Below are 118,396 nucleotides of genomic sequence, written 5' to 3' on the forward strand. Positions count from 1 at the left end.
TTTTTTTGATGGCAGTGTGTCACTTTTTCTTCTCTCTTGGGTCTTGGGGAGCTCTGCTTTTCTTAGGTACATGTAGGGGGGGCTCCAAGGAAAGATGGTTGGTAAACACTGCTCTAAGGCTCTAGGCTCTAAGTATGTGTGCTTTTCTTATCAAAAGACATTTCTATAAACTACTGAATAACTGCTTTATCATGGTGTTAGTCAATATTTGCAAATCTAATTTTGGCAGCCTCAGAGCAGACAAAGCCCCCCAAGACCTTTATTACAGTATTGGAGCTACAGTAACACTGTGAGAGACAGTGCAGGATATTCTACGTAAAGCAGGGCTAAGGTGCTGGTGAAAATGAAGTTCTGTTTTCTGACACTCTGTGACTGTTGAGTGATCATTAGAGTAATTTCTCTGCTTTTTCCTTCACAGGTGTAATTAAAATGACTATATCTTGAAACCCTTAGGAACGTGAGGCCCCAGGCAACTAACGACCTTTGCCCTATGGTAAAATCACCCATGAACAGAGATTGGTCAGATAAATATAATTTAAAAAAAACTTAAAGCAGTTCCTTCCATGCCAGATAACTATAATATCAGATGCATAATTTATAAAATGTGTTCATCCTTTGGCTGGAAAAGCTTCAAAAACATTAACAAGTCATCTGTGCAATATCTTCTGCATTCTTGCAGATTCAGAATGATGTGATTTGATCTTTGATATGCATCTTTCTCTTTTTTCTTTGTTTTTAAGATTATGCGATGTAAAGATTTTTTGGCTGGAAAGTTACCAAAAATAATTCAATACTACTTACAATCGTGTATTTGACACTAAAAGTGAATTTGATTTTAAACTAAAGTTATAAAACAGGACTCAAAAAGCAATGTATTTTAAATTGTGGATTATTTATTTTCAACATAAATGATTCCTACTACTCCTGAGCATGTTTCTCAACAATTACACATAAAACGTGCATACAAGTTCCAGTTTGAGAAACAAACTTTTTAAATTCTGTGTAAAACCCAAATATTTCTGCCTCTCTGTCTCGTCTTGTTGCTCCTCTCTGCTCCAGTTGACCAGACCGCGGCGCTGTTTTCACAGTTGGCGAACTACCTCTATTTGGTCAAGGACTATGTTGTAAAAATCTTTGAAACTGTTTATTTTTCGTGATTTTTTTACTCTTTTGGGGCTCTGCTCGGTGTCATTAGGGGGACCGTACGACCGGACTGTGTGAGGACTGTGTGACCGGCCGTGGTGTGACTCTTTCGGACAGCTGCTTGGCGGTTTTCTGCCTTCTGACTGGAGCTTTCACTGCGAACCAAGTTAGCTCAACAGCTAATCCGAAAAGTCACGTCACCTGTGCGGACTCGAATTAAAAGTTTGACCGTTGCGTCTGGACACCCTTGTGAGTTTTAAACGTTTCACCTTTAAAAACTTTGTCTCCGGTGTTTTTACGCGGGGTTCATTTTTTATCCCGTTCTAACGCAGCTGTTACATTTTCGTTGGAGTCGGCGGTAAGTGAAGCGAATCAGCGGGGAACAAATGCCGTTACTACCCGCAGTCAAACACGGTTAAAGGGGATTTGGGGAGAGAAATGCGGTAGGTAGCGGACCCCGGCAGTGTTCAGCCCGCTGACTTGGCGGCTCTCGGTTTGCTGCCAGAGAGGCCTGCGGGTCAGGCTTCCACCGGGCTTGAGTAGAGTCCGGCGCCGCCGTCAGGAGGTCGGAGGCCGGCAGTTGGCGCTGCCGCCGCAGGGCCTTCCTACCGAGAGATGGAACGGATGGAAGTCGACCAGTGCGCAGGCGCAGCTGGCGGAGCAGGAGGCGGGGCACTCCGAAGATCGAACAGCGCCCCGATGATTACTAGCGTCAGGTTAGTGGTATTACACCCAAATGTACAAGATAGCTAATATACATATTATATGTATCAGTGGTAATCAACATGTGTGGCTCCTTTGTGATGATTTGTGGCTCTTTTTTGTCTTTAATTGAAATAATTTTACCCCAGAAAACCTGAAAAAGGTCAGCTTTAACCTCAGAAATTATTGCAAGTAACATTAATCAGTCTGTTCCCCATTCTTGTACAGCTGGCTTAAATGGACAACCTTTATTTCTTCATACATTTCAGTTGCCCTTATTTGCAATTTTCCCCCTTTTTTGCAACTCTTAGTCTATTTTTTATAGCTTTTTAAGCCCAAGTTTGCCACTTTTCATGCCCCTTTTCACCATTTTTTTTCCTTTTGTTTCCTGCTTTTTGGTATTTGCAATTTTTTCAACTTTTTTGTCATGTTTGCCCCCTCTCACCCATGTAAACTGCCCTTTTCCATTAAATGCCACTTTTCCCCCCATTTTTGCAACTTTTGTCCATTTAAGTCTCTTTTGACTCATTTTTTTGCCACCTGTAATTCATTTTTTTAATACATTTTGCCACCTTTTCTCTTTATTTTTGCCCATTTTCATCATTTTTTCCACTTCTTTGCCACTTTTTGACAATTTAGTCACTTTTGTCCATTTTAGTCTCTTTTCACTAATTCTTTGCCACATTTTTGACCATTTTTTCCACCTGTAACTCACTTTTTGTTATCAGTTTTTCACCAGTTGTTGCCTCATTTTCTTGCTTTTTGCGCATTCTAATTTTTTGCCCCTTTTTGCACATTTAAGCTGCCTTTTGCAATTGAATGACACTCTTTCCTATTTTTGCCACTTTTTCCCATTTTAGCTACTCATTTTTTGCCACATTTGTTTTTGACATTTTTTGCTAGATGTAACTTATTTTTAAGTCACTTTTTGCCACTTTTTTCCCCTTTAACTTATTTTTATTGCCACTTTAACCCATTTTTGGCACTTTCACCACTTAGATTGTGGCTCTTGCAAGTTTCGTTTTTTGTTTTTTTTTTACAATTTGGCTCTTTGTTTGAGCAGGGTTGAGTAACACTGATATATAATTTATTAATGCATTTTTCCCCGTTCTGAGAAAAAAGTCCAAATTCTGAGACAAAACTAAAAATGTCGAGATTAAAGTCAGAATCTAAGATTACAGTCAGAACTCTGAGTTTAAGTTCAGGATTCTGAATTGTTCTTAGAATTGGAAAAGAAAATGTATCTGTAAAGATTGTGGCCGTAATCCTCTTCATACCTCTGAACCCTCCTTGAGATCTTTTCTTCGTCCTTAAAACAGATAAATAACACCAGTCACGTGCAGTGCATAAATAAACCACCAGGAGGCAGAAAGCGCTACACAGGACCTTTTTACTGCATATCAACTATGGGAAAAGTGTCAAATGTGATTTTACAAATATTTCCACCATTTTTGAAAAATATATATGGGTTAGACGTGGCGAGGTCATAGGTCATGCTGAAGACAAAAAACAGTCTGTGATGACTTTCCTTGGCCTTGTTTTGTTTCCTCATAAAAATCTATATTTTGTAAGGACTATGCCAACTTTTTATACTGACTGCCCATTTGACATACTCAGTAATTCCAAACTTTTCTCCCTTTCCCTCTGAATTAAACCTCTTACTCATGACATTGCGTGAACATGTTATCGTCTGTCTTCCAGTGATGGGATGACCGTCTTCAGTCCCGTGACGTCGGCTCGTTACAGACGCAGCAGTGTGTCCATTAACCCCAGCTGTCCCTCACAGGTCAGAGGGTTTCACAGATCATAAATCCACATTATTATCTGCCCCGGCAGACTCTCATCCATGCTGTCTCTGTCTCGTCCTCCTGCAGCTTGTCCCTCTGTCTCCTTTCTCTCTGACTGCAGACCGACTGGACCACAAGCGGCAGGTGAGGACAGAGATCAGACTGCGTCCTCCTCATATTCACACAAAAATATGGCAGTAGTGTTATCATGCATCAGGAGGGGGGTACTGAATCCAGATCAGTCTTTTTACCCTCCTGGATCATTCTTGACTGTCTTCATTGTGACCTAAGGGTCAGACTTGACCCCAATCTGATTATTTATTTGGTTCAGAATCAGAAATTGTAAGCAAATCTACATTTGAGGACTGTGCTGACTCAAGGATAAGATGTGCCTTTTTTTTCCACCAATCAGCCCAGTTTGGTTCAGTGTTGTGCATGGTTTTGGTAGGGCAAACCTGGATCTTGTTTGTGTTTTTCAGAGCCTACTATGACCTCAAAGTGCCAAACAGGCATACACTCTCATACCAGACTCTAAGAACTATAACATAGCAGTCATTTGTAAATTAATGTGGACATTTCAGTATAGAAATTCTACATACAGTACCTTTAAGTGTTTTGAAAAGTATCATAGACTAACACTGATGTTTGCTGCAGGAAGAAAACATGGAGATGACGCTCAGAGGAAGTCTGCAGAGAATAAGGTATACACATAAATGCACTCTTTAGAATCAGAATCAGATTTATTGTTAAGTAGGTTTTTTACACTTACATGAAATTTGTTCTGGTGTTCTTGGTGCAAAGTACACAGGGTAGATAAAAGTAGGAGAAAAGTAGATAAATAGGTAAAAGATAAAAATGATAAAAATAAGGTAAGGTGCATGCATTAATATTTAGAATAAAATAAAATCAAGTATAGACAGTTATTTACACAGTCATAAAAATGAAATAAAATAAAATAGGATATTTACAGTTATTTACATAGTCATAAAATAAGACATAAAAGTTAAAACCAGTATAACTGATCCCACTTCTGTCTCTCCCAGTGCTTCCAGTCTGATTCCAGTTCCTCCAGTCAGTCAGTGGCATGACCACACGTCAGTGGTGAGCATCTTCAGCTCTTTGATTTAATTGTTCAGCTCTTATTTTGAAGGTGTTGGTCAAAATGACCATGATGTGATGCTAAACCTGTTAGCCTGTTAATGGCTGTTTACATTCTGTGTTAGCATCAAGCTAAGATGAACATTGTTTTTGATCTGTGGTTTGATTTTCAGACAGATTCCACGCTAAAGAAAACCTAATGTTCTAAATCAGTGATACTCGATGTGTGGCTCTTTTATGTCTTAATTTGAAATATTTTTCCCCCAGAAAACCTTAAAAAAGGGAAACTCTGATGTCAGAAATGATCCATTGCAAGTCACATTAATCAGTTTGTGTCCCCACATTAATACAGGTGGCTTTAATTTTCAACCTTTATTTTTGTCTGTACATTCCCATTGCCCTTAATTGAATTTTTTTTTTTTTTTTTGCCTTTTTCCCATTTGCTACTTTTAATCGATTTTTACTGCTTTAAGCCCACTTCTGCCATCTCTTTTTTCTAATTTTTACTACTTATATCCCATTTTTGCCACCAGGTTTTGCCTCTTTTACCTTGCTTTTTGCTGATTGCAGTTTTCCCTTTTTTGCCACTTTTTGCCCATTTAAGCCATGTTTTGCCATGAAATGCCACTGCTCAGCGTTCTTTCCACTCTTTGCTGCTTTTTGGCAATTTTTCCCACATTTTTGCCCATTTTTGTCACTTTTACACTTATTTTTTACCATGTTTTTGCTGCTTTTTGGCCATTTTTCCCACACGTTTGCCTATTTTAGTCACTTAACTTATTGTTTGCTATGTTTTTGATGCTTTTGAATTTTTTTTCCACATTTTTGCCTATTTTAGTCACTTTTACACTCCTTTTTTGCCATGTTCTTGCTGCTTTTTGACAATTTTTCCCACATTTTGCCTATTTTAGTCACTTTTACACTCATTCTTTGCCATGTTTTTGCTGCTTTTTGCCAATTTTTGCCAACTGTAACTCATTTTTGGTAACTTCTCACCCATTTTTGCCACTTACTGTACTTTTTTGCCACATTTTCTCCCTGTTTTTCCACTTTCACCCACTTTTTGCCGTTTTATGCCTACTTTGCCCCTTTTCACCCTGTGTTGTCACATTTTTGCCGCTGTTTGATCATTATTTGCCACCTTGTACTTATTTTTATAGCCACTTTAATCAGTTTTTGCCGCTTTTCACCACTTACATTGTGGCTTTTGAAAAGGCATTTTTAACAATTTGGCTCTTTGGTGGAGCAGGGTTGAGTAACACTGTTCTAAATGTATTATTTAGACATTTATACATGAAGTGATGGTGTAACAGCAGGACTGAAACTGTTTGACTGTCCACCAGGGGTTTGAAGTCTATCCAAATCTGAAGTTTTAAACTTAATCCACATCTGAGGATTCACACTGACTGCTTTGTTTGGGTTGATTCTTTTCTTCTTCAGTGGTTTCAGTCACAAGACAGCGGCGTCACACCAAACTCCTCCCCGAGTCCCACCAGAAGGTTCAGGTACAGAACAAATAAAGCTCTTATTCATGTTTTTCTATCCTGTGTTGAGATTGTTTGCTGTTTTGTTTTGCTTTCTCACAAACGTCTTCAATGTCTGACAGACCGGCGGTCAGTGCAACAGTGAGATGGCCTGCTTTAACTCCACTAAAGAGGAAAGGTAATCTTAATGACACAGTAAATATAAAGCTGCGCTATTATTTTAAATATGTTAGTATAATTTTATAAATGTGAGTTTAACATTCAGCCTGTTAGCTTTGGCTGAAAAACATCATTTGTTGTCCTTAGGAGGGGTGGAGTCTGACGGACCCCCAAAGAAGCTCTTTGTTGCCGGCGTAACAGACCCTGCCCACCGCAGCAGCTACACGGTCAGGTGAGGGTCGCCTTGAACTAAAATTGTCACAAATACTTGTTTGTGCCACTTGTTAAAAACTGGTTTCTGGTGGATCCTTCAAAAGTCTAACGTTAGATTTGTTCATAAAATATCTTACAAAGTCTTTTACTCTAAAGAGGCATGTTCACTTAACATTTCACAGCTTTAATTGGCTGACACATGCTTTATAACTATCTAGTTTACTCGGATCATCTGTCGTACTGAAAGCTGCTACATTTCATAAGAAAAATGCTCAGGGGAGGGGCAAATGCCTTCAAAATCTCAGGATAACTCCTACAAAGTCACTGCAAAGCATTTTGTGTGATTAAGATAGTGTGCAGGAGATCAAATTAAACCAAACTGGGTGGCTGGGACTCCATTGTTGTTGCCATGCAGATTTCCTGCAGATGCTTGAAAAGTCTTGAAAGGGTAGAATAGGGATTTTGTTTTTAAATTTAAGGCCTTAAAAAGTCTTATTTATACTCATGAGAGGTCTCAAATTTCAGAAGTTAGTTTGGCTAATGCTCTATTCACACAGGATTAGTATTACCTTGGGACCTCTGGTCATTTGTAGTAATCCCGTAGGACATCTGTGTTTTAATCCCATATGAATTGACCATGTCTGTAATTTGCAGAGCAAAACTTCCAGGGCAAATTATGGGCCACAAAGGTCCACAGGTAACAGTAATCCTGTGCGAATAGTACCTAAGACCTAGTACCTTTATCCAATCTTCCTTTTTAATCTACATTTACTTTTTTTTCATATTTAGGGGTGTAAATCTCTCTTTCTCCAGATTATTCTATTCAAATCTTGATTCACAGGCTACGACTTGATTCACTGACAAGTCATTAAATACAGAGCGATTCCCTTCAGTTCGATACGATCGGGTAGAAACTGAGTAAAGGATCCAAGTAGCTTTTTAATTTAACAAAAAAATGAGACAGAAAGGGGAAATCAAGATAACTTCCAGCAACCTTTACCTTTAAAGGTAAAGGGTCACCACAGGATTATTGGATTAGAGATGTTGAACCAAAGCATGGCAGGACGAGCCATGATAACAGGTTTTAGAGCCCCAGCGAACTGGTTTTTAACACTAAAACCAGCGCATGGACCGATTCGTGCTACCTTTGTACCGATTCAGGTCTGCACGGGCCGATTCACTTGGACCTTTGACATTAAGATTGATTAATTGATCTAGTTTGGTTTATCTATACACCACAGCTTTTCACGTTAGGATTAATGTCACTGTATGTTATATTAAAAGAAAAGAGGCATTAAATGTGCCAGAAATAATCTCATTTGGAATTTTATGACCCAAAAAAGGTATCATATCAATCGACATTTCATTAACAGTGGATTAAATTAGAGAATTCAGCTTCAGTGTATGGAGAAATCTCACACACCTTTTTTAAATTTATTTATTTATTTATTTATTTATTTTTTTACCATATGCCGCACAGGATTTTTATTGTTATTATATTGAAGATTAAATTCTGATATCCTAATAACCCCACTGTTAACACTGCTTTTTAATTTATGTTTTAAATTACACATACATTTCTAATTCTGACTTCTTTCCTGCCTCTCTTGCAGTGTTTCGCAGTCAGCAGCAGGTTCTCCACCTGCAGGTGGCGTCAGTCCTCAGTCCAGCCCTCTGTCTCTGTCACCACCCCCTTCCTTCACACCGTTCACCTCCCACCAGCACCCCGGGCACTAAACCCTCCTCACCCCCCTCACTTAGCATCCTGACCCCGTCACTGTGGATGCAGACCAATGACTCACCTGCACTGCTGTAAGTCCCGCCTCTTCCTGCATCTGACCACATTGGTCAGACCGAAGAATCATTGGAAATGAAGCCTTGTTACCTGATCTATGAAAACAGGGAGAAGCTCCAGACTGAAATTCCTCCTGAAGTTTCTCATTGGGGCTGTTTCTGTTGTCTGTATGGACAATAAACCCTGGTTTATTTACAGCGCTGTTACTTTAAATTCAGGCCTTCAGAGTCAAAGATGGACTGAGCTTGGTTTGAGGAAGTCCCATATTTTCTCAGTTAAAATTTGCAGCCCCTCCCCAAAAAGAGAGCATTGCTCCTGAGTTGCATTCATTACAAGACTGAAAGTTTATGGAAAGACCCTGAATCCACCGCTCCGTTTACAATCATTGGTGTCGTCACTAGCTCATCAGTTATGAACCCCGAGGTCACACTGGCTGTGTCGTCGGGCAGATTATTGGATCAGACTTAGGCTGGCTACAACTTAGACAAATTGGATATCTTTACCAATTTTAAAAACATTGGTGATCACAGACATAAGGCCAATTGAAACCAATTTTTAACATTACAACCCTCCTGATGTGAACACGCGAAGAAACGAAATCTCACATGATCAAACGTGACTTCAGAAGAAAAACACTCCAGTGTTGTTGTCATGTTTCAAAAAGCTGCTCTTTTTTGATTCTCCAGTACTCCTCTTGGCCAGGGGCACAGTTCTGCTTGTGGTTGCTGCCATGTTTGTGAGTTTTTTAAAGTGCACAGCCTCTGGTTAGACGCCTCCTGGTCTGCTCACACTCATTGGCTATTGCAGGTATTCTGTTGGAAGCAGCTAGATCTGAGCATGTTTGTTATTTGCTATTCCAGACCAGGGCGGCTCTGTGAAGAACAGGATTAGGGCCACTTATTTATTTATTTTTTTTACATCCATTTTTTTTTTAATTCCGAGAAGAAAGTCAGAACTTTCACCTCGATCTCACACTTCTGACCTTGATCTGAGAATTCTGATTTTGATCTCAGAATTCTGACTTTGATTTCTGAATTCTGACTTTGATTTGTGAATTCTGAATTCTGACTTTGATTTTTGAATTCTGACTTTGATTTGTGAATTCTGACTTTGATTTCTGAGTTCTGATAGCTGACTTTGATCTCAGAATCCTGACTTTGATTTCAGAATTCTGACTTTGATTGTAGAATTCTGACTTTGATCTCAGAATCCTGACTTTGATTTCAGAATTCTGACTTTGATTGTAGAATTCTGACTTTGATCTTAGAATTCTGACTTTGATCAGAGAATTCTGACTTTGATCTCAGAATTCTGACTTTGATTGTAGAATTCTGACTTTGATTGTAGAATTCTGACTTTGATCTTAGAATTCTGACTTTGATCAGAGAATTCTGACTTTGATCTCAGAATTCTGACTTTGATTGTAGAATTCTGACTTTGATTGTAGAATTCTGACTTTGATCTTAGAATTCTGACTTTGATCAGAGAATTCTGACCTTGATCTCAGAATTCTGAGTTTGATCCCAGAATTCTGACCTTGATCTCAGAATTCTGACTTTGATTTCAGAATACTGCCCTTGATCTTAGAATCCTGACTCTGATCTCAGAATTTTGACATTGAACTCTGAATTTTAACTTGTTTCTTTCTTAGAAATTTGACCTTAATTTTCAGAATTCTGACATTTTTTCCAGAACTGGGAAAAAAAGTTGAATCTCAAAAAAACAAAAAGTTAGTGGCCCTTATCCTCTTCTGTAGCTCTGACTTTATTGAAGGCCTCTTTTTGACACCACATATCATTCATTGGAAAAGGACCAAATTGGTCCAAAAATTGGGCTTTAAAGCATCTGGTTTTTAGTGAGTTTTAGTCTGCTTTTTAAGCACACATTCTTCTCATACCCAACACTACCAACATTTCAATTTTCAGAAATAAATCTTGTCTGGGATGTAGCCAGCCTTTGTCAAAATTTAGGCCCCAAAAGAGGGCGTGGTCTTTGAGTCCAATCTCCATCCTCTGGCTGAAGGCTTGTGGAATGACACCTAATCCAACGCTCAAAGGAACAGCTTCATCATCAGCATTATCACAAGATCACACTTAAACTTGTGAACCTGAGGACGCGCTGGCTGTGTCGTCAGGCAGACTTTGGGATCAGAGGAGAGTTTTTGGGGAATGATGTGAAGCAGATAAGCATTGGTGCATCTTTAAAAATCTACTCTTCTCTGCAGATCTGAGCATCGAACAAGAAGGATAAAACAAGGAAGCACATGAACACAAAACCTCAGTGCATGTTGGTTCACATGCAGCTCAGAGCATACAGCCTCTAGATAAACGGGCTGTCTCACTCTTCGGTTGAATTTCTCTGAGAACATGGATCATTTCAAACAGGAGAAGGTTTATTCTGCATCTTCTTGGATGGATTAAAGTTTGAAGCTGCAGCTGGAGTCAAAGTTGACATTCTTTATGAAGTTGCCTATCATCTCTGATGGACCGCTCCGAGTTCTCTAAAGGTCTTGAGTTGTAATCAAGACGTAGTTGCAGGAAATGACAAAACATTTGAAGTGTTTTGGTCAAACTTATGGAACATCTTCCACTGACACGCAGAGGAACTAAACCAAACAAACTCCAGGAAACTCTTGAATGTTGTCCTGGATATTCAAGTATGTATTGCTCTTTATAACTGTCAGATTTAAATGGATGCAGTTTTGAAGCTGAAAGCACAAGGATGGATGCACAGAGAACCTTCTGGACACTATTAGCACTTATTTGAATGATTGAACCAGAGTTTAGATGACAAATTTGCATCTTTTATCAACAAAACAAATTCTCAAATATGCAAATATCCAGTGAAATATGACAAAAGCTTTGTCCTAAGCCAAACTCCACATAAAGGGGCTATAGCTTTCAGCAAGGCTAAATCTGGCTTCCTTTGTGAAGGTTCTCCTGGTATTTTTGGGCCTGTACCGACTAGACATGACTAACAGGAAATTCAGCCACTGAACAAAGCTTCAGTTGTGAATATTTCTGTGTTTTAACGAAAACTCATCTGGTCTGTCATGGCTTTGTTGGCTGGCTACACACTAAACCTGTGGACGCCTCTTTAATGAGAAATTACAACTCAGATTTAAACAACCATTCAAACTTCATGAAAAAGGCGGTAATTTGAACCTTGAATAGGTTAAAATACGGCTGAACAAAGAGACAGGATTGGGATGGTGTGTACATTTTGGTCGTTTCTTATAACGCTGAGAAATTAACACATAATCATGGAAAAATAAACTTTACTTTCTCAACATGACAAGATAAATAAATGAAAAAACTAAATGCATTTTCCATCAAGGCTAAAAGGACTAAAATAAATTCTACAAATGTATGGTCTTATGACTACCATACATCTTTAACTCTTTGCATTCATAGTTGATCTTTATGTCCTGACCCACCAGTTAAAAGCCACTTCAGTGGGTGGTTCTAGGCCTGAATTGGCCCCGGTAATAAAGGGGACACGGCCTGATCTGAGGCTCGTTGCGACCCAGTTTTGAATCCTAAATATTAAACATGTTTAACATGTGACCGGGCATCAGCCAATGACAGCGAGCAGACCGGGAGGCATAACCAACCAGGCGCTGCGTACTTTTACCGTTTCTCTATCAACAATACCATCCTCTCAGCCAGGATTTCACTGAAACTCTTTGTCTCAGTCTTCAACTGCACAAAGTCACGTTTGACCACAAGAGATTTTATGTCTGTGGAACATGAAAACGTTACTACAGACAACATCTGTGGTTTAAAAACCGTCTCCTGTGTAGCCATCCTTGTTGAGACTTCTGGTTTTCCTAGAAGAACCGTGACAGACGCTAACTTTCAACCATGGTTCTTCTGTAGTTTGGTTCCTCCCAGTTCTAGAGGCTGGTTTGACAACCGGTTCCCGCTCAACTGAAGCTCTTCAGTAGTCTTGTTAATAGTGTATCTATATGTGAATATGGACAGTCGGAGCAGCTGTTTTATGCTCACTTTTCTTCAGCCTGCAGAGTTTGATTGTAAATATTAAATCTGCAGGAAGAGGCTGTGCTCTGCCCTCTTTAATGTGCGTTTTTATTGTGATCTTTGTTTGTTTCTCTCTGAGCAACTTCAATCTTTTCTACTTGAAAACAGCCACTTCATCCTTCACAAATCTGGATCTTTTCTGCCAAGCAGTTCAGGAAGGTCATCTGAGTTAGTCAAAGACACATTTTAATAACGGAAAAATAAACCTGAAAACATGAGTCCCTTTAGTTCATTATTTTTTAAATTCATAGAATATTCTGGATTGAATCTAGGGGAGTCCACATCTGTTTGAACTATCCATATGAATGGCACAATAACTTTTAACACAGCACGAAACAGCCATCCCGTGCTGTCCTGTCTTTTTTGGCACCCTTCTGTAGGGGTACCAGGTGTTTCTATTAGACCAGGTACAGTGGAGCTAGACACAGGACACAGCAGGTAGTCTGTTGACTGGTAGAAAAGAATCAACACTTCCTGCTTGTCTTCTTTTTGTGACATTCCAAGAGGAAGACGGGGCCTATCGTCACCCAGCATACAGCCCCGCCCACCAAGTAAGGTCACGGTTGGCAATGGAAACACAAGTGGGGGTCAAGGTTTACCGTATCAAACTGTACCGAATGCCCCTTGGTGGCTAGTACCCCTCAATCCAATGTGCAATAGTGTGACCAATGAGCATTTGCTCAACGTTGAGCATCGCCCACACTGGGCTCCGCCCCCTATTGCACACTGCATTAAGGGGCTTCTCCTTGATGGAAACGCAGCCATGGTAGCCCCAAAGAAAGGTGCCAACAAAGTAGGACGGTACTGATCAGTTATCTCGGTAACTTTCCAAACTTTTAACAGTGGAAACGCGAATAACTACGTACTGAACCAAACTGTACCGAACTGAACTGTACTGATCTGAACTGAACTGTACTGATCTGAACCATACTGATCCGGACTGAACTGTACTGAACCAACCTGAACTGACTGCTTGGTAGAAACCCAGCTATGATCGTGTGTGTTTGTGTTTTCTTTAATGGGCTGCGTTTCTGCTTCCAACTTTTGCACCTACAGTATTGTACAGTTTTATATTCTCACTCTTCATCGTGCCTAAACATGTCGCAATATTTCAGAAGAGCGAGGGTGCGGCTGTTAACTTATCCCATGTTCAGATATGTTGGTACAGAGAGTCTCTAGAAGTTTTAATTATCTCCTTTTAAAGATAAATCTCTAAAACAGCGATATGCACAAACGGGACTTCTTCAAAATGTTTCCAAATTTTTCCAAGCGTCTTTTTCTCTGCTGTCACGACTTTGCACAGTTGATCACTTTATTTTATTTTTACATGAACATAAAAACATATCCTCATTAATGCTGGTCAATTTTGCTGCCTTTTCTGTTTTCTTGCTTTATTTTTCGACTTGTTGTCGTCTCTCCAAGTCCATCCTGTTTTGCTGCAAAGCAGAGAACTCCTTCCTGGGTTCCTGCAGGAAATGTAGCTTTTTTATTTTTACCAATGACAATGGTATTATGCAACTAAAGAAAGACAGTACTAGCATCATGCTTTGGTTTATTTGAGCATATATCAAACAGTGAAGTTTCTGATGGCTGTTAATGGAAACTGATGAAATATCTACTTCTCAATATCGCACCTTTAACAAAAAAAATATTTAAGGATTGAAATAAACATTTTCAAAATGTGTCCAAGCCTACAAGTAGTACTATATTATTTTTAGGAATGTTCTGGACATGCCCCCCACCCCACCCCACCCGCACCCACTTGGAAAAAGAAAACATCAAAATCCTAGCAGAAGAGGTAGGGATGCACCATATTGGATTTTTGCTGATATTTACAGTTGCATTTTAGCTGATACCGATATTTAAATGTGCTCTTCTGACAAGAAATTTCAGTCCTTTTGGACACACTTTAAGTTTTGAGGATGACCAAGAAAACAAACTTTAGTCCTTTTGGACACACTTTAAAGTTTAGAGAATGAGGATAAATAAAGAAACAGAACTATACTGACATAGGTCAGTTAGTTCAGCCTAAAATTACACTAATTTATTACTATATATGGACAAAACTTACAGTCAATATATGCTGAAATACACAGACAAAATATTGGATGTAAATATCGGCAGAAATTTTGATATCTGCCAATACTGATACCAGACCGATAATATCGTGCATCTCTAAAATAGGTTTACATACTGGTGTTTTTGACAAAATATCTCTTCATCAGAGCCATTTTACAAAAAAGTAAACTTGAAAATCTCAAGTTTGAAAAGTAAATTTACAAAAATAGAAATGTTTGACTGTCTAAGTCATAAATGACCATGGACCAAAAGTTTTTTTGAGATCATAAAGTCAAGAATCAAACCACGGTTTTCAGTGACTCCACACTGATGTACTTTTACGATTTAAAGAACTTGAAATTTCTGAGTTTCTAATGTCAATATTTTAAACTAAAAACTTGGACATTTCCAACTTTTTAAACTCTGAAATGTTGACGCTGTCACCAAAATTTTTGCTCAAAAACGAACAGATTGTCTTCCTCTTTAATCCTTTACATTAGCCCTTATACACTGTTACGTTTCTAATCAAGATTTAAAAATCTATATGCACATCTTATTTTGACAACATCAGAACAAACCAGGTCCTGCCTATGGGTGCCCAGACCCTAGGTTGGGAACCACTGTGTTTGTGAGTTCAGCTCCAATAGATCATTAATGTCAATTTAAAACGTCAAAATTTTCACTGCAACACACTAAAAGACTGGGTGAAGGTCTGACTGGCCCAGCAATGGATGCTTTAAATGTGAGTTCTGATTGGTGGGTCAGTGGACCAATCAGAGAGCCAACAAATGGTTAATTTGGTTTGAATCAGCTTGGACAGCTTTTGGGATTTTAAAGTGGAGTAATAAATCCAGCTTTAAATGTGTACAGAAAGGTGAATCCTTTTTAGAACAGGATCTTTTTGAGTTATTTTTGAAACTTTGAGCTCAGAAACAGGATCGACTCCTCAGACGATACAACACGCTGCCAAATCAAATGCCTGCACCGACTGTAGCTTTATTTATTTTAATGTTTTGTTAACTTTGCACACTCGCATCACCGACTGTATAAAGCACAGAGAGAGAGAAGTGTTTGAATTTAGCTGGATCTAAATGTGATGTGGACTCATCAGTTTGCACAAATTTTCTGCTTCAAAGAATGTTTTTAAGCCAAAAATCTTCATCATAAACCTCTGCATCATTAGCTTCTGTTTAATGGTTGTCCAAATGTCCAGTATGTTGATTGTTCTTTTGAACAGATGTTTAAAACTAGTCTGTTATTCTCACTGCAGATTGTGTCAATAAGTACCAAAAATTCTACAGACTTCATCTATTTAAGGCGATAGGAGAAAAACTGCAGGTGCACAGCTGCACAATGTCTAAACTGCACAGAACATGAGTAATGTTTCTATACGGATTAAATGGAAAACAAACAAAGAAATAACCCAATACAGGGTGTTCAAGATTTCTATTTTGGAATAAAACAGGTGTCAAAACAATTCCTAAAGGTCACTGATGAACATGTAGTATATTTAAACACTGCAAAACAGAAAAGACAAATGCTAACAGCTGCAACACAAAAGAAGGCAGCAACACAAATGCAGTTAGCTGCAGCAAGAACACAAGTAGCAAAAACACAAATGCAAGTAGCAAAAACACAAATGCATGTAGCTAAAACATGTAGCTACATGTATTTGCACTGTAGCTACCTGCATTTGTGTTGCAGCTACATGCATTTGTGTTGCAGCTACATGTATTTGTGCTGTAGCTACCTGCATTTGTGTTGCAGCTACATGTATTTGTGCTGTAGCTACCTGCATTTGTGTTGCAGCTACATGTATTTGTGCTGTAGCTACCTGCATTTGTGTTGCAGCTACATGCATTTGTGTTGCAGCTACATGTATTTGTGCTGTAGCTACCTGCATTTGTGTTTTAGCTACTTGCATTTGTGTTGCAGCTACATGTATTTGTGCTGTAGCTACCTGCATTTGTGTTGCAGCTACATGCATTTGTGTTGCAGCTACATGTATTTGTGCTGTAGCTACCTGCATTTGTGTTTTAGCTACATGCATTTTTGTTGCAGCTACATGTATTTGTGCTGTAGCTACTTGCATTTGTGTTTTAGTTACCTGCATTTGTGCTGTAGCTACCTGCATTTGTTTTAGCTACATGCATTTGTGTTGTAGCTACATGTATTCGTGCTGTAGCTACCTGCATTTGTTTTAGCTACATGCATTTGTGCTGTAGCTACCTGCATTTGTGTTTTAGTTACCTGCATTTGTGCTGTAGCTACCTGTATTTTTGCTGCAGCTACCTGCATTCATATTGCAGCTTCCTGTATTTGTGTTGTAGCTACATGAATTTGTATTGTGGCTACATACAGTTGTGTTGTAGCTAACTGCTATTATGTTGTAGCTACCTGTTCTTGTGTTGAAGCTACCTGCATTTGCTACATGCTATTTTTATCTTTCCTGATTATGTGATGTGTGTCAGACATGCACTTATCTGTAGATTTCTAACTTCAGTCATATCAAAGTCGGAGTTCTGGTTCTGATTTCATTCTCTTTTCAGTCTGGATTTCTTTTTTTTTTGTTTCCACGTCTCTAAATCTCGCCTAAATTGTCACCATGTTGCTGATTTCTCAGATTTGATCATTGATCAGAGTTTTTTCCTCTTCATCCAAACACATTTGAACATTTTTCATCGGCCTGCTTTATTTTCTTTTGACGCCAACATTTAAGCCTTCGCGTGTTTCTCTTCTGAACATTTTTGAGTTTTTCTTTTATTCCTGTGTTCGATTGAGTCTTTGAGAAGGTTTCTGTCGATGTGAGGCAGAGCGAGCGTCTCTGTTCGTCGTTCAGAGGCTGAAGTTTTAACATGTAGCGAGGAACCAATTGAAGTTTTCAGTATTAAAGCTAAGAGGCACTTTGGGGGAAAAAAGACGATTTTTACATCAATGAAACTGACCCTCATCACGCCCCGTAGTTCCCCAGAATCACACCTTTAAATCTCTGAATAAACCAAACGAGTACAGTCGCAAAGTTTCTTGCTTTTATCCCTGGTTTTCTGTGATAAGTGAAGAATGATCTTATTCTGAAAGGTTTCATTATTTCCAGATAACGACACAAAAAGGTGTAGATCAGGGGTGTCAAACTCAGTCACAGCAGGGGCCGGATTCTGAATTTGGGTCTAACCTGAGGGCCAGACAGTCTGAAAAATTAAATAGAAACTGTCATCCTCATTTTCTCCAGTAATAATTTGAAGGCTCTAAATAAGTGATAAAAAAAACAAACTTATTTGTTCAAAAAGTCAACCCAATAAATCATAAGTCGAAATAAAGTTTTAAAAAGGCAAATATACAAGCTGGAGTTGAAATCGTGAATTTAAAAGTTTAAAATATGAGATGGAATTTGAAATAATTAGTTTTAAAGGTCAACATATGAACTAAAATTGAAAATAAGGAGTTTCAACGGTCAAAATATGAGATAAAATTTGAAATCATGAGTTTTGAGTCTTAAAGGTCAAACTGTGGCATTTGAGTTCAAACTTAGGAGTTGAAAAGGTCAAAATGTAAAATAAAGTTTAAAATCATCATTTTTAAAGGTGGAAATATGGGATAGAATTTTAAATAATGAGTCCCGAAGGTCAAAATATTGGATTTGAAGTCAAACTTAGGAGTGGAAATGGTGAAAACATGAAATAAAATTAAATATCATGAGTTTTAAATTTGAAAGTATGACTTAAAATTTTAAATTGTGAATCAAAAAATATAAAATGAAAACAGATTTTCCCTACATCAGTGATCTTTTATCTTATTATTTCTATTCTTTCGTTTTTCAAAATGTTGTGACTTAACAAGGATATTTTAAATAATCAAGTTTAAGTTTACATTTTTACAACTCTGCAGACCTCATACTGGTGGGCCAGTTGTAGTTAAAATAGGATAGGATCCTGTGGGCTGGGTGTAACTGTACCATGGGCCAGATTTGGCCCCCCAGCCTTGGGTTTGACACCCCTGGTGTAGATCATCTGCTAAGAACCGATCACGATGATAATTTTACATGAAAAGTGAATTTAAGTTGTTTCCTTGAGATTTTGACGTAACTAATCACAGGAAAAATTTACAACAATTTGTCAAATTCATGAGTTTGCCTGCGATTTCAGCAAGAAAATAACTCATTTTGAACATCCAGGACTTAATTTTAGTGGTTTTGGTGTCAATAACATCCGATTCTTACTGGAATTGTATTTAAAATGTAGAATTGTAGCATTACAGAGTAAAACTAAGGTTTAAACCAGGTTTTAGCAAACCTATGACGGAGTATAAGGGCTACACAAAGAGAAAAAAAAAAACTTTTTTTTTGACATTACGAGGATAAAGTCATAATATTATGAGAAAAAACTCTTAATATTACAACTCAAAAAAAATGTTTTTTCTTTTTTTTTTTCTCTTCGTGTGGCCCTTATACTCCGTCGTACAAACCACAGCAGACCTGCTGAAAATATCCGTCTTTTTCCTTCCACAGTGATTTTAGACTAAAAAAAGGGCTGCTCGAGTTTAAAGGGAAGTAAAAGCACATGTACACAAACATTCACATGAGTATTTTCTCACTGTAAATAGTTTATTTTCTTTCTTTTGGACAAATTCTCAACATAAAGAAATGAGAAGATGTATTTTTATGAAAGTGTAAAATAAGTTTCTATGGGGGTGTCAGTTCATTTCCTCCTGGTGATCTGACTGCAGAAGGACTTTGTAGACTCATCTACACAGTATAAATATATTATATTGTATATGAAAATATAAATAAAAGAAAATGTGTATCATATCAGGATAAAATGTGTTGGTTTCTCTGTTTTTGCTCCTGATTTTAGGGAAGGGAAGAAATCGTGTGAGGTTTATTGTCACGTTTAAGGCTGCTGCTATCTTCAACTTTATTTACTTTTAAATTATAAAACAAATACATAAATGGGACATAAATAAATATATGACCCACTTTAGAAACATCCTAGAACTACAGCGGGAGGCTCTTTGCCTCTGGGGAGTTTCCAATCGCTGGACGGGTGGAACAGGAAGAAGAGCTGAGGTGGCTTCTGTTTTACCGTGAGGTCTGACGACCTTCGACCTCAGAAATCCAATCAATTCATCCTTGAGTGAGAGTGGACCTTAGTGAAAAGTTTGAGGAAAAAAATCCCAGCATGATATTCTGTTCACACAAATGAATCAGACAACCTGAATACACAATCCTGGTTCCTAAAAAGCTGGGACACAAAAACAATGATAGTCAAATCTCATAAACTCATATTCTATTCTCAGCAGAACAGAAACTACATATCTGATGTTGGAGCTGAGACATTTTAACATTTCAGGAAAAATATTAGCTCATTTTGATTTTCATGGCAGCAACACATCTCAAAAAAGTAGGGACAGGGCAAGAAAAGGCTGGAAAAGTAAGCAGAACTAATGAAAAACAGCAGGTCAGACACATGACTGGGTATAAAAGGAGCATTTTAGAGAGGCAGAGTCTCTCAGAAGTAAAGATGGGCAGAAGTTCACCAATCTGAAAAACTGAGTCTAAAAATTTTGGAACAATTTCAGAAAAATGTTCCTCAATGTAAAATAGTGAAAACTTTGAATCTCCTCCATCTCCAGTCCATAATATCATCAACAGATTCAGAGAATCTGGAGAAATCTCTGAGAGCAAGGGACAAGGCTGAAGGGGCCCTCAGGGGCCCTCAGGGGCCACTGCATTAAAAACAGGCATGATTCTGTAGTGAAATCCCTGCATGGGCTCAGGAACGTTCCAGAAATCATCGTCTGTCAACACAGTTGGCCGTGCCATCCACCAATGACAGTTAAAGCTGGATCATGGAGAGAAGAAGCCATATGTGACCAGGATCCAGAAACAGCGTGGTCCGTCTTCTCTGGACCAAAGCTCATTTAACATGGACTGAGGAAACATGGAAAACTGTTCTGTGGTCAGAGGAAACATGGAAAACTGTTCTGTGGTCAGGAGGAAACCTTGGACGCCGTGTCCTGTGGACTAAAGAGCAGAGGGAGCATCCAGCTTGTTCTCCTGGCTCAGGTCTAAAGCCTGCATCTCTGATGGTATGGGGTTGCATTAGTGCCTATGGCGTGGGCAGCTCTAACATCTGGAAAGGAACTATGTAATATGTATGAACTATGTAATAACTATGTAATGAAGCCCAGGTTGCTTTGATAGCGGCCTTCAGGTCATCTGCATTGTTGAGCCCCATAGAGAATCTATGGAAGATGAGAGACACCAGACACAACAATGCAGATGACCTGAAGGCCGCTATCAAAGCAACCTGGGCTTCATTACATAGTTATTACATAGTTCCTTTGCACTGATGCAGTAATTCATGCAAAAAGAGGCCCAGCTGAGTATTGAAGGCATAGAAATGAACATACTTTTCAGAAACCTGATATTTCTGTTTAAAATATCCTTTTTTATTGATCTTATGTAATCTTCTAATTTTTTGAGACACTGAATTTGGGGTTTTCTTATCTGTTAGCCATAATCATCAACATTTCAAGAAATAAAGGCTTGAAATATTTTACTCTATGTGTAACAAGTCTATAAAATACATGGGTTTACCTTTCAGAAAAGAGTGACTAAAAATATTGAACTTTTTCATGATATTCTAATTTTTTGAGATGCACGAGTACATTTTACACGGCGACCCAACTTTTTTGGAACTGGGGTTAAATGTAAAAGACCTCTGGCTCCTGGTGAGTGTAGTTTGGTGTTTCTGCCACAGGAGGGCAGCAGTGATCTTAAACACAATCAAGACATAAAACCTGTTTAAAAAAAAAGAGAACAGAAATGAAGTTTAAACTTTTTTACTTCACATAATCCAAAAATGTTTTTACATCCGTCACTGATCGATAAAAAGTCCAAATCAAAAGTCTGCTGCTATGTTCATGATCATAAAGCAGGAATACTCGTGTCAAAGTTTCATGTTTTAAAGAAACTACTTTATATTACACCGTTCTTCTGAACCACAGGGCCAAAAACAGGAGGAAAAGTGTGACTGAGCCGTTTCAGAAAATCACTGCTGAGGAAATATTTCAGTCTTCACACAGACATGATGATGGTTGGTCAGTTTATTTACAGCCCATGGATTTTTAATTTTACATGAGAAATCTACAACAAGCTGTTTCCCAATCACTGTTTTAAAAAAAGAAAATCGTCCTTTCAGGCTGTCATACAGAGCTCAACAGTGAGATTCATTTTAGAGCAAAAGGCAGCTTGAATAGGTGAAACACAAAATTGATTTAAGGTTGCAAAAAAATGGAAATAAGGGGCAAACTGCAAATAAGGGCAATGGAAGTATACAAACAAATAATGTGGTTGACAATTAAAGCCTACTGTACAAGTGTGGGAAACAAACTGATTAATGTGACTTGGAATGGATAATTCTAAGGTCAAAGTTTAGCATAAAAGAGCCACAAATCATTACAAAAGAGCCACGTGTAGGCTTTCCCTTATTTGTTGCCCTTATTTGCAATTTTTTTCTACTTTAATTCCAATTTCACTGCTTTTAGCCCATTTTTTGACATTTTTATCCAGCTTTCTGCAATTTTTTTGCCCTTTTTTGCCACTTCTTGCCCATTAAAGCTGTCTTTTGCAATGAAATGCCACTTTTTGCCCATTTCTCCCACCTTTTTTTTAGATTTTTGCTTATTTTAGTCACTTTTCACTGATTTTTTTGCAACTTTTCTCCCAGTTTTTGCTGCTTTTTGACCATTTTTGTTACCTTTAACTTATTTCTATTGTCACTTTTCACCACTTAGATTGTGGCTCTTGCAAATGTATTTTTCAACAATTTGGCTCTTGGGTTGAGTTGGGTTGAGTAACACTGATCTAACATATCATTTAGAATATAGACACCACAACAGAGATGGTCAAAGGTACCAGTGTGGCTTTAAAGCTTAAAAGCTGTCTGAAACAAACAACAGGAATCACAATGGATTGTGGGATATGTAATCTCTCCCTCCTTGTAAAGAGACGTGTACACAGTCTAGTACTTTCGGTTTTTCAGCGCCGTTTTTAAGGCCAAATCAGACACGAGTGTTCATGCATTAAAAGTGTTGTCAGAAGGATTTTACTAAATGTCTACAGGGATTGGAAAGGTCAATTTTACTTCAGGAACCAGTGGTGCTGAAAACGTGGGCTCTGTTGAGCTCGGTTATATTCAGCATTTTAAAAAAATGATGGGGGCGTAGGTGGCCGAGTGGTTGAGGCACCCCCATGTGTGCGGATGGCCCTTTACTGTATGTCTCTCCCCCGTTCCCGACTCTATCCACTGTCCTCTTCTATCAAATCAAGGCACGAAAATGCCCAAAATAAACCTTTAAAAAAAATTTGTGTTAAACACAAAAAAAGATCAAAGAACAGAAAAGTGGTGATGTAACATTCTGTTCTTCCACAACAACTGCAGCAGGTCACACAAAGGGAAAAAAGAATGTTAGGTCACCAGTGTTGTTCTTTGATCTTCCTTTTTTGACAAAACCAACAGGATGAGAAACAGTTTGGTGTTTGATTCTAAAAATAAATATGAAGTGCCAGGGCAGGATTTCATATTTTTAAACCATAATCAGGGAAACAGCCCGTGTCTGAAGTTAAATTTCTTATTTCAGATTAAAAATCTGTTTGAACATGAGATCGCTCTAAATCAGAATATCGAAGAGCAACAGTGAAGAAACGTTTCCTCATGTCTAAGACATTCTGATCCCGTTTTTACCGCCATGCTTTCAGGGCGCCTCCACATCAGGCGTGATCGGTCGCTTCATCTCTGCTGGTCTGCTGTCACATCGCTAACATCGCTCACTGGGTGTGTACAGTCTGATACAGTAGCTGCTTATTTTCATGATTGGTCTGAGAATCCGCCAAAAAGGAAAGACAGCGATGGCGGCCACTCAGGCGGACATCTTAATGCAGATCTTTGAGTCCATCCTGCTCCTCTGGATGTTTTTATCACTTCGTCTACTTCTACATCAGCGGAGCTCGGAGGAAGAAACAGGCGGGAGACGTTTAGAAATGATTTTACAGCTCCACTCACTGACGAGTGACCCGGCACGCTTCTGTTCACATCTTCAGAACGTTTGTTTTCACAATGATCAAATCAACCAGACTCCTAGATCCCAGCACGGTCTAGATTCCAGGTCTGTCCTCAGGTGGATCCATCCTGCAAAGCTGATTCACCTGTTCCTGGTCAGAGAATGACCAGGCCAATCAGCATCATTTGAGGAGAAAGGGGCGGTAGCTGTGGGTGTGGTTTAGCTGTAAAGCTGTAAACAATGGCAGCCGGTGAAGATATAAGCATGGATCTGAACTGGACATTTATTAAAGAAGAGCAAAGAGCCACACTGGAGGCTTTTCTTGGTGTTTTTGCTCTTCTACTACGCTGACCTCTAACCTCTAACTATAAGCCCTAACCCTAACCAGCATCAGTGAAAGTTTCATTCATCAGCTGGCTCCACTCAGAGTGAACAATCCTGGGCCTCTCTGAGTTTATTCTTCAACAGCGGTCCACGCCCACTACGTCACGTCTTGTCACTCTGATTGGCCTGTGATGACAGTGACTGTTCATCCAATCACCCTCTGGGTTTTTTTCAGGGCTCCGCCCCTCCTAAACTCCGCCTATGGGGTGTTGCCCACACAGATGTGAATATATGTCCCATGGGTATGTCCCACATTAATCTGGCTTGTACGGTCACTCAGATCCAGGTCCAGGTCCCGATCATAAAACCACCCTCAGATGGTTTTCAAACACGGCGTCTCTGATAAAATAATAAGATTCTAACAAGGCAAAACTAACAGAAACCTGACCTGAAGCTCATCTGTAAATAAATCTTTAACAAAATATTAAAATCTCCTTTGATTTTTGGTCTTTTAAATGCAGCGTTTTTAACATTTAAACTTAAAATAGAAAGAATAAAATGTCACTTTATACACTGATGGGAGAAGGGAAACGTTACAAAACAAAAAAGGGAAATAAAAAAGTAAAGAACGTTTTCATGTTTCATGGACAAATAGAAAAGTTTAACTTCACATGAGATCCTAAATCCAGTTCAGACCAAAGATTCACCAACAGACCAGATTAAACAAGATCTGTTGCTTTACAACCATCAGAAAGCCTGTGGGTTTACATCACTAGAACTGGGGGGGGGTGCGCAGTGGACCGTTTCTATAGCAACGCCTCGCTGTGCTTCAGTTTCCTCTTCTCATACCTGTCTGGTAGCTAGGGCTGAACGATTTGGGAAAATAATCTAATTGCGATTTTTTTTTTATCCAATATTACGACGGCGATCTGAAATGCGATTATTCCTTAAGTTCCTCATCTCATGCATTTTCCAACAAACACAAGCAATAAAGCATTCTATATTACAACCAACACACTTTCAGACTACACAAGAGCTGAACAATAAAAAAAAAAAAAAAAAAAAACAGATTTGTGATGATTTTGACTCATATGGCAAACTGGAAAAGAAGTATTAAAATGAATAAAGCAGGATTTTTTTGTAGCGTAGTCTAAAAAAAGCCACTTGAATGATTGCAGAGTTATGTGACACATAACATCTCTGCTGTAAAAAAATAAATAAACTGGTATTTTTATTGCAGGTGAAAGAAAAATTGCACCTTTTGTGATTTGAAAACTGCAGCAAGCTGTACTGCGATTTAATCTAATTTTGGATTAATTGCCCAGCCCTACTGGTAGCTGAGAATATTTTACAGCGTATAATAGGAATGAGGACAGTTGGAGTGAGTTACTCACTATAAATGCAATTTTGCTTTTTTTTTTCTTTTTTGTCAAAAAACAAAGGTGATAACATTCAAAAATGGGAGGATCCAAACTTTAAAGGTCACATATTTTACCCTTTAGGACAAGTTCATTTTGTACTCTAGTGTTGGATGTTTGCATGTCTAAAGACCCCTCTGTTTCAGCCCTGCTCAGAACCAGCTGTTTCTGTGTTTTTAAATGTAAATGAGCTGTCTGACTCCGCCCTTAACTCCGCCCATCTCAATGGAAATGGATGTGGCACTCAACTGAACCTGGGGGCGGGACTAACTCCCCACATGACATCATGAGGGGAAAATGTGAGAACGGCTTGTTTCAGCACACACTTTCTGAAAGGTGGTGTGGGGGGGGCGGGGTCTGATTCTACGGGGGAATTGTGGAGCACATATTTTTGTTAAAAAAGCCTGAAAAAGTGTATTTTGCATAATATGTGACCTTTAAAGTGTTTTTAACCGTACGGTAACGGTATTAGCTGTGATGTTCTACAACAGTTGATGCTTCAGAAACCTTCAGTCTGAACTGGACTGGTTAGACTTGAATGTAAAGTTTCACATCTAAATGTGACGTAAACTTCACATGGAAGCTTAAATGTAAAGGGTTTAACTTAAAGTAAAAATTTTCCTTTAAACTTAAAAGTTTTTGTTATCAAGTATTGACAGATGAGCGTCAGGTAACAGGATTCAAACATAAAAGTGTTTAAAATAAACTAAAAGAAAGTTAATTTCTTGGCGTGATGCTGAGAGGTCAGAGGTCAGCGGGACAGCAGCGGGAGGTCACTGGAGTTCATGATGAGGCTCGAGTCGAGGTTCAGACTCTCTGAGGAAACAAAAATATTCAAGATTCAAAGCTCAAACCAAATCAATTCATTTCTAAAAGTCTGAAAGTAAAGCTGTAGTCAACAGAAATGAGACTGTTCATTCCTCTCTAAAGCCTCGTCTCATGACTTAACGGGATTTTAGAAAATATGCTTGATTCTTTCTGATATTTAGTCATTAAAATAGCAAACTGTCTGGTTTCATCTTATTTCGGTTTTAACCTCAAGCTTCTTCTGTTTTACACAATAAGAACAGTTAAATCTGGTGTATAAGACATTTTAATGCAAATATTTGCCTAAGAAGTTTCCTTGACCCACTGACTGGTGTAAAATACTGAGACACGTCAAAATGATCACAACAGAAGCCACCATCAGCCACTGATTAAAAACTCACTCTATTCAGGGTTTCAGTCACATGACTGGTACAGAAGGTAGCGAGAGCTTAGGACAGTAGCAGCCATCATTGACCACTATGTGGAGCTGCAGCACCTCCTTCTCCTTAAAACTACACCTTCATATCGCTTGACAACCACCAAACCGAGGTTTTCATGTGAAATAGAAACCTTCAGACTATCAGAGGTCTTTATTTGATGCTCTGTTTTTTCTCCACAGAATCGTCTAATATTTGACGATGCGTCTTTTTTCTAATCTGATTAGCACTGACCTTGGTCAAAGTTGAGCTTCTTGCTGGTCGAGCCGTCCCCGAGTCCCTCGATGTCCACCAGGTCGCTGTTCACGTCCGAGTCGTTCAGCGCGCTCAGCGTCACATCCGCGGTCTTCTGTTTCTTAATGGGCGGGGCCAGAGAAGGACTGTTCTGCATCCCCGTCGCCACGACGACCTGCGAGGTGGGCACGGCGATCATAGCCGGAGCGGCTGGAGGCAGAGCCGTCGTCATGGCTACGGCAGTTTTCTTGACGGTCTTCTTGGGGGACTCAGAGGAGATGGGGACTCTGCTGTCCTCGTACAGCTTCCTCTTCACCGTACTCTTGATCTGAGCGCTGCGGGGGACACACGGTTTTTTAAACGCTCAAATGCTGAGTTTAAAAGTCAACTCTTAATGTTTTAGGGTTTTTATTTCCAGCTATATTTACCATACATGTGCATGCTCTCTCCTGTTTCTACATCTCTCTCAGTGTTTAACAAGCAGAGTTTTACTCAGCAACAGAGTTCACACAGCTGTAGTTTACACAAAAAGCCTGTTCATGTCTAATATTATAGGACTGTTTATAGAGAAGACAATAAACAAGAACAGCGCTAATTTCTCTGATAAATGGTCATACTGGGAGGACTGTGGTGTGTATGCAAACTTTGTGAAGCTCTTTGCACGCTGGTGGTTTAGAAAAACTTGAAGCCGTTCCTTTTGGGCCAGTTAGAGGTGATGTAGAATACTAAATCTTACGTTTCAGTTTAGCCATGAATCCCTGATAATACACAGACAGCCATGCGGTTAACAGAGTCAAACTCTCACCATGTTTCTATCTTCATCAAATTAAAAAAAAAAAGAAATATCTTTTATAATCACAAAAAAATAAGTAAAAGTTAAAGAGTCATACACTGTCCTCTCTTTGATCACCGTGCTGATGTTGTTCAAGTCGTCTCCAAACCGACGCACCGCCAAACGCAGCATCTCAATCTCCGTCTCAGTCCACTTAGCTCTGAGGAAACATGCACACGTTTAGAACATAAACCCAATCCTTTATGTGATTACACCACCTAAATTACAGTTTTACTACAAGAATTCCTAAATCAAATGTGAGAACACATCAGTCGCAATATTCCACCTTTAAATACCAAAGTAAGAATTTTAGAAATTCTGAAATATCACAGTGACATCAGTATATGTAGCTCAGGTTCCTCCATGTCCCTGATCTTTGCAGAGATGTTTCTACACCTTGACTTGAGTCTACATGTGCTAAATTAAACTGACTGGACGTTATTTATATAGAAGGCCTCACAGCTGACAATGATATCAGAGCAAAAACCATGAGGTCAGAGGAGCTGCAGAGCTCAATTCTAAACATTATGTCTGGGGGAAACCAGGCATCGCTCATCACCTGCCCAACACCACCCCTACAGTGAAGCATGGTGGTGCCAGCATCATGCTGTGGGGGTTTCAACAGCCGAGACTGGGAGACTGGTCAGGGTTGAGGGAGAGCTGAGTGGAGCTAAGTACAGAGATATCCTCACTGGAAACCTGTCCCACAGCGCTCAGGTCCTCAGACTGGGCTGAAGGTTCATCTTCCAACATGACAAAGACCCTGAGACCACAGCAAGGACTACAAAGTCCGGCCTCTTGTTGCTGCTTGTTTACGTCACGACTCCACCACACCCGAAAGTACTCTGATTGGTCCTGTCACTTTCTAACCGGGCCCAAACTGTTCAGACAGGAGCTTTGCGAGATGGATTCGCCAGTGAGAAACACGGAAATGGACATATTCATCTGCTTTGCAAGGTTAATCAGACTGAGGATTTGCAAAGAAGAATAAAATCTCTTGGTCCAAGTGAACAAAGCTTGTTGTGTCAAATTAAAAAAGACCTCAGACTGTGATTTCTGCCAAAGACACTTCAACTGAGAACTGAGTAAAGGGTCTGAATGCTGATGTCAATGTGATATTTAGGTTTTTTTGTTGTTGTTTTTTCAAATTTGCAAAAATGTCTAAAATTCTGTTTTCATTCTGTTATGATCTGGTACTGAGAGTAGTTTAAAAATAAAAATGAATTTAATTGACTTTAGTATCAGTCAGCCACATAAACTGAAACAAATAAAGGGCTCTAACTACTTTCTGAATGTACTGTACGTATATCATGAACAAAAGAGTTCTAAAATTGACCGTCATTAAACTCTGTTAGAACCAAAAGGCTAGTGATGACCTAAGATGTCTGCAGAGTGAATGCACAGATAGACGGACAACCCAAAAATAAAAGGCTTCTGGCATAAAAATATTACAACATTAACTCAGGGTTAGCAGCACAATGTAGGTCTGGAAGAGTGAAAGTCAGGATAATTTAAACAATCAGTTGTGACACGTCCTCCTGCCACTAAACCAGGTCAGGCATCGAGAGTGTGATCAGTGTTACAGAGAAGTCAAGTCTCAGTGGTCAGGGTTACAGAGAAGTAAAGTCTCAGTGGTCAGGGTTACAGAGAAGTCAAGTCTCAGTGGTCAGGGTTACAGAGAAGTCAAGTCTCAGTGATCAGGGTTACAGAGAAGTCAAGTCTCAGTGGTCAGGGTTACAGAGAAGTAAAGTCTCAGTGATCAGGGTTACAGAGAAGTCAAGTCTCAGTGATCAGGGTTACAGAGAAGTAAAGTCTCAGTGGTCAGGGTTACAGAGAAGTCAAGTCTCAGTGGTCAGGGTTACAGAGAAGTAAAGTCTCAGTGATCAGGGTTACAGAGAAGTCAAGTCTCAGTGATCAGGGTTACAGAGAAGTCAAGTCTCAGTGATCAGGGTTACAGAGAAGTAAAGTCTCAGTGATCAGGGTTACAGAGAAGTAAAGTCTCAGTGATCAGGGTTACAGAGAAGTCAAGTCTCAGTGGTCAGGGTTACAGAGAAGTCAAGTCTCAGTGATCAGGGTTACAGAGAAGTCAAGTCTCAGTGATCAGGGTTACAGAGAAGTCAAGTCTCAGTGGTCAGGGTTACAGAGAAGTCAAGTCTCAGTGGTCAGGGTTACAGAGAAGTCAAGTCTCAGTGGTCAGGGTTACAGAGAAGTCAAGTCTCAGTGGTCAGGGTTACAGAGAAGTCAAGTCTCAGTGATCAGGGTTACAGAGAAGTCAAGTCTCAGTGTGTTGGTCTCACCCTGCAGGGCTGGAGTCAGACACTGGGTGCAGCTGCATGGTTAGCTCTCCCAGTTTGGTGAAAGCAGCACCGGCTGCAGAGAAAATCTCCCCGACCTGCAGAGGAGATAAGCAAAGATGGTTCTAGGTTTGAAGGGGCAATCAAGACAAAATAATGGAAGACAACGGCTATATATATTAGGGATACATGATATTATCCACCCAGTATCGGTTTCAGCAGATATCAACATTTTTCATATATTTACATCCGATATTTTGGCCGTGAATATCAGCAAATATCAACAGTAAAATCTGTCCATATATCCTAATAAATTGGTGGAGTTTTAGGCTGAACCGACAGAACTATGTAAGTTGAGATCTTTTTCTTTATTCATTCCCATTCTTTTAATTTTAACCCCTTAAAGCCTGTTGTATCATATTTGATACATACTTTTATGATACCTAAAACAAAAAAATTCTGAATACAATCTGATAAATGATAAAAACGCCCTCAAATGGATTTTCAGTTACCAAAAACACCTAATGTATCAAATGCGATACATATTAGGGCTGTCAAAATTGACGCATTAATGCAGATTTATCCACCATCATGACTAATCTGATTAAAAATTTTAACACAACTAACCCATCTACAGCGTAGAAAAACTCAAAATCCCTGAAATGTCTCTGGCAACGCATTTCGGGCAGTTTGTCCAAGTAGGGCTACCGAGCATGCGCAAATGGGTCGTTGATCCAAAATTATTGACAGAACTTCATTTATTTTTTTTCATTCTATTCATTTTATTTTTATTCAGGTGAAAAAAAATTCTACTGCCTCATGTTATGTTCAAATACAGCTCTGTTCTGTTGTTGTGTTTTTATGCACTTTTTGATGTGCTTTTGTCATGTTGCCAAATTTAAAAGGGAGACTACTAATAAAAGTGAATATTTTTCATCAAATTGATCTGTATTGTTTCAAAATTTGACATTACCAGCTGCTTACTGGGTACTGAACATGTCCGGCCCAGCTACATTTCTTTATTTTAAAATTTGGCCCAGTTGAATTTGTAATTGAATAGCCCTGGCACATATATTCCCTTCTTTCTTGTGTCTGTTTGCTTATGCAAAATGAAACACGATTAATATAGATTCAAAATGAATGACATTTAATCATGATTAATTGAAATTAATCCACAGCAACCCCGTGATTAATCTGATTACAAATTTTAATCCTTTTACAGCACTAATAATATATATGTTAAATTTCATGGAAATTTGGAATTTTGGAGATTTCAGTAGAAAGTGAAATAAACATTTCAGTTCCAAAAAATAGAATTTTCTGGCTCTAATTTGTGTTTTCAGGCTTTAATGGTTTAAAGTGTGTTTTAAGAAAAAAACAAATGTTTTTTTTCATCCTCAAACCTAAAATTATGTTAAAAGGACGGAAGTTTTAGTTATGTAAAACATATTTATGTATCAGTATCGGCGAAAATCCAATATCGTGCATCCCTACTAAATCTAAATATTTGTGCAGTGTAGACAGTGTGCAAGGGTTTGCCTGGGTGTTTAATGTGCTCATTTCTCTCTACAGCGCTTGTCTCAGGGTCTACAGGTATTATAAAAAGATTCTGACGTTTTAACTTGTATTTATATTTTCTATTATTTTATGATAGAGTAATATCATGCCGAAATTAGCATCAGACAGTGCTGGTTTAAAAGCAGTCAGTTGAATCAGTCTTAATGAAATATTCATTAAATAAACTGAACTTTAATTTAAGTATCTGATTTGTGAATGGACTTCTGTTTACAGCAGCATCATGCTAGGTTTACAGTGATGAAGTCGCTTAAAACCACTCTGCTGTTTTTCTTACAGGTGAGTCTAGTGTTTCATGGGTGTCTTACCTTTGCAGATGCTGACGTCATCGCGGTGAAACACCTGAATGTCTTTTATTTAACTTCTTCTTCAATCAAAACAATGAAAACCAGCGCTAGCTGCTAGCTAAAGTTAGCTCCTGTAACGCTAGCTAGCTCAGTGTCGTTAACGGGCTTCCATAGAAAGCTCGGTAAGATTTTAAAACAAGAAAATGTAGGAGAATAATACGTGATTAGATAAATCAGATCGAAACTGAATAATTATATTTACATATTGACTTATTTAACTCAAATTTAGGACAACAAAGGCAGACTGGATAAAGGAAATGTTGCGCTACTTTCAAACACCAACCCCATTGGTCAGTCTCACCGGAAAAGGCGGGGTGTGTCACATCGAGCACTTTCATTGGTCGATTGCGCTGCGGGCTCACGACAGATGCCGAAACCCACCGAGTAAAGCCGAGTGATGAGGATCAGCTGACTGCAGGGCTCTGTCGTCCTTCGATGGAACATTTCCAGTTTATTTAGTGATTTAAAAATCAAACCACGTTCTGATTAATCGCTCACACCGACGCCGAGAGCCGACATGCCGTCGCTTCTGTTCTGCGGACCGAAGATGGCCGCGTGCGGGATCGTGATCAGCATCTGGGGGGTCATAATGCTGGTAAGCGACGGCGGAGGATCAGGCTATTTCCTGGAAGCTGGTGAACCATTCATAGAGATAACGTCTCTCTCCAAATAATCAAACTTGTCTGTTGGTGGTGGCGCTTTTCAATGATTTTATTACATTTAAAACGTCGAAGTTCGAGATGTCGAACAATTATCGATCATAACGTCTGTTTCAGTAAATAGACGGAGACCGAGCAGGCCAAGCTGTTAGACTAGATCAGTATACTGTTCTAATAATCGATACAGATCCTTTCTTTAAATCAGCTAAATATGTGTTTAACTGACGACATCACGACACACAAGCTACCTGCTTTAGTACTGACTTAGTTCAGAGATAGAGGGCCCAATACTGGGAAATATACAGTTTTTAATTTCTGAAAACTGGAGGAAACTAGAGCCAGGTCCTCACTGGTCACATGACTCACTGTCCCTGATTGATTTAATCTCATGTCATGATGGGTTTATCCTCGACTTCCCACATTACTGCACATTTCCATTTTATTTTGAAGGGTTTCATTCAACTTCTTGGTCCCGTTTCAGTTTATAGTGTCAAAAGGGTTTTATTCTGTTTTTAAGTATAAACAGCAAAAATGGTCAAAAAGTGGCAAAAAAAAGCGGATCAAGTTGCAAAAATAGTCAAATAGCTGCAAAAACGTGGGGAAAAAAACGAGTGAAAAGTGAGTAAAATGGGCAAAAAACAGCAGAGAGTTGGGTAAAAATGGCAAATATCAGCAAGAGGTTAGATTGTGTCTCTTGCAAATGTATTTTTCAGCGGTTTGTCTCTTTGGTTGAGCGGGGTTGAGGAACACTGCACTAGCCCCTCACCAGGGGCGTAGCTAGGGATTTAGCACCCCCAGAAAGACTATTACACCGGGCCCCCCTTAACCAGCTCACCAAGCAACAAATGTTTCCTCGTTTTTAAAGATGTCACTGCATTTGAACCATTATTTCCCCATTTCTGAGCATTATTCTTACTAAATTGACTTGCATTATTTTGCAGAGCTGGACCATTTGGACATTTCTAAGGGAGGAGCAGGCCCCCCAGTGAAAAGAAAACCTTAAATAAAGGAAACTATGACGTCAGAAATTATCCATTGCAAGTCACATTAATCAGTTTGTATCCCGCATTTATACTGTTGGCTTTAATTTTCAACTTTTAAATTTGTCTGTATATTTTCATTGCCCTTATTTGCATTTTTTGCCACTTTTAATCAATTTTTTACTGCTTAAGCCCACTTTTGCCACTTCTTTTTGTCCCATTTTTGACTCTTTTATCCTGCTTTTTACTATTTGCTGGGCAATGGAAATATACAGACAAATTTAAAAGTTGACAATTAAACCCAACTGTATAAGTGTGGGAAACAAACTGATTAATGTGACTTATAACGGATGATTTCTGAGGTCTAAGTTTCCCTTTTAAAGTTTTTCTGAAGGAATAATGTTTCAAATTAAGACATAAAAGAGCCACAAATCATCACAGAAGAGCCACACGTTGAGTATCACTGGGCTAGTGGGTGTTCTTAATATAACATGTGGTTCATGTCATGTGTCTTGTAAGCTGCTTTTTTCTAACAGCATGTGACAAATATGCAAAAATATGAAAGCAGGAAGCTGACAGATTCTTTTTCACAGCACTCTATGGAGCTGGAGAGGAGCAAGAAAAACTCTGCAGCTCCAACCTCTTGTCCAAATATAGCAACTTAATGTAAAAATACGTAATCTTCATTTAGTTAATTATGGTCCAGAGAGACTAGAACACAGGGCCGGTTATGTCCCCGAGCCTCATGTTGAGCCACTCTGTTCTTGCAGGCGATGCTGGGAATCTTCTTCAGCGCCAAGTCAGCGGTGTTGATCGAGGACGTCCCGTTCACTGAGGAGGACATCCGCGGAGAGTAAGTTCTCACAAAGTCATGAATCCGATAAAAACCTGTTTGTTTCCTCCTTACAATGAGTGAGACTGGATGGACGTCAGCTATGGAAGCAGCAAAGATCAGGGTTAACTTCCACAGGTAGCGCTGAAGCAGACAGAACTGTTTGGTGGAAACAGACCATCTCACATCCAGGTTTTTAACCCATGTCTGCCCCTTTTCTGTGTGAGCTTTTTAAACTTTTTCCCTGAATGCTTCTCTACTCTCAGGATTCAGAAGTAGTAGATTGTTTTTTCCACAATTTTAACAGTTCACACATTTTGAATCAATTCAGAATTTCATTTTTTTCACTTTTCAGAAAAGGATCTTTTTGATACTTTTGAAGAAAAAAAATCTGGATTTTTGAGTTTACAAAGTCATGCAGTTATGATAAAGATCTGAAAAGCAGTTATTAAGGATCTTGGGCAACAGAAGGACTTCACTCACAATCCTAGTCCTCGCTCTGAGGTTTGTGCTCGTGCCCTAAATATAATTAGACCCACTGTCAGTGCTGCTTACATGGACATCTTCCCCTCTTGTGTGATGCAGTGCCTATAAAAGTACTGACCCCTTTGGATGTTTTACCCTTTTATTAATTGTTCAAATCAATCATTGTCCAAAAAAAAAATCAAAAGAGCTCTTTAATGTTAAAGTGAAAACAGATTTTTACAAAGTAATGTCAATTAAATAAAAGATCTGTCATGTAAAATAAGTGACTGCATAAATATTCTGTAATATTTTCTGTGTGGATAGGCTTAAACATCTGGACTTTATCATTTTACTCCATTCTTCTTTGATAAACTGCTCAAGCTCTGTCAGGTTGATCAGGGATCAGGTGTGAACAGACCTTTTTAAGTCCAGACACTAATCTCTATTGGATCGAGGTCTGGGCTTTGACTCGGCCACTCCAGAACATTCCCCGTGTTGTGTTTAAACCATTTTATGTGTAGCTTTCTCTGTCAGACTGATGAAGATTGTCCTCCAGGATTCATTTCCCCCTCTACCTTTACAAGCCTTCCAGGGCCAGCAGCTGAGAAGCATCCCCACAGCATGATGCTGCCACCAGCGTGCTCCACAGTGGGGATGGTGTGTTCGTGGTGATGTCAGTGTTTGGCGTCTTGTCTGATGGTCTCAAAGCTCCATTCTGGTCTCATCAGACCAAAGACCTTTCTTCCTCTTGACCATGGAGTCTCCCACAGTCCTTCTGGTGAACTCTAGTCCAGATTGAATCTGAGTTTTCTTCAACAGTGTCTTTCTCTTTGCCACTCTCCCATAAAGCTCTGACTGGTGAAGAACCCGGCCAACAGTTGTTGTCTGCAGAGTCTCTCCATCTCAGCTGCTGAAGCTTGGAGCTCCTTCAGAGTAGTCATAGGTGTCTTGGTGTCCTCTCTCACTAGTCTCCTTCTTGCACGCCCACTCAGTGTGTGAGGACGGTCTGATCTAGGCAGATTTACACATGTGACATATTCCTTCATTTCTTCATGATGGATTTAACTGAACTCTGGGGGATGTTCAGAGACTTGGAGATGTTTCTGTCTCCATCCTCTGACTCAGACTTTTCAACAACCTTTTCTCTGAGTGTTCTTTTGTCTTCAGGGTGTAATGGTAGCCATGAATACTGACGAACCAGTGGCTGGAACTTCCAGACACAGGTGTCTTTGTACTACAGTCATGAACTGTGAGACTACTAGCACCAACTGTCTGAACCTCTGTTGGATTGGCTCAGCCACTTTAAAGGGGGTGAATATTTCTGCAGTCGCTTATTTTGTATTACATATTTTTATTTAAGTGGCATTATCTCCACTTTGACATTAAAGATGTTTTTTGTCTAAAAAGTCCAGTTATATTGACCATGATCAATTCATGAAATCCATCTGAGGGGGTGAATGTTTTTCATAAAGTGTTTTTTTTTTAAGTCTGGATTTCAGGCTCTGGATTTAGCTCTGATCTCATGGTGCACCCTCAGACAGCAGAACGTTTTGACTGGAAAATCCAGATAAAAAAAGAAATCCTCAATTTGTAAAAATAAAGTTTAGCAGTCTTAGAACTTCAGATCTGGTTGCGTCACAGTAACTTCCGTCTTCTTCTTCCTTGCAGTAAAAACCCTCCTCAGAACATCTACAGTCTCTACAACCAGGTCGGCATCAACTGCTTCATCGCTGCCGCCGTCTACGTGGCGGTGGGCGCCGTGTCGCTCTGCCAGGTACGGCTGAACAAACGCCAGGAGTACATGGTCACATAAAGCTGCGGCGCTGGTGACACCAGCAGCTGGAGGTCAGCGTTACTTCCTGTACAGCGAACCAGTGGAGTGTTTTACATGTTTTACATGTTTCTGAATAATTTATTTTAGAGTTGAACCTTTAATGTGTTTGTTGTCTGGTGTAATGTTTGTTGTTGTCGGATGAAATTTGACATCATTCCTTGGAGCAGGTTATTCTTGCTGCCTTCTTCCTCTTCCTGTGTGCCACATGGATTTGTCACTGAATTGGATTTACATTCACAGAGTAAGAAATACACGAATCAAGTAAAGTCAAATGTAAGATTCTCCGTCAGCTGAGGGATTCCTCACAAGCTGCTCTGTTATTCCCACTCTCTGATCTTTATTCCTGCTGAAACAAACACATCAAGATCCGTGAAACTCCAGTTGTTAAGTAAAATATTTTGGCTGTTTGTGATGCTTCTGTGGTGAATAGCCTTGCAATAAAGTGTGTGTGAAAACTAAAACACCATTGTTGTCATATTTTTATAAAATTAACTATTTGGTCTCTGTTTTTAGAAGAATAGGGAGATTAATAATTAAATAAGACAAAAGATTAAGTCACACCATAAAAACGGATTTGCTGGGCATAAAAAGCAGCAGTCACTAGAGGGAAGCTGCAAACTTAATCTAAGGCCCAAACCAGCATCTGTACATTTCAGATTTCATGTTGGGCTAAATGTTTTTGATTCTCATCTCATCTAGTCCCATTCAGCATTTTTAATTTTGACTTTGTAAATTAATTCAGCTCAAATTCACCAGAGAGAATTTATTTGGAAGATTTTTAGAATTGTCTCAGTTTCTTAAATTAGCCTAAAATCACTAAGCTCACAAAAACGGACACATTTGTTCCTAAGGACAAAAACCCATTGAAAACCACTGAAAATGAGATTTTTGTCAGCAGAAGGAAGCATGAAGGTCTCTAAAATGTCCTGGTAGATGGCCGTGTTGACTGTGGACTTCAGAAAACACAGTGGGCCAACACCAGCTTTATGGAGATGCTGATTTTGGTTTCCTGCAGGACTTGGCACCTGCCCATACCGCCAAAGGTACCAAAAGTCGCTTCAATGACCATGGTGTTACTGAGCTTGGTTCTGACCTGAACCCCATAGAGAATCTATGGAAGATGAGAGACACCAGACCCAACAATGCAGATGACCTGAAGGCCGCTATCAAAGCACTGCTTCATTACACCTGAGCAGTGCCACAGGCTGATCGCCTCCATGCCACGCCGCATTGATGCAGTAATTCATGCAGAAGGAGGCCCAACCAAGTATTGATGCATAGAAATGAACAGACTTTTCAAAAGCCTGACATTTCTGTTTAAAACATTTTTTATTGATCTTATGTAATATTCTAATTTTCTGAGACACTGAATTTTGGGTTTTCATTATCTGTAAGCCATGATCATCAACATTTCAAGAAATAAAGGCTTGAAATATTTCTCTATGTAGTCATGGACCAAAGTATTGGCACCCCTGGAATTTTTACAGAAAATACACCATTTCTCCCAGAAATTGTTGCAATTACAAATGTTTTTGGTGTACACGTTTATTTCCTCTATGTGCATTGGAACAACACAAAAAATCAGAAGAAAAAAGACAAAATTGACACAATTTTATACAAAACTCAAAAAATGGGCCAGACCTGGTCCATTGGTAGCCCCAGGTGCCAGACTGGCAGCACCTGGGGCTACCAGAGGCTCAAAACAAGAGTCAATAGCAACAGCAAAATCAGCTGTTTAGCATTGGCAGAGAAGATTTGGCACATTTTTCATGGGCGCAACCCACATAGGGGAGAGTGGGGGGATTTGTACCAGCTGGGAAGTAGTGCCACCCCTTGTTTCTAGAAAACCACAGAAGAAATTGGTCATGTGACCACATATTTTTGAAGAGCTATCCATTTTACTCATCCTGTATAAAAGGGAGACACATGGCATGAGAGGTATGCACATTTTAGCTCAAAAAACTGTTGTTTGCCTTTCAAAGTAAAATTTCTATGATCAAGGTTTTTTGATTGTTGTGTCTGAACAATAATAGACAAGTTTGAAAACATTTCACATGTTTTAGTGCGTCAGTCGGCTACACAATGAGTCTATACAGTTAGCATGACGTTAGCTCTAAACTGCTGGATCATGCTAGGTTGTCAAAATAGTGGGGCTGGGGTGATTTGTGCCAAAAGGCCTGGGTTAAGTTGTGCCAGTGGCACATCCACAAACCCAGACCCACAGACACACCCGAACCCTGACCCCCACACAACCAGACCCAAATACCCACACATGCAGACCCACACACCCAGACACATAAATCCCAGACCTAGACCCTAACCCACACACCCTCACACCCAGTCCCACACACCGACACACCTACCCTGACAAATCCACACAATCGCATACCTAGACCTACACACCTAGTACCCAACAAAGAAGGACCAAGAACAGCTGGAGAAGTGAGGAGATGGACCTCATCAGGGTTTGATTTACCTGCCATTTCTTTAATTTAGCTAACACTGATTTCAGTTTTGAGTTTGCACTGTTATTAAAGAGCAGTTTATTCAGTTTTTAAGTGGCCTAAGTCACAATGAAATGTTCAGAAATTGGCCTAAATCACTTTATTCATATATGTTGCATAACTGACAGACTGTATGTCAACAGGAATCTATTGCCAAAGCCTTTTTTGCCTGAAATGATTCACAAATATCAATACTGTGTATTTAAGTTTTTTGTGTTTTCCATAAAACTAGAAAATATGACTTATGCAATTAGATTAATTGGGTGATTATATCTAAATAAACCCTAAATGAGTACTTTTGTATTGAATTTGTCTTGCTTCTATACAGCATTATAGTTTATGAGATTAAAATGCTCTGTTTTACTTCAATAATCTTCAATAATCACTGGCACAACTTGCCCCTGGTGTGCCACGAGACCACTTTTTTCTGAAAGCTATATTTCTTAAACAGTTTATCTCAGATCCAAAGTTATTGTTCCCAGGGATGCACCACATCCTGAAATATACGTACATACTTAAGTCGGAGGCATTACTGTCATGGCCTCACTTTGAGTAAAAACTGGCACAACTCACCCCACTCTCCCCTACTCAGCTCTGCTGCTCATCCTACAAATGCATGATCCTTACAAATGTGGCATCATTTAAAAGGGTAACAAACAGACTTTCCAACGGTATAAGATTTATTACCAATAAGCATTGTTCCAACAAAGAAATAACGTACCAAACACACATTGCCTTACTTTTTGTTTTAAGTTTATATTGAAGGCAGTAGGGGTGTATTCGTGTTCTGTGTCACTTATTACTGTCTTACTCTCCAAACTATCCCAAAGATACAAACTCAAAACTAACCAGAAATCTCCTCCATCATATCCACACAGTTTGAACGGAACCCATGGGGTTTATATTGCTGCCCACGCAAAGATCTCAACCACTTACCGAACCAGTCACGTGGTACGGCCGGACGTCACTCACCTGAAATGAAACAAACCTCGGTACCTGCTCGGCGGAAACGTTCCCGGATTACTCCACACACGCTTCGGAGACCCGGGAGAGAATCACTGGAGACCAGAGGAGAGGAGGAAGTAAGTAAAATGAAAACAGCTGTTTTTATCATGGTTTACGTCTAAATGAACAGGCAGGAGCTGAAATAATCAGAGCTTTAAGTTTGAACGAAGAATATGAGTTTCCATGCGTTTGCTGCTGTTTTATGCTCAGTGTTTTAAACTGAGTAACAAATATCAAATGATTTTATTTTGACTTTGGAGCCCTGATCCTCAACATGTGGCTCTTCAGTGACCAGTTGAAGCTCCTTTAAGGCGTCCTTAAAAAATCCTCCCGAAATTCTTGATAAAGATGAAAACTGTTAACAGACTCTTTGGCAGTCAAAGTCATATCAATAAATGCAAAGAAGACAAACTTTAACTGCCAAATTCAAATGTAGACTTGTATATTACTACGGAGGAACGTGCGTGAAAGAGCGCAGAGGACGTCCGCTGATGGTGTGTTTGGTCATTCACAGAGGTGTCCTGTACTCATGTCTGATGATGACTTTGTCAATGCGCATCATCATCAACGAGCCAGACACACACGGATCACATTTTAAATAATGTGAACTGAGTAAAACTGTTTTATTTGATCTTAAACGCACTAATGATAAATGCTGTTAAAAGGGCAGACACAGAAAAATGAAAGCAACAAACTGGCAGGATGATTTGTGAGGGGGAGCTGCAGTGGGGCAGGGCCGGTTTTAGCCATTTGGAGGCCCAGGGCAAAGACAGGAGCTTGCAGAAAGACAAGCCTCTGTTCATGAACATGTTCTTATCATGTCACAGTTATTATCCACTGGCTGATGAATCTAACTGCTACTCTAGCCTCACAAATATCAGCCATCAAAAATATAAACCTGCTGGCACAAGCTGACTTACATAGAAAATAAGGGCAACTACAGAAAATTAGAACACAACCTTACCTGAAAACACAAACCCCGAATAAAAGCAGTAATTTTGAGGAGATTTAAAAATAATTTTGATCTCAGAACTCTAACTTTGATCTCAGAATTCTGACTTTGATCTCAGAATTCTAACTTTGATCTCAGAATTCTGACTTTGATCTCAGAATTCTGACTTTGATCTAAGAATTCTGACTATGATCTCAGAATTCTGACTTTGATCTCAGAATTCTGACGTTGATCTCACATTCTGGCATTGATCTAAGAATTCTGACTATGATCTCAGAATTCTGACTTTTATCTCAGAATTCTGACATTGATCAAAGAATTCTAACTATGGTCTAAGAATTTCTACTATGATCTCAGAATTCTGACTTTGATCCCAGAATTCTAACTCAGATCTAAGAATTCTGACTTTTATCTCAGAATTCTGACATTGATCTCAGTACTCTGACTACAATCTAAGAATTCTGACTATGGTCTAAGAATTCTGACTACAATCTCAGAATTCTGACTTTGATCTTAGAATTCTGACTTTAATCTCAGATTTTTGACTATAATCTCAGATTTCTGACTTTAGTCTCAGAATTCTATCTTTAATCTCAGATTTATGACTTTGATCTCAGAATTCTGACTTTGATCTCAGAATTCTGACTTTAATCTCAGACTCCTGACTTTAATCTCAGACTTCTAACTTTAATCTCAGAATTCTGACTTTGATCTCAGAATTCTGACTTTGATCTCAGAATTCTGACTTTGATCTAAGAATTCTGACTATGATCTAAGAATTCTGACTATGGTCCAAGAATTCTGACTTTGATCAAAGAATTCTGACATTGATGTCAGAATTCAGATTTTGATGTCACAACTCTGACTTTGATCTCAGAATTCTGACATTGATCTCAGAATTTAGATTTTGATGTCATAACTTTGACATTGATCTAAGAATTCTGACTTTGATCTAAGAATTCTGACTTTGATCTCAGAATTCTGACTTTGATCCAAAGTCAGAATTCTAACTTTGATCTCAGAACTCTAACTTTGATCTAAGAATTCTAACTTTGATCTCAGAATTCTGACTTTGATCTCCGAATTCTGACTTTGATCTCCGAATTCTGACTTTGATCTCAGAATTCTGACTTTGATCTCAGAATTCTGACTTTGATCTCCGAATTCTGACTTTGATCTCAGAATTCTAACTTTGATCTCCGAATTCTGACTTTGATCTCAGAATTCTAACTTTGATCTCCGAATTATGACTTTGATCTCAGAACTCTAACTTTGATCTCAGAGTTCTAACTTTGATCTCCGAATTCTGACTTTGATCTCAGAATTCTGACTTTGATCTCAGAATTCTGACTTTGATCTCAGAATTCTGACTTTGATCTCAGAATTCTGACTTTGATCTCAGAATTCTGACTTTGATCTCAGAATTCTGACTTTGATCTCAGAATTCTGACTTTGATCTCAGAGTTCTAACTTTGATCTCCGAATTCTGACTTTGATCTCAGAATTCTGACTTTGATCTCCGAATTCTGACTTTGATCTCAGAGTTCTAACTTTGATCTCCGAATTCTGACTTTGATCTCAGAATTCTGACTTTGATCTCAGAATTCTAACTTTGATCTCAGAATTCTAACTTTGATCTCAGAATTCTAACTTTGATCTCAGAATTCTGACTTTGATCTCAGAGTTCTAACTTTGATCTCCGAATTCTGACTTTGATCTCAGAATTCTGACTTTGATCTCAGAATTCTGACTTTGATCTCAGAGTTCTAACTTTGATCTAAGAATTCTGACTATGATCTCAGAATGTTGACTTTGATGTCAGAATTCCGACAATGATCTCACAATTCTGACTATGGTCTAAGAATTCTGACGATGATCTCAGAATTCTGATGTTGATCTCAGAATTCTGACGACAATCTAAGAATTCTGACTATGGTCTAACAATTCTGAATTTGATCTAAGAATTCTGACTACAATCTCAGAATTCTGACTACAATCTAAGAATCCTGACTTTGATCTCAGAATTCTGACGTTGATCCAAGAATTCTGACATTGATCTCAAAATTTTGACTGTGATCTCATATTCAAGCTTTAATCTAAGAATTCTGTCTTAGATCATAGAATTCTGACTTTGATCTCAGAATTCTGACTTTTATCTCAGAATTCTGACTTTGATCTCAGAATTCTAACTTTGATCTCAGAATTCTGACTTTGATCTCAGAATTCTGACTTTGATCTCAGAATTCTGACTTTGATCTCTGAATTCTGACTTTGATCTCAGAATTCTGACTTTGATCTCAGAATTCTGACTTTGATCTCAGAGTTCTAACTTTGATCTCCGAATTCTGACTTTGATCTCAGAATTCTGACTTTGATCTCAGAACTCTAACTTTGATCTCAGAATTCTAACTTTGATCTCAGAATTCTAACTTTGATCTCAGAATTCTGACTTTGATCTCAGAATTCTGACTTTGATCTCAGAATTCTAACTTTGATCTCAGAGTTCTAACTTTGATCTCCGAATTCTGACTTTGATCTCAGAATTCTGACTTTGATCTCAGAATTCTGACTTTGATCTCAGAGTTCTAACTTTGATCTCCTCATTCTGACTTTGATCTCAGAATTCTGACTTTGATCTCAGAATTCTGACTTTGATCTCAGAGGTCTAACTTTGATCTCCTCATTCTGACTTTGATCTCAGAATTCTGACTTTGATCTCAGAATTCTGACTTTTATTCTCATAATTTTGACCATAATCTCAGGCTTTTAGAATAAAGAAATCTCAAAAATGAAAATAGTCTTTGGCCCTTATCTGCTTCTGTAATTTTTTTTTAAGTGAACTCTAAAAGGACACAAAGCTTTTTTTTTAGTGAGTCCTTGTTGTTCTATTTCACTGTAAAACTAAAGCAGCTCTGTACATGTCTACAGACAGGCATTTTATAAGTTTCACTTTTGAAATTGCATTAACCCAGGAAGTCTTCCAGTGCTTCAGGCTATGAAATAACTGCCGTTTTTTTCAGTTTGCCACCGGATGTCACGTTTTGTTTTGTTTTTCTTAAGAATGAAACCTGAAAGCTCTGAATGTTTTTGGCACAATTAGAAAGAAAGCCCCAAAGCCTCATGAAGGTTCATGTGCCCATCAATACAGGAGGGGGCTTATTTGTTGTGGGACATTGTTTAACCCCTTCCCCCCTTTTTTCACTGACATCTTAGTTATAAAACTTAGAAAAATAAAAATATATTCATTTCATGATTGATGCTTTGGCAGAGAGTTGACAACATGAGCCTGGTCTGCTCAACAGTCCTGCCCGTTAATGGGAAAGTTTATGTCGCTATGGTAACGGGGCTAAATACTGCTATTACTGTGCTCATGTTGGTGGTCTGTATGATAATAGGGTATAGTCTTTATTATGATAGTAATATTACAATTAACAATATACCCTATTATAATAGACCAGTGTTAATCATTAATTGATGATTGCAGTCTGGTACTGAACAGTCCTCTAAACACTGGTTCCCAACCTGGGTCCAAGACCTCCTTGTGTGTGTGTGTGTGTGTGTGTGTGTGTGGGTGTGTGTGTGTGTGTGTGTGTGTGTGAGAGAGAGAGAGACGGTGGGGGGCAAGGCTTTGTCATATAGGCATATATTACCTAAGATTATGGCAAAACTTTACTTAAATTTATACATACATTTTTTGGTGTAGACATGTTATTTCAGGATTTTGTCCACATACCAGTTAAAATGTCCATTTATTTATTTATTTATTTATTTATTGTTTATTTGATGTGGACATCACAATTACATTGGACAAACCAGATGCATTGTTTGAGTGTTTTAGCACAGGTGCTAATTCGCAACACTTGTCCACAGGAGGCTTTTGAGATGATAAAATGATTAAATAAGAGAAGAGAGAGAAGAAAAAAGTGCAGTGTAAAATAACATCACAACAATGAAAGAGAAGCAGTTTTCCCAGATTAAATACATACATAAGCTATAAAGCAAAGGCAACATGATCAAGCAATCGTCCAGTCAAAGTTATTCATGTGAGCACTGTTGTTTTGATTTTAGCCATTGTTTGAGTCCTTTGTTAAAAGCATTACTATTGGTCTCCAGTTTCAGATTAATGGGTAGAGAGTTCAAAGTTTTGCCCCTTTTACAGAAAGAGCAGACTGACAGAATAAAGTTTTGTATCTTGGGACAAGACAGTCACCACTGGTGGAGGACGGTGTGGCCGCTCTGTGAGAGCTCTGACGCCTGGTGGCCAGTCCAGAAAACAGTAGAGACACATGATTGTTTAGACATTTAAAAAAAAATTTAAGAGTACTGAAATTCATAAAATTTTCAAAAGAGAGAAGATTGTGTTTTCTTAAAATGTGGCAGTGATGCCATCTCATTGGTTTCCGGTCCATGACTTTTATTGCCTGCTTGTATACTGAAATTATGGGTTTTAATGTAGTTGGAGAAGCTTGTGATCATGATGTGATGCAATATGATAGATGAGAAAAAATCATTGCATGCATGTACAGTTTTGCAGCTTGATGTGACAGGTTCCTTCTGATAAAACGAAAGCAGTTAAGATTTGGTCCTACCTTCTTGCAGATGTACTTAACCTGACTATCAAACTTCAAGTTCTTGTCCAGGATGATGCCAAGGTACTTGACTTCATTCACTTCATCAGTGATTTTGTTCTTAATCCTGACCTCAAACTCATCACGTGCAGGCCTATTACGCATGGAGAAGCACATGGATACAGTTTTTTTTACATCAAGAGTTAGATGGGATAACTCAAGCCATTCAGAGATGTGCAATAAAGTCCGCGTCAGATGCTCACCTGCCAGGCTGTTAAAACGTCCATTTCTGACAGCATCTATCACTTTTTAGTTTGTGTGGGTCTTGGGGGGCTCGGCTTACCATAGATACAAGTTGGGTGGGGGGCTTCAGGAGGGAAAATGGTTTGGAACTACAGCTCTAAGAAATGAGCAGTGGTGCTGGGCGGGGTCTAATTGATAGCCTCCTGACAGCAGAATTCACGTATTGTCCCTTTAAATATCTCCCTGAATCATCCAGCCCTAGTTCCTAACCGGCCCAGGTTGTAGTTTGTTACTATGTCTGTTCTCTCATCTCTCTGTGTTTCAGACATGTCGGCCATTTCTGAAAAAGAGTGGAAAAGAGCCCTGAGTGACATCTTGGATGAGCTGACCGAACCTCAGTACGAAAAGCTGGTGGCGTTTTTGGATGAAATCCCCGAAAGAAGGAAGCCTAGGGAATGCAGTGCAAAGATGCCTGGAGTAATCATTGGGTGGTATGGACTGGAAGGGTCCATTTCTGAAATCAATCAATTATTAGATTGGATCGGAAGAAGAGACAGTCGTGTCCAGGACCTGCTGCGCCCCTTTGTGGACAAACTGGGCGAGGGCGATGTCAAAGAAAACACGGGTGAGTTTGCTACGTAACATACTGAATATTCATATATCCAAAATTAAATGCATCTCATGTAATTGGTGGGGATGCTGAGTAAGCATCCACACTTTTGATATTCGGGTCGGCCATTTTGTTTTTTCCGTAAGTTTTTTTGGACCCTATCTCCTCTTTCACTCTATGAGCTTTACTCATCATTCAAATATCGTTCTATTCAGCTCTTTTAGGACATGATTTTTTTTCTCATTTATAACTTTTGTAATTTTTAAAATATTTTACTTTTTCTGCAAAATTTTTCCCAATCAAATGAATGTGGCTTTTCTAAAAAATTGCACTTTTTTCAACTCCTCATAACTTTGGCATTTCTTGGGCTATTTTCACTATTTTACTATCATACTCTTCAGCTTCTGATGCTCTTTTCAACTCTTTATAATACTTGTTTATACTATTTATACTTTTTTTAAACTATTTTGCTTTTTCTAAAACTAAAATAACATTATTTCAGATAGGCCAGCTCTTTAGATCCTCTACAACTGTTTCAACATCTAAGGCTTATATCTTCAGCTCTCTTCAACATACAGACTTCATTTTTGCTTTAAAACATAGACAAACTCTTCAGCTATTTAGGAATGATTCACATTATCGATATCTTTTACAGATTTTTTTAATTCACTGATCAAACTTCATGAATATTTGAGCTGTCTCAGACGTTTACAATGGGGGTAAATGGAGAGGCTTAGAGTGATGATGTCACACTTAGAGCACAGAAGCTGTGTGAAATAGAGGCAGAACTTCCCAAACAAACTGCTCTCCTGAAAAAAATGTTTGGTCCATGTGTATAATATAAACAGCAGAACGTAGCCACACATCTCCTCTTGGTCACAAAAAAGATTTGACATCAAAAGGATCAACGGTTTTGGCACAGTGAGCTTCCAAGCGTGACCAGCATCCCTTCAGTTTCCCATCTGCGGCAATAAAATTGTTGAATGAAGATTCCTGAGTGCCAGCTTTCGAAGACATTTTATTAACTCACTCTTGAAGCTTTCTTGAAGATTTTCACTTCCCACACATAAAAAATACAGTATATCACCGCGTTCAGCAACTCCTGCTGATTCTCACGATACCTTTGGTTTCTGCTAGGTTTCACATGTACAGCTTAAATTGACTTCATTTGAGTGCGTGTTCTGGCCACTAAACTCAGTTTTCTGAGCTGTTTGACAGAAGCTTTCGCAGGTGTGACTAATTAGCTTTGATCTCAGCTGTGACTGCTATGATGTAATACAGGCTTTGATCACCATAGCAACCTGGGAGTCTTTCAGACACACACATCACACATCAACACTCTCTTAAACTCATAAAAGTGGGTTTAATTTACTGTTTTTAAAGCCCTCATCTGAACAATATTATAAAACAATGTGCTTAAGTGTAAATCTTGAAACAAAATTCTAAATGGCTCTCTTTTTAAATGTTTCAGTTTTTATGCAATTTTCAACCATTTTTATGCTTTTAGCTATTTATGCTATTTATATGCTATTTTATGCTATTTTTAGAGATTTTTTATGCTATTTCCAGCTATTTATTGCTTTTTCAGCTATTTCAGCAGTTCTTCCACAGTTCAGCTCTCAGCATCCCCACACAATTTCAGCTGAAATTGCATTTTGACCCTTGGTTTCTGCTCTGATATCATTGTCAGCTGTGAGGCCTTCTATAGAGAGGTGTGGCCTTTAGAATCATGTCCAATCAGGTTAATTTAGCTCAGGTGGACTCCAGTCAAGGTGTGGAAACATCTCAGCAAAGATCCAGAAATGTCTGTTTAAAATGATTTCATTTCTTTAAAGGAGGGAGGCGAAAGCAGGATAAAGTTGATAAGGAATGTCCAACAGACACACAAACAGGCAGTGTGGACCAACCGACAGGTAATTCAGATTAAATAAAGCAGTCTTTTCATAATGCACTCGGCCTGAAGATTTGTGTGCTGTAACAGTAACAGATGCATTTCCCTTTTCAAAGATCTACAGATCAGCTGCCAGCCTGACAAGGTAAGAAGATTCTTAAACATATTTAACTACCAAGCTTCTACCTCATACATAAGGCCCTTCAATGAAAAAATCACACTCTCCCTCTTAAAGCCTTTTTAGGACATTGGATAAACTTAAAAATAATAAACCCCAAAAATTTTAATTTTTGGTCCTTAACTCTAGTCCTCATCATGTAGAGCAAATCTGATTTAATTTTCATAATTTTAAAACTATAAATACCAGTTTATTTACATAATGCTGCTTTTTAGCGGGTGCACCTGCATAAACAGGTGGATGCACATGACTGCAGTGTTTACACTCTGCTCTGCAGGGATTGGCTGCTTCTTGTTTTTAAAAACTTTTATTTATGATGCAGACATGGTGACAAAGGTCATGCTGATGAAAGGGGAGTTTTATCTTTTCACTTCAAAGACATAAATTAAAGAAGACGCCGTGAGAACCGTTGATTTTACAGACCACATCTCTCTTGCGCGCAACACACGCACATGCACACACACACACATACATGTGCACATACCTTGAATGCTCAATAACACATGAATACAAAGAAGCCATTTTCAGATGAATAATCTTGAATTTAAAATTTCTATAACCTGGAACTGATCATTTTGCAGCATATAATATAACCTACTGTAAATACCATATAACTGTGGCGTGCACAGACTTTTTCAAGAGCAGGGGCGTTTTCGAGGGCACTTTAGACATGTTTATATATATATAATAGCACAATATATAGCCTTAAAACAGACCAACTAGACAGACTACTGAAGTTAGTTTGTAGTTAGGATCAGCATCCACAAGAACTGTGGAGATTCAACGTTGGACTGTGAAGAACACAGAAAGAAAGAAAGAAATCCCAAGGGGGTCTGGGGGTCTTCCTCCAGAACATTTTCAATGAAGTAGATGCCATTTCCTGTATTCTAGTGCATTTTAACACCATATTAGCACCAGATAATCCAAACTGGTTCTGTCAGATATAGTTCTGGCTCAATATAGATCAAAAAAGGGCCCAACATAAAAGTCATTACAACAGTAATGTTTCACTGTATTTCTTGGTCCTAATGGTCGTATGGAGTTTAGTGTGTTTTGCCAATGAGGAGGGCACTTCAGCGTGCATTTTTCAACAGTTGGGCCATCCCCCCTGTGCACACCACTGCTATATAATGTCTCTGCACATCAATCATAGAAGACATGAGTGAATCAGATGAAAACACTAAAAACTACAACTTCAAAGGCACAAGTCCAGGATGCATTCCTAACATAATCAAATTCATTTTTTTCTATTCTATGGCTATGAGATACAAAAATAGTTTTTCCTGGTTTTCATCAGTGTAGTTTTCCAGGCCAGATTTCAGTGTGTGTTTTGGCTGCACCTACACACTTACACACCCACTCACTTATTTCTCAATACACACACACACCAGACTCTGGCATCCATAGAAAACACCCAAAGTAGTTTTAGCTGAAATAATTAATTCCACTGGCCTACAGTCACTGATATATCCTATCAGTTCAAACAAGGTCATTATCTCCCATAATGCCTCTCTGCAAACATTGAAAATGGTGAAATTTGGTGGCAAGTATTTGTGTACAAATATTTTTACCTCTGAATGACTGAAATACAGCGGAATTAACAGGATTTCTTATTTCTGTATCGCAGTGGCAGTAGAATGAAAATAAGCGGTTTTAATGGTAGTCAATGAGGCCTAAAAGGGCTTTAGGAGGGAGAGTGTGAGTTTTTTTTGTCTACACAGCGGAAAATTCTGTCAACACAGGCCTCGTTTACACGACAATGTTTTGCTTCGTTTTCCGTTTTAGTTTCCTAAAAGTTCCACGTTCAGAAAGCAACTTTCAGAACAACCTCCGTTCACACGAGACTGCAGGAAACACCAAAAATAATGTAGTACACATGCCAGGACAGTAGATGGCGGTGTGGGTTGAGTCCGAATCTGGTGCAGGCACAGAAATATGTCTCTGCTGATCCAAGCGATGGTGAAGTAAATCAACACTTTGTTAGAGAAGAACAGTTAAATTCAAAAGAGTGAGGAGCACCAACAGTATGCTGGTGTCGGCCATCTTTGTTTTGTTTTAGGCTTCCCACCCGTGTAAGCGTTTTAAGCCTACTCACGCATGTATATTTACCGTAGCCGCAGTGCGCATGTCCGTTTTCAGAAAGTGCTGGTTTCCCAGTTTACTCGGAGACAGAGATGGGAGATTGAAAAACTTCCACTCTAGAGCCCGTTTCTGAAATGTTCCGTTTTCAGGCACCAAAACGCCGTTGCCGTGTAAACGGACAGCCAAAACACTACAAAACTTTTGTGTTTTCACTCGACAACGTTGTCATGTAAACGGGGCAACAGTGTGGATAATGACATTCCGCAAAAATCATTAAAAGATGAAAATCTGTCAAATATCATCATCTTAGCACAACTGTCAAAGTAAGAGCAAAAAACGCAGCCAGTAAGCCCTAAAAGGGCTCTAGGAGGGTTAAAGTGTCCTTCTTACTGAGGTGACTGAGATTTTCTTGTCTGTTAGGAGATAACCATCTCTGATGTGAAGTCCACGGCCCTGCTTCTTGAGACTGCAGGATTTTACTGGAAAGTCATCCAGAAATCTGGGCTCCGTGTTTATTCCACCAGAGAGGATGAGAAAAGGTTCTTCTTTTATGCTGCGGTGGCTGATAAGTCAGACTGCGTCAAACTGATGGTTTATGGAAAAGATCACTATCGAAACATCAAGGAAGAAAAGTCCTACTTATTCAGAAGACTGATGAAAGATCCGGAAGTTGATAAAGTGACAACATCAAGCGTCGTGTCTCAGATCAAAGCTGTTCAGGTCCCTGAGGAGCTGGAGGAGGAAGCTCGGAGGCTAATTTATCCTGAGAGTCCATTCTACTCCATCACTGAGGTCAGATCATTACCTGACAAGACAAACGTGAGCGTGGCGGGAACCGTTGAAGAGGTGAGTTTTAGATGAAAAATATGCTGGATTTTCTTGTGACAGACATGTTTACTGTCGCCATGGAGACACAAAGACTTGTTGAATGATGTACAGTATTAGCAATGACTCTGTTGTTATTTTAAACTCTGGTATGAGTCCTGATCCCAGCAGCCAAGCATCTCTAATCTAATCTTGTTTGGTTCAGATCGATCCAATCAAAGAGATAAAAGTGGCGTATCAGAAGCAGAAGAAAAAGACCCAACGTTTTAAGCTGAAAGACGAGTCCAGCTCCACATGGATCTGTATGTGGGGAGAAGAAACCCAGCAGTCCAAAGGCTTGTCAGTGGGAGATGTAGTGAAGCTCACCAACATGAAGGTCAACAATTATTACGACGAACTGAACTCCACTGGATCCACTAAAACTGAAAAGGTGAGCACCAGAAAAATCCATTCTGTCCTTCCCTCTCTTTCTCCACCTTCAGAAAATGTGTGCTGAACAAAGCCGTTCTCAGATTTTCCCCTCATGATGTCATGTGGGGAGTAAGCCCCGCCCCCAGGTTTGGTAGGCACTCCCATCTTGGAAGAAAGTTCTGCCCTCTCTCCTGACACGCGTCTCAGCTGCCAGCTGAAATGCGTATCAGGAAAGCCACACCCATTAAGCCACATCCATTTCCTGAGAGGGGCGGAGTCAGACAGCTCATTAACATTTAAAGACACAGACACAGAAACAGCTGGTTCTGAGCAGGGCTGAAACAGAGGGGTTTTTAGACATGCAAACATCCAATACTGGAGTGTTTTTGCAGAAACAAAGTTCACAGGCATGTTTTGGGGACCTCTGAGACCGTTGTAAACTTGTCTTAAAGGGTAAAATATGTGACCTTTAAGATGGCCCAAAGCCCGACTGTACAGCTAGTAGGGATGTTTGATCTCCAAAATGCAGATATTTACAAACTCATTGTAGCCAATCCTGACAAATACATACACACCATTTTACTGTATAGAAATTAAATGCTGAATTTTTCCCCTTTTATTGTGAAGATCTATTTTTTTTAAATAGCTGAATAAAGAGAAATATGAATTTAGACATTCAGCCACGAAAAAATTTAAATTTCTTTCCCCAGATTACCTGCTTATTAAATATAAAATTGACTTTTAACAGTACGGTCGGCTTTAAAAAAGATAATACACACTCCTCACTGCAGATTTCTAAATGTTAAACTGTCAGAGGAATAAACCTTGACTGTTGTTTTTCTGTACGCAGGTTGAATCTGTGGGCATCCAGAGTACCAAAATGAAGATCATTGGGATCCAGAAGGCCATAAAGAAGGAGACACGCCTGGAGGGGGATGTTGGCGGAGAGGTGCACACCTTCGTTGTGTCATCTAAACTTCTGGCGAAGGCACTGGGCATCGAACTAGATTGTGATTATAAAGAAAACCTCCTGGATAAGCTACCGTTCCAGGCTGATGTGGAAATCAAAGGGAATAAAATAAAGAAAATGACCGCAGTTTTATAGGTCGTTTCCACCAAGCGCAGAACGGCACGCTTTTTTTTTTGTGTTTCCGTTGAACAAAAGTTGGAAAGGGTCCCAAAAAACTGACCCGTACCGTCCCACTTTTCAGCACCCTTCCATACAAATGCCAATCTTTATGGAGTAGTGAGAGTGCCAAATTACAAAAATAAAATCTATAAAAGAATAAGCAAATAAAAGTGGAAATATCAAGATGAATAAATAAAATAAAAAATAAATAATGTTGCTATATAAAGCAATATAAATCAAAAAATGAATCCATAAAAGAAAAGGCAAATAAAAGTAGAAATATAAAGACAAATATTTAAAATAATAAAGAAAATAAATAAATAGATAAAAAATAAATAAATAATGTTGCTATATAAAGCAATATTAATCAAAAAATGAATCCAAAAGGCTGATAAAAGTAGAAATATGAAGACAAATAAATAAAATAAAAGCAAAGGAAATATGCGCAGAAAAATGTGTGCAATAGGAATGTCGTTGTGCACAGGTGCAGAAGAAATCCCGATGGAGGAGAAACATGGCGGTGGCAAATTTGACGAGAGAACTTTTAAAACTTGCTGAAGTTACAGAACAAGATGAAGATGATGGAGAATATGTTTTGAGGACGTACAGGACATAATGGAGAATGTTGGTACTATGTGTGATGAAGATGATGGAGAATATGTTTTGAGGACGGTAGAGGACATAATGGAGAATGTTGGTACTATGTGTGCGCTGACCAACACAGACATCGATGAGGTTGTGTGGTGATATCTTAACTGGTGTTGAATTAAGTGAGGCAGATGTTAAGGGGTGTGGCTTTTGACGCTTTGTGTTTACCTTCCAAATAGCGCTGAAAATGCAGTAATATCGCTCCATTTTCTATAGTAATGTATTGGTGCTTGTGGGGATATGCTGATCCTCTATCTTGTGGTCTGAGATTGTGATGGCAACGAGATGCGGTTTATCACATTTTCACTGGGATTTGTAAATTTTGGCTTGTAACTGAAGCTTTTTATCAACCTTCTCAACAATGAAACGATTAATACATCCCCCCATCTCAGAATTCTGGCTTTAATCTCAGAACTCTGACTTTAATCTCAGAACTCTGACTTTAATCTCAGAATTCTGACTTTAATCTCAGAACTCTGACTTTAATCTCAGAACTCTGACTTTAATCTCAGAATTCTGACTTTGATCTCAGAACTCTGACTTTTATCTTAGAATTCTGACTTTGATCTCAGAACTCTGACTTTAATCTCAGAACTCTGACTTTAATCTCAGAACTCTGACTTTAATCTTAGAATTCTGACTTTGATCTCAGAACTCTGACTTTTATCTTAGAATTCTGACTTTGATCTCAGATCTCTGACTTTAATCACAGAATTCTGACTTTGATCTCAGAACTCTGACTTTAATCTCAGAATTCTGACTTTGATCTCAGAACTCTGACTTTTATCTTAGAATTCTGACTTTGATCTCAGAACTCTGACTTTAATCACAGAATTCTGACTTTGATCTCAGAACTCTGACTTTTATCTTAGAATTCTGACTTTGATCTCAGAACTCTGACTTTAATCTCAGAATTCTGACTTTGATCCCAGAACTCTGACTTTAATCTCAGAATTCTGACTTTGATCTCAGATCTCTGACTTTTATCTTAGAACTCTGACTTTAATCTCAGAATTCTGACTTTTATCTTAGAATTCTGACTTTAATCTCAGAATTCTGACTTTAATCTCAGAACTCTGACTTTAATCTCAGAATTCTGACTTTGATCTCAGAACTCTGACTTTAATCTCAGAATTCTGACTTTAATCTCAGAACTCTGACTTTGATCTCAGAAGTCTGACTTTGATCTCAGAACTCTGACTTTGATCTCAGAACTCTGACTTTAATCTCAGAACTCTGACTTTGATCTCAGAACTCTGACTTTTATCTTAGAATTCTGACTTTGATCTCAGAACTCTGACTTTGATCTCAGAACTCTGACTTTAATCTCAGAATTCTGACTTTGATCTCAGAACTCTGACTTTTATCTTAGAATTCTGACTTTGATCTCAGAACTCTGACTTTAATCTCAGAACTCTGACTTTAATCTCAGAACTCTGACTTTAATCTTAGAATTCTGACTTTGATCTCAGAACTCTGACTTTTATCTTAAAATTCTGACTTTGATCTCAGAACTCTGACTTTAATCTCAGAATTCTGACTTTGATCCCAGAACTCTGACTTTAATCTCAGAATTCTGACTTTGATCTCAGATCTCTGACTTTTATCTTAGAATTCTGACTTTAATCTCAGAACTCTGACTTTAATCTCAGAACTCTGACTTTAATCTCAGAACTCTGACTTTAATCTCAGAATTCTGACTTTTATCTTAGAATTCTGACTTTGATCTCAGAACTCTGACTTTGATCTCAGAACTCTGACTTTGATCTCAGAACTCTGACTTTGATCTCAGAACTCTGACTTTGATCTCAGATCTCTGACTTTGATCTCAGATCTCTGACTTTGATCTCAGAACTCTGACTTTGATCTCAGATCTCTGACTTTGATCTCAGAACTCTGACTTTGATCTCAGAACTCTGACTTTGATCTCAGATCTCTGACTTTGATCTCAGAACTCTGACTTTGATCTCAGAACTCTGACTTTGATCTCAGATCTCTGACTTTGATCTCAGAACTCTGACTTTGATCTCAGAATTCTGACTTTGATCTCAGAACTCTGACTTTGATGTCAGAATTCTGACTTTTATCTCAGCACTCTTACTCTGAGGGGGGAACAGGGACAAATTATTACTTCAAAGGGAGGCTTTCTGGATACATACTCTGCAAACAGAGAATCCAAAAGTTCTAAATGAGGAGCTCCTACTAGGATGTTTTTTGTAATAGTTGTTGTAATTGCGTGCTCTCTGTACTTGTATACCTTCTGTACTTGTGATTTTGTTCCTATGGAGCAGCAGCCCGTTTGTTGGCTTTTCTGGTGTCCTTGAGGTTTACTAATTACAAATTATTGACTGTGTGTTTATTGACGGGGCACTTCTCTTGGGTAACGACATGGGCCTAGCAACTAGGATTGATTAAATAATCCTGTTATTTATTTTGTGAACCTTATTATTTTTATTTTTATTCTCCCATTAGTATTATCTATTTTTATCTATTTTATATATTTTTAAAGCCTTCATTGGAAAACTACCACCTGACATCTTAGACTTGTTGGAGTGGAGTTCAAGCTCTTACATGACCGGCTCCACTGATTGGCTAGTTCTTAAAGTTCCCCGAGCTTTTACTGAACTTGGTAAAACTGCATTTTCCTTCGATGCTCCAAACTCATGGAACAAACTCAAACAAACTCTAAAGACTGAAGTCCCACCCTCTCTTGCAGAGTTTAAGACGTTGGTTTCCAGTCATTTTGTTTCCAACTGTCATTGCTTTAATTCATTTCTGTTGGTTTTGACTGACTGTATTTGACTGTTGTTTTTTCTTGCTTGTTTTAATGTGCTTGTAATCTCGACGACATTGGAAATAAGGGAAACCTCGATGTCCTTTCGAGAATAAATAAAGTTTTGAAATGAAATGAAATGAAATCTCTATAACCGCTTTTTTTTTTTTTTTTTGATTACTTTTGGTCATTTTTGTTTTTTGCTTTGTTTCTCATGATAGGCATTATTACTCTTCTAATGTGTAAGGCCTTCAAAGCCCATGTGAAGTCTCCCCCTTTATATTCTTGGCGAATATAAAAACTGTGGAATTGTAATACATTCTGAAAAAACTTATGAGATATTTAAAATTAGTTTAGTGGATTTATTCATTGAGTGACACTGCTTGATTTAGTGCACTGATCATCAACTGGCGGCCCAGGGGCCATTTCAGGCCCCCCAAAGCTTCCTGTATGGCCCCTGAAAGGTCATTAAATTCAGAAAAGGAGGAAAAGATGATGTTTGGTGGTTTAAAGAGTATCCTTTGGCTTTAAATGTCTGCAGCTGTAAAATCTATCCCACTCTATCTTAATTGTCAGACAATATGAGACATTGGAACAGTGCTTGTGTTTTTAAATTGTTATTGTGATTTCTACTGCTGCACTTTCAAATGTGATCTACCTATGATTTTATTGTGTGTTCTAACATATTGCTTATTAATTGTTGAATATGATTATTTATTATGACGTGTGCTGCTGACCTCTTGGCCAGGTCACCCTTGTAAAAGAGATCTCGATCTCAATGGGTCTTTTATCTGGTTAAATAAAGGTTTAAAAAAACAACTAAAACAATTAATATTGAAATAGTTTTAGAATGACTTTACATTTGATCTGTTTTACAGAAATTGACTGTCATAATTAGTAGATATTTTTAAAAGAGGGTTAAGGATGGCAGAAGTGTTACAAAAATGACCAGATAAAGTGGTGAAAAGGGGTTAAAGAGTAGCAAAAATGAGTGATAAGTGGAAAATGGGTTGTGGAGTGGCACAAAGGGACAGAAATTGGCAGAACATGTGAAAATAGGTCAAAATGTTGCAAAAATTGTTAAAAGAGGAAGGGGGGGGTATAAAAAGTTGGTCACAAATGGCAAAAAATAGTGCAAAAAAGTGATGAAAAGGGGTTCAAAAGTATCAAAAATGGGTTAAAAGTGGCAAAAGTTGGTTTTCAAGTTGCAAAAACTGTTGAAGAAAATGTCATGAAAAGGGGTCAAAAAGTGTCAAAAATAGAAGAAAAGTGTCAAAAATGAGTTAATATTGGTTCTATTGGTCCCAATTGTGGAGGGCCCATTCTCTGGGATTTTCAGGGGCCACGCCAGTTCTGCTCTCAGGCCTGTTTTCTTGTGACCTGCTGCATTATAGATAATAGGGATAGATCTCACTGGTGATGGCAAAAAATGTCCTGTGCACTGTAATATTTCAATCAGACCAAAATATTTATTTGTATTATACTTGTATTTGAAAGTCCGGCTCCCAGAGTCTCTGTGGAGAATAAATCTGGCCCTTGTGCAGATGTACTTGATGACCCCTGGTTTAGTGCATTATGTGTTTAGGAACAGAAAATCTGTTAAACGACTCTCCAGTACAGGAAGTTATTGGATGTGATTCATCTTGTTCTGAAAAACGTTAGGACCTTCTCATCAGCTCTAATATCTTTTGGTCACTAGATGGCGCTATCTGTATTCAAGACTAACTTTAGCATCTTCTCTTGGATAACTGTGGCTCTCTTCTGGGATTTTTTATCTGTTTGATTGTTTTAATGCTTTATTTGTTGTTTTAAATAGCCAGCTTTGCGTTTTAAAAGTTTTTTTGCAATTACACATATTTATATTGAAACTTATGTTGGTCTTTGTACAAGGTATTACTGAGCGGTGGGGCCTCTACCAGGAAGCCATAGAAGTCTTATTTTGAAGGTTGTACTTGTGATGGTATGCTTCCTCTTCCAGGTAGTGTTCACATCGCTGAAGACGACGAGTCCAAACGCGTCCGTTGCACCTTGCCTAAATAAAACTACCCAACAGGACATTGCTGACGCCTCCTTTTCTAGTAAGTCTTTTTTGTCGTGCACCTTGAGGAGTTTACTGTTTGGAGGGTGCTCCTTGTTTTATTTCTCTGTGAACTCTTAAAGGAGCTCTTAAAGCTTTTCATCAGTGAGTCCATTATACCAGTTTCACTTCTGAAATTGAATTAACACAGGAAGTCTTCCAGTGCTTCAGTCTATGAAATACCCAGACAGCAAGCAGTTATTGAAACTCTATTGAACCAATGTTATTTTTTCAACATTAAGTCATTGAATCAACATTGAAATATGATGTTGATTCTACATCATGTTGCACCATTTTTTTTAATATTGAAACAACATTGAAATTCTGAACATAGAACAACAGAATTTCAATGGTATTTCAATTATCAGGAATATTGAAACAACGTGGACATTTCTACTCAACTATAAATCAAGGTGTTTTCAATTCAGTTTCAACTGTAATAAGCTGAATATCCAGGCCTAAAAACCTGCTTTATCTAAAGCCAGGGTGTGAAAAAGTGATGAAAACCTTTTAGGGTTGGCAAAAAAAAAATGACTACACCTGATGACTTTAAAGTACATATAAACAAATTTTTATTAGAATATAACAGCATTTGATAACACATTTACATTTACTGACACATTTACATTTACATTTAATAACACATTTACATTTACATTTACTGACACATTTACATTTACATTTAATAACACATTTACATTTAAATTTAATAACACATTTACATTTACATTTACTGACACATTTACATTTACATTTACTGACACATTTACATTTACATTTAATAACACATTTACATTTACATTTAATAACACATTTACATTTACATTTAATAACACATTTACATTTACATTTAATAACACATTTACATTTACATTTAATAATACATTTACATTTAATAACACATTTACATTTACATTTACTGACACATTTACATTTACATTTAATAACACATTTACATTTACATTTACTGACACATTTACATTTACATTTAATAACACATTTACATTTACATTTAATAACACATTTACATTTAATAACACATTTACATTTACATTTAATAATACATTTACATTTAATAACACATTTACATTTACATTTAATAACACATTTACATTTACATTTAATAACACATTTACATTTACATTTAATAACACATTTACATTTACATTTAATAATACATTTACATTTAATAACACATTTACATTTACATTTACTGACACATTTACATTTACATTTAATAACACATTTACATTTACTGACACATTTACATTTACATTTAATAACACATTTACATTTACATTTACTGACACATTTACATTTACATTTAATAACACATTTACATTTACATTTACTGACACATTTACATTTACATTTAATAACACATTTACATTTACATTTAATAACACATTTACATTTAATAACACATTTACATTTAATAACACATTTACATTTACATTTAATAACACAATTACATTTACATTCAATAATACATTTACATTTACATTTACTGACACATTTACATTTACATTTAATAACACATTTACATTTACATTTAATAACACATTTACATTTACTGACACATTTACATTTACATTTAATAACACATTTACATTTACATTTAATAACACATTTACATTTACTGACACATTTACATTTACATTTAATAACACATTTACATTTAATAACACATTTACATTTAATAATACATTTACATTTACATTTAATAACACATTTACATTTACATTTAATAATACATTTACATTTAATAACACATTTACATTTACATTTAATAATACATTTACATTTACATTTAATAACACATTTACATTTAATAACACATTTACATTTACTGACACATTTACATTTACATTTAATAACACATTTACATTTAATAACACATTTACATTTACATTTAATAACACATTTACATTTAATAATACATTTACATTTACATTTACTGACACATTTACATTTACATTTAATAACACATTTACATTTACATTTAATAACACATTTACATTTACATTTACTGACACATTTACATTTACATTTAATAACACATTTACATTTACATTTAATAACACATTTACATTTAATAACACATTTACATTTACATTTAATAATACATTTACATTTACATTTAATAACACATTTACATTTACATTTAATAATACATTTACATTAACATTTAATAATACATTTACATTTAATAATACATTTACATTTACATTTAATAACACATTTACATTTAATAACACATTTACATTTACATTTAATAATACATTTACATTAACATTTAATAATACATTTACATTTAATAATACATTTACATTTACATTTAATAACACATTTACATTTACATTTAATAACACATTTACATTTACATTTAATAACACATTTACATTTACATTTACTGACACATTTACATTTACATTTAATAACACATTTACATTTACATTTAATAACACATTTACATTTACATTTAATAACACATTTACATTTAATAACACATTTACATTTACATTTAATAACACATTTACATTTACATTTAATAATACATTTACATTTACATTTACTGACACATTTACATTTACATTTAATAACACATTTACATTTACATTTAATAACACATTTACATTTACTGACACATTTACATTTACATTTAATAACACATTTACATTTAATAACACATTTACATTTAATAACACATTTACATTTACTGACACATTTACATTTACTGACACATTTACATTTAATAACACATTTACATTTACATTTAATAACACATTTACATTTACTGACACATTTACATTTACATTTAATAACACATTTACATTTAATAACACATTTACATTTAATAACACATTTACATTTACTGACACATTTACATTTACATTTAATAACACATTTACATTTAATAACACATTTACATTTAATAATACATTTACATTTACATTTAATAACACATTTACATTTACATTTAATAATACATTTACATTTAATAACACATTTACATTTAATAATACATTTACATTTACATTTAATAATACATTTACATTAACATTTAATAATACATTTACATTTAATAATACATTTACATTTACATTTAATAACACATTTACATTTACATTTAATAACACATTTACATTTAATAACACATTTACATTTAATAATACATTTACATTTACATTTAATAATACATTTACATTTACATTTAATAATACATTTACATTTAATAACACATTTACATTTACATTTAATAACACATTTACATTTACATTTAATAATACATTTACATTTACATTTAATAATACATTTACATTTAATAACACATTTACATTTACATTTAATAATACATTTACATTTACATTTAATAATACATTTACATTTAATAACACATTTACATTTACATTTAATAACACATTTACATTTACATTTAATAACACATTTACATTTACTGACACATTTACATTTAATAACACATTTACATTTACATTTACTGACACATTTACATTTACATTTAATAACACATTTACATTTACATTTAATAACACATTTACATTTACATTTACTGACACATTTACATTTACATTTAATAACACATTTACATTTACATTTAATAACACATTTACATTTACATTTAATAACACATTTACATTTAATAACACATTTACATTTACATTTAATAACACATTTACATTTACATTTAATAATACATTTACATTTACATATACTGACACATTTACATTTAATAACACATTTACATTTACTGACACATTTACATTTACATTTAATAACACATTTACATTTACATTTAATAACACATTTACATTTACTGACACATTTACATTTACATTTAATAACACATTTACATTTACATTTAATAACACATTTACATTTACATTTAATAACACATTTACATTTACATTTAATAACACATTTACATTTACTGACACATTTACATTTACATTTAATAACACATTTACATTTACATTTACTGACACATTTACATTTACATTTAATAACACATTTACATTTAATAATACATTTACATTTACATTTAATAACACATTTACATTTACATTTAATAATACATTTACATTTAATAACACATTTACATTTACATTTAATAATACATTTACATTTACATTTAATAACACATTTACATTCACATTTAATAATACATTTACATTAACATTTAATAATACATTTACATTTAATAATACATTTACATTTACATTTAATAACACATTTACATTTACATTTAATAACACATTTACATTTACATTTACTGACACATTTACATTTACATTTAATAACACATTTACATTTACATTTAATAATACATTTACATTTACATTTAATAACACATTTACATTTACATTTAATAACACATTTACATTTACATTTAATAATACATTTACATTTACATTTACTGACACATTTACATTTACATTTAATAACACATTTACATTTACATTTAATAACACATTTACATTTACTGACACATTTACATTTACATTTAATAACACATTTACATTTAATAACACATTTACATTTACTGACACATTTACATTTACTGACACATTTACATTTACATTTAATAACACATTTACATTTACTGACACATTTACATTTACATTTAATAACACATTTACATTTACATTTAATAACACATTTACATTTAATAACACATTTACATTTAATAACACATTTACATTTACTGACACATTTACATTTACATTTAATAACACATTTACATTTAATAACACATTTACATTTAATAATACATTTACATTTACATTTAATAACACATTTACATTTACATTTAATAATACATTTACATTTAATAACACATTTACATTTACATTTAATAATACATTTACATTTACATTTAATAACACATTTACATTTAATAACACATTTACATTTACATTTAATAACACATTTACATTTACATTTAATAACACATTTACATTTACATTTACTGACACATTTACATTTACATTTAATAACACATTTACATTTACATTTAATAATACATTTACATTTACATTTAATAATACATTTACATTTAATAACACATTTACATTTACATTTAATAATACATTTACATTTACATTTAATAATACATTTACATTTAATAACACATTTACATTTACATTTAATAACACATTTACATTTACATTTAATAACACATTTACATTTACATTTAATAATACATTTACATTTAATAACACATTTACATTTACATTTAATAACACATTTACATTTAATAATACATTTACATTTAATAACACATTTACATTTAATAACACATTTACATTTACATTTAATAACACATTTACATTTACATTTAATAACACATTTACATTCACATTTAATTATACATTTACATTTAATAACACATTTACATTTACATTTAATAATACATTTACATTTACATTTAATAACACATTTACATTTAATAACACATTTACATTTACATTTAATAACACATTTACATTTACATTTAATAACACATTTACATTTACATTTACTGACACATTTACATTTACATTTAATAACACATTTACATTTACATTTACTGACACATTTACATTTACATTTAATAACACATTTACATTTACATTTAATAACACATTTACATTTACATTTACTGACACATTTACATTTACATTTAATAACACATTTACATTTACATTTAATAACACATTTACATTTAATAACACATTTACATTTAATAACACATTTACATTTACATTTAATAACACATTTACATTTACATTTAATAACACATTTACATTTACATTTAATAACACATTTACATTTACATTTAATAACACATTTACATTTACTGACACATTTACATTTACATTTAATAACACATTTACATTTACATTTAATAACACATTTACATTTACTGACACATTTACATTTACATTTAATAACACATTTACATTTAATAATACATTTACATTTACATTTAATAACACATTTACATTTAATAATACATTTACATTTAATAACACATTTACATTTACATTTAATAATACATTTACATTTACATTTAATAATACATTTACATTTAATAACACATTTACATTTACATTTAATAACACATTTACATTTACTGACACATTTACATTTACATTTAATAACACATTTACATTTAATAACACATTTACATTTAATAATACATTTACATTTACATTTAATAACACATTTACATTTACATTTAATAATACATTTACATTTAATAACACATTTACATTTACATTTAATAACACATTTACATTTAATAACACATTTACATTTAATAATACATTTACATTTACATTTAATAATACATTTACATTTACATTTAATAATACATTTACATTTAATAACACATTTACATTTACATTTAATAACACATTTACATTTACATTTAATAATACATTTACATTTACATTTAATAATACATTTACATTTAATAACACATTTACATTTACATTTAATAATACATTTACATTTACATTTAATAATACATTTACATTTAATAACACATTTACATTTACATTTAATAATACATTTACATTTACATTTAATAATACATTTACATTTAATAACACATTTACATTTACATTTAATAACACATTTACATTTACATTTAATAATACATTTACATTTAATAACACATTTACATTTACATTTAATAACACATTTACATTTACATTTAATAACACATTTACATTTACATTTAATAATACATTTACATTTAATAACACTTGGGTCACCATCGCGGGCCCTCCCTGCAGCACAAGAGCATCTAAATAGAAAATACAAACAAAGTGCAAAGTGACGCTTAGTTTATACTTCCGTGAATCAATTTTTTTTTTTAAAAAGGAGGGGGCAGGAGCAGGAAACCTAGAGTGAAAATGTGACTTGTTGCAGAAAAAAAAAAGGGACATATTGAGCATTTTTCTCTTTTTGCTGCTAAAATTGTAGAAAATAAGAGGTCAGTACAAGTGCTTTGGTTGTAAAAATAATATATATATATATATATATATATATATATATATATATACAACAAACTAATTAGATTACACTATTTACAACTGATTTTACATCTGCATGCAATCTACAGTCCGTGTGTATTGTGCCAGTCATTGTAACAGTCCTTTTAGGCCACAAAACACAGTGGGATGTACATGGCGCATTTACGTCATGTAATCTAATCCAAACCCCTACATGTGATACATCGTAGGAAAGGTCAGTCTATTGGCTAAACGACTATTCAGTCAAAAAGAAGCTGGTTCACATTGGCTGAAAGTTTGGAGGGCAGGAGTCCGGGCTGGTCTTTTCTGAACTGCGGTCGCTGGTTGGACATTAGAGCCTGTGGTTTGGATATACAAATTCCGATTGGCTCAAATGAGGTGTCAATCAAACGGCCAGACCCCAGCGGCCATGTTGAGGAGAGATGTAAACAATCGGGGGGAGGTATATGCAGATATAACGAAAAAGGAGGAGGAAATTTACAGAGTGGACGTCTTTTTGTAAATGCAACTATACTTAGTCATGATTTATGGCCTTTTCTTATGAGTTTTGGTCAAGATGCTGAGTGTCATTGGATTTATGGATATCTTAGGAAGATTTTGAGACTATTTTTGTGGGAATATTCTGATGCAGTGGAACAGGACAGGGCTTCAAAGGTGAGTAATTCCGTTTATTTTACTCCGTCTTTTTTGCTGCAGGTCTGACGGACTGTGTTTGCTGTTGTGGTTGTATCTGAGATTGGTTTATATGGCTGAAAACATGAGATTCTTAGCTTTCAAACAGAGGATCACACTTGTGATATGCTACTGCTGCCACTGCTTCTCTGTAAAGATGGTGTTATGCAAATTATGTCGTCAACGGCCCGAATACGGGCCGGTGGACGTTAACTGTAGAAACACTTGTCATTGTGCTCGCTGTGCCAGCGGTTTTTGCTACTGCACTCAAAAAGGCAGAACGTAGAGTGGTTAGCTGGAACGTCTAGACAAGACCGTACAATGCTGGGCAAAAGGAGATTTTTACTTTCCAAAAACAGACGAGCGGTGAGTAACGGAGATTTTTCTTTTTCTCAAGGCAGCGCCGCCTGCTTGTTATAACTGTTTTTATCTGTTCATCATTATTTGATTTGTGTGAATGCGAGAGTTAGCGCTGCTCATTTGCAATAGGCTACTAGAGCAGGGTTAGCTAACCGGCACGGACCCTCTACAAACTACACAGATTTTTTTGGTTGGTTTCAGATTTTATTTTGAAACGGAACGTCCAAAGAATAAAGGATTCACGGATGTGTTACCACCTTGGCCTTTGCATATCATCAAGCAAGAATACCAGATTTTTGAACAACAGATAACAGATTGTGTGCTTACCTGGGTGCTTCGCTTGAGGATGAGAGATAAATGGATGAGTCCGCCACAAGATGATCTCCCGGTCAACCATACATCATCTAATTTTCGATCATATTTCCAGGTCAACTATAAATCGATGGCTTTTCAATAACATGCAGTTTCGCTGTCAATCATTTTTCAACTATTTATCAATATTGCTGTCATCGCCCGGTCAACCAGAAATAGATGCTTAATCAACCACAATAGCCGATCATAAATCAGTGTTGTTCCAGTGTTATAGTCATCAACATCAGGTACCATACCAATTCAATGATGATTCAATGTTTATTTATCATTGAGAAATCGATATCAACCATTCTGACAGTTCAGATGAAATATCAACATTTATTCAATGTCGTCTTGCTGTCTGGGTAGCTGCTGTTTCTCCAGTATGCCATCAGATGTCACTGTTTTTTTATTATTATTATTATTTCAGGAGGGAAAACGGTTTGGAACAACAGCTCTAAGAAATAAGCAGTGGTGCCGGGCAGGCCGCCTAATCATCATCTTTTGTAATTGTTTTAGTTGATAGCCTCCTGACAGCAGAATTCACGTACTGTCCCTTTAAATATCTCCCTGAATCATCCAGCCCTAGTTCCTAACCGGCCCAGGTTGTAGTTTGTTACTATGTCTGTTCTCTCATCTCTCTGGCAGACATGTCGGCCATTTCTGAAAACGAGTGGAAAAAAGCCCTGAGTGACATCTTGGATGAGCTGACCGAAACTCAGTACAAGAAGCTGGTGGAGTTTTTGGATCAAATCCCTAAAAGTAGGAAGCCCAGCAGATGCAGTGGAAAGATGCCTGGAGTAATCATTGAGTGTTACGGACTGGAACGGTCTGTTTCTGAAATCAATAACTTATTAGATTGGATTGGAAGAAGAGACAGTCGTGTCCAGGACCTGCTGCGCCCCTTTGTGAACAAACTGGGCGAGGGCGATGTCAAAGAAAACACGGGTGAGTTTATAAGATAAGATATTCCTTTATTAGTCCCGTAGGGGGAAATTCCAATTTACAGAAGCAAAAGTATCTTAGACAGAGCAGGCCATTGGCGACAGAAACACAATAGAAAATACAGTACAAATAAAAGTTCAAGTCAAGTTCAAGTTCAATTTTATTAGTGTCCCAGAGGGCAAATTGGGTTGCAGCGAGAAGCACAAAAACACAATAAGACATGAAGTTACAGTATAAACATATAACATGAACACATAAATATTACTGAGTAATAATTACACGCAATTCATCGCTAAGTAAAATAAAATAAAATAAAATAAGATGCTAAAATAGTACTAAAATGTAAGTTCTGGGCACACGATGACCAGTAGAGTGCACAAATTAATATCTAGACACAGTGTCTGGTAATTGCAGTCTCTCGAAGAGTGATAAATAGAGTGTCTCTCATGTAGGCATAGTAGTGAAAACAACAATATAACAACCGTAGGCGGCAGTGACAGCTGCATGTACATTACTTCCTTCCCTCAGCAGCATTCAATGCTTGAATGGAGACAGGAACAAATGAGTGTTTGTACCTGTTTTTAGTGGCCTGTGGAACACACAGGCGAAAAGTAGTATTGCAAGAGCACTAATAAATCCAAAAGTTTGGAGTGTAAGAACTTTAACTTACAAATTATAAATAGTATTTAAAGTTATGTACAGGTTGGGTATATTACAGATTGGGTGTGGTGGAGATATTAATATTAATATTTCTAATTTATTATACAACATCACATACTGAATATTGATATATCCCAAATTAAATGCATCTCATGTAATTACATCATGAGGTTATGACTTCCTCAAACAGAGTGAAGCTGAACTCTTCACTCTCCAGAGATGTTGGAGGATTCAGGTCAGGGCTCTGGGCTCTAGGACCTTTCCTAATCCACTCCTGTGTAGTCCTGGCTGTGGTCTCGGGGTCATTGTCATGCTGGAAGGAGAACCTTCAGCCCAGTCTAAGGACCTGAGTTCTGAGGAGCAGGTTTTCATTGAGGATATCTCTGTACTTAGCTCCATTCAGCTTTCCCTCAATCCTGACCAGTCTCCCAGTCCCTTCTGCTGAGTAACACCCCCGCAGCATGATGCTGGCACCACCATGCTTCACTGTTGGGATGACGGGATGAGTGATGCACGGCTTCTTCCAGATTTAGAATTGAGTTTAAACAGTTTAATCTGGTTTCTCAGAGTCCTTCAGGTAGAGAGTCTTCATCTCTCCTCTCCTCCATAAAGTCCAGATCAGTGGAGGGCTGCAGTGATGGTTGTCCTTCTAGAACCATCAGGTTCTTGGTCTCTTCTCTCACTAAAGTCCTTCTCCCCCAGTGGTGACCAGCTCTAGAAGAGTCCTGGTTGGTCCAAACTTCTGGAGGCCACTGTTCTCTTGGGAACCTTCAGAGCAGCAGAAATGTTTCTGTGCCTGTCAACAATCCTGTCTCTGAGATCTGCAGCTTCTTTGACCTTTGACCCTTGGTTTCTGCTCTGATATCATCGTCAGCTGTGAGGCCTTCTATAGAGAGGGGCGTGGCTTTAGAATCATGTCCAATCAGGTTAATTTAGCTCAGGTGGACTCCAGTCAAGGTGGAGAAACATCTCAGCAAAGATCCAGAAACGTCTGTTTAAAATGATTTCATTTCTTTAAAGGAGAGAAGAGGAAGCATGATGAAGTTGATAAGGAATGTCCAACAGACACACAAACAGGCAGTGAGGACCAACCGACAGGTAATTCAGATTAAATAAAGCAGTCTTTTCATAATGCACTCGGCCTGAAGATTTGTGTGCTGTAACAGTAACAGATGCATTTCCCTTTTTAAAGATCTACAGATCAGCTGCCAGCCTGACAAGGTAAGAAGATTCTTAAACATATTTAACTACCAAGCTTCTACCTCATACATAAGGCTGAGGATAATGGCCACATAATTTTGGGCGGGGGGGGATTTCCCTTTTTTGATTCAGAGAAGTCAGAGTTGAAGCCTTTTTTCTCAGAATCCTCACATATAGGTACATCTCAAAAAAGGAGAAAATCATGGAAAAGTTCAATATTTTTTGTCACTCATTTCAGAAAGGTAACCCCGTTTATTGTATAGACTCATTACACATAGAGTGAAATATTTCAAGCCTTTATTTCTTGAAATGTCGATGATTATGGCTTACAGATAAGAAAACCCAAAATTCAGTGTCTCAGAAAATTAGAAAATTATATAAGATCAATAAAAAAAGGATATTTTAAACAGAAATGTCAGGCTTCTGAAAAGTCTGTTCATTTCTATGCATCAATACTTGGTTGGGCCTCCTTTTGCATGAATTACTGCATCAATGTGGCGTGGCATGGAGGCAATCAGCCTGTGGCACTGCTCAGGTGTAATGAAGCCCAGGTTGCTTTGATAGTCTGTAAGCCACAATCATCAACATTTCAAGAAATAAAGGCTTGGAGTATGTGTAATGAGTCTATATAATATATGGGATTACCTTTCTGAGATGAGTGCCAAAAAATATTGAACTTTTTCATGATTTTCTCATTTTTTGAGCTGCAGCTGTTATTCTAATAAATAAATAAATCTGTGGCAATCAAGGGTGTGACAATGGATCTAGCAGGTAAACCCAATGAAGAAACTGGAGCACACGAATCACTTGATGACGTCCAATCAGGTGCAGAGGACACGTTTCAATTCGCACTGCATCTTCAGCAGAGTCAAACAGTAATGGTGCAGTTTGAAAACCTTAAATACCCTCCTAAATAACGAGTTTCAACCCTGATTGGTTGTTTGGAGTGGGACGTCAGCCCACAGTGGACCAATGCTGTGACAGCACTTATGTCTAGCTATCTATTCCAATCAGAACATAATTCACAACAAATGTATACAATATGTACAAAATACACAGACCGACATTTAGAGACAATAAGATGTACTCAGCAACCAAAACCACATGTTACAAAAAACACGAGAGGCTAAGTTCTTCATTAAGTCCAAATGGTTCAATCGTGTTAAGGGTGTATATCCAAAATGCCTTTCGTCCTGAGGAGCTTGTTAGCAATGTCTCCACCCCTCAGGGAGGGAGAGATTTTCTTAATGCCCCAGAAGCGGAGAGTTGCTGCGGAGCCGTGATTTGCCTGTTTGTAGTGTCGTGCTATTGCGTAGCCCATGTTGTCGTTGCGGATGGCTGCTTTGTGTTCTGCTATGCGTGCTTTGCGGGGACGTTTCGTCTGACCAATATAAATATAGATGAAGATGCAGTGCGAATTGAAACATTAGTCCTCTGCACCTGATTGAATTTCATCAAGTGATTCGTGTGCTCCAGTTCTTCATTGGGTTTACCTGCTAGATCCATCGTCACACCCTTGATTGTTGATGGTCCTTTCTGTGAGCACCGCCCTGCACCCGTGGAGGGCCTGAAGCACAAGAGACTCTCTCATCAAATAAATCTTTGGCCCTAATGGTCATGGATTCACACCATCATTGTGATCATAGAATATATAAATATTTCATCCGTAAATCTTTTGTTTTCCAGAAGAGAAGAGCTTCTTGGGTGAGTTCTTGATCTTTATTTTCTTGAACTGCTCACATCTTTTAAAGTGTCCTTCTTACTGAGGTGACTGAGATTTTCTTGTCTGTTAGGAGATAACCATCTCTGATGTGAAGTCCACGGCCCTGCTTCTTGAGACTGCAGGATTTTACGGGAAAGTCGTCCAGAAATCTGGGCTCCGTGTTTATTCCACCAGAGAGGATGAGAAAAGATTCTTCTTTTATGCTGCGGTGGCTGATAAGTCAGACTGCGTCAAACTGATGGTTTATGGAAAAGATCACGATCGAAACATCAAGGAAGAAAAGTCCTACTTATTCAGAAGACTGAAGAAAGATCCAAAAGTTGTTAAAGTGACAACATCAAGCATAGTGTCTGAGATCAAAGCTGTTCAGGTCCCTGAGGAGCTGGAGGAGGAAGCTCGGAGGCTAATTTATCCTGAGAGTCCATTCTACTCCATCACTGAGGTCAGATCATTACCTGACAAGACAAACGTGAGCGTGGTGGGAACCGTTGAAGAGGTGAGTTTTAGAGGAAAAATATGCTGGATTTTCTTGTGACAGACATGTTTACTGTCGCCATGGAGACACAAAGACTTGTTGAATGATGTACAGTATTAGCAATGACTCTGTTGTTATTTTAAACTCTGGTATGAGTCCTGATCTCAGCAGCCAAGCATCTCTAATCTAATCTTGTTTGGTTCAGATCGATCCAATCAAAGAGATAAAAGTGGCGTATCAGAAGCAGAAGAAAAAGACCCAACGTTTTAAGCTGAAAGACGAGTCCAGCTCCACGTGGATCTGTATGTGGGGAGAAGAAACCCAGCAGTCCAAAGGCTTGTCAGTGGGAGATGTAGTGAAGCTCACCAACATGAAGGTCAACAAATATTACGACGAGGTGAAGCTGAACTCCACTGGATCCACTAAAACTGAAAAGGTGACTCTACTGATGTCTGCCATGTTTGAGGGATCAATAAACATCACAGAGCTCTACTATGGAACAAACTCAGCATCCCAGATTTACATTTGATTAAAGGGGACATTTTATGCAAAAATCACTTTTTTAGGCTTTTCTAACATAAATATGTGCTCCTGACCTGTCCACCATCCCCTACAGTACCAGAAAAATCCATTCTGTCCTTCCCTCTCTTTCTCCACCTTCAGAAAATGTGTGCTGAACAAAGCCGTTCTCAGATTTTCCCCTCATGATGTCATGTGGGGAGTAAGCCCCGCCCCCAGGTTTGGTAGGCACTCCCATCTTGGAAGAAAGTTCTGCCCTCTCTCCTGATATGTGTCTCAGCTGCCAGCTGAAATGCGTATCAGGAAAGCCACACCCATTAAGCCACATCCATTTTGTAACCTTTATGCTGAGGTTAGCTTTAAGTTAAGTGTTAAATAAAGTAAGTACGTGACTTAAATCTACAAGGGCTAGATAAGAAAAGAAGCTTCTAGAACCGACTGTGGAGCCTATAAAGTGCACCAAACAATACCACAAGAAACACACTCATACAATAACTGATTTTAAAGGATGTCTCCTTGTATTTAGTGATTTTTTTCTCAAAGAAACAATAATACAAAATCGTTATAACACAAAATCAGTCACAATACACTTTTGACCTTATTACCCGGGTAATTGAAAACAAAAATAAAAAACGTTCGCTCTATGTGAGTTTTCCTTTAATGCCTTCCAGAATACGCGTAAGCCTTGCACAGTCCTACCACACGGCTGACATAGTCTCTCAATCTTCTGCATGCAATTGGATTGGACCTAGTTCGTCTCAATGGGTTTTGTAGCTCGCCATCAACATCCAACTGAATCCAGCGGTCACTCTCTGGTTCCAGGTGATCCAGAAAACCTGACCTATAGTAGTAAGGTCAGAATTAAACTTAATATCTAATTTCTAATGATGAAATAAAGCTAGCATGATCTCATCAAATTATTTTGTTACCTCATGTTATCAAAATAATAACCATTAGAACTAATGGACTTTAGAAATGAAAATAATCTCTCATTTAAACACAGTAACAATATGTTTCTAAATCCATAGATTCACACTTATCAAATAACCAATAAATAGTGCACTTTAAATCACTTTACCAGTAATACAATAATGAAATAATGCACTTTACCAATCAAATAATGCATTCTTAAATGACTGTATGAGTAATACAATAAATATTGCACTTTACAAACCAAATAATGAACTTCAAATCACTATCAGTGATACAATAATTAAATAATGGTAACATCATATACAAAAATAAATTAATTAATCTACACCATGTAATGGGAATTTAGACTCAAATTTGCCACCCACTGAAGCCATTAACTGCTTCAGGTAACAAAAATAAAGTGCTCTAAACATTAAATAAAGTTGCTCTTTAAAGTGCTAAAAAGCAATTAAGATATTTAAACAAAATAATGATTTACTCAGAGCATGAATAAATGTGTTGATCATTAAGCATATCAGATAATTCAACACGTGGCACACTATTAAGATCCATTGAAGTTAGCATTGCTAATGTGTGCTAGCTTGGCTAATGGCTACAGCTAAATGAATAGAGTTTTGCTTGAGGAGTATTAGCCGCGGCTAGCAGAGCTAACATTAGCATCATATTATAATATACACAGCTCAAGGTATTAGCAGCCGCGGCTAGCGGAGCTAACATTAGCATTAACTTTCGAACTGTTTGCATGATAAATGACGCTCACCATGCGATTCTTTTACTGCAACGGACTAGTCTTCAGTCTTCTTCCCTTCCAGGAGGTAGCACGTTGCAGGAGATGGTTCCAATGGTTTTTATTCACTTTTAAGCTGTTGTTAATGCTTCCAAACTTTTCTGTGTGGCGGCGGTTGCTCAGCGTCTGTGCAGTGGCTTCAAAGGAAGTTCGGGTCGCTGTCAAGCTAAGTTTGTACACCCTTGGCAGGAAGTGACACTGACGCTGGAGTTGCCCTTCACAACAAAAGCTTAGTTAACCTGGGTTACAATTTCCTGAGAGGCGTGGAGTCAGACAGCTCATTAACATTTAAAGACACAGACACAGAAACAGCTGGTTCTGAGCAGGGCTGAAACAGAGGGGTTTTTAGACATGCAAACATCCAATACTGGAGTGTTTTTGCAGAAACAAAGTTCACAGGCATGTTTTGGGGACCTCTGAGACCGTTGTAAACTTGTCTTAAAGGGTAAAATATGTGACCTTTAAGATGGCCCAAAGCCAGACTGTACAGCTAGTAGGGATGTTTGATCTCCAAAATGCAGATATTTACAAACTCATTGTAGCCAATCCTGACAAATACATACACACCATTTTACTGTATAGAAATTAAATGCTGATTTTTTCCCCTTTTATTGTGAAGATCTATTTTTTAAAAAATAGCTGAATAAAGAGAAATATGAATTTAGACATTCAACCATGAAAATTTTTAATTTCTTTCCCCAGATTACCTGCTTATTAAATGTAAAATTGACAATTAATGGTACAGTCGGCTTTAAAAAAGATATTACTCTTCACTGCAGATTTCTAAATGTTAAACTGTCAGAGGAATAAACCTTGACTGTTGTTTTTCTGTATGCAGGTTGAATCTGTGGGCATCCAGAGTACCAAAATGAAGATCGTTGGGATCCAGAAGGCCATAAAGAAGGAGACACGCCTGGAGGGGGATGTTGGCGGAGAGGTGCACACCTTCGTTGTGTCATCTAAACTTCTGGCGAAGGCACTGGGCATCAAACTAGATCGTGATTATAAAGAAAACCTCCTGGATAAGCTACCGTTCCAGGCTGATGTGGAAATCAAAGGGAATAAAATAAAGGAAATGACCGCGGTTTGAGGGAGCTGATTGGTTAAGTTGTTCCAAAGTCAAGACTCAAAACTAAAGGCGACGGAGCCTTCTCCATCAGGACACCTCGACTTTGGAACAACCTGCCCGAGGAACTAAGGCGTGCAGAATCAGTGACATCTTTGAGATCACTTCTTAAAACTCATTTTTATAGAGTTGCTTTTATGCGATGTTGTCTTCTGTCTTTTACTGTCTCCTCTTTCTTTTGGTCAGTTTTCTCACCTTTATTTTTCTACTTTTCCTTACATTTATTATTCAATCTTAAAGTTTTTATGTCTACTCTAGTCTGTATTTTATACCTTGATCTGATTCCTATCCTTCCTTTGCTTCTACTCCTGTTTGAACTATTTTTTATTATTTCTATCACTATTATTATTATTACCTGACAGCCTCTACCTTTTTAATTGTTGTTTTCTGATCAAATAATTTGTTTTTATCTTTTCTTTATCTTACGCTTGTGTTGTGTTATGACGCTTTGTCTTATTTGTGATTCTGCTTATTGTCAAAGCAGGTTGTAAACCTCTGTTATTAAATAAATTTATTATGCAGAAACTGTAGCTTACAGAAGGGCTGCTTGGATTTCCTACATGCCATTCCTTGCTCTTTCTCTCTATTATTCTATTTTTCTCTGTTAAAAATAGAATTTACAGAAGCTAAAAAATAAAGCAGATGAGGCCAATTAGCTCATGCCCTTTTTAGATTTCTAATGTTAAATAACTTTTATGAGAATTTAATTCTTGTTTTATCTTTTTTAATCTCTTTTATCACAGTGTGGGCCCTTAGCATTAAAAATGGAAACAGACCACAGGCACTTTGTAGTTTTGTGGAAAAATCCCAGGTTGAGTGCTCAGTGATTTCACAAACCAGTATAAAGGACTGTAAATAAGACCCAGTCAAACCAGTATAAAGGACTGTAAATAAGACCCAGTCAAACCAGTATAAAGGACTGTAAATAAGACCCAGTCAAACCAGTATAAAGGACTGTAAATAAGACCCAGTCAAACCAGTATAAAGGACTGTAAATCAGACCCAGTCAAACCAGTATAAAGGACTGTAAATAAGACCCAGTCAAACCAGTATAAAGGACTGTAAATCAGACCCAGTCAAACCAGTATAAAGGAATGTAAATAAGACCCAGTCAAACCAGTATAAAGGAATGTAAATAAGACCCAGTCAAACCAGTATAAAGGACTGTAAATCAGACCCAGTCAAACCAGTATAAAGGAATGTAAATAAGACCCAGTCAAACCAGTATAAAGGGCTGTAAATAAGACCCAGTCAAACCAGTATAAAGGAATGTAAATAAGACCCAGTCAAACCAGTATAAAGGACTGTAAATAAGACCCAGTCAAACCAGTATAAAGGAATGTAAATAAGACCCAGTCAAACCAGTATAAAGGAATGTAAATAGGACCCAGTCAAACCAGTATAAAGGGCTGTAAATAAGACCCAGTCAAACCAGTATAAAGGGCTGTAAATAAGACCCAGTCAAACCAGTATAAAGGAATGTAAATATGACCCAGTCAGTCTTGGCCCATCCAGCCGTCCGTTCTGAGTTGAAGTTGCTTCCATCTTTCTGCAGATTCAGCTTTAAGGACAGACTATGGCCCCGTCCACACAGAGATGAATTCAGGAGTATACGCAAACCTTTTTTTGTCGTATCGGCGTTTTATCCACATGGAAACAGCGTTTTGGGAGGCTGTAAATGATACATTTTTGAAACCGAGTCCCAGAGTTGACAAATCTGTTGGGTTTTTTTTTTTTTTTTTTTTTTTTAATTGTTTTAAAATCTGTTTTCTTCTTCTCTCTTTTGGTGCATTTCCGTGGCGTTTTCAGTGGTTCTGTACTTATGCGGATATTTCCTGAAACGATCCCGTGTTTACGGAAAACTTTTTCAAAACAAAACAGAAGTATAACGTTTTCTTCTCTGTAATGACAAGGCCTCAGTACCATTTATGGCCACCTAAAACGCTGATATGACAAAAATAACTTGTGTATACTCCTGAATTCGTCTGCATGTGGACGGGGCCTTGAAGATGATCTAATCCCAGTTTTAACTGAGATTCATCTTCCCTGGATGAAGGTCACGAATAATAATGTTGTTCCGTCCTTCCTACTGTCCCTCATCAGCCACAACATCATTCAGTCTCTGCTGCTGTAAGGATATTTTTATTCTAAACAAAGTTTCTGTTAAACTGTAAGGTCATGAGATTGCTCTCTTATTCTGCCATATCTTTGTCATTGTGTGGAAATCTGGAGAAATACGTACATAAGCAACATAAATCCATTCTTTATATTACAGAAAAGAGCAGTAAGAATTATTCACACCAACAGTGTTTATTAAGGCAGAATTGTTAAAACGTAAAGATCTGATTGAGCTGCAGACACTCACAGTTGTGTTCAGAGCTATAAGTAGAAATCCCTTGGAAGGAACCCTGCATGATCGGACCAGTTCTTATTGTTGGATAGATTGTTGTATCTCTAGTATGTGTATTGAACTAAAAAACTCACTAGATTTCTGCATTTGGAATAATTTGAGTTTATACACTCAAGGAAGCCGCCATGTTTTGCTGGCGGTGTGACATCGCAGTTCCCATGCAGTAACCGCTGTTTCAGACTGGCAGTCAGTGTTAGGGCTGCATCTCAGAGAGGCTACACGTCTCACACAGAGAGAATTTTAAAATTTGAGGTCTCTACTATTTTTTTATCTGCACCATGAGCGGTTATCTGTCCATCTAGACAGGAAAATGATAAATACAGAGCCATATTTACCTTCTTGTAGCAAATATTTATGTCCACATCTGCAGAAAACGTTAGAAATCAGTTTCTTGATGAACCAGATGAAGGCCACGAGCTAAAATGTGTCTGTTTAATAAAGCTGTTCCCCAAACATCGACTCTTATGAAGCTTTCTGTTTCCACACAGTTCAGGTACAAAAACACTTCTACACTTTTCAAAGTAAAAGTCCACTTGAGCATTTCTTTGGAGAAACTCCCTGTGTATGTACATGAGGCTTTTATTTTGAAAAGCTCCCGGCACGCTTCCACTATACACTGAATCCAGTCACTTGTAGGGAGTTTTACTGAGGTAAAACAGGAGGAATGACAGCACTTTGACAGCAGGGAGACAGAAACAACACGTAGCAAACTGGTGTCTGGTATGAAAGCTGTTGTCTGAAACAGCGGTTACTGCATAGAACGGCTGTGGAACTGTGACGCCACACTACCAGCGCGGACCAAAACATGACGGCCTCCGGGTGAGTTTATAAACTCAAATTTACTCCAAATGCAGATATCCAGAGAGCTTTTTAGTTTAATATACATATGAGAGATACAAATATCTACCCGACAAGATGAACTTGTCTGATCATGCAGGGTTCCTTTGAAATAGAACCTGTCTGACAGTGAAGGAGGCTAAAAGATCTCCAACACATCATGGAACATCTAAATAAAGTCAGGAACAGATGGGAAACAAAGTCACTGACATCTATCAGTCTAAAAGGGTTACACAGACATTTCTAAGGCTTTGGGACTCCAGACAACCATGCTGAGAGCCATGATCCACAACAGGGGAAAACTGGGAACAGTGGCAGGGTTTCCTCCAGGATTTTTTTAAACTGTGGGGGAGGGCTTTGCCCCCACGGGAACCCCAGAAATGTTAACATAACATACAGTAACATTACTGTAACTTTTACAAATAATAAAACATTGGGGTCCCTTAATTAAAAATTGAACATGGATATTCAAAAGCTGTCAAAATAATATTAGAGTTTAAATGTCTATATTATTAAAACTAAAAAAAAAACAAACCTTTTTTTAGTTCTGTTAAATAAAGTGGACATGCCACAGAATAAACACACAAAAAAATTTCAGAAAGTGAAAATTATATTTTTCATGTTTTTACTTTGCCTTTCCTTACAAACATACATAAACACTTTAGGATCATACTAATGACAACAGCCTGGGGATAGGATTGAATGAAAGACTCCTAAAGTGGGATTCTGCTTTCATTACGTCCTCTTGCAATTATTTTATCCTCAGCCTATAAAAGTTATGGATATTATAAACATTTATCACTCACATAAGTTCGTTCATGCTTGTTGTCAGACCGACCCGCACTCATGGACGGACACACAAATTATCTCTCCTCTGTCACACACACACACACCCAACTGCTCCTCTCTTCCTGTGACTGCAGCTCACGGTTTTCCTTCCTCACTCCTGTTTTAATGGAGATTTAGAACACAAAGAGGGGCAAACACGGATTACATGAATGCCTGACGGTCCATTGCTGTTGTTTCTCGTAAATTAAAAGAAACAGAGCTAAAGTTGTGGGGTTTTTATGACAACAAGCTTTTTTTAGATCACCGTGTCTCCATCATGAGACAGGGTTGAGGATGAATGTATCTATTCAAGTTTACCGCTAGTCATTGGATTATAATCAGGGAAGTACTAAACTAAGCAAAAGTAAATTATCAGCCGTCCATGTGTGACAACAGACAGGAAGTTCAGACTCCGGTGTTCATTTTTCAAAATTAAGTTACTTGCAGAGCAGCGTCACATTTCATGATTACATTTTCAAAGTCCTAGAAACCCTGAGTGGCGAACCTTCCCAGGAGAGGCCGGCCTACCAACATGACTCCAAGAGAACATGGACGACTCATCCAGGAGATCCCAGAGGAACCCAGAACCACATTTAAAGACCTGCAGGCCTCACTGACTCAGTTAAGGTCAGAGGTCAAAATTTTAACAAAAAGAAAGAGACTGGGCAACAATGGCATCATGGGAGAGTTCCAAGGCCAAAACCACTGCTGACCAAGAAGAACACAAAGGCTCATCTCACATTTGACTAAAAACATCCTGATGATCCCCGAGACTTCTGGGAAATATTCTGAGGTCTAACCAGACAGAAGTTTTGGAAGGTGAGCGTCCCGTTCTATCTGGAGTCAAACTAACAGCATTTCATCAGAAGAACATCGGACCAACAGTCAGACATGGTGGTGGTAGTGTGGTGGTCTGGACCAGGAAAGGAAAACAAACATCTTGTATTTTTTTAATTCTACTTGACTTTATTAAAAAATATTATCAACAAAATCATCAGAAACATGCTCACACACACAAAGAGTATCCGTCCATGTACACAACACTCATTCTGTTAAACAGGAGAATAAACCGACATCACTGAGCTTCCGGTTCACTGAAAAACAACAAAACAAAATGGAGTTTAGTTTGAAAAAAACAGACTTTTGTGGCGAGCTGACAGTTATTCTACAACAAAAAGCAAAGTGACCTTTCAGTCAAACGATAAGTGAAGGGCTTCGTTCCAAAACATTTGCATCCTTTATCAATAATTAAAGGTTGAGGATAAAAACGACCTGATAATCCCTGTTTGATTTGTCCAAAAATATACAATATTTATATCATTTACACGCAGTGAAATCTCTGGCTGGCGTCTTGTTTTGGAAGGAAACTCTTCACTTTGGAGAGTAAATGAAGTGATGATAGATATAAAAAATACTCGTATGTTTGGAGTCTTCTCTGATTTACATGCACGCACACTTCTGACTTTCAAACAACAAAAAAACAAGAAATCTACAAAAATAGACCATCAGCTGTTTGCACTTGGAGCCTGCAGACAAATGGACTCTGTGTACATCACAGCTGGTCTGCATTAATAAGATTAATATTCACATAGCATTTATATGTTCCATCCTCCTACAGCCTTTCAATGAACATGTAAGGCTGGGCAATAAATCTGATTTTTAAGATGCTTGGTTTAATTTCAGACAAGATTCAAGGTTTCTATCAGCATAGGTCGGGTCGGCAAAAACAGAGACTGTAGTCCTAATGCTTGGTAAAAATATCTGAGTGGATTTAAGGTCAATTAAGAAAAAAAAAATAAAGAATATTGATGCCTATTTTACCCCAGGGCAGTCCTGGGCGTCTGATATTGAGCAGTTTATTGTTTTTAATGATGAACAATTGCAGACAAATTCCTGCACGCTGTTGAATTTCATAAATCCGTTGGAAAAAAATGTGTTTAACTGGTGAGGAGTGATGTCTGTGATATCAATTATGTTCTCAACATTTGGAAAAGTGGGCAGAACTGTGAGGAGCAAACTCATCAGGGTGTTTTTGGGGGGTGAAAGGTTGCATGAATAAATCTCCAATTTAAAGAAAGTGAGCAGATCTGGTGAGAAAAGAGGATTTTGTATAAATACGCTGACAAGATTTGGAAAAATGAGTCAAATTTATGACGAGTTAGCAAAACCAACAGATCATTTACTCTTAGCCAGTTTAAAACTTTTCCAATGGCTGCCAACAAACTTCTGACAGATCTCTCTCTCTCTTTGTTTAAAACTCTGAAGATCAGGAAGGTCTGGACTTTATGATTCTACCCATCATTAAAATAATGGAGATTTGATCCTTTTCAAACACATTAGAGAATAGATCATTTTGGACAACCTTGTTATATGGAAATATGTGATTTTATACACTTTAGACAGTGTGTAGGAATGTGTCTACTGTTTCCCACTATCAGGTGTTTATCTCTCCCTGGTATCAAACAGGTTTCACTGTGGTTTATTTGACTAGAATCATCAAAGTTTATCATTCTGCTTTCATAAAAAAAAAACAAAAAAACATTTAATTCTTGACTGAAAAACATCCAGACATAAATTATGTATATCCCCGCTCAGCTAGGAGATATCCAGATACGACTTTTGGTCCTTACTGCTCAGATTTAAACACCAGCTCAACAAAAACGTGACGTTTCTTTGGAGTGAAGTTGAGGAGGATTTTTAAAGCCAGACAAACTCTATGGAAGTGAAAAGGCCAGTTTTTTTTGTAGATCTTTAAACACTAGATCATTAAATAATTCTTAGTCTAACTCTAATTTTAATCTCTATTTAAGGCTCCAGATTACTAACAGACCAATCTATTTCTGCTTGAACAAACTGCTTCCGATGTTTTTGAGTATTTTGACACAAGCTGGGAAGCTGCACCTTCACCCTGGTTTCAGTTTTCTAATAACTCAAGCAGAGTTTAGAAAGAAGTCTTATTTGTGGTCTGACTGTATTTTTACCACCCTAAACTCTTAGTACTGAGTACAGAAGCTGGATCAAGCTGAAACACGTCATCTAGGAGTTGTTTTGTTTTGGTAATGTGCACAGTCCAAAACTAAGAGACTGAAAATTCAAAGATGATTTGAACATACCATAGCTCGAAGCAGACAGCAGGGGTATTTCACATTTTCTACATATGGAGGCAGGCTGCACACTAGACGATTAGAAGCCTGATTTTGGGTCCAAATATCCTTTACATAATTATTAAACTGCTCCTGATGGAGTCAGAGCCTCCCTGATCTTAAATCAAAAACATCAGACATGGTTGATATTTAGTCAGATTAGGGAGGCGGAGGAACCACAACAGCCAGAGAGAGCCAGAAGAAGAAAGAGTCATCATAAACATGGAAATCTGAGAATGCAGACCAGCCTGTGGAAATATGCGAATACCAGCATAACTCCAAAATCATTTTGGTTACGCCTCCGTGTCGGTGACAGTCCCTCCTTTGCATCCTTGTCAACACTCCTCTGGTGTTAAATTTAGCTGCTTCTTTAAATCTTTGAGTCTTAATCTTAAGATTACAATGGCTTTTAGTTTCAGTCACATTTGAGTCGTTTCTCTGTTTGTCTACTTTTAATCATTCGTCCAGTTTTAGTCAATAAAAAGTCCTTACAGTTCAGTCTTTCCTTTAGCCAAAACAACCACTTCGATGTCATTATTATAACTGTGAAACATCCTTATTAGTGCACAATCAATACTTTAAACCCTTTAAGATATAGAGAAGAAAATCTGGGGGGTGTCGTGGATTTTGTCCAGCACTGACAGTCTAGTCTTGATTTAGCCTCCTTGATGAAAACTCACTTTTGTCACCCGAGATCCATCTTCAGCTATTTCAGTCACCCTGATGAAAAAAGGTAGTTAAACCTTATTAGCCGTAGTTTAGCCGACAACGTTAGCTCTGCATACTTCAAGAATGCTTTCGGGGTTTCCTTGAAGCTTTGCACCATATTGATGGAGTGAGTACATTTAAGGGGGCGGGGTCACAGTGACCATTGAAAAGTGGCACAATTATTCAAGAATGCATGGGGGGAATTTTGCAAAATTTCTCACCCTGACTTCATGCTGAGCTGATTCTATTTTGGAAGTCAAAGGTTGCTGTGATCTAACGTATCGTAGCAAATTTTAGCCTCTAAAGAGAAACTATCGTATCATATGAGAGCAAATGTGAGCTATGTCTGTTTTTATTTCTGTAAAAAGAGAAACAATAGTTAGCAAAGTCAGAGGTGAATAGCTACCTGGTGGGATTTTGTTTTTTTTTCTGCAGTCACATTTGATCAGGAGTTTCTATGAGATCCATGTCTGTGGAGCCGGGACTACAAACAGCAGGAGTCTGGTCTCAGTCTGACTGAATCTTCTCGGAGGATTAGAACTGTAAAAACTGGTTCAAATCGCCCTCATGTCTGTGGTTTAGAGGAAATCTGAGGAAATTATAAAGATAGTTTGGTAACTCCTGCTCCGTGAACCCTTACACTTGACCTCTTTATTCTGACACGATGTGAGGAACCTTAAACCCTTTACATAACTGGGATTTCAACCAAGTGAGATTATTGGTGAATAAACATTTGGATCTCACTGCTGTGATTTAATTTAGGAGTCATTTCACGTCACCCACTGCTAACTCTCCTCTCGAGGCTCCAACAAAGCGACCGATGGAGCTCTTTTCCCATTGGATGACGTGGAAACGAAGAAGCTCAGAAAGATGATGTCTGATGTCAAACAAACATAAAACTCCACAAAGGTCTCAGTTTTTTCAAAGTCTTCACTTTCTGTCTTTTTGAAACAGTTCTGCGTCTGATTTCAGAAAATCTGAGCAGAGCTCTGTCGATGTGTCTGCTCTCCTGCTCGTGTTTCTGCGCTCTCATTGGCTGACGATGAGCTGTCTCAGGTAGGACTGCGTGAGGCCTCGCAGCTCCTCCAGCGTGTAGTCCTCGGGCATTGGCAGGCGGGTGATGTGCGGGGCCAGCTGGGTGAGGGGGATGCTGAGGGAGTCGGACGCAGCGTCGCCCTGCTGCAGACTCAGCACTACGCGCAGGATGTTCGCCACACGCTTCGCCATTTCTGCATGGATGAAGAGGGGGGAGGTGCAAGGAAGGAGGCAAGGCTTTCTTAGGTTAAGGAGAAGGTTTTTGGTTTGAAGAAGAATCTGCAGGTTTTTCCTCCTCATCAATAATCAACAGCCAAATTCCTCAATCTTCCCGAGCTCAGTCTCATGAATCTCCTCTTTCCCTGAAAAACTCAAACTGGTCCTACCTGCTGATCCTAATGGTACATTCCTTATGGCCTCCAAGTCAAATGCATCAAACAAAACGCCCCCTTAAGATGGCAGAACTCTGACTTTGAGACCCTGAGGAGTTCTGTCCAACCGGGACTTGGTCAACTCTGATTTGACGTCATTCCTAAATCGAACTTCCTCTTCCTGTTGAATCTTACCTGTTGAGCCCTACCTTACCTCACAGGAGGTCCAAACTTCTTTGTTCTCCCTTTCTTTATTCCACCTAACCCTGGCGTGTCTTTAGCTGCTGTTTTCAGTCAGAGGAAGAAGCTGCAGATCCTCGTCTCAATGTAAACTAGTGCTGCGTGATTTAGTAACAATGTGCACTGAAATTACACTGGACAACACCGGGATTATGGAATAATCCAGAAACGCTCTCATGAGTTTACTAGCTTGGTTTTCAAAGAAGTTTAGCGAATATTGAAAGTTTGGAAGCGTGCGTTTCTCAACTCAAAACATGCAAATATTAAATAGCATAAAAAATTCAAACCTGAAGTTTGAACAGAACTGCATTCATATTACCTTATTTTGTTGTTGTTGTTGTTTTTTTTTAAATTAAAGGTATTTCTACAAAGGTCAATAGTGGCACTGTTGTAATCTTAAAGGTCATTCTGTAAGTGTTTTTTAAATCTTAAAGTACTCCAGAATAAGAAAATAACTGCAGCTCTTAAAGCAGTTATGTAATTAACAGCCTGACATCACCACTGCAATTAAACATGTAAACTAACAGGTCAAAATATGAAATAAAAAGTCAAAATTCTGAATCTAAAATGTCAAAATATGAAATAGAAAGTCAAAATAATTAACCTAAAAGGTCAGAATATGAAATTAAAAGTTAAAACTCTGAATCTAAAAGGTCAAAATATGACATTAAAAGTCAAAACTCTGAATCTAAAAGGTCAAAATATTTTTAAAAAAGTCAAAATTCTGAATCTAAAAGGTCAGAATCTAAAATGGTATAACCATGGTTACTATAGAGCTCTCACCTGATTGGGCGAGTCTGTCTCTGGCACTGCTGCAGGGCAGCAGCTCGATCCTGCTGCACAGAGACGTCACGTCAGTGTAGAGACGCTCCAGCTCATAACCGGCGTTTTCCATCTGACAGTGAGCAGAAAAACACAACAGTCAAACTCAAAAACTCATTAATATAAAAAGTTAAAGATATTAAGGATTAAAATTTTAAGTTCAAGCAGTTCTAATTCACCCCCACACTACAGGTGGTTTGCATTAAAGAGACAAAGCACACATCTTTGAGCAATAGTCACAACTCACATCTGATCTGAGGACACAGAAAATAAATGAACTAAGACTCAGATACGATAGATCAGAATCTCCACTATTATTCACTGGCCAACAACAACGTCCCTTTAAGTAACTCTGATTTTAGGTCAACATAAAAATCTGTTCACTGACACTCTGAGCTCAGAATTAAAGGTCATGGATGTAAAATTCTGCCACCAGAGGGCAGCATGTCGAGTCCAGACCTGTGCTGCCCAGCTTCGTCCATCCCTGAAGTTTACTTCCTGTTTTGAATTCAGGACTCGGTTCAATAAATCGTCTCCTTATAAGGCAAATTTACTGAACAGAAAACCAACATTTTGTTTTCATTCATAAATTCCTCCTACTGAGGCAGAAGTGAACTGATGAGAGCCCTTCTTTGTTCATGTTGGAAGCTGTCCTAGAATGCACATGTGCTGACGTGTTGCTTATGAAAGTGTACTTCTGAGTGCCTTTCCCCCTCGTTATGAAATTTCTCTTTGGTAAATACGCCGGAGACGTTTAATTGGCCAGAGTCCTCATTTCTAAAGGAGAAGCAGTATCGAGAAGAACGCTGCAGAGATGGGCGGCGCTGAGCAGAAATATGATTTATTTAAGTTTTAAAAAGGTTAGAGACCCGTTCAGAGATTTGTCGGTACCTGCTGGATGTCCTGCAGAGTCTTGATGACTCGGATGTAGTCCAGGTAGACTCTTCCTGCCGTGTCCCAGTCCTGGATGGTGGCGCTGTGTTCAGGGACTGCCAGCCCCTCCAGAAACTCCAGCAGGTAGTCGTGGTTATCATTTATGATGCAGTCTACGGCAGGGAAGAAGGGACATAAGGAAAGCTTTACTATGACCTCCTGAGACCCTGTATGCACGTATGAGGACACGGAGACATTTTGGCTTTCCTTTAAAATTGGAACAAATTCTGCTATTAGACTTTTTGAGATGATTTAATTGGGATGGATACAGAATTTCCTTTCTTTTTATAGGAATTTTATAGGGGGGTGCGTTTGATTTTTTTTTTTTTTTTTTTGGTACTTACAGGAGAATTTTTGGAATTTAAATTGGAATTTATTTGTAAATTTTGGGGGAATTTCATTTAAAAAATTAAAGTGAAATCTGCTTTGAAATTTTGAGAAAACATAGGTGAAATAAAATGTTGTAAGCCTGTTGTCCCCGCATATGCAGACACCATATTTTGGTCAAAACTACTTCCTGTTTAAAGACAGGGTTTAGGTTTACTTATCAGGTCCCGATCCTAAATGAGTGGGAGAAACAAAAAATTCAGTACAAACAAAAGCTCAGGTCTCAGGAGGTTAAACTACCTTCAAAAATTCCAAACTTCTTCAAAAAGATAACTTTGATCCCATATTTTCTGAACTTATAAAAGTCCCAGAAGCTCATTTCAAATTCCAAACTAAATCCAAGCCCAGTCCTGGAAAGTTTTTAACCAAATTCCAGAGTGTTTTATGGCAGTGCTAACCACTTTCCAGAAAAAATGATTCGACATCAGGCACACAAGAGTCCCGTTACCTGAGGCCAGATGTTGGATCAGCAGGCGATGACACTGGCTCCAGTATCCGGCGCGGTAAAGGTGCAGAGCCTCCAGGTGTCTGTTGGAGTCGCAGCGTGCCCGGGTGGCCTTGGCCTCGTGGATCCACTGCTCCGGGATCAGAAGCCTCTCAGTCAGGAAGCGCTCCCTCTGCACTGACTCGTCCGTGTCCTGCAGGGGGCAGTGGAGGGTCAGCATCTCCCGCACGGCTCGCTCCCGCTGACTGAAAACAGAAGAAGAAAAATATCTGTTTCTCCTTTGTACAGACGAGGAGTTGTACTTTTCCTGCATATTTATCGTCACACCCACATCCAAAATGATCTCATCATTTAACGAAGTCATGAAAAGTGTTTTTACGTGTGGTCCGGGATGTGCAGCAGGATGAAGATGGCCATGTGCCACAGTCCGGCGCTCTCCAGCTGAGCGGCGTAGCTGGCGTGGAGGAGTCCCTGCCGTGAGGCGCTCAGGTGGCTGTAATGAAGCGCCTGCAGGACGCCCCAAAGGTGCCAGCTCAGACGGTAATCCAGACGCTCCCAGGTGACGGTCAGAGGGTCCAACAGCTGCTGCAGGCTGTAGTGTCTGCAGGACGCCATATGAAGACACAATGCGATTAAAGGAGTATTACACAGATTTTAAAGAAGTTTATTCAGCATAGTTAGTTCAGATCAGTCTATGAAATATAAAGAAAATATCCTCAGTGTCTGGAGCTGCAACCTGCCATGCTATTGTGACAAGTTGGGGATTTTTTAGGTGCTCTTTCAGGGCCTGAATTCCACTGCAATACTGCAGGAATTGCACACAAAATATCATATTCCTGCAAGTCTGGCTTTTATAACGTGGGAAAATCCTGCATAAAATTAGCTATATTAACCAACCAATCACAGGCTCTTTGGGATAGCTGGTATATGCTACCAAAGTCAGAGGTAATATACGGTAGCCTTGTGTCTGAGGATAAATTCACTAGTGTGATTTTAAACTGCAGTGTTGTCATGTTAAGGCTAAGCTGAGTAAACGTCAGAGCCACAGCTGATACTAAATGATCCTGCAGGTTAACCTGTCACTGTAGAGTTTGAGCAGGTGGAAGCAGAGGTCGTGAAGCGGCCGTTTAGACTCCTCCTCTTCATCCTCCATGTCCAGCTGATCCGCCTCCATGTACGGAGGCAGTGGGGCGCAGGCATACTTTCCACCTTCACATGAGCCCTGGAGGACAAAACCAAGAAGAGCACACTCATCAGATCTTTGTGGGTCAACTCTTAAGGTCAGGTAATGTGGTGAAAAAGCACCTGTGATAACTGACAACAAGTGCGACTCACACTATAACAGAAGCCTGAACCTTTGAGTATAAATATCACGTCACTGTAACTCACCTGGAAGGCGGCTTCGTACTTGGCAAGGGCGTCTGCCACTGAAGCTGTCGGCGACAGCATGAACCAGAGGTGGACGGCCACGCAGCGCTTCCAGTCCAGACCTGAGCACACGTTTACTACGGAGTCTGACGACTGCCACACCTACAGAAAAAAGCACAGGAAACACCGTCAGCATCAAATGACAGACACTAAAGTGTAAACAACTTTTACGTAGGTGAAACCTCCAATCAGGCTCCAAAGATTTAGTATCTAACCACATTCAGGGCAGAAATAACCACAAGAACCATAAAATAAAAGATGGTGGACTTTAGTTTAAATGTTTTAGCACTGAAGATAAATGAAAGAGTTGTACAGGTTTCCCGGCGAGCAGCGTGAAGATGCGGAGTCTCTCCTCAGGTAGGTAGCTGTCTGTCTGCATGCGGTTCCAGTCGGCCAGCTGCATGGCGAGAAGGTTCCGGGTGTACTGGGAACCAACGGCCTGGGACAGCAGCAGGGACAGACGGTGGTCTCCTAAAGAAAAACAGCTACAGGTTAGAATGACTACTACTTCAGACATTTTTAATCTATGTACTGAACAAACGGAAACTTAAAATCATATAAAGGTGAAGTATGGGCGTCAAAACATCATCATTTTAAACTCCAGTATCATTCCAGTAAAGATAAAACGATACTAACATCTGTTTCAAAATCTCAGAAAATCAGAACAGAAGAGATGAAAACAGCCGTAAAGATCGCAAGTAGAAAAACATAAATGATTGGAAAATAAGATCATAAACATAAAGAGATGGCATTTATCCAACAAAACTTCCTTTTAAACCCACAAACAAATGAATAGAAAATAGAACAATTCAACGTAATTTACAGGAAGTAAAAAATCTCACTGTTTTTCTGACATCCTTCAGCCCTAGACAAAGCCTACATTTTTGTTGTGGCATTGAAAATTTGCAGTAAAAAAAAAGCCTACATTTTTGTTGTGGCATTGAAAATTTGCAGTAAAAAAAAAACTAAAACTAGTCATCCTAATATTCCTTCTTTTCTTCTGGTACCAAACTACACAGATCCTCCAATAAAATGCATAAATAAATACTTAAATGACCTGCACTATAGTAATAATTATTGTAATAATGTTCAAAATTCATTTTGTCATTTAATTTGTTAAATATTTATATCATACGAAACAAACCCCCTAAAAAACACATCTAAATATTGTTGAAACTTCTATCAAAGCTAGAGGCTTAACTCAATTGTTTTTTGTTTTTTTGATTGTGCAAAAATCCTCCCTTTAAAATAAAATAATCTGCACTTGTCTTCATGATTCTTACTAGATCAAAACGTTTTTAAATCTCTGACTTCCTCACCTTCCTTCTGAGCGAGTCGACACGCCTCACTGATGCGGTTTCCCGTCAGGTAGCTGAAGATGGCGTCCGTGTGGTAGCCCTTTTTCGCCTGAGCCACCTCCTCCTCCACTCTGCAGGAAGCGCCGCGGGCGAGCCAGGCGGAGAAGCTCCGCCTCCTCTCCAGCTGCTGCTCATACTCGCCGGGCGTCTCCATATCCGTTTCTTGATCTGCAGGACCCAAACGACCCCACAGGGCCTCGCAGAGCGTCCAGACCTCCGACCAGTACCCCAGCACTGCTGCAGGGTGAGACATTAAAATCATTTTCCTCACTCGTTTTTTTACCATTCAATAGACTCTTTATATTTAAACTCCTCCCACTTACGGTCTGTGTCTCCCTTCTGGTCGTTCACCTCGTTGATCCACTCAGCGTACTCGTGCAGCGCCGCCACGCCGGCCTGTGGTTGGATCAGCGGGCAGGCAGAGGCATCAGTGGTGTCGACAGTGCTGTGCTTCAGACAGATCTCCAGGGGGCGCTGCAGCACCGCCTGGCTCTCTTCATCCTCCTCTTCATCACTGATCCTCACTGAAGGAGGCTCCAGGCCGATGATCTGCTCCAACAGAACCTTGTAGGGACTTTCTACGAGACTGAAGGAGGCGAAGGAAAGGAAATAGTTAAACAGCGGAGACGAATGCACACACCCATTCATGAACCATAAACAGATGCAGAGCACCTGCAGTAGACCTCCCTGACCAGTTGGTGGTGTGTTAGCATAATTATTTAGCTACTGTCTTGTTTCCAAGCTCACACACAATAAGGTGTTTTCAGACAGACATGGTTCTCGCTCTGAATCCTAAACCCAACAGTATAAATTGCCGTTGTCTTACGGTTTGCTCTTGGCCGGTTTGGGTAGGAAGCTGAAGTCTGTTTTGGCCGTCAGTTCTTGGTCGAGTTGTTTGTTTGGTGGTGAGCTCAGCTGATGGCCGCAGTGAGCCAGCGTCCAGCCAGGACCCCACCCCACCCTGAAGGATCTGCCAGCAAACAGCCCGGCATCCATCAGCAGACGGCCCTAAAGAAAAATTAAAACATCACACCTTTATCTCGCCACTCTCGAGCTCTCTCGAGTTTCGGCGTTTGTGTTCTCTGGTGCAAATCAAACCAACCTTCCCCTCGGTGACCGACTCTTTCAGGGGCACTGGACCGCCTAGACGTCGCACGCCAACCGTCCTGATCGCCGGCTCAGAAGCCCGGGGGGGCAGCAGGAAGGATGAGGGGCCAGGCCCCGCCCACTGCAGCGACCGTGAGGGTTCGACTGTTGCAGGAGACCCCCGAGACAAAGGGGGAGGGAAAAGAGGATGGCGGGGGGAGGAGTCTGACAGCTGAGAGAAGAGACCGGAGGTGAAGCGAGTCTGAAGGAGGCCGCCAACTAGAGAGAGAGAGAGAGAGAGAGAGAGAGATAGACGTCACATTAAACATATTTCTCCAAGATTAGAAGAACAGTAACTGAACCATCAGAGCCTTTTTTAAGGTATAAACTCATGAAAGTAGGGATTAGATTTATGTTTGATGTCTTTGTTGAAAAACCCCTTTAAAGACCCCCTTTAGCAGCAGTACCAGACTGAACACAGACGTTCAACAGGCAAAGGTGAGGTCAGCCAATCAGAGATGTCGCTGTATCACTAAAGGATTGTTGTTACCATGGTAACCATGTTTGACTTAAAGTTTCTTATATTTTGGACCTTTTAAATCAGGGGTGTCAAACTCAATCACAGCAGGGGCCGGACTCTGGATTTGGGTCTAACCTGAGGGGCTAACAGGGTCAAGATTTAATCACTGACTGTCAACCTAAATGATTTTGAGCTTAAATGGTCAGCATGATAAGTTAAAAACCCAAAATCTGAGCTAAAAAGTCAAACTTATAAGTTTTAAAGGTAAAAACATGACATATAAAGTCAAAATGATGTTTTTAAAAGGCGAAGTATGAAGTAAAAGTCAATATCATGAGCTTTAATGGTAAAAAAGGGCTAAAAGTCAAAGTTAGGAGTTGAAATGGCCAGCAAAACTGAGAAAAAATTCCAAATCATGATATTTAACCATCAAAATGTGAGACAAATATCAAAATCATGAGTTTAAAACGTCAAAATATGAGATAAAATTAAAATTCATGAGTTTTTAAGGTAAAAAATTAGATTAAAGTCAAAATTAGGAGTTGAAAAATGTCAAAACATTAGATAAAAGTCAAATTCGTGAGATTTAAAAGTCAATATGAAATAAAATTAAAAATCATGAGTTCTAAAGGTAAAAAATGACAAAGTCAAAGTTACGAGTTGAAATGGTCAGCAAAACTGAGAAAAAAACATTTAACAATCAAAATGTGAGATAAACATCGAAATCGTGATGTTTAAAATGTCAAAATGAGAGATTAGGTTTCAAATTCATGAGTTTTAAAGGATTAAATGTGAAACAATGTTAAAATCATGAGTTTAAAAGGTAAAAAACATGAGATAAAAGTCAAAATCATGACTTTAAAAGGTCAAACTAGGATTTAATGTAAAATTATGAATCTAAAAGGTAAAAAATGAGATAAAAGTCAAAACCATAACTTTGTCATAACTGTAAGATGCAAAGTTGAAAATATAGAGAAAACACTAATTTCTCCTACATTCCTGACTTTTTATCAAATTATTTTTGCTGTTTAATTTTTCTATTTTTATGATTCAACAAGGATGTTAAAAATCATCCAGGTTTAGTTTACATTTTTATACTGGAGGAAATCTGCAGACCTCATACTGGTGGACCAGTTCTAATAAAAATATCACATGATCTGGTGGGCCGGGTAGAACTGTACCACAGGCTGAATTTGGCCCCCGGGCCTTGAGTTTGACACCCCTTTTAAAACAGTCTTAGCGGGGTTGTTCCTTACCCGAGGGTCTGCTCTGAGTTCCTGGATGGATGATGCGAGGGGATGAGACATCAGAGACTTTCATGGCCACGTGATCCTGAAGCATGTCTCCATCCTCCTCATCGTCAGCAAAAAGAGACGCCTTCATGATCTGCAGACAGAACGGGATATTTCATCACAGCGGCGGCGGATGTTCTCATGAACTCTGATGACGGCGAGGACTACGGCTTTACCTGCAGCGTGTGAGGGTTGATGCCCAGCGAGGACGCGATGTGACCGGATGCAGAGATGCCTTCATGCTCCGCGGCGATCAAACCTGCGAGCTTCCCGCCCGTCGTCTCCATCTCCGATAGAGGTGGCTCGCTCTCCTCTTCTCCTCCCAGCATGCTCTCTGTCGGAAAGCTCTGGGTGATGTCCGCCATGTCGCTGTCCAGTTCAGCAACACTGCTCGGGGGATCCAGGACGACGGTGGACTGAAGACAGAGAATGACGAGGAGGTCAGGGCCCAAAAACAGACGATTCAACGTCACAAGGAACGTCATTATACCTGTTTTTAATGTTTAAGCTGGAACTTTGCATTTAAAATTCCTTTATTGCTATACCCTAATGTTTATAGTTGTCTAAAATACACAGACGTGTGCATGTCCTATGGCAGTGTTACCCAACCCTGCTCAACCAAAGAGCCAAATTATTGAAAAATACCTTTGCAAGAGCCACAATCTAAGTAGTGAAAAGTGGCATAAACGGCATGAAGTAGCAATAAAAAAAATCAGCTAAGGGTGGCAAAAAGGGTCAAAAGGCAGCAAAAATGTGGGAAAGGGGGTAAAAATGGGGAAAAAAGTGGAAAAATTGTCAGAAAGTAACAAAAATGGGTTAAGGACAAAAAATTAATTAAAGGTGGCAAAAAAATGGTCCAAAAGTAACAAGAAAATGAGTGAAAAGTGACTAAAATGGGCAAAAATTGGAAACAAGTGGTATGTAATGGCAAAAAGTGGCTTAAATGGGCAAAAAGTGGCCAAAAAAATGGTGAAAAAGGCAAAAATTGAAAAAAAGCGGCAAAAACTTTGGAAAAAAGGAAACAAGAGGTATTTAATGGCAAAGGGTAGCTTTTTTAGATGAAAAGTGGCAAAAAAGTGGCAAAAATGGGCTAAAAGTGGCAAAAATTAGAGAAAAAAGAAGCTGCAAAAATGGGCAAAATGCAGCAATAATGGATGAAAAGGTGCAAAAATAGGGGGAAAAAGTGGAAAAAGAGTCAAAAAGTAGCAAAAATGGTTTAGTAGTGACAAATAATGAGTTTCAGGTGGCAAAAAAAAATGGTCCAAAAGTGGCAAAAAAATGAGTAAAAAGTGACTAAAATGGGCAGAAAGCAGTCAAGAGTGGCAAAAATGGGCAAAAAAAAACAAACAAACTGGAAACAAGTGGTATGTAATGGCAAAAGGTAGCTTAAATGGGCAAAAAGCAGCAAAAAGAAGAGGCAAAAACTTGGGAAAAAAGAAAAAAGTGGTATTTAATAGCAAATGGTAGCTTAGATGGAAAGTGGTAAAAAATGGTAAAAGAAAAAAGTTGCAAAAATGGGCAAAAAAACAGGAAAATAGGTATTTAATGGCAAAACATAGCTTAACCAGCCAGAAAGTGGCAAAAAATGATGAAAAAGGGCAAAAATTGGGTAAAAGTGGAATAAATGGGGAAAAAGTGGCAAAAGAAGTTGCAAAACGGCCCCAAAAAAGGAAAAAAGGGGTATTTAATGGCAAAAGGTAGCCTAAATGGATGAAAAGTGGCAAAAATGGTGAAAATGCCCCCCCCCCAAAAAAAATCACCCCTTTGTAAGGTTTTCTGGGGGAATAATATTTAAAGTAAAGACATAAAAGAGCCACATGTTGAGTATCACTGTCCCATGGATAAAGGAGCTCATTATTTATGGAAGGGGTGCCTGTTTATCCAGAAACGCCGTCGTGTTTCCTAACCTGGTCATTCTTAAAGTAACATTCATCTTACACAAAATTAACTTCAAATTTTAAAGATTTTAAGGATGGTACAATGATATCAACCTCCTGCAGGCTTGAATAATGAAAAAATAATGGAACCTAAACAAAACACACCTTTACAAACTTGGCTTCACTGTAGACACTAAGGAAATTCAGGGCTTTATTTCCATTACAGTAAAATCCAGAATAAAGGTCCAGTGGTATGTCAGTTGCAGTGGGTTTTTTTGGGCCGATCCCAGAGAGTAAAAGTTTGACCTGCCCTTCTGTATGATGATTTCTGCTGCATCAAACATCATTTCATGTAAATAAATCTCTTTTTGAGATACTAGCAGTGCTAGCATTAACAGACTCTATGCTAGTATTAAATGAGGCAGAAGCTTTGTCACAAAGCTGCTTTTTATTTGCTGTATCCTTTAAAATGTGAACAAGAAATCGGCTCAGCCTGGGCTCCAACACCTTCAACCATTTCTCAGAAAACATGCATTTACTGATCATTTACATGCACACACTCGATCCCAGTTAACTTGGTAGTTAGGGACACAGCAGCGCTTTACCCCTTAAAGCCTATTATATCAAATTGGTTCACGCTTTCCTGAGACTTCTATCTAATAAACACGATCAATAAATTACTAAAAAACTTTATAAAACATTCAGATAAACCATAAAAATGCCCTCCAGTAGATTATCAATTGCCAAAAACACCTTATGTTTTACATGTGACACTAAAGAAATGTGTGATATTTATAGCAATTTTTCATTTTTGGATTTTGGTTAGAAGGTTAAATAAACATTTTAATTCAAAAAAATGAGAATTCTCTGACTATTAACAGAGTTATCCGGCTTTAAGGGGTGAAGGATGCACTGATAGCATAAAAAAGTAGCAGACTGAGGTCAGGTTTGGTGAAGTTCCATCAGAACTTCAGTTCTGCTTGAATCTAGATGTACAAAAAAAGCAGGAAAAATAGCCTACAACCTCTTTGGACTTCTAACTGAAAACAGCATCTAAATTTAAGTCCTTGTGGTCTTTCTTTTAAGACTTTAATTCTTTTAAAAAGCCTTTATTTTTGCTCGACTGATCCATTAATTCTGCAGTTGATATTTCAAATGATTTTGGAAATATCAACATTTTGGAAATCTGCAAAAATCCAACATCATGCTAACCTTGCAAAGCAGATGGATACACCCGTTTCCGTGTTTCTCACTGGTGAATCCATCTTCAAAGCTCCTGTCTGAACCGTTTGGGCCCGGTTAGAAAGTCACAGGACCAATCAGCGACGAGGGGCAGTACTTTTGGGCATAGCGGACTTGTGACATAAGCAACCAGCAACAAGAGGTCGGTGCAATTATGGCAGAAGAGATTAGCATGGATGCTGCTAAAGCGCCAGTTTTATCAGAACTTGACGACATTTCTTTGTTAAAAGAAGAACAAAAAAACAGCAGTGAGTTGTTTTTCTTTTCAAAATCGACAAAAGTCGATTCAAAGTTCTTCTTACTTCTGATTTTACAGTACTTATTTCAACAAACAAAAGCTAGTCATGTCAAAGATTAAATCTCATTGTCATTAACTTTATTATTTCTCTTCAGTATGTTGCATAATTACAAAGTACATTTTCTGTGCACACCTTAAAGCATATAAGAATCTTTCATACTAAAGAACTTCATACGATGCTGATAAAACCCAAACAATATAAATACCCGTTTGATACTACGGGGGACAAAAACACACAATAATTAGTCATTTCTTGTTGTTCATGACCAAAAATGGCAGGGAAACTCCTGCATACTGTCTAAATGGCACACATGCTGCTGAAGTATTTGTGGTATTATGGATTCATTACTCTGCTCTGCTCATGTCTCAGGAAATGATTGATCCTCTTAAAGTTTCTGTTCTTTTTTATCCCATCAGTCCTTTTAACTACAGATCTTACTGGTTTAAAACATGTTGATCTTAGAATTGACAGCATACGGTCTGACAGCCAACTATGATTAAAATATTCTGCAGCTGTGTTTGAAGTCAGTCCCTGGTGGGAGATTTTGTTTTTCCAGAGTCCTCACTACATTTCTGCTCTTCTTTCTGTCTGCTGCTCTGACCAATCCTGACTTTACTAACATTCAGAGCCTAAAACAGTTTAAAATCCCTAAAAAGTGTAACATTTCCACCTTTAAATGCCTTAAAATAAAGTGTAAATGATATTAAACGCTGATATAAAGTGTCATGTGGTAGGAAAAAATTAACCAACTCACAAAGCCTCTATGATTCAAATCAAAAAACAAGCTGCTGAAAACAAACACGTTTGAGTGAACTGCTCCTTTAATCTTCTCTGTGTCAGTGTGGATGTGGAGGATCAGTGTTGATGGACGCAGGCTGCTCTACCTGAGCCTGCGGCGCCACCTGCTGCTGGGAGGGAGGGGGCTGCTGCTGCACTTTGGAGGGAGGAAGGGGCATCGTCTTCAGCTTCTTGGGGTCGGTTTTAAGCGGGACGTCGTCTTCCTCGTCGGAGTCCTGGAGGCCATATTTGGAGAAATGGCTCACCTGCAAGAGAAGAAGAGTGTCAGTAACCTGTCAGTGACAAAGCTGACAGCAATGTAAAATTAATGTTGGCAGTTTTTAGTAATTACATTGTCTGTGACTCTGCATCTAAAATCTAAAGTTCTGTTAACTTTATAACTTACATTTCAAAGTCCTGAGATCTAATCTTAGTGAACTTTAGATTTGTGATGCTAGCTTTGAGGTGCTTGGTGCTTTGAGAGAGACAAAGCCACAGCCCATTTCCTTTACTCATTCAGGATTCTAGACTTTAAAATACCCTTCAGCAGGTAAAGCTGTTAGCCCCTGCAGCATTGGTTTATCTTACATCCTTACATGACGGTGCACTGTGGTCTGAGAGAGTGGCTGCCTGTCTCTGTGTCAGAGTGGGAGCTGGGTTTAGGTTTAAATTCACATTGTTTTCTGTCACATTTTCCTCGGTTATGTCACATTCGATAACAAAACTGGCAATCCAAAGCAGTAGGAGGAGGGAAAATTAATTTGCTGCTCTTGTACATCACTAATTCAAAACAACGTAGCCCAGGGAAAAATTCAGTCAGACATGGCTTTCACTCTTGTTCACAGCAACTTCATTCAAACATGTCTAGTGTGTTTCGAGACAGAGTTCAGATTTTTGCTTTACAGGGACTTTAAATAGATTGATCGGGTATCTATACTGATTGGTTGGCTCTTGCAGCTCAGTTCAACACCAATCTGTGTTTATGACAAGCAGGTGTACAATGAAAGTCACTCACACCAGTCAACTGTCAGTGCATTTTTCTGGGTAGAGTCGAAATCAGTGTTCATTTCGTCGACTACAACTATGACTAAAAATGTTCGTCAACAGCCTTTTTTTCCATAACAAAAACTAAACTAAGATTAACAAAAATAGATCTGTGTAGACTAAAACTAGACTATGACTAACAAAAATAGATCTGTGATGACTAAAATTAGACTGAGACTAACTAAAATTAGACTGAGACTAACAAAAATAGATCTGTGATGACTAAAACTAGACTATGACTAACAAAAATAGATCTGTGGTGACTAAAACTAGACTGAGACTAACTAAAATAGATCTGTGATGACTAAAACTAGACTAAGACTAACAAAAATAGATCTGTGATGACTAAAACTAGACTATGACTAACAAAAATAGATCTGTGATGACTAAAACTAGACTGAGACTAACAAAAATAGATCTGTGATGACTAAAACTAGACTGAGACTAACTAAAATAGATCTGTGATGACTAAAACTAGACTGAGACTAACAAAAATAGATCTGTGATGACTAAAACTAGACTGAGACTAACTAATATAGATCTGTGATGACTAAAACTAGACTGAGACTAACAAAAATAGATCTGTGATGACTAAAACTAGACTGAGACTAACAAAAATAGATCTGTGATGACTAAAACTAGACTGAGACTAACAAAAATAGATCTGTGATGACTAAAACTAGACTGAGACTAACAAAAATAGATCTGTGATGACTAAAACTAGACTAAGACTAACAAAAATAGATCTGTGATGACTAAAACTAGACTGAGACTAACAAAAATAGATCTGTGATGGCTAAAACTAGACTGAGACTAACAAAAATAGATCTGTGATGGCTAAAACTAGACTGAGACTAACAAATATAGATCTGTGATGACTAAAACTAGACTAAGATTAACTAAAATAGATCTGTGATGACTAAAACTAGACTAAGACTAACAAAAATAGATCTGTGATGACTAAAACTAGACTAAGACTAACAAAAATAGATCTGTGATGATTAAAACTGACAAAAACTAAATTCAGTTTTCATCAAAATGACTAAAACTAGACTAAAATGTAATGAAGTTTTTGTCAGACATTCAAAATCTGTGATATTTCTCCACTGTGGGTAAATCTGTAAAAAACAACATGTGAACTATTCTTCCTCTCAGCTGTAGAAAGCAGGGACCCCAGGTTTGGCAGAGAACACACTACCATGATTTGGTACCAGATTTAGACAAGAGAATAAATGCTTGGACTAAAAGTAAAGACTAAAATGTGAGGACTTTTTATGGACTAAAACTAGACTAAAATGTTTTGAGTTTTCGTCGACTAAAACTAAAATAAAAATAAAATGCATTTCATTTAAAGACTAAAACTTGACTAAACTAAAAAATTTTTTGTTGTTGTTTTTGTTTTGTTTTTGTTTTTTTGGGGTTAATTCGAACAGGTTAAAAGAAAGAACAAAAATAAGTAAAATATACTATACTAAAACTAAAATGCATTTCATTTAAAGACTAAAACTAAGACTAAAATTAAAAATAGCTGCCAAAATTAACACTGTTTAGAATAATGAAGAAAAGCCAGTTTTAAAGTATTTCACACTTGTTACAACTTCTAAAATTACCGTCAATTTATGATTGGCTCACGTTTAGAGGGGTGGCGGTGTAGCGCCACATAATGTAATGACGCCGTATTATGTTATAACCCTAACCATAGGACTTAGTGTGGGCTCCTACCCAACTACTGTGCCTTAACTCTAACCGCTTAGTGACTTATGCCTAAACCTAACCTCCCTTCAGGGCTCTAGACTAAACACCTACCCTTAACCCTAGGACTTAAGGTGGGCTCCAGGGTATACCCTACTACCTTGCCCTAACCCTAACTGCTTAGCTTACAAAATGTGGCGTTATTACATAATGAATTGAAAATTAATTACATTATTACATAATGCGGCGTTATTACATAATGTGGCGCTACAGGCGGTTTGATGGCGAGTTATAAACGGACAAAGAAGGCAGACAGAGACTTTTAATCTCAACACTGCTTTCTGCTTAAATAAGGGTAAATAAAGACAACATAAGTCAACATTGTTAGTTTATATTCCAATCTAGACATGTGCAGGACTACACCTGAGTTAGTGGCCAAAGATTTCAACAACGCCCGCCCACGTTCTCAGTAACTCTGGTTATGGAAATAAATATCTCCTTTAAAAACTTTAATTCAAATTCCTTTTATCCATATTTTAGAGAGAAAACTAACAGGCATTTACCTCTAGAACCACAGCGCTAAGTTCTACTAGAAAAAAAGAAAATTCTTATTTTGCTACTTTTTGTTGCTGTTGAATTAAAGATACTGATGTTGGTTAATTTCTGCTAAATCAAATTTAAGTTTAAAATTCTGGTACCGTGACGATCAGACGTCAGACTCAGTTCAGTTCAGACAAAACAAGAAAAGTTATCATCAGGATGAAAATCGATGACTGACCTCAAACACCCAGGATCCCGTCTCAGGTCTGTACTCGAGGAATTTGGCGCCTTGCTTGCGTGAAGCTTTCTCCAGACGACCCTCGTAGTTCATGTCAGTCAGACGCTCCGGGCTCCGTATCTGCATGCAGGTCGTCTTGTCATTTGGCCAAACGCCATCGAGAGTCACCTCTGCCCGCCTGAGGCAGCACAAACGCAGACAGGATCAGGCAAGGACAAGATTTATCAGACAGACCCTGTCCCATCTGTGACGACTCCACAAGTCTTTAACCATGACTAATCATTGTTTAACTCACCTGTTAAGGCCCTCCCCCTCTGGCGGCTTGTTTTTGTCATCAGGGTAAACGATGACCTCTTTGCGTCTGAAGTGGACGATCTCGTCCAGGTTCAGTCCCGTCACGTTCACCTCGCCGGGGAAGAAGACTGAGCCGTAGCCTGTGAGAGCCAATCAGAGCAGAGCACTGATGAGTCTGAGTCTGCTTCTCACTGGAAGAATCTCAAACTTTTAAGAGCCTTTAAGTGAGGTAAAGAAGAAACCTTCAGGTGAGAAGGAGGTGGCGTTACCTTTCCTGCCAACAGTGAAGTTCTCCACCACGCACTCTCCGTTCTCGTCCACCATCTCACACAGATCGTCCATAGAGGGGATGGTGTAGTAGCCAACACGGCTCAGAACGATGCCTGGAAAACAGAAAACAGCACATGATGAATTATTCTGCAGAACGTTGAAACAGTAAACGTTATTTTCTGAAAACAAACGTTTACTCCTTTCTTCTGTAGACATTATGGAGAACATCGTGAGATAAAGGAAATATGAAATATATCAAATCTGGATGAATAAACAGATCAATCTCCTGTTGTTAGCCTAATAAGCCCAAAATCAGCCCCAAAATCATCGCGTGTAATTCCAGCTGTATGCTCTTTTCTGAAGGGGTGCGTGTTTGCTGCGGCCCAAGTCCAATCCAGCCCATGCCATCATGGCTTTCATATCTGTGCTGAACTTTTTTGGTTAGACGAATATGAAAAGCTTGAGTTTTTCTTTAGAAAAGGAACTTTTCTTAATTAGTAGATTATATCAGCAAAGCATGATGGGAGAAAAGGCAGAATGCACTGTTTAATACTGAGCTAGAGAATGAACATGCAGCTGACTTACTGGAACAATGTGACGGCGTCTCTGGTGTCTTATAAACCCATGAGGGTTGGGCTCTTGTTACATGACATGTAAATAAAGTCCCATATTTACCTGAATAAGGTAAGTATCACTCTCTGGTCATCATTTACAGTCTATTTAGGCAGTTATGTGTGCAGCTCACAGTAAATGTAGGCAAGCCTTCTGTCCTCTCAGCATTTATCAGGTTATAATCAGTGATCTGGTGATGCATCTACAATATCCTCTCTGGAAATAAACCGCTCCAGGGTTAAATCTTTAGCACGCTGAGACCACCTTACCTTTGCCATCTCAGCTCACCTGTTGGGGTTTAATTACCGAGTTCATGTTGTCCAAAAGAATCAGCCAAAGAGGAAACACCCCAGTCAGGACAGGGCTGAGTGATTTGGGAGATTAATCTAATTGGGATTGTTGACCACAAATTGTGATGTAATATGTGGTTCCGGTTCGTAGTAAATTTCAGTAGGCTATATTGCAGTTTCATCTATATTTGGATTAACTGCTCAGCCTTAGTTTAGAACATCTTCGTCCTCAGAGTGGGAGTCACTGACCTGCAGGGTGAGGAGACTGTTGGGACTCCTGCGGCTCCTCCTCTCTCTCCTCCTGCAGAGACTCTTCTCCCAGAGACGCCGACACATCCTCGCTGCTCAGCTGAGGAAGAAAAAGCAACAACCACAGAGTTATGTTTTCAAACTTTACTCAGATCTCGGAGATTAAACTCATCTGTTTGTTTTTAATCACATTTATCAGTAAAATGATCTGTCTGGAAAAAACAGACGTCAGGATCTGCAGCTTTCCTGGGCAAATGAAACAACCCGGCCTTTGTTTTGTACCAAAGACAGATTTGAATATCTGGACAGTCAGCTGAGTATCTAAGTCTATGTAAATGATTCCTCTGCTGTCTTACTGACCGTCATGTAAATTCTCCCTACGCTAGTCGTCCACACGGCACATCAAACAAACCAAACAGAAAAGCAGATGATGCTTGTGTAAACACCAGCCTCGCTGACCTCCAGTCCGTTCCTGGATGCTTTGTGCATGTTGAGGTCGCTGATGGTGTCCTGCAGGCTGGTCTGGACACGGCCCTGAGGGATCGGCTTGGCGATGGGGTTGACGTAGAACTGTGTGACCTCGGGGTCGTCGTCAGCTCGGCTGCTGGGCCCTGGTTCCTCCCTCAGCTCCTCCTCTTCCTCCTCCATGTGACTGAGGACAGAAAAAGAGGGGCTAGTGTTAGCAAAACTAATAACTACTAAAAACATCTGAAAACATCCCTTAAATGCAGAGATGTTACAACACTTCAGGTACTTTTATTATGAAGTTTGCCTGAAATAGAAAGTGTTCATTATTGAGTTAACTCTGCTTTAGTGGTGCTACTACTGGTGGTAACTTAAAGGGAGTTACAGTATTTAACCATCAATCACAGCCACATAATTCATAAGGCTGATGTCCACTAAAGAAAAAACCTGGTTGACTGAAATGTCAAATACACAGTAATCGTTTGACTGTCAGGGGAAAAATGCATGCTCTCCCTAGATCTATCTATGGTGCCCCATGTCTTTAAAATCCTTAAAGAGCTGGTCATATTTGTGGCCAGCCTTTAGTGGTTGAAGGTTTTGGCCGAACCCTAAAGAATGAGGATGGAAACACCGGTGTGTGTGTGTTTACCTGTGTCCGTTCTGTGGATACTCTGGCGGTGAAGCGAGGTCGTCTGTCTCTTTGTTGATTGGGCTGTTGTACTGACTGCTGTTCAGGTTCTTCAGCACCAGCTTCTTGATGCTCTTCCTGTGAAGAAACAAACATGCACACGGATGTTTTTACTCTAACGTCCAAATTATCACGTAGCAGTAACGTAGCAGTCCATTACCTTGGTGTTTAGATGGTTACCTGGGTATGAAGGCTCCGTTGGTGAGCGAGGGTTCGTCATCGTCCAGGCCGTCGAAGAGCTGCGTCTTAGAGGCTCCTGATGATGTCAGCGCTTTGGGGCGAACTCTGGTGGCAGGGCGAGGTGTAAGCTTGTAGTGAGTGGGCGTGGTCAGAGCCTTCTGGGCTGTTGGATTAGTTGGTTTCAGGCGCTGTCAGAACAAAGAGAGTAGTTTACGCTTTTAGCAGCTTCATTATGGATCAAGATTTCTCAGTTAAATAAGAACCAACAACAGAAACTAGTCTGCTCGTCTCTCTCACCTCCTCCTTCTTCTTTGGGTCTGACAGCTGGTTTCTGAACAGCGGAGAGTCTCCATACGGTGAGTAGGCGAGGACACTGAGCTGCTGCTGGAGCATGGCCTGCTGTGCTGCTGCTGCATTTGGATCAGTCAGAGCTGGTGGAAAACCAAGAAGTGAATCAACAAACGGTCCTCAAATGGAAAAGAACTGAGCTCAAACACTGATAAAACTAAAGGACTCAAGGAAAGGGGATTGTTCCTTCTTTCCTTATCCTGAGCACGAACAGGTCTGATGCATTTTAGCGGAAAGTTGCCGTCAGAGAAATGCCCAGACAGCTGTTTAGACACTTCTTCTCACCGACAGGCTGCTGTGGAGCTCCAAACCCAAGCGTGCTCGTTCCACTATTGAATCCAGTTGCTCCGAATGTTCCCATGGTTCCCAGCGTGGTGCCCAGTTTGTTCTGGTTATTCCCAAACAGAGACGTCTGACCTGTACCCACTGCTGAACATAACAAAACTTTGGATCAGTGAACCCGTGTGGACTCTGTAGACCACCATTTCTCTGCTGTCTCTGCCTGTTTATGGTTTACTTTCATTCTGGTGTCATAACTCCCTTAGTACCTGTTCCAAAGCTGGTTCCCAGTCCGGTTCCCAGTCCTCCTGTCGCTGGTTTGTTACCAAACAGACTCCCTGCAGCGGGGTTTGCACCAAATCCTGAAAAACAAATAACCAATGTTTATTATTTAATGCAGCCTGAAGAATCTGTGCTACTGATAAATCAACAATGTGATCACAGACTCACCAAAGGTGGACGTGTTGGTTCCTGTCCCCAGCGTGAGTGCCGGTTTGTTTCCAAACAGCCCAGTGCCGGTGCCGAACGACGGAGCACTGGTGGTGGTGGTGCCGAACCCCGCTGTCTTATTACCGAAAAGACTCGGCTGGAAAGGAACAGGGAGACAGAAAAAACCCAGATATTACACATAATCATATAAACTATTAGGGTCACTATAAAGCAACAATCACTCAGTTCATTAAATTACAAATCTCCCACAAAGCTTAGTGCAGTTACATTTAAGAAGAACAGGAAGTTTGGAGGAACTAAAGCTCTGAATTATCTAAAGAAAACAACAGCTAAGCTTGTTCTGACACCAGAGAAGATATTTAGGGTGCATTCACACCAGAGCTGTTTGCTTTAAACAAACTCTGGTCTGTTTTTTAGGATAGTCTGGTTCATTTGGATTAGTGTGAAAGCTCACACAAACTCTGGTCCGTTTAAAAACAGGGGTCTCGGTTTGCCTGGTGTTTGAATTTTAGAGCAGAGTTGTCAAACTCATGGTTCAATTCTACCCGGCCCACCAGATCATATGATAATTTTATTCAAACTGACCCACCAGGTCTGCAGATTTCCTCCAGAATAAAAATGTAAACTTGATCTGGATGATTTAAAACATCCGTGTTGAGTCATAAGAAAGAGAAAAGTAAACAGTAAAAATAACGATGAAAAGTCAGGAATGTGGTGAAGAAATTTGCATTTTCTCTATATATTCAATTTGCATCTCACAGTTATGAGAAAAAGTTTTGGTTTTGCCTTTTTTTTTCATATTTTATCCTTTACATCTCAGAACTTTGACTTTTTATCTCAGATTTTTACCTTTTAGATTCATAATTTTAAATTTTAAATCCTATTTAGACCTTCTCAAGTCATGATTTTGACTTTTATCTTATGTTTGACCTTTTTCAAATCCTAAAATGAACCTTTATCTCATCCTTTGTAGCTTTAAAACTCATAATTTTTAATTTTATCTGTTTTTGACCCTTTAAAATCATGATTTTGACTTTTTTCTCTCGTTTTGACCTTTCTCAACTCCTAACTTTAACTTATATCTCATTTTTTACCTTATAAATTTATGATTTTTAATTTAATTTCATATTTTAACAATTGAAACTCACAATTTCGATGATTACCTCCTATTTTTGACTGTTAAAAATCATGATTTTTAATTTTCTCAGTTTATGACTTTTAAAATTTATGGTTTCAGTATTCTATCTCATATTTTGCCTTTTAAAAACATCATTTTGACTTTAAATGTCATGTTTTAACCTTTTAAATTATAAGTTTGACTTTTTATCTCAGATTTTGAGTTTTTTACTTAACATGTTGACAATTAATCCAAAAATCATTTATCATCAGTGCCAAGTTTTTTTACCCCTGTAATTCATTTCTGGTGAAAATAAGGTTGGTATTTTAAGGTTAAATATCAATGCTGTTAAGCCCTCAGGTTAAACACAAGTTCAGAATCCGGCCCCTGCTGTCATTGAGGTTGACACCCCTGATTTAGAGAAATATTAAAGAATGTAAATCAGAAAAAGAAAAAAGAAACAAGGTAATGCTCTTTTTAACAGGAATTCTGATCATGTCTTTCATTCTAGACTGACTGAACGTTTCTATTACTGATCATTTCACTAATTTGGACTCATATTTCCACCATTTCTAATAAACTGTTGGTACCTGAGTGCCAACGTTTCCAAATCCAGGGTTGGTTTGTCCAAACAGCCCGGTGCCCGTCCCAAAGCCGGTGGCCGTACTCGTCTGAGCAGCGCCGAACAATCCACCAGACTGAGACGCTGCCGTGTTCCCAAACAAACCCTAAAAAAGAGGAGAGAAGTAGGTGTAAAAGCACCAGAACAACTCCCTTATGCTTGTAAACAAACCACCTACAAAGAAGGAAAAGACTCTCACCATGCTGCTGGTGTTGGCCTGTCCCATGGTGTTAGTATTCCCGAAGGAGAAGCCCGTACTCTGTGTGGTGGTCGCCTGTCCAAACGGCTTGAAGAGGCTGCCGGCCGGCTGCTGCGCAGGCTGGCTGAACAGACCGCCGGCTGTTGTACCAAAACCGCCGGCAGCAGCTGGGAAGAAGGCAAATACAACACAGGTTAGGGGTTTAATGATAGCAGAAAAGCACATTTCAGGTAAAAATACAGTTTGAGGGGCAATGGCTATCATTTGAAATAAAGTTTCAGGTATTGCCAATGTCTCATTCTTGCACAGAAGGATCAGGATGCCATCCTGGTGTGTTCACTTGACAATGGAAATGCTACTAAAGGATTTAGCATTTCACATATTAACAAGAAAAAATGTAAAATCAGACCTCACTCACCAACAGCATCTTAAGATTTACGTTTATTGTGCTCTTGGAGCTCTTATAGAAACCTCTGTCAGGCATATGACATGTTCTTAAACTGCTCAATTGTTCTCTGCTGTGTTCCTAAATTGGTGAAAGCCATGTCCCCTTAAAAGGAACCCTGCATGATCAAACAAATTTACCTGGCTGGATAGATATTTGTATCTCTCATATTCATACTGAACTAAAAAAATCACTAGATATCTGCATTTTGACTAAAAGAGTGTAGTGTGACACCACTTGGCCGGAGCGCTCCTAAGCTCACTATGCCTTAGCGCAGCAGTTTTCAAAGTGTGAGGCGGGCCTCCCCTGGGGGGCGCCACAGAACTTCAGGGGAGGCGCGGAACCATAAACCACGGGAAAAAAAAAAAAAAGAAAAAAAAAGCGATTTGCTTTGCCAACTCCTGTATGGAGCAGAAAGAATAGACTTACAGTAACTTTAAGGCAGTGATACTCAACGTGTGATTATTAGTGGCTCTTTTGATGTCTTCATTTTAAATATTATTCCCCAAGAAAACCTTAAAAAAATTGAAGCTTTTTTGCCCCTGTATACCATTTGCTGACACTTTTCTCCCATTTAAGCATCCTTTTGCCATTGAATACCACTTTTTTCCTACTATTTGCCACTCTTGACTGCTTTTTTTCACTAATTTTTTTGCCTTGTTTTTGCCACCTGTTACGCATTTTTTTTGTCACTTCTCACCCATCTTTCTTTCACTTTTTAATCCCTATTTTCACCCATTTTTTGTTGCTTTTTGACCATTTTTGCCATCTTTAACTTATTTTTATTGCTACTTTATGCTGTTTTTGCCACTCTCCACCTCTTAGATTGCGGCTCTTGCAAAGGTATTATTCAACAGTTTGGCTCTTTGGTTGAGTAATGCTGCTTTAAGGATTGTCAGAGCAGAATAATCAGGTAGTATTGGCAATAAATTAATTACTGAAACCAAATAACTGATTACCTGGTAAAGACAGATGTTTAAGAACATTTGCAGACCAAAATATCAAAGATATAAAAATGTTTAAAATATTTAAAATTAGACATAAATGTTTGAAAATATGGTTAAGTTTTTTTTTTCTATCTGAATCTTTATGTGGGTGGGGGTCCACCGAATGAATAATTTTCTCTTAGGGGAGGCTCACTCTCACACACTTTGAAAACCCCTGCCTTAGCGGTTTCAGACTGGCAGTCACTATCTGGGTTTCCATTACAGTTTTTCGCAAAATAAAAGCGATATTTCTTAATTTTCAATTAAGTACAACTGTGCTTTGAATGCGCTAAAATGCGTCTGTTAAATAAAATAGTTCCCCAAACTTCTACTCTTTATGAAGCTTTCTGTTTCCACATGGTTTAAAATGTTGTAGGTAAAGACAAATACAGTACAAAAACACTCCCGGTTTGTGCTTTTCAAAGTAAAAGCTCACTTTAGCGTTTCTTTGGAGAAACTCCATTCGTTATGGATAATGCTTTTATTTTGAAAAGCCACTGGAACAGTGGCTATACTCTGAATCCAGTCACTTGCAGGGAGGTTTATTGAGGACAAACTTAGGAGGAACGACAGAGCTCTGACAGCAAGGAGACAAAACCAACACGTTAACGTGAACGCTGTGACGGTGCGTGACGTAGCGGACACATGCAGCCAGTCTGAAACAGCGGTTACTGCATAGGAACGGCAAGGGGTGCTCTGGTGAAGTGACGTCACAATACCAGTGCAGACCAAAATATGGCGGCCTCCTGGTGAGTTTATAGGCTGAAATTTACTCAAAATGCAGATAACTTATACATTTTTTAATTTCAATATACACATAAGAGATATGAATACAGAAAGCAGCCAGGAGTGAGAGGAGCAGTGATGAGATGGCAGTTATGTCCAAATTAAAAGGAGTTTTAAGTATTTAAGTGAATGTAGTACAAAGTTGAAATAAATAAATAAATAAACTGCCATCAAGGTTTCCTTAGATTTTAATTTAAGAACAAATAACAGCTGGGAAGATTCTGGTGAATGTCTGGCTCTTCTTAATATCATCAGTTGGTGAATGAGGCCGGTTATATTCAGACATCATGACGTATTCCATGAGACGTTAGGTTTTTAAATTAATAATTATCATTATCACTGTTTTAGTACTAGTAAAATATGACCAATATTGATGCCTGTTTCTTACCCTGACAAAAATCCTGTTCTAAGCACCCACTTCTATTCTGAGCCTTGTTCTTGATTACCAAAACACTGCCAACGTTATTGCTAAATTTAGACAGCCTTTAGATTTCCAGCTGACTTGGATTGGAACATTTCTGCCCCACTGCCAGATAAAAACTTGTCCCCGTTACTTACTTGCTCCAAAAGTGCTCTTGTTCTGTCCGAAGGAGAAGCTGGTGTTGGGGGCGGAGGAGCCGAACAGACCGGTGGTGGCACTGGACGTAGCCGTTGCCGCTCCGAACAAGCTGCCTGTCCCCGCCGCCATCGGGTTGGTCGGACCCTTCCTGCCCGCCTGGTAGTCCTCGAGCCTCAACTCCTGCAGGGAGACAAAGGAGAGGGATTCAAAAATTCTGTACATTCCTAACCATGAACGGGTTTTATGTTTAACAGACAAATTCATCGTACATCCTTAGGGGAACAAAAAAAAAACCCAACATTTTACCTAGAGTTTTGACACCTGACTTTAATTAATCTGCCTCAAATCCGGAAATGTTTATTCTAAACCAGTATTACTCAACCCTGCTCAACCAAAGAGCCAAGTTGTTGAAAAATACATTTGCAAAAGTCACAATCTAAGTGGTGAAAAGTGGCAACTAAAACCAGTTATAGGTGGCAAAAATTGTCAAAAAGCGGTAAAAACTGGGAGAAAAGTGGCAAAAATGGGTGGGAAGTGACCAAATAATGAGTTAAAAGTGAAAAAAAAGGTTGCAAAAAATTAAGTGAAAAGGGACTAAAATGGGCAAAATCAGAAAAAGAGTGGGAAAAATGGGCAAAAAGTGGCATTTCATGGCAAAAGGCAGCTTAGATGGGCAAGAAGTGGCAAAAAGGGGCAAAGAAATTGCAAAAAGCAGGATAAAAGTGGCAGAAAAGGGCAGAAAGTGAAAAAGATGGGTAAAAAGTGGTAAGAAGATGAGTTACTGGTGGCAAAAACATGGAGAAAAATGAGTGAAAACTGACTGAAATGGGAAAACAATGAGAAAACAGGTTGGAAAAATGGACAAAAAGCATGAAGGAGTGGCAAAATAGGAAATTAGTGGCATGTAATAGCAAAAGGCAGCTTAAGTGGGCGATAAGTGGCAAAAAGGCAAAAAAAGTGGCAAAAAATTGCAAAAAGCTGGATAAAAAAATGTGAAAATGGGAGAAGTAAAAATGGAAATAAAGTAGCAAAAATTGCAAATAAGGGCAATATGCAGACAAAAATAGAGGTTGACAATTAAAGCCTACTGTGTAAGCGTAGGAAACAAATTGATTAATGCTACTTGCAACGGATAATTTCTGAGGTAAAAATTTCTTTTTCCGGTTTTCTGGGGGAATAATATTTCAAATTAAGACTTAAAAGAGCCACATATCACAAATGAGCCACACGTGGCTCTAGAGCCACATGTTGAGTATCACTGGTCTAAACCACTGAGGGCACAGAAAGCCTCTTCATTTTCATGAGCTGGTGCGTTATTTTTGACATTTGAATAAAAGTCCATCAATCCAGATTAAAAATAGTTAAACATCTTCTAGCTCTGATCTCTTTGGTACATGTAGTTGGGTATCTTTAAGCATGTTTGAAGTCACTTAAATCTCCTTTCTTCTCCATTCTGATTCTCAATTTGAAAATCAGCACATCATTTTAGCCGTGTCTCCATATCTATGTGCACTGGTTGCTGCCATCTGATTGGCTGCTCAGACATTTGACTGGTTAGCAGCTAAATCCCAAATGTGTGTCAGCCTGAAGTCTTACCTCCAGAGATTTGTTCTCATACTCCTTCATGGCGGTGATGCACTGGTGCTTGGTGTTGATGTTCGTGGTCACACCTGCTTTCACCATCGTGTCACTTCCTGTTGGAGGCTGAAGGAGGAGACAAAGACAGGAAAGTTTAATGTGTAAATGGGAAAAGGTAGAAACTTGCAGCTTTAAATGCTTATTTTGGACAACTTTTTCATCCAGGCGAGATAAAGGCTGCCGGCAAAGAAACCTGGGTGTCATATCACCTCAGCGGCGCCACAGACAGATCAACGCCACGCCCCACAGCTTTGGAGCAGTAATGTGGAAAATATGACGGTTTCACTAGTTGAATCAAATAACTTTTTAAAAAATCTGCTGACGAAAGCGTTGTCTGCAGCATGTTTTACTTACATTGAATTTGACCGTGGTTCCTGGCTGCTGTGTGGCGGAGAAGCCCGAACCTCCGAACAGGGAGGTGGTGCCACCAAAAGGGTTGGCGGTGGTGTTGGTGGAGCCAAACAGCCCGCCGGTGCTGGTGCTCGTCCCGAAGTCTGAAAGACACAACAGTTGGGAGACTTCATCAGGATGTGCATACATTTATTAGATCAACAGCAAGGCTAGGTAGTTTGCAAACTGAACCAGAATGACCGTATGGTTTCTTTTTGTTTAATTCAGGCAGTGCTCTCTCGCTTTCTTTTGAAAAAGAAGGGGATATTTAGAGGTTCTTACTCCCAAAGGTGGTGGGTTTGTTGGCACCGAAGGCATTGTTCTGCTGGGAGAAGAGTCCGCTGGTGGTGCCCGTCGCAGTGCTGCCAAACAAATTTGTGGAGGTTCCGCTCGCTGCACCAAAACCAAAGCCAGTGCTGGTGGAGGAAGTCGCTGGCTGGTTGAAGGTGCTCGACCCAAACAGACCGCCTAGAGGAAACAGGTGTTTTATTAGAAAGTATTCCTATGTTCTTCTTTACACACTTTGGTTATTGATACATTCTGAGAACCAATCAAGTGACATTTTTCACGTTATTTCTGTGTGCAGCAATAATAAAAAAAGGTTTGAACCTGGGAACGACAAAGTTTGCAGGCTTATGAATGGTACATTTTACCTATGTGGTACTAGCTTTACTCATCTCAGCTCTACTCGTTTTGATTTGGGATCATACCTGGTGGAGGTGAACAGCTAATCTCAGCATGGCTTTCTGCAATTTTCAAATTGCAGAAGGTGCAATATCTCTTTAAGGTGAAATGTGTTGCAAAAAAACATTTTTAGTGCCTTTTCAATTTAAAAAGTTTGCAGCAGAGATGTTCTAGTGCACATTTCATACATAGATGCAAGAATAAATAATCTTTGTGTAATTGCAAAAAACAATCATCACCCATCATGTTTATACTCTTAATAAGCATTTAATGTTTTTTTTAATAAATAAGAACATAATGGCATCAAAATGTGTCAGAGAGTATCAGCACTAGCAGTCATAACTGGGAGCTCCTACATGGGAATCAAAAACTTCTCAGCGTCAGCCCTAGACTGCTGTATGACTTCCTAAACTCTCCTGTACTTTTTAAATTGTCTTTTGTCTTGCTGCTTGCAGCTATCTTTGGGACAAAAATCTTTGCTGCTCCTCCACTGTGGCTGTGTTGGTGGTCACGGCAGTTTGACACAGCTGTGCTATGATGACAGCACCTATGCCGAGGTGTCAAACTCAGTCACAGCAGCGGCAGGATTCTGAATTAGGGTCTGACCTGAGGGCCTAACAGCGTCAATATTTAACCATGGACTGTCAACCTCAGTATCACCAGAAATGAATTATAGGGTTAAAAAACTTAACACTGATGATAAATGATTTTGAGATTAAAAGGTCAACATGATAAGTAAAAAACTCAAAATCTGAGATAAAAAAATCAAACTTAAAAGTTTTAAAGGTAAAAACATGACATTTAAAGTCAAAATGATCTTTTTAAAAGGCAGAACATGAGCTAGAATGCTGAAACCATGATTTTGAACTGATAAAATATGAGATAAAATTTCAAATTCAAGAGTTTTAAGTCAAAATATGAAATAAAACTAAAAAATAATGAGTTTTAAAGGTTAAAAAAACCGGAGAAAATTAAAGATAATAACATTTAAAGGTTAAAGCAATGAGATAAAAGTTAAAGTTAGGAGTTGAAAAGTTCAAAACGTGACAAAACATTCAAAATTATGACTTCCAAGGGTCAAAAAAATGAAAAGAAGGTCAATATCATGACTTTAAAAGGTCAAAAATCTGAGATAAAAGTGAAAATTATGGCATTAAAAGGGCCAAAAAATGAGATAAAGGTCAAAATCATGACTTTAAAAGGTCAAAACATGAGACAAAAGTCAAAATCATGACTTCTGTAAATCCGTAAAGGCTATTTCTTTACTCCAGGGAATAATAACATGAAGCCAGGGTTAGTCGATTTGTGAGCGTAACAGGAAATGTTCATGAGGCATGTGTGCAGGATTCCAGGAGCAGACTGTCCTTGAATTTTTCTGAAGTTTAAAAGAGTGCACATGTGAGACAGGGGCTTAAGAAAACAGCTAACTAACCAGGTTTATTCTGTGTGGCACTGAACAGTCCTCCGGCGTTGCTCGTTGTCCCAAATGCAGATGCCCCAAAGCCTCCTGTTGCCCCAAAACCTGTGTCTAAGGAAACAGAGTTCATGTGAGGAGAGGACGACAATCCCTGCAGCAAATACAGGAACACCGAAAATGTCAGATTTAATTCAACTTACTACAAAATATGTGGAAAACATGACATTTTTTTCCAAACCTCCTTTTTAAATCAATCTGAGAAATGACATTTAAAAGAAGGACATTTATTATCTGTTTTTTTAACCATGTCTGTTTCTCAGAGGGGAAAAAACATTAAAAAACAAACTGGGGAGTAAAAGGTCACTTTGTTGTTTCTAACATCAGTAATGTTAAAGATGTGCTAAAGCTGTTGGAGGCGTGCACCAGTGATCTTAAATGGAAAAAGAAAGCCTTACTTTGCTGACCGAAGGTTGACGAGGTACCAAACCCCCCCGTCCCTCCACCAAAGGGAGTACCAAACGACTTGTTGAACATCTTGCCCTGCTAGCAGGACCTCATAGGTCTTCTGTAGGGAGACACAAACAGTACGACAGTGATGTTATTAGGTAAACATCATGCATCTTTAAGCTTCTTCAAATCAACAAAAAAAAAAAACATTAAACCTGCAGCCCATGCGTCCTACAGATGCACTTGATCTTTTCCATACAGAACAACCAAATTAAAGCCACAAAGACGTGTTTAAAACTTTTTTTTTTCTGGCACTGGTGAAACTGACACGTATAAATTGGTGCCAGAGCCTAAACTGTGTCTGAACCCATTGCTTAAATCCTCCACAAATCAAACATACAGACCAATGGGCAGCAAAAAGCCAGTACCTCACCAGGGTTGTCAAGTGGGAGCTTAAAAAATTTAAAATACCATTATGGCACAGGACACACGTTTCTAACTGAAGTGTAACGATACTTTTTGAAACCGGGTCCCAGAGTGAACAAATCCATAAACAACAACCGTTGCGTCTTCGTTTGGACGGCTACCCGCATCTTTCTTGAAACGATTACGTCACACATAGCGTAGCTCCCTTAAGGCGCCTGTGCGGGTCCGACCAAAACAACAATGGCAGACTACAGGGTTGTGTTCGTGCTGCAGAAGCAACTGAGCTTGTTATGGCTTTCACAGCAAAATCTGATGTTCCACCACCGCGAAACACACACACATCATATGTTCTTAAATCCAATGCGGAAAACAACCAGAGGGGCAACTAGAAGAAAGTTTGTGTCAGTTTTCTGTGATCGTCTTCTTCTCTTTTGGTGCATTTCTGTGGCAGTGGTACAGCGCAACGTACAGGCTTGGCATATGCACTACAGCGTTTTCAGTGGTTCTGTGCTTACGCGGATATTTCCTGAAACAAACCCGTCTTATGGAAAACTTATTCAAAATGAAATAGCAATAAATTGTTTTCGTCTCCATGTGAGAGCTGAGCTTGATTGGCTACGAGTACTAGCCTCCTCATTGGCTGGGGCACCCCGTCCCTTGCTGGTTCTCTCAAGTGAGATAGCAGCGCCATGCAGCGAAAAAAAAAAAAATTAAGTATAAACTTTAAACTGTCGTCAACTTTGTGTTTGTTTAGTTCCTTACCAGTATTTAAAGTGTTTAGAGAGTGTTGAGTTGACAGAAGAAGACAAAAGTATAACTACGGGACTGTAATCTTGTCTTAAAAATGTAAAGATGATATTCATACTGGTTTAAATAAATACTTTGATTAAACTTACAACATTTTTCCAATTTTTGCTAAGCAAGATTTTTGTGAGAAAGGAATTGAACACCTGTTCCAAATAGCCACCTGGTCCCAAATAAACGCCTGGTCTGCTCAGGGATTGAGACAAATAAACGCCCCAGCTATGGCTATTATTTGGTATTTTATGGTATGTAGTCTTTTTTACTGCCTGGGATGCAAAAGCCTTAAAAAATATGCTGTAACAAAGACTTGACGGCACTGAATTTGACATAATAATTTACCATATTACCTGACATACACGTGGAAGGGAGAACGACTGTGAATCCTGCTCAGATGTGTCGGCACAGCCCGTGCATAGAAAACGTTTTTAACCTTTCACTGTCTATGCCCTAACGTCAAAGACGGTGGATGCTTAAAAGATGAAGAACGTGGACCTTTCACCACTGCATCATCTTTCCTCCTTCATAATTTTCACACCTTGCATCTTCTTCGCCCCACATTACAGTATAGGAACAGGGAAAAAAGGTGCATTGTGCCAGATATGATTACATTCACACATGTGATCATATACATGATTGGGTTGATCTTGGGATATATGGTTTCTTTCTACAGGGTTATGGGATGCTCTGATTATAATAATTATTATTCCTCACGTTCATACATCTGGTAAAAGCAAAATTTTCCTACTTGGATGTTTGAAACTATGGTCACCTTAAATGTAGCAGAGCATCTCTAAAACTGAAGAGGACTAAAGGTAACACTGTGGATCATCCAATCAGAGACTAGGAACAGAAAACTATGATTCATTTCTGAGATTATTGATTAAAGTACAACATGAAAGAAAAAATAAACGTAACATTTTAAATCACAATGAAGCCAGGCTGCCCTGTCCCGTTATTTTCTGTCATCTTTGTTTCTATGAGACCTGACGAGCCGACCCTCACTCACTTCCTGCTCCACGTGCGGCTGACCGGGCTGAGCCGTTAATCCGAAAACCGTGAATCCTGAATACTTTATCAACGTGAACCCCTGCTGACAGAGAGAATATGTCCAAACAAGTCCGTGTCCCATCGAGTCAAATCCAGATAAAACCAGTTAGAAACCAGAAATCAACACAGGGTGACGCTAACCCTGACATACATGTAGCATGATGTCAGAGACGGCTAATAACATGTTAGCTCTACGACTTTAGCACACAAATACAGCTGTCGACAACGTAAATATTCCCTCACGGGTACATGTACACGCTCCAGATTACATCAAAAATAATAATAAGGTAAGAAATGTCACGTTTTTGAGCTGCTGGCAGTTGTTGGAAGTTGCGTGTGCCAAGCTAACATTAGCTAACTAGCTCGCTCGCTAACTACTTGCCGTTGCTAGTTAGCAAAACAAACGTTAGACTAACAAAAGAGGCGTCTTCTGCTGGTAAACCGTTACCTGGAGCGACGGTACTGTCGTCGTAGGGATTCCGTTCCTCCGTTTTTTCTTATACCAAAGCTATCGCGTCCAAAACGATGTAAGTTTAGACAAACATCGGAATAGCCGGATCGCTCTGTGAACGAGGAGGGAAAACTGTCGATAACCGTCAGGACGCACGCTCATACGTCATGCGTTATGACGTAGGTGATGACGCTGCATGTACTCCAATGAACTGGAGAGCAGTGCTTCACATTCCCAGTCACAGTCAGACTTCATTTCTCTATTTTGATCAGATTCAGTTAACATCTGATTTTAACAGCGTCTTTTAGTGAAACATGACAAACTGACTTCTGTAAACAGACGCACATAAAATCAAGATATTATCCGTCATGATTTGAACAGTGCAGTAATATTCAGTAGCACTGAGCGGAACAAACTTTGAGACACGGGCGTCAAACTCAAGGCCCGGGGGCCAAATCCGGCCCATGGAACAGTTAAATCAGGCCCGCAAGATGATTCCATATTTCTGTCAGAACAGGCCCATCAGTCTGAGGTCTGCAGATTTCCTCAGGCATAAAAATGTAAACTTATCCTGATGATTTAAGATTTCCTTGTTAAGTCACAAAATCTGAAAAGAAAGGAGTAAAAATATTTAGATATGAAGTCAGGAATGTGGGAAAAGAAATTAATTTGTGTTTTCATTTCACGTTTTCAATTTAGCATCTCACAATTATACGACGAAGTATTAGGGCCACATGAAGAGAAAAAAAAATTAAAGAATTAATTTTTTTTGACATTACGAGAATAAAGTCATAATATTATGAAAAAAATCATAATATTAAGATATAAAGTCGTAATATTACAGGGAAAAAACTCATAATATTACAAGAATGAAGTCATAATATTACGAGAATAAATACAAGAAAGAACGTCTGCTGGGGCGCCGCCACCATTAAAATGAGCAATGTTGAGCATGTTTTGAAACTATACTTTAGTATCGCTTTAACAAATAAGGAAATACTTCATCTTTTGGCACATCAGCATCAAATTATTATGAGAATCAGGACAATACTCCATTGTAGATATGTGGCGCTGGGGCAGACTGTCTTTCTTGTAATATTTTATTCTCGTAATATTACCACTTTTTTTTCTTATAATATTACAACTTTATTTCTCGTAATATTATGAGTTTTTTTCTTATAATGTTACGACTTTATTCTCGTAATATTATGACTTTATTCTCATAGTATCAAAAAAAATATATTTTTTTTTTTTTTCTCTGGCCCTAATACTCTGTCGTACAATCAGGCTTCAGACTTAGAATTTCGACTTAATTTCATACTTTGATCATTTCAACTCATAATTTTGACTTCTCATATAATATTTTGAGATTTAAGATTCATAATTCTAATTTTTCAGTGATATTTTGACCTTTTTAACCAATTATTTTGTATTTTA

General features: G+C 38.1%; 6 protein-coding genes across 10 annotated transcripts; 4 read left to right on the top strand and 2 right to left on the bottom strand.

The window, feature by feature from the left end:
- Positions 1–943: 943 nt before the first annotated feature.
- On the top strand, positions 944–14,197 carry LOC121518849 (P2R1A-PPP2R2A-interacting phosphatase regulator 1). 2 transcript variants are annotated; one of them, XR_005992673.1, is made up of 10 exons: positions 944–1,859; positions 3,547–3,631; positions 3,720–3,776; positions 4,287–4,333; positions 4,676–4,733; positions 6,171–6,235; positions 6,337–6,392; positions 6,521–6,605; positions 8,200–8,398; positions 10,606–14,197. XR_005992673.1 is itself a non-coding variant. In XM_041801510.1 (9 exons), the coding sequence occupies exons 1-9, from the start codon at positions 1,759–1,761 to the stop codon at positions 8,321–8,323; spliced, it is 678 nt and encodes a 225-aa protein (XP_041657444.1). In that variant the 5' UTR covers positions 945–1,758; the 3' UTR covers positions 8,324–9,425. The 2 variants fall into 2 exon arrangements, 1 of the variants encoding a protein (XP_041657444.1); XM_041801510.1 differs by lacking the exon at positions 10,606–14,197 and having other exon boundaries at positions 945–1,859; positions 8,200–9,425.
- Positions 14,198–22,229: 8,032 nt separating this feature from the next.
- Positions 22,230–32,087, bottom strand: c12h17orf49 (chromosome 12 C17orf49 homolog). Its single transcript, XM_041801057.1, has 5 exons — positions 31,769–32,087; positions 29,889–29,983; positions 27,650–27,751; positions 26,760–27,094; positions 22,230–26,097 (listed from the first exon to the last, which is right to left on the bottom strand). Exons 1-5 carry the CDS (start codon positions 31,787–31,789, stop codon positions 26,033–26,035), a joined length of 618 nt encoding a protein of 205 aa, XP_041656991.1. The 5' UTR covers positions 31,790–32,087; the 3' UTR covers positions 22,230–26,032.
- A 74-nt stretch (positions 32,088–32,161) lies between these two features.
- On the top strand, positions 32,162–37,038 carry rnasekb (ribonuclease, RNase K b). Its single transcript, XM_041801058.1, has 3 exons — positions 32,162–32,402; positions 34,217–34,299; positions 36,412–37,038. The coding sequence occupies exons 1-3, from the start codon at positions 32,325–32,327 to the stop codon at positions 36,554–36,556; spliced, it is 306 nt and encodes a 101-aa protein (XP_041656992.1). The 5' UTR covers positions 32,162–32,324; the 3' UTR covers positions 36,557–37,038.
- Positions 37,039–46,255: 9,217 nt separating this feature from the next.
- LOC121519256 lies at positions 46,256–52,970 on the top strand. Its single transcript, XM_041802099.1, has 6 exons — positions 46,256–46,474; positions 48,295–48,372; positions 48,467–48,495; positions 51,031–51,456; positions 51,641–51,865; positions 52,697–52,970. The coding sequence occupies exons 1-6, from the start codon at positions 46,318–46,320 to the stop codon at positions 52,949–52,951; spliced, it is 1,170 nt and encodes a 389-aa protein (XP_041658033.1). The 5' UTR covers positions 46,256–46,317; the 3' UTR covers positions 52,952–52,970.
- A 5,433-nt stretch (positions 52,971–58,403) lies between these two features.
- LOC121519072 lies at positions 58,404–75,755 on the top strand. Its single transcript, XM_041801850.1, has 8 exons — positions 58,404–58,474; positions 67,545–67,844; positions 69,522–69,599; positions 69,694–69,722; positions 71,388–71,405; positions 71,495–71,920; positions 72,105–72,335; positions 74,977–75,755. Exons 2-8 carry the CDS (start codon positions 67,547–67,549, stop codon positions 75,226–75,228), a joined length of 1,332 nt encoding a protein of 443 aa, XP_041657784.1. The 5' UTR covers positions 58,404–58,474; positions 67,545–67,546; the 3' UTR covers positions 75,229–75,755.
- Positions 75,756–80,029: 4,274 nt separating this feature from the next.
- Positions 80,030–117,105, bottom strand: nup98 (nucleoporin 98 and 96 precursor). 4 transcript variants are annotated; one of them, XM_041801910.1, is made up of 35 exons: positions 116,957–117,105; positions 114,240–114,349; positions 113,800–113,895; positions 111,966–112,151; positions 111,648–111,787; positions 111,252–111,359; positions 109,655–109,835; positions 106,880–107,046; positions 106,649–106,786; positions 104,942–105,077; positions 104,761–104,853; positions 104,498–104,641; positions 104,162–104,295; positions 103,865–104,052; positions 103,646–103,762; positions 102,991–103,183; positions 102,532–102,631; positions 101,380–101,493; positions 101,112–101,250; positions 100,817–100,994; positions 97,410–97,568; positions 93,284–93,523; positions 93,072–93,201; positions 91,312–91,574; positions 91,036–91,217; positions 90,533–90,795; positions 90,171–90,443; positions 89,165–89,322; positions 88,813–88,953; positions 88,500–88,645; positions 87,803–88,024; positions 87,427–87,668; positions 86,550–86,704; positions 85,620–85,731; positions 80,030–84,419 (listed from the first exon to the last, which is right to left on the bottom strand). In XM_041801910.1, exons 2-35 carry the CDS (start codon positions 114,316–114,318, stop codon positions 84,220–84,222), a joined length of 5,517 nt encoding a protein of 1,838 aa, XP_041657844.1. In that variant the 5' UTR covers positions 114,319–114,349; positions 116,957–117,105; the 3' UTR covers positions 80,030–84,219. The 4 variants fall into 4 exon arrangements, with proteins under 4 accessions (XP_041657844.1, XP_041657845.1, XP_041657843.1 ...); XM_041801911.1 differs by having other exon boundaries at positions 80,031–84,419; positions 90,171–90,446; positions 104,498–104,638; XM_041801909.1 differs by having other exon boundaries at positions 80,031–84,419; positions 90,171–90,446.
- Between the last annotated feature and the right edge of the window lie 1,291 nt (positions 117,106–118,396).

The sequence above is a fragment of the Cheilinus undulatus genome, linkage group 12 (genome assembly GCF_018320785.1).
Source record: "Cheilinus undulatus linkage group 12, ASM1832078v1, whole genome shotgun sequence".
NCBI classification, from domain to species: Eukaryota; Metazoa; Chordata; class Actinopteri; order Labriformes; family Labridae; genus Cheilinus; species Cheilinus undulatus.

What these genes read in the sequence shown, in the direction of transcription:
- rnasekb (XM_041801058.1), top strand. Translation starts at nt 32,325, where the DNA reads ATGCCGTCGCTTCTGTTCTGCGGACCGAAGATGGCCGCGTGCGGGATC. An exon ending in TCTGGGGGGTCATAATGCTG is followed by an intron (nt 32,403 to 34,216) that starts GTAAGCGACGGC and finishes CTGTTCTTGCAG; the next exon opens with GCGATGCTGGGAATCTTCTT. An exon ending in GAGGAGGACATCCGCGGAGA is followed by an intron (nt 34,300 to 36,411) that starts GTAAGTTCTCAC and finishes TCTTCCTTGCAG; the next exon opens with TAAAAACCCTCCTCAGAACA.
- LOC121518849 (XM_041801510.1), top strand. Translation starts at nt 1,759, where the DNA reads ATGGAACGGATGGAAGTCGACCAGTGCGCAGGCGCAGCTGGCGGAGCA. An exon ending in AGTCCCACCAGAAGGTTCAG is followed by an intron (nt 6,236 to 6,336) that starts GTACAGAACAAA and finishes AATGTCTGACAG; the next exon opens with ACCGGCGGTCAGTGCAACAG. An exon ending in AACTCCACTAAAGAGGAAAG is followed by an intron (nt 6,393 to 6,520) that starts GTAATCTTAATG and finishes TGTTGTCCTTAG; the next exon opens with GAGGGGTGGAGTCTGACGGA.
- nup98 (XM_041801909.1), bottom strand. Translation starts at nt 114,318, where the DNA reads ATGTTCAACAAGTCGTTTGGTACTCCCTTTGGTGGAGGGACGGGGGGG. An exon ending in TTGGAAACGTTGGCACTCAG is followed by an intron (nt 105,078 to 106,648) that starts GTACCAACAGTT and finishes GTTCCTTTCCAG; the next exon opens with CCGAGTCTTTTCGGTAATAA. An exon ending in AGGTGGCGCCGCAGGCTCAG is followed by an intron (nt 93,524 to 97,409) that starts GTAGAGCAGCCT and finishes CTCTGTCTTCAG; the next exon opens with TCCACCGTCGTCCTGGATCC.
- LOC121519072 (XM_041801850.1), top strand. Translation starts at nt 67,547, where the DNA reads ATGTCGGCCATTTCTGAAAACGAGTGGAAAAAAGCCCTGAGTGACATC. An exon ending in TGGTGGGAACCGTTGAAGAG is followed by an intron (nt 71,921 to 72,104) that starts GTGAGTTTTAGA and finishes TGTTTGGTTCAG; the next exon opens with ATCGATCCAATCAAAGAGAT. An exon ending in GATCCACTAAAACTGAAAAG is followed by an intron (nt 72,336 to 74,976) that starts GTGACTCTACTG and finishes TTCTGTATGCAG; the next exon opens with GTTGAATCTGTGGGCATCCA.
- c12h17orf49 (XM_041801057.1), bottom strand. Translation starts at nt 31,789, where the DNA reads ATGACGTCAGCATCTGCAAAG. An exon ending in GTGATCAAAGAGAGGACAGT is followed by an intron (nt 27,095 to 27,649) that starts GTATGACTCTTT and finishes TGTCCCCCGCAG; the next exon opens with CGCTCAGATCAAGAGTACGG. An exon ending in GAAGCTCAACTTTGACCAAG is followed by an intron (nt 26,098 to 26,759) that starts GTCAGTGCTAAT and finishes TTGTTTCCTCAG; the next exon opens with AGAGTCTGAACCTCGACTCG.
- LOC121519256 (XM_041802099.1), top strand. Translation starts at nt 46,318, where the DNA reads ATGCCTGGAGTAATCATTGGGTGGTATGGACTGGAAGGGTCCATTTCT. An exon ending in CAGTGTGGACCAACCGACAG is followed by an intron (nt 48,373 to 48,466) that starts GTAATTCAGATT and finishes CCCTTTTCAAAG; the next exon opens with ATCTACAGATCAGCTGCCAG. An exon ending in GATCCACTAAAACTGAAAAG is followed by an intron (nt 51,866 to 52,696) that starts GTGAGCACCAGA and finishes TTCTGTACGCAG; the next exon opens with GTTGAATCTGTGGGCATCCA.